At 43.2% G+C, this 142011-nt stretch overlaps 6 protein-coding genes and 1 non-coding gene across 12 annotated transcripts; 6 read left to right on the top strand and 1 right to left on the bottom strand.

Moving 5' to 3' along the window:
• The first annotated feature begins 23685 nt into the window (after nt 1-23685).
• Nucleotides 23686-25684, top strand: HILPDA (hypoxia inducible lipid droplet associated). Its single transcript, XM_064487376.1, is given in 3 exon segments — nt 23686-23858; nt 24755-24936; nt 24938-25684. Coding segments are annotated over 2 exon segments (216 nt in total). The 5' UTR covers nt 23686-23858; nt 24755-24822; the 3' UTR covers nt 25040-25684.
• A 9198-nt stretch (nt 25685-34882) lies between these two features.
• GARIN1A (golgi associated RAB2 interactor 1A) lies at nt 34883-45335 on the top strand. The gene is made up of 5 exons (XM_010975634.2): nt 34883-35125; nt 37755-37939; nt 38750-38996; nt 40500-40618; nt 44972-45335. Exons 1-5 carry the CDS (start codon nt 34973-34975, stop codon nt 45168-45170), a joined length of 903 nt encoding a protein of 300 aa, XP_010973936.1. The 5' UTR covers nt 34883-34972; the 3' UTR covers nt 45171-45335.
• Nucleotides 45336-52677: 7342 nt separating this feature from the next.
• Nucleotides 52678-72225, top strand: GARIN1B (golgi associated RAB2 interactor 1B). The gene is made up of 8 exons (XM_031454525.2): nt 52678-53014; nt 54100-54284; nt 55466-55718; nt 59336-59457; nt 62359-62396; nt 65325-65497; nt 71575-71861; nt 71982-72225. Exons 1-8 carry the CDS (start codon nt 52766-52768, stop codon nt 72223-72225), a joined length of 1551 nt encoding a protein of 516 aa, XP_031310385.2. The 5' UTR covers nt 52678-52765.
• Nucleotides 71769-98858, top strand: CALU (calumenin). 2 transcript variants are annotated; one of them, XM_010975636.3, is made up of 7 exons: nt 71769-71861; nt 80279-80510; nt 85189-85382; nt 88935-89101; nt 89769-89829; nt 94918-95117; nt 96330-98858. In XM_010975636.3, exons 2-7 carry the CDS (start codon nt 80290-80292, stop codon nt 96432-96434), a joined length of 948 nt encoding a protein of 315 aa, XP_010973938.1. In that variant the 5' UTR covers nt 71769-71861; nt 80279-80289; the 3' UTR covers nt 96435-98858. The 2 variants fall into 2 exon arrangements, with proteins under 2 accessions (XP_010973938.1, XP_010973937.1); XM_010975635.3 differs by lacking the exon at nt 85189-85382 and adding an exon at nt 84923-85116.
• Nucleotides 98859-99941: 1083 nt separating this feature from the next.
• Nucleotides 99942-103090, bottom strand: OPN1SW (opsin 1, short wave sensitive). The gene is made up of 5 exons (XM_010975637.2): nt 102680-103090; nt 102191-102359; nt 101710-101875; nt 101052-101291; nt 99942-100061 (listed from the first exon to the last, which is right to left on the bottom strand). Exons 1-5 carry the CDS (start codon nt 103032-103034, stop codon nt 99942-99944), a joined length of 1050 nt encoding a protein of 349 aa, XP_010973939.1. The 5' UTR covers nt 103035-103090.
• Nucleotides 103091-109507: 6417 nt separating this feature from the next.
• On the top strand, nt 109508-109579 carry TRNAP-AGG (transfer RNA proline (anticodon AGG)). Its single transcript has one exon. It is a non-coding gene; the product is annotated as a tRNA-Pro (tRNA).
• A 3844-nt stretch (nt 109580-113423) lies between these two features.
• On the top strand, nt 113424-140263 carry CCDC136 (coiled-coil domain containing 136). 5 transcript variants are annotated; one of them, XM_031455318.2, is made up of 19 exons: nt 113424-113573; nt 114373-114480; nt 116020-116259; nt 116352-116426; nt 121655-121978; nt 124153-124264; nt 124846-125014; nt 125261-125401; nt 125737-125895; nt 126176-126346; nt 126749-126934; nt 128529-128723; nt 129222-129449; nt 130861-131367; nt 131751-131981; nt 133094-133351; nt 134026-134331; nt 136190-136250; nt 139940-140263. In XM_031455318.2, the coding sequence occupies exons 1-19, from the start codon at nt 113516-113518 to the stop codon at nt 140236-140238; spliced, it is 3828 nt and encodes a 1275-aa protein (XP_031311178.2). In that variant the 5' UTR covers nt 113424-113515; the 3' UTR covers nt 140239-140263. The 5 variants fall into 5 exon arrangements, with proteins under 5 accessions (XP_031311178.2, XP_031311182.2, XP_031311183.2 ...); XM_031455322.2 differs by lacking the exon at nt 129222-129449; XM_031455323.2 differs by lacking the exon at nt 136190-136250 and having other exon boundaries at nt 139940-140191.
• The last annotated feature ends 1748 nt before the right edge of the window (nt 140264-142011 follow it).

Below are 142011 nucleotides of genomic sequence, written 5' to 3'. Positions count from 1 at the left end.
CCATACCACCCTTGGACTCAAGAAACAAAAAGCTGTCCTGCCCCTGGAGCCCCTAGATCAGGAATTCAGATTTTTTACTCCCTGATAGGCAGGGTCAGCACCCCTACTCAGCCCTGAAGTAGCTACGGAAGATGGACCTCCGCCCCTCTGCACTCTCATAAGATTATGGGAGTAAAATTCTGAGGGGGGAATGAGACAGGAAGGAATTGGGCAGGACATAGCCATTAAAAGAATGACACAGGGGGACAGTATAGCTCAAGTGGCAGAGCGCATGCTTAGCATGCATGAGGTCCTCGGTTCAATCCCCAGTACCTCCTCTAAGAATAAATAAATATATAAACCTAATTACCTACCCCCACCAAAAAAAAACCAACAATCAGCACCAAAATGGCAGAAAAGTCAATTCCCAATGGACCCTGAGGGCCAAGATGGCAGCCCTCCAGTGGACCTTGAGCTACATTATACACATTGTAATGTACTAGCCCACAAGCGCCATGACAGTTCCAAAGCTAAGCATGAAAGGTCAAAGAGAGGTGGTGGCCCAATTCCTGAGAATTCCTGCCCTTTCCCCAAAGTAATTGGAATAATCCTCACTTGTAAGCGTATAAAAACTGGCAATACCACTCAGTCGCTCTCTTGCCTTCCCAGAAGGCCACACTGTCTATGGAGTCTGAATCTACCTTTACCTCAACCCACTCCCCTTTTACATCTCTCTAAATAAATCTATGTTTACTCAAAAAAAAAAAAAAACCAAACCCCAGCAGGTTCACACACACACTACTTCACGTCATGATAACCCTGTGAGTTAAGAGTAGACTAAAGTTAACATCATTTTATATGGATGAATAGAGGTTAAGAGGTTAATAATAAGGTTAATCATTTGCCTTAATCATTAAGGCAAATGATTTGCCCAAGACCACACAGCCCTTAAATGGAAAAAAAAGTTCTAGAGTCCAGGCCTTTGGATACTTAGGTTTGTGTTCTTTCTGCCTAATCATTATAAAAACATTACTTTTATTTTTAAAATAGCCTATTTACTATGTGTTAGGTCAGTGATTTTCAGCTTTGGCCGAACATTAAAATCTCCTGGGGTACACAACATTGTAAAATGATTATAAATCAATAAAAAATGTTATTAAAAAAAATCTCCTGGGGTACTTAAAGTAACTCCCATGCCTGGGGCCCATCCCAACCAAATACATCAGAATCTATGGGTAAGGTTCCAGGCATCCATGATTTTTATTAACTCCCCCAGGTGATTCCAATGTAGAGTATCAAGCACCATCGTGTAGGTGCTTTATAAACACCTTCAAACCTCATCACAACGCCATCAGCTACATATTATTATCCAGAGGTTACAGGTGAGGAAACCAAGGCACAGAAGGGATAAGTCAATTGCCCAGCTGGCCTTGGTTACTCCCTAAGACCAAAACTCCCAACCTGTGTGCCAGCGTGCTCCAAGATGCCACAGTGAGGTGCCACAAGATATTAGAAAAATTTAGATGTTGAGCAAAACTCAACATCTGTCAGGGATCATGTGAACCACTGGCTCAAGGCAGATCATTGTTTCTACAGTAGATGGCGCTACATTCCTTCCAATGACGTCATATTTTTGCAAAACTGGATTTTTCCACATGAAATCAGTGTGTAACAGGAAATGAGTGTGGTGGTAGCTACTCTGACTCCAAAGTTAGGGAAGCAATGCAAAGCCCAACAGTCACAGACATCCCATTAGTAACTATGGTAAGTTAAAATGAATTAAAATATTTTTCTTTCAATTTATGTCTATTGTCTTTTCTTTTATTCTTATTTATTTTATTGAAGTATAGTCAGTTTACAATGTGTCAATTTTTGGTGTACAGCATAATGTTTCAGTCATATACGTACATACAGATATTCATTTTTCATTACAGGTTACTACAAGATATGAATATAGTTCCCTGTGCTATACAGCAGAAACTTGTTTGTCTTTTCAATTTGTTGTTAGGACATAAATAATTATTAAGTTGTTTGGAACTGACTACTTAATAAAGGGAAATTCGTGGCATTTTTCGAGAAAAAAAAAAGAGCAAAGCACTGACGCACCAAAGGCATCCACCCTAATGTCAAAGCCACACAGTGAACGTGCAGAGGTAGAATCTGAACTGACCCAGAGCCTGAATGCCTAACCTTCCTCTTCACTGGCTCAATCAGTATTTACACAATTACTTCTGTGTCCTGTCCTAGATACCAAACCCTGAATACTGAGTTAGGAGTCAGCCTGAGGTAGAGCTGACATAAACTGGACATTACTGTCAAGGACACCAATTATTACAATGTCCTTTGGCAAGTTACAGAATGCCCTGAGCCTCACTTACCTCATCTATAAAATGGGGGTAGCAAAATCTACACTACAGAGCTATTGTGAGGATTAAACAAGATAAAAATCGTAAAGCATCTGGTACAGAACAGGTACTCAGTAAATGTTCTTTCCCTTTCTTCCCTCCTCACTTCCATGACAGGCCTGAAGGCATAGGGACACACCAGTGTCCACGGAGGTGTGAAACGCACACACACACGCAATCTAACCGTCTGTCTATGCCCAGTCCTCCACCTCAAGCACCTTATATATATGCACATATATACCTATAATCACAGCATCTTGGCAATTAAAGCAGCACAAAATAAACTGACAAAACAGTGGAGCAAATAATGTAAGTTCTTGAACTTACTCCCCTTTCTCCACAAACCCTCCATGGATAGCTACTGCTACGAGAGAGATTCTACCAGCCCCACAGCACTGCGCAGACTCAGTAGACATACCCCACCCTCCCTTTCCAGTTGTCCAGTATGTCACTGTGCATAACACCACTGGCCCAAAGGGCTGCTCAGGACCTAAAAACATCCTCCACTTCATCTCAACATATCCACACACTCCTGCCATTGGTTCTCAGCAGCATCAATTGAAGCAATGACCACCTCCCCCAGGTGTTATTTGCAGGAGGAGACCCCTACTCCAGCCAATGTGTCTGAGCTTTCATCTTTAGATATTATTTCCTTGGGCTTAAAGCTTTTTTGTAAAAAAGAGAAGAGAGAAGTCTTATGTCTCACTTGGCAGGCGGTTGAACTTCAGATCAGCTTCTGGGAAGGAAGTGGAAGAAGAGCCAGTGTCCCTAACACACTCATCTCATAAATATCTAGTGAGCATCTACTACGTGCTAAGCACAGGGTCAGGGGCATGAACACGGTGCAGGTACAATCACTGCCTTCAAGGCTTATGGCTTCATGGAGGACACAGGCTAGGAAACAGGCAATTACAAATCCCATGTGATATGCGCTAATGCAGGAAGGAAGTGTAGGCATAGAAGGGCACGTAAGAGGGGTACAGAATCCAGACTCAGAGGATTAGCAAAGACTTCCTGGAAGAATTGAGGTCTAGACTGAAACTTAAAGTATGAAAAGGAGTTATCCAAGTGAAGGAGATGGGGAGCATTCCAGGTAGAGAAAACAGGAGCACACAAAAAAAAGGTCCAGGGATGGGAAGGGATAGTGTGTGGGAATTAGGGGCCTACCATTGTGCAACAGGTTGGGACATGGTTATGATGTGCTTTCAACTCTTTTTTGTTGTTGATGTTCCTAAATGATACATTATTTGTTTTGATGCAACCAAGTTTTGTTTTACATTTTTTATTGAGTTACAGTCATTTTAATGTTGTGTCAAATTCCAGTGTAGAGCACAATTTTTCAGTTATACATGAACATACATATATTCATTGTCACATTTTTTTTGCTGTGAGCTCAACTCTTTTTTAAGTCTAAAACCTAGCTGCAAATTTTCATTTAACACCTATTTACTGAGCCCCTACCACATGCAAAGTCTTTGCTTGTGTGGGTGTGTGTGTGTGTGTGTGTGTGTGTGTGTGTGTGTGTGTGTGTGTGAGGAAGCCTGCATACCATGGCACTGGGAGCCCCACATTAATCTTCCTTATCTTGCCATATCTGGACACAACCTCCTTAAAACTCTCACCATTCCAAGCTTGCATCCTACCTGGACAGCGGGCCTGGTTTGAGTCTTGGTTGTCATGTTCCCATAGTCAAGCTTTGCTCCCAGCCCTTCTGGGAAAGTTCCAGCCTTACACAGGGTTTGTATTAATACCTTCCTCAGCCCCCAGGGGAAGTGGGTCCGAAATGAGGCAACAAAACAAGGTGGCCTTGCACCCATTCTGAGTTTGAGAGGCCTGGAGACATCTCATTGCTCTCATCAGAAACTTACACATTGGGAAAGGTGGCAAAGGTGATATTTACAAAAGTAGTTGAGGGCTGGACACGAGCATTCTGACCATGGCTGAGGAGATGATTTGGCTTATTCGATTTAAACCTTTGGAGTTTCCAGGTTATGCAAGACAGGTTGGGTGAGTATTGTTAGAATAGTCAATCTCAACATGCTTGCTAATGTCCACGTGGTGGCTTCTGGGCATGAAGTCCCTGGCCAGTCCTAATATCCACCCCCTATCCACACCCTGGGCCTCTGAGTTACCTAAAGCACACACCTCAGCACTTTTGTAAAACACCAAACTCACCGTCTTTCAAAAAAAAATTACTATAAGCAAAATCAATCAGGATAGAAATTATCCCTAAGAAGACAGTGCTTCCGAGAAGACAATGAAGGCTTTAAGATGACTGCCAGCCTTTGACCTGCTTGTAACAAGGGCAAGACCTATGCCCTTCCCAGTTTTTGGAACGACTCAGTCACTCGGGCCCTCCCTGCCTAGCCCAGGTTGGCTGACCTCATGCGTTCAGGTGGAGGCTGAGCTGCACAGGGACCTTTCACCTCCTTCCTGACCACTCATTTCCCTCCTGCAGCCGGGTCCCTACAGAGTGTGGGCAAACACCTGTCACACAAAGGCTGACTCCTCTGGTGTGTATTGGGGTAGTGGGACAATGTGCTGGACAAGGGATAGGAGTATGACAGAACTCTGCTGCTCTAAGGGGTTTATAATTCTGGCCCAGGTTTGGGGGGTTCCCTGGGGCACGCGTAGCTGTGTGGACATCCTCAGGAAGGCGAAGTATAGCTGCCTCACTGAGTTCTGGGACCACGCCTTCTGGAGGCCCTCCACGCAGAGGACAGTCTATAAGACAGGACCCAAAGGCAGTCGCAGACAGACCCTTCTGCTAAGACCTGAGAATAAGGTGTCCTCCAAGGTGCCTTGGAGTCCCTGTCCTTACCTCCAATCCCTCCCTCCCCGCCCCCGCCCAGCGAGAGGGAATTCTGATTCCTGTGGTCTGCGGGGCAGCTGCCTGCCTCGATGTCTCTGAACCAGGGTAAGGGTGAGGACAGGTCCCTACCCGCTAAGGGCGGTCCTGGGCAGTTTCCGCTGAGTCAGCCTCGGGAGAGAGCGCGACTCGACCAGCTCAGGGCTCTGGCTCGCCAGCGGGGACTCGTCCGGTCACTGCCTCCCGCTCTGGACAGTCCCTGGCGGGCCCCTGGCTGGTGGATGGGCGGATGGATAGACGGCCGCGTGGGAGCTCCAAGCCCCAGCCTGCTGGCGGGGAGCCGGGAGCAGGCAGGCAAGTAGAGGGCTGCGAGAGCGCGCGGAGGTCGGGGGCCCCCGGATTGTGGGACCCCAGCGCTGTCCAGCCAGAGAAGGCACGCCTTGACCCCAGCAAGTCGGGGACCTTGCTTAGGTTTCCCTTCCCTCCTGGGACAAAGTTAGTACCCTCCAGGCACTTGGTTAAAGATTGTTACTTCCCCCGTCCTAGCTTCTCCATGGCCCCTTCCCCTTTTAAGCACGGGATTTACATACACACGTGAAGTATGAGAGGGAGTGTGGGGAGTAGTGAAGGGCATGGATTCTAGTATCCTGACCTGGGTTTGAGTCCCAGTTTTGCCATTTTTTTGAGCTGTGTTACCTTAGTTTCCGCTAGGAAACTGTTTCTGCTGTTTCTAGGAGATCAGTTTTCTCATCTGTACAATGTACAGTAATTACTGAACCCGTTTCTTAGGATGGCTGTGAAGATTGAATGAGACAGACATGGAACACGCTTAGCACGGGGCCTGGCACGTGGTACCAATGCAATACATGGTTGTAAAATGTGCCTTTTGTGGGGCAATACTTTATCCCAAAGAGTAAGGATTTCACACAGAAGGAAGATATATTGAGCAGGTGGGTTTTGTGTGACCGCCCAAATCAGATGTTTTCCACCAGCCACTTCAGTTTCCTGGATAAGAGAGTCCCAAATAAAGGCAAGCGAGGAACAAGGATGTAAAGAGTGCTTCCTAAACTCCTAAAACAATGCTTCTCCCATTTGGATTCCCACTCCAACCCCCCTCCCCTACACCACCACCACCACGTACACACACACAAGGTCTCAGCCCAGTCTCCCAGAGCCACAGGCCAATAAGCAACATGGATGTCTCCTTGATGGCTTCATATAATCAGTCTATTAGTTTTTGGGTTTTTTTAACCATAGAGTATAGATTCTTCCCAACCCGTTTGTCCTTGTTGCCATTGTCTAATCTAGAGTCAGTTTCTGGAGTCACCAAAAATCTCAGCTGAGTCTGAAAAGATGAATGAGTTCACCAGATAAATAAAGAATACATCATTTCAAGTGCTGAGAAGAGCACAGGCAAGGCTCAGAGGCTTCCCAGGACACGGTCTGTGGGATAACATGCAGCACTTTGTAAAGGAACCCAGGTCCCAGCTGAGGTGCTATGGCATAATAGCTTAGCACATGGACTCATGGGCTACACTACCTGGGTTTGAATTCCAGCTCTGTTACCTATTAGCAAGTTACTTAATTTCTTTATATTTCAATTCCTCATCTATAAAATGGAATCATAGTAATACCCAGCTGCTAAGGTTGTTGGGATGCTTAGATAAATTGATATATGGAGAGAACTTTGAACAGTGATGGTGTAAGTAGGTATTTCATAAATGTTAGATATTACCGTTCACAATTCATATGTAAGCTTTGGAGTAGCACATAATTTTTCTTCACCATTCAACGTAAGTATACCCTGTCCAAGAAGCTTTCTTTGATTAATCTGAAATGGTTATTCATTGCATACTACCCCAACGCACTTCATTTCTAGATAACAACATTGTAACAAACTCATTCTCCAACACTAGCCTGGGAATTAGTCACATCAATAGAGAGGGAAATTTACTGCAGAAAATCAAGGATGTCTTGTGACACAATGATTCAGTTATACATTCATTCTGTCAGCAGATGTTTATCGAGCCCTTGTTATGTGCAGATACCGTGTTTCACACACCTTCCCCGAGAGCCCTACATAGGAGAATTAGGTGTAGGATGATTGATTTAAGGTTCTCAGAAGGACCAAACTTTGTCTCCAATTTCTCTCCTCCTGACTACTTGAAAGATTTAGCACTGATTTCACTTCTTCACACCCTTAAGAATTGGGTCAAAGTTCTAGGTTACCCAGAGAGGTCATACATCTGCTATCCAACAGCAGTAGGAATTCCATTATCTGATTATCTTCTGGAGCAACTGGATCGGTACAGGGCTTCAGGGGTGCTGCGCACACTGGAAATCACGTGTTTATCAATTTGTGCGTGTTTTCCCTGGGGATTCTATGTCAGGCAACATAAGAACTAGATAATAGGACAATCTAAATATAAACAGGAACATCCAACACAAAACCTAAATCATAGTGAACATTCTTTCATATGCATAGCAGAACTTGAAGAAAAAAAGAAGAAAGGGAAATCTACAGGAGCAAAAGACAAACAAACATACAAAGCAAAGAACAAAGAGAAGCCTAAAAACTAGTGTTCTTGTAAGTAGACCCTGAAACTGCAGCTGTATTAGGGTGTTAACCAATCTTGATAACCAAAACCAGGTGTAGAGCTGGACCCTCAAGGCTGTGCTCTCCAGGAAGGGTGGGAGAAATCTGGCCTCCAGCAAAGGGAGGGGCCAGGGATATGTGTATGTCTTTACCTGCATTCTTGGCTTAATAAAACAGTTTCCAGTTGAGAATTTGGGATCCTGTGCTTCTAGTGAATTTGAGAGTAGAATGTATACTACGCGTGGTCTGGGAAAACACAAGAGGAAAGATTAACAAAAATTAGAAATGGACTGGTGGTTCTTTGAAGAAGCTTTGCACAAAACTTCTCTGGAGGCACTTCCCTTCACTCCAGGCTACATAGGATTCCCACACAAAAGGTCTGGACAAGTAAAGCTCGAACACACACACACACATATTTTTTCTGAAAAAACAGAAAAAAGTCTCCATGAGCAAGTATCAGCAAACCCAACAAATTGCTGCATAAGACCCTTTTTGACTTCTGATAATAGAATTATTAGGTACAGAGTGAAAAAAAAAAGAATTTTTTGAATGTTTAAAGAAAAATAAGAGGAAACTAAAAACATGGGAAAAGGGCCATATTCTGTCCAAAAAGGTGAGGGAGGTTTGAAAAACAAATCAAATTGAACTAAAAAATGAAAGCCGTAATAATAGAAATTTAAAACTAAATGAGCAAGTTAAACAGAAGATTAGATAACATGGAAGACAAAATTAGTGAACTAAAAAAAAATCTAAAAAATTACACTGAATGCATGAGAGACGGACAGAAACACGAAAAATGCAAAGGAAAAATTAGAGGGATGTGATGACCAAAATGAGTAGGATTGTAAGCAAAAGGGGGGAGGAGAGTTTAAAGAAAGAGAACCAGGCATGACTTTATTGACTTAAAAGAGGCCATTTTTAGCCTAAGCCATTTTGCGATTTGAGCCTGGCTACAATGCTTTCCATTGGACAGCTCTCAGTAATTAATGATCTTAAGGGATGTGAGGGAATGCAGGAAAAAAGGGAAAGCAGTCAAGAAATAATTGTTCAGTGATAAAAATAGTCCTAATACTTACTCAAGGGATATACATCACAATCTGATACACATCTTTGAGTTCTGCAGGAACTAAGGCCCCGACACAGGTGGGGGATGGAATGTTGATACTGACTTTTTCTGACGTCAGTCGACTAAAGCTTGAACTCTGTCAACTTTTGCCCCAATTCTGTGCTGAATTCTCATCTGCTCAAGCCCCTTCCTGAATATACACGTACCCTTATCTTAAAACTTCCCGAATTTTGCTGTCTAGGGAGACACTGCTTTGGGGAAGATCCCCAATGTTCTCCTTTCTTGCTGCAAGTAATAAATCTTTCCTTCTCCATATCTTTGGCTTGGTTGTGTCTCTGGCTCAATACCCACCAAGAAGCAAACCCAATCTTCAGGTGACAGGACTAACATTCATCGCATTGGCATTCTGCAAAGAGAAAATAGAAAGAAAGGCACGAGATAGTGGCTGAGGATGGTCCAGAAGCAATGAATGACATGAATCTTCACCTCCTATGAATAACATAACCTACATGACAAAGGAATACTATCTTTAAATATCTAATAGTAAATAATAAGCAAGCTAGAACTTATATTTAGCCAAACTATTATTTAAAAGTATGAGCAACCATGGAATGGGAAAAATATTTGCACACCATGTATCTATCCAGAATATGTAAAAAAGTCTTACAAATCCACAATAAGAAGACAAATAATTCAGTTTTTAAATGGGTAAAGGAGTTGAATAGACATTTCTCCAAAGAAGATGCACAGATAGCCAATATACATATAAAAAAAGATGCTCAACATCATAAGTCATTAGGGAAATGCAAATCAAAGCCATAATGAGATACCACTTCACAACCACTAGGATAGCTAAAGCAGAAAAGACAATAAAAAGCGCTGACAAGAATGTGGCAAATTAGAACACTGATACATTGCTAGTGGGGTTGTAAAATGATGTACCCACTTTGGAAAATGGTTTGGCAGTTCCACAAAATATTAAACAAAGAGTTACCACTCTTACTTATATACTCAAGAGAACAGAAAACGTATGTCCATATAAAAACCTGTACACAAATATTCATATCAGCATTATTCATAATAGCCAAAGAATGGAAACAACCCAAATGTCCATCAGTTGATCAATGGATGAACAAATGTGGTATATCCAAACAATGAAATTTTATGTGGACATAGAAAGAAATGAAATTCTGATATATGCTACAGCAAGGATGAACCTTGAAGATATTATCCAAAAAATTCTAGGCACAAAAGGTCACCTATTGCATGATTCACTTATATGAAATATCCAGAATAATATTCCTTTCCATAGAATTTTTAAATTGCATCCCCCAAAATCTACGTACCTATACATCTATATGTATAGATATTTATACATCTATAGTATATAGCTTTCTTTGGAAGAACGTACCAAAGACTGTTAAAAGTAGTTGCCTTTGGAGATGGGATGGATGGAGCATAGAGATGGGTTGAAACTCTTCTTTATTATTGAGGTACAATTCACATACAATAAAATTCACCCTTTTTAAGGTGTAAAATTGCTAGGTCATATAGCAACTCTGTGTTTAATTTTTTGAGGAACTAGCAAACCTTTTTTCCAAAGCAGCAAGATCATTTATATTCCCACCAGTGGTTTATGAAGGTTCCAATTTCTCCACATCCTTTTCAACACTTGTTATCTGCTTCTTTGTTGTTTTGTTATTGCCTCTGGGTCTGAAGGTCTGTGGGAAGTGGCATTAAATCTTGCTTTTACTTTATTTGTATTATAGGGTCTGTGATCTTTGCATAGGGCTCACAGGGTTGGAAAACAAAACAGAACAACAACAAAAACGCATTCTGTTTACCCTTCAGAATTAGGAAATCAGTCTTATCCATACTAAAAATGTCCCTAGGACTATTTCTTTTCTTTCCCCCAGGACTATTTTTAATATTTCAAAAATGCTGATATAACCTATACACTTCCTCTCATTAGGGTTCCTATGCTAACAGAAATGTCAAGTGATTTAATTTTGACTAGAATTATTTAAATTTAGGCTATTTAAGAACCGAGAATGCATTTCACCTAGTAGCACAAACTTGGCATATAGGAAATGTTGAAGAGAATGCATAAATAATTGTTAGTTCTCACTTGTTAATCAAAATATCTAATTGGCAATTTTTTTTTGAGACAAAATCGAAATGTGGATTCATGGATGAAGGCTCATTAAAGGAGTCTTTGGTGTGAGAAGAGTGGGACCTTCTGCATTGGGTGGGATCCAGAATTGTGCCCTGTCCCTAAAGTTATTCCTCAGGTAATAGTGATGGGAAACTTCCCTTTCAAGGCCTGTGTCTTCCTTCCTCTGGACCTCAGCTCCCAGCTCCCCTCGGGTCTCACCCTGATATCCTCAGCCCCTAGAAGCTGAGTGTCCAGCAGCGCTATCCACCTCCCTCTACCCCCATGCCTTGTTCTCACCCCTTTCCCCAGGACTCAACATAGATTTCTGGTGTCCTAAAATGAGTTAAGCTGACACACTCCTGCAAATGTGTAAATGATGTCAATTCTTGGAATCCATTTCATCCCTTTTCTGGGCCCCACCTGACTCCGTCTACATTAGTGTCCTAGGGCTGCCATAACTAAGTACCATAAACTGGGTGACTTAAAACAATAGAAATGTATTTGCTCACAGTTCTGGAGGCCAAAAGTGTCAGCAAGGCCACGCTCCCTCTGAAGGCTCTAGGGGAGAATCCTTCTGTTCCTCTTTCGGCTTCTGGTAGCCCCGTGCTTTCCTTAACTTATGGCAGTATAACTCTGATCTCTGCCTCCATCTTCATATGGCCATCTTCCCTCTGTCTGTCTGTGTCCAAATTTTCCTCTTCTTTTTAGGGTAGGGCCTACCCTACTCCAGTATGACCTCATCTTAACCTGATTACATCTTCAAAGACTCCATTTCCAAATGAGGTTACATTCACAGGTTCCCAAGGCTATAACTTCAGCATATATTTTACAGCAACACAATTCAGCCCACACCGTCCTAATTTACTTTCTGCAGTTACTAGAATTATATTTGCCCAGAATCTCTGGAGTACTGACAGTGACTTGCTGGAAGTTCTGACTCTGTCTCAGTTTCTGCCCTGGGTGTTCCCCTACCACACACACATACCACCAGGAAAGGCTGTGAATAGGGCAAAAATGGCAGAACACAGTGCAGCCAGACTCAGCCTCAGCCCTGGCCCTGCTGTGTACCTGACTCTTTAAGCTGGGTGGCCTCAACCCGCTATTTAGATACCAGCCCTACTCATCTCAGAAAGGATTCTGGTCCCCGACTCCATTTCCTCACTTGTAAATTGATATAATACTATTTGGATTCCATGTGCATGGACTATCAGAACAGGGCACTTTCATACAGCATGAACGGAAGGGCTATTTGACAGTATGTAACAAGGAGTTACTCTTAAGGAAATAAGTGGATAAGTGTGCAAAGATGTAAGTATAAAGATATTCATTGCAACTTTGTTTATAACAGTAAAAAGTATAAGCATTCTAAATGATCTATAAAAGGAGAATTAATTTTAAAGAGTGTGGGTGTGGGAGTAGGTCAGGATTGGCCATGGGTTAAGGGTTATTGGCGGCTGAGTGCTGGATACATGGCGCTTATTCTGCTTTTCTGTCTACTTTTGTGTACGATCCTAAATCCCCCAGAATAAAAACAAGCAAAAGTGATTTCTAATTGAATTCTGGTTTTATGGACTCTTCTAGGCACTGCGACTTCTAAGGTTATTTTATTGACATTTCTCTATCATGATTTTTTAAAACATCATCTGTTTCTCTAACTCACCTGGTTATTGTCCAGTATGAAATAAGTATGAAAGTCCTTTGACAACTGACAGCCCTCTGCACATATAAAGGGTGATTACAATTTATTCACTTTCCAAACATGAATTGTCATGCTTCTCAGTGGAACAAGAAATAAATTAAATGGTTTCTCTCAAAGTCTTCTTCCCTTAGACTTCTAGTCTAAGATTTTACTTGATTTAAAGTGATTTTTCTCAACAAGGCAATGAAGAAAGGGATACAAAGCCACGTGTGTAATTAAGGCTATTTGAGTTTGGTGCTGGAAAACACAGTCTAACTTGATCAAGTGTGGTGGTGGGAAATTGAATCAGGGTTTTATATCCCTGGGGATGGAGTGGAGAAGAGACCCTGTCTTGTTCTTTACTGCACCCCCAGCACCTGTACACGTACCAGTACAGTCTCTGACACATACCATAAGGATAATAATAAAAAAATGTAACTAACATTGTTTGAACATTTCAGTGCCAAACACTGTACCAAATGCCCTGCCGACATAATTTCAGTTAATCTTCAAAACAGTCTTATGAGGGTAGGCATGATCGTTCTCACTGAGAGAAAACTGATGAGAAAACTCAGCTTCAGAAAGCTTAAGGAGCTTGTCTAAGGTCACTGAGTAGTGGAGCTGAGCTTTGACTCAGTTCAATTGTCCTGGAAGCCACTGCTCTTAACCCTAAAACACCAACGTGAGAAACCCGGTCCCACTGTGTCTCCTCATGGAGGGACAGTGAGGACAGCAGGCTGCTGGAGCTTCGTGATGCTCACCTCTGAGGTGGCCCAGCCAGCTGCCTCGCCTCTGATTCTCCTGCCGCGAGCCACCTTCTGTCATGTTTGGGTCCCCAAGTGGACTTTTGTACAGAGGAAAGAAAGCACTTGCTGGCCATTCAGTATAAGGCCTGGCAGGTTTATTTCTCACTGTGATTTAATAAATGGAAGTCAATGAATAAACATTTATATGTCAATTTCATGTGTTTTACTAATATTGAGTTATCAAAACTACATATTCTATATTCTAAGTTAATTTTTCCTTCTCTATTAATGATAAAAGTAGCTGTATATAAATTTAAGTGACAAACCTTAAAGAAAACCAGAGCCTTGTCAACTAAAAGTATGACTATACCATGAAGCTTCTAGACCTGTAAGTTGAATAATTGGGGATAGGAAGGAGGAAGAGTCCTAAAGACAAGTAGTTCCTCCTCCAAACTGCTTCCCCCAGGGTGTATTTGTAGTGATATTTAATGAATAAGTGAATATAAAAAAGAGGCAAGTAATCATAAACAAAATTAAAAGCAAATAGATGGGGAAGTATTTTCATAAATACAGTGAGAAAGGGCTCAACTCCTTAATATATCAAGAACTTGGAAAACTGATGTGAAAACTATGAAATCTTTACTAGAAAAATGACAATGCCAGGTAAATGCAGGATGAATGGATGAATGGTTGACTCAGATCTACTGGAGACATGCCTCTCTTGGAACTTAATTAGCACATTAACTTTGCAAGAGAACATTAGGGACCATATGAGGATAAGTGGACCTCAGGAATGTGAGAAGAGGGAATTAATCAGAGAATGCAAGGAGTGTAGCAGGGGGGCTGGTTAGATCTTTTCAGACAGGCAAGAAGATAGGAGAGGGGTTGCCACGGTGTCCTGACAGGGTGATCAGATGTTCCAAGTTGAGGAAACCAGCCAGGAAATCAGAGGTATTTGGAAGTAGGAATGTGGATTTACAGCAAAGGGGTTGGAGGGTGAGCTCACCCTCTGGGCAGGAAATCCAACTCTAGCAGGTGGACAACAGTCTTGGAGAGAGTGCTCGGGGAGGAGCAGGGCCAGCTCTGTCCTGTCCTGACAGGTCAGGGGAACCCAGCCTTGGGAGCAGGGTAATTTGAAACCTGGGCCTTGATAATAGCAGCAACGTACCTGGCATGTGAAAATGCCTTTTCCTTGTGAGAGACCAGGTGAGGTGACGTGACTCAGGGGCTTAGCAACTGCAGGGGTGGTTACTGAGCTTACTTCCAGGCCCTCGTCTTGTCTCTCAGTTCCTCAAATGACTTTGACTTTATGCCTTTCCCATTAGGGACCTCATAATTGAGACCTCACCCTTAGGAGATAAGGGTGACTTTCGCAGCGCATGCCCTTTGTGGGAAGGGGCTGCTCAGGCGGGCTGGCCTCTGGGAACATGGCAGGACTGCCCTCCTTTCCTGGCTTGGAAGAATTAAGGGAGCTACAGGTAGTCCTTGTCTGCTGTTTATTAGATGATTCATTAATCCAGCTAAAGAACCTGAACTTCCTGCAGTGATGAGCCCAGCACATAGTATCTACACCAAAACAGCAACAGTCACACGCCCCTTGACTAAGTGACCTGCACCAGGAGGCTGTGACAGCCACACACTCAGATACCCTGGGGCACCAGAAGTCACATCGACAATGAGGACATTGACAGGTTCGGAGATACCAACAGTGCAAAGGTTCCTAGTGTGCACACATCCGCCCCAAGGTGCACACACCTGTCCTGGTCCCTCAGATCCCACTGGGCTACTTCCTGCTACACACCAAGCTCATTCTTCTGGGTAGCCTCCATTTTGAGCAAGTCCCAAAGATCCTTGTGTCCTTTACTGTCCTCTCTTCTTTCTCCTTGACATTTCTCTGTTTAGCAGAGAGAGAAGAGGCAGGAGACAACTATGAATTCATTCCAGAAGCCTGAGGATGGGAGGCTGCCAGCACCTCATAGAAGCACTGAGTTATAGAATCTAATCAGCTGAAAGGAACATAGAGCTCAGCCCATTTGTTTTATTGGTGAGGATCCCGAGGCTGAGAAAGAAAGAGATTTGCGCATTGCTCTGAGCTGGGCATCCCGAGTGGGAGTTTACTGATGCGGGTGGGATGGGCAGAGAGGGTACAGGTTCAGTCCAGCTAAAGTGTTCAGTGAGCTCAGGGTGCTTGTGAGTGATACGATACTGATCAACAGATAACCGCAGAGCATCTGGTTTGTACAAGCCATAGACTAAACAGATGTTATATATTTAAGCCTTAAAATAACTCTTTCTTTCAAAGTGATTACAATCTAACAGTGGAGATAAATAAGTAAAATGTGTGTGATAATTTTTAAGAACAGCTACAAGAGGTTCTCTAGACAGAGCATGCTTACTAATTAGGAAGCACAAACGCTGACCGCTCTGACATCAGGAAGGGATAGTTGAATATGCAAAAGAACCAGCGTTGGGGGACTGGGGAGGTTTCTAGGGCCAAAGGAGAGAACTGGGAGCCTGAAATACTGAGTTATTTTAGCTGCCTTTCAGGATTTGTCACGTGAATGGTTCTGTGGGGACAGGGCTCAGGAGGGACTGAGCCATCACAGTTGAGGGGAAGATAAGGGAGGATTCTGATTGGACAGTCTTTCCCAGAGGCAGCTTCTGCCCTTCCTGGCTTGGATAAGAGGCCTCAGGGCAGCCCCCCTGCCTTCCACTGGCTGACTTGAAGCAGAGCCGTGGAGGTAGCTGGCTGGCAGCAGAAATGTCTGGACATCTACATCTGGGGGAAAAGTGCTAGCCAGCCAAGAAGAGGGACAATGTGCCTGTGTGTGTACATATATGTCAATATGGGCGGGGGTGTGTAGCCACCCCATTGCCTCCCAAGGTCTCTACCCCAACTGCCACCTCCCTGGGAAGGCGACAAGACACCTGCCTTCTCTGGAAGCTCCTGCAGTCACTTGCCAGGCAGCACAAAGCTCACTCCATGCCTGGCTTGGTCACAGCTGGCCTGGGCTTCACTGTTCTCAGAGAGCCCACCCTGATCTCCAAGACAAGAGGACAGGAGGAAGACTTCCTCTAGGTCTTAACATTTAATAATTTTGTGATTCCATGAAAGAAGGAGAGAGCAGAGAATATCAACAGAGATTTATCCTAAACTGTTGGATGGACATAACTTGATAAATAGCACAGAAAGAGAAAATGCTCTTAAATACATGTTTTGAATGAGTTTCCCGTTTGATTCTTATTATACGCAGAAGACAGAGGACTAGACAGTCCACAAGGAAACTATGTTTCTTCACCCCAAATCTTTCCTAAGCTTTTTCACTAACATGCTTTTTCAAAATATTCATTGAAGTTTTTCCTCTTCTTACCAAATAGGCTCATAGTAGAAAACTGGCGAATAGAAGAAACTATAAAATGAATCCATAATCCACCACCCACCCACTTTATTTTTTATTTATTTTGTGTGATAGAACCCAGGCCCTCATGCATGCTAAGCATGTGCTCTACCACTGAGTTATTACCCTCCACCCACCCACTTTGAGAACTTAACACAGGCCTTAGACATGCTTATTACAGTATGCCCCCATCACATTAAAAAACACCCACTTCCCACATTTATAGTTATTAAGTTGAGTTGAAATTGTATAGTTGACAAAATGTCATATGTTGGAGAATTTTTTGGGTTTTTTTGTTTTTTTTTTAAATTATGAAATTTATTTATATTTCACTTTTTAAAAGCCAGAACATAACAAATGTCACTTTCTGGAAATTCATCTCATTAGAAATACATGAAGTGCACTTAATACAAGGAAATCAGTTTCTTGGTACCACCAGTGAGACCACTATCGTTGGTTCCCTCAAATGAAGGTTTTATCCAATTTCCCTCTAAACTTAGACCAAGAAGATCTCAATTCAGGGAGGTCTGAGTGAACTTTTCCCAGAAATTACAGTGAAGAAGCTGACCATAACATTTGGGCCCTCCCAAGCAATAGCACATTAGAAAAAATTACTCTGCCCTGAAAGGGCCCTGTCTCTGCTGGTTTCTAGGTGACTGCTGCTCTCAGGGGCAGGTAAGGAGCGGCCCACGGATGTTGGAGACTTTTGATTAAATGCTTATTCGTTTTAATTTTGCCTTCTTAAAAATTTTGAAGCCAATATATTGTGTTTTCCATGTCTGAAATATTTTTGGGTCATTGTAAAGTCTATAGGCCCCAGGCACTATGCCTTCAGTGACTGATGGATAAGAGGGCAAGCCTGGTGAAAAATAATGGTAATGTTAGTATTTAAGGGTATATCTTACCAGTCTCTCTCTCTCTCTATAAAATTTCCGTGGTTAACTTACATGGCCCACATAATTTTAAACACTGTTTTTTCTCCTCTGCATGGTTCATCCAGCATTCCCCAAATGGGTATTGGGGACAGAGCTCTAGTGTGCCTTCAGGACTCTCTCTCTCTCTCTCTCTCTCTCTCTCCCTCACACACACACACAAACACACACACACACACACACACACACACACACACACACACACACACACTCCATCCATGCTGCAGCCTCTAAGTGTAGGTTCTGGAACCACGAACTCCTGAGGTAGAAAAGCGTGGAGATATTGCATATCTTCCAGCCCTGCGTTTCACAGAAGAGGAAACTGAGGCCTGGAGAATTGACTTATCCCAGTCGGTGGTTATTTAGTGCTAGCACCAGACTCAGAATTGAGACTCCCGGCTGAGGCAGGGGTGAAGAAGCCACCATTGGCCTTGGGTGCCCTCTGCCCATCTTTGGCATTGGCTTTATCTTCCGTGGGCACCTTGCTGTCATAGCCCTCCCACTCCTCTCCCTCCCACCTCCCACAGCTGCCGCTGCTCCTGACCCAATTTCCCCACCCAAATTCCCTTGCCTGTTTTTCCTCACTGCCTATGTGTTGTTGTCACAATGTTGTACAAGCAATTAATTTACAAAGTGTTAGTAAATTTTAACTTTTTTCTTTAGTTGTAAAAGCAACAGATGCAAATGGGAGAAAATTGGGGGGGGGGAGAAAAAAGGAGCTCATAACTGTCACCCAGAAATGATCACTGTTAAAATGTTGTTGCACAACAAATACAAATGAATAGAACCAATCATTGAGCAGCTGCTCCTTAAAAAAAAAGAACTCAGATATACAAAAATTATTATTTATTCATTCAATAAATATCTGTTGAGCACCAATGAGATGCCAGGCACTGCTTTGAGTTTAGGTATACAGCAATTGACGAAATAGTCCAAGTCCTTGTCTGGTGTTGACGTCTATGAAGAAGAAATGAAGCAGAGTAAGGGAGATGGAGAGGGTGGGGGTGTTGTTTTGTATTCAATGATTAGGAAGGCCTCCTTGAGAAATGACACTTGATCAGGATTTAAAAGGAAGATAAGAGAGTAAGCCATTCATTCATGCACCCATACATTCACCAGATACTTAATGAATCATGTTTCAGAACTGAGGATACAGCAGAGAATAAAAGAGACATTCCCCCCTGGGCTGCTGGTCCTCCTCTTCATAGCAGACACTGGCTTTGTTCTACCCAGTGGCTTGAAGACTGAACTGTTCAGGAAGGGAAGGAAGAGGAAGAACTACCCTTAACAATTTAATAAAGACTTCAGATGTCTAAAACTAATCAACATCTACCTTCCTCCCAAATAAGAAGTAACAACTTTCTCTGCTCACTGCTCCCAACTGAAACCTTTACCATTTTTTTTAGTTCCTCTTGTCATTTTTACTTTGCCAAACTGATCATTATTATTTAAAATGATTTTAAGTAGTCATGATTTGTTTAGATTCATTCATATGTTTTCTGATTGTTTACTCACCATTTCTTCTTTCATCTCACTGTTTCCCTCTAGGTTCAGTTTTTAGGGACATGCTTCAAAAGTTTCTTTAGTAAGGGTCTGTAATGATTAACAATGTTTTTGTCTATCATCTGAAGATGTCTTCAACTTGCCCTCCTTTTTAAAGAATAATAGCTATTATTCAGATATGATTCACATACGAAAATTCACCCTCTTAAAGTGTCCAGTTCGGTGGTTTACAGAGTTGTGCAACCATCACTATGGTCTAATTTTATTTTATTCAAAAAATTGCTTTTCACTATGGTCTAATTTTAGAACATTTTTCATCATCTCCAGAAGCTGTCACTCCCAATTCCCCTCTCCCTCCAGGCCAGGGCAAACACTAACCTACTTTCTGTCTCTGTGGATTTGACTGTTCTGGACATTTCATATAAATGGAATCATACACTACGTGTCCTTTTGTGTCTGACTTCTTCATGTAGCATAACATTTTCAAGGTTCATCCATGTTGTGGCATGTATTAATACTTCATTTTTACTTCTAAATAATATTCCATTGCACCACATTTTTTTTTTACCCATTCATCAGCTGATGTGCCTTTGAGCTGTTTCTACTTTTTTAGCTATTATGAGTAATGCTCCTATGAACATTTGTGTACAAGTTTTTGTGTGACCCCATGTCTTCAGTTCACTTGAATATATACTTAGCAGTGGAGTTGTTGGGTCATATGATAACTCTATGTTTAACTTTTTGAGGAACTGTTAAACTTTCAAATAGCAGCTGCACAGTTTTACATTCCCAAGAGCAATGTTTTTGGGTTCTGTTTTCTCCACTTCCTCATCAACAGTTGTCACTTTATTTTCCATATATATATTTATATATATTTAGCCATCCTAGTGGGTAGGAGGTGCTATCTCATTTTGTACATCCTATCTTGTGGGTTTGTTTTAACACAAGCTGTGGCATACTATACACACACTATACACTTGCTTTTTCTACTTAATATTGTGGAGATCATGCCACTATGTGCAAAACTACTTATTCTCTTTTGCTGGCTCTGTGGTAGCCCATTGTATGAACGTGCAATCCTGCTATTGGTCACTAACTTAACCAGTCTCCTACTCATAGGCTGCTCTGTTTTTTTTTTCCCCCAATCTTTTGCTGTTACAAACGGTGTTGCAATGACTGCCTCTTACATTCCACTCTTTGTATGCAGGAGTTTGTCTGTAATGATCATTCTTCAGAAGTGGAATTCGAGGTCAAAAAGCATGTGCATGCTTTTATTTTTATAGATATTGGCATATTGATTTCCACAGAGAGGGTACCAGTTTATACTCACCAGCAATGTGGGGACATGTTCTTTAAATGGACCCAGGATCATAAGATTAAGTCTGTGAAGCTAATGTATTCTTAGTATGTACGCCTGTGTGGGCCAACTATAGAATCACTGATTTTGAGGGGCTTGGGGAGAAGGACACACCTCATAAGGAGCTTTCCTTGGTTAGCAGTTCCCAAGAAGGAGGCAGAATCTGAAGAGCGTTTGTCTTGAAGCCCTATCCACCCTTCCTTGGTGGAACAGTGAGGATTCACTGAAGATGCTAGGTCAGATCCTCATTTGTTCATTTATCCTTTCAGTCAACAAATATTTATTGAAAGCCGACAATGCAGTGCTAGGTGCTGAGATGGAATGAAAACAAAGTCAAAGCAGACACTCCTTTCATTGACATTTGCAGGCTTTAGAGGGGAAGCAGACATAACACAACTAAACACAAGGAAGCAAATAGTGAGCAAAATGGATATCACGCTACTGGAGCCTGCAGCAAGGGTCCGAGGGTCAGCGCAGGTGTTCCCGGAGGAACCATGTTTGAATTGAGATATGAAGGATGAGTGAAAGACCTGCTGAAGGGAAGTCTCTTTTTCTTTTGGTGGAAAAAGCATGGTTAACACCTAAAGAAGTAAGATAATGCCTACGTCACAGGGTTGTTATGAGAATTAACTTAAGGCATTTAGCAAAACATTTAGCACATCAGTTACTGGGTAAACACTTATTTTCTTTCCACTGTTCCATTTAGTCACAGGGAATATTAAAATTCCAGATCCCCAAGCAAAGCATTGTCACCTTAGTCATGTTCTTACTTCATATTTCTCTGCCACCCACTTCTCTCTCTTCCCCCATTTCTGGGCTCCCAAGTACTGAAGTAAATCTACTACAGTCTACCGTAGAAGCTAATTAGATGAATAACCACCACTTATTTTGCCCTAATCTATACTAAGTATTTACCTCTCTTACTTAACTTAATATTCACAATAATCTTATTAGGTAAGAACTATCATTACTCCCATTTTTTAAATAAAGAAACAGAGGCAAGCAGAGTCCAAGGACAATAGCTAGCAAATTGCAGAGCAGGATTCACATTGAGGTCTGACTAATTTCTAACCACTGCCTCACCATACCTTGAGTTGCTAGATTTTTTTTTTTTTTTTGTCTTGTTTACCCAACCAGGTCACAAGCTTATTCTAGGACAACAACCTGCTTTTATACTTTGTAGAAAAGCAACAGCCAATATTTGGTAATAATCTACCATGTGACACATACTTTACACGTATTATTTAGAGAATGGCAGTTTAGAGAATGGCACTGAATGTGGGCAAGAGGGAATTGTTGGAGAGGTGCCATCTCTTCCCTCGAGCTGTGTGAAAATACAATTTTAGAGCTCACAATCCGCAGAGCCCAAAGGGTTGTTGTGGAATTCCTGCATTCACTCACTGAACTTGGGCTATTATGAGCAAAGTCCCTCACTGGGAGTTTTGTAGTCGATGATACAGATGATGTTAACATTTACAGAGTGTTTTCTCTGCGCCAGGCACTATTCTCGGTGCTTTATGTGGATTAAGTCATATCCATTAATATCCAAGTGAAGACTTATTATCCCATATAACAGTTAAGGAAACCAAAGTACCTGAAGGTTAAAGGACCTGCGCAAGGCCCCCAACTAGTAAGTGGTGGCATTTGGGACCCCTGATAGTGTGATTTCAGAGCTGGAGCCTCTCCTTAGTAACAGTGCAAGAAAAGAGTCACCGAGTCCAGCACCAAACAGACGAAACTCTAGTATAACGAAGGACCAAAAATTCCTGAGGGCTGAGTAGAAAAGTTAACTAAAAAATGCCTGCCTCCCAGCACGTTCCAGTTTCCAACTTTCTCCTTTCCCGGTCTTTCCAGCCGCTCCTCCTCCGAGAACTGACTGAGAGCCAAGAAAATCGGTGAAAGGTCGCGGCTAGAATTTGGCTCCGCCTCGCTTGTTCAGCAGAGGCCACGGAGCTCCCGGATTGTCACTTGTCCAGTCCAGGCTCGCGAAACCGACAGGCCTACAGATCAGGAGACCTGCTAGATTTAGTCACCGGCCCCCAGGCTTTGGCCCTCTCTCCTCTGCATCCTCGGAAGGCAGTGAAACCGCCTACAGCCTTCCTTCTACGGCGTAGACGTTCCTCCCCAGGAGCCTCCCCAGTTCCAGTGCCTCCCCAGCACTGTTTCCCGAGACTCGCCTTTGGGTGTTCTCGCGACAGAACATCAACATTTCTTTGGTTTGGGGGCTGGTGCTTAGTGCTTAGTAAGGCTTCCCAGCCCCCAAATATAGGTATAAGGCTGGACTGTGACCTCTTAGATCTTTGGTTAAATCTCAAAGCATCCTCAAAAATCATTTAGCGGCCGCATTTTAGATGAGGAAACTGAGACATAGTGCGTGCAAAGTGACTTGTCCACATGCAGTTAGGCGAAGACACAAGAGTCAGATGAGGATTTCACATTTTCTTAGTTTGACAAACTCCCATAGAAAGCAGAGTTAATGATATAAAAAGGTCTCGCCATTCCAGAGGTATCAATGGCAAGTTAAACCTCAGCACTTGAAATAGAGGTTGGGGGTGGCATCTGGAATCCCGGTACCTCTCTCTGGGCAGTGAGACAAAGTCAGCTTTTCAGTCTCGGAATGGAGAAAACTGAGAGTCGGGGCGGGGGGCGGTCTGAGGCCCTTCTCCGACAATCTGTGTTTTTTTTTTAAGACTCCGGTGAAGACCTCATCCCCCGCCGTCCAGACTTACTCCCCTGCCCTTGGACTGGGGGCACCTCAGGTGTGTATTCCACTGATTTGGTATGGGGGTGCTGGAGGCTGCGGGGTAGGAATGAGCTTTCTGGTCCTTCAAACGCTTCCTGCTGCAATAAAGTTTCCTGCCTTAAGAAAAGGCAGTTAACACACACGCCTGCTTCCACCACCGACCTCAATGACTCAGTGCCGCACAGTCTGCATTTTTCCAAACAGCTGTTCCTGCTAGCGCACCACTGGGGACCCGGGTCCGCCCTCGCCTGGGGGCGGGGCGGGGTCGGGATCTTGGCGTCAAAGTGCGTGCGTGCGGGCCCTAGTGCGCGTGCGCGGGCTTGGGGCGGGCCGCGACTATAAGTGCACGGTGTGGGGTGCGTTTCGCTGCGGGTTACGCTTTTGTCTTCGTGTCAGGGTTGCCATCTCGCGCTGCTCGTCTGACTTTTTTTGTGACTCCGCACTACCGGCTATTACATCGAGGGAGCCATTCCCGGCCCTTCCTCTTGGAGGTGAGCTGCCCTGTGGGCTTCCCCGGCTCCCCGCACCCAGCCCCCGGGCTGCGTGCCCCGTGGGCGGCCAGCCGTTCGCCGCCTGGGGCTGCTCCGTCCAGAACTTCTCTCCTCGCCCAGCCCCAATCCGGGTCCCCACTCTGCCTCCCAGCCCTGCTTTCTCCAGGGGTGGCTCTGACTAGGATCCACGTGGCCTATCCCATGCTTACCAGGGTTGGGTTAGGCGCCCATGCCATACCACCCACAGCACCCTTAGCATCTCCTTCCTGTCACAGCCCTTCGTGTGTTTGTGGAAACTGCCAGTTTTCTTGTCTGTGAGGGCCAGGTTCTGTCTCGATGGCCTCGGGTGCCCTTAGTACCTTCCAGGGTGCCTGACACATTGTGGGTATTCAAGGTGTACTTGTTAAACAAGTGAACTCTGTAGATTTGACTCCCTTAGAGTTATTTTGACTTTCAAAAATTTTATGATTAACTCCAGCTTGACTGAGATGTGAGGGAGACTTCTAAGCAGGTTGCTTTTGCTGTCTCCAGGACATGTTCTTACATTCTTACTCCCTACCCACCACATCCCCACAAAAGGATTGGGTTTTTACTTTAGGAAGGTTTCTGGTCCCTGGACTGTGGCACAGGGATTGTGCATACCTAGCAAGAGAAATAAATGTTTTTATTTTAAGAGAAAAGTTTTAAGGCGTGCTCTTGAATTAGTCCAAGAAGCTAGACTAGTTCCACAGCCATGGAGTTTACAGTGTAAATATACTTACATATTCTGCTGTGATAGAACATCCGTTGGTCCCTGTCTCCCTGGCTGTCTGAGCCACTCCCTTAGCTGCTGGGTCAGGGCCAGAGTCATCCACGTCCCAGAAGGCTGGAGACTAACCTTGCCTCTCTTTTCTCAGGATCCAAAGGCCTTCCAGAAGCAGAAGGTAGCTCCACTGCTCTACGAAGAAGTGAGGTCCTTTCAATCATGAAGCATATGTTGAACCTCTATCTCTTAGGTGTGGCGCTGACCCTGCTCTACATCTTCGTTAGCCTGATAGAATCCCTGGGGAGCTTACTGGGGAGCCCATTGCCTGGGAGCCCTTGCAACCACCAGAGGTCGAATAGCCAACACAGAGCCTCCAAGCGCCTTCCAGAACATCCATCCAGAGGGATGTGATAAGACCTCCCTCCACCGGCTGTAACCTTGGAACACTGATCTAAATGAATCCAGCCCGCTGTCCCAGTTCCTGGGCAGGCAAGCTCAGCATCAGTGTTATCAGAGAAGTAACTGTTACTAGGCCCTTGAAGGGCCTCTCCATCTGGATATTCCTTCCTCTGGAAAAAGGGCCTATTTAATACATAGATGTGAGTGGGTTGCCTATGGCTGTGGAATGGCGTGATCTCACTTGTCTCCCCAGAGTTTGTGGTCCTTGGCAGTGTGCCTGTGACACCTCTTAGATGAGGACTTGTGCTGCAACTTCAGCTGTTGGGAGATGGTGTTTATTTTCAACCCTACTTTCTAAGCATCTGCCAAGAGTTCCTTTGGACTTGAGTGTCTCATGGTCAGTTTATTTGGTGTTCAGCTTCTCTTCCTCAAGAGCTCCTCTGTGTGCAGATGACAGTTGAGGTGTGTGGGTTGGCTGTAGGCAGGGGGGAGGTGGAGTGTTCAGTGTCCATTTCTCATTGTTTTATATTTTAAGCCCTTCCTCCAACACAGTATGTATGTGTGTGTGTATTGGCCTGAAGTGGGCAGTGGGATGACAAGGCCTGCTCAGGACATGGGCATTATGGCCACCATGTGGCTTCAATGAATTTTTCTAATGAAATAAAGTTGAATATTTCTGTTATGTGTCTTGTTGACTACTTCTGCCCTTGAAGTTGGTGGTAGGGAAGAGTCTTAATTTTCAGATCTAAGGTTTCACATCTTAAAACTTTGGAGAGGGAAGGTACCGAAAACACTTTTAAGACATAAGGTGAATAAACCTCTGAACCTGAAGGCAGAGACACTTGCCTCCTCTGCCCTGTGTGTGCCCTCCTCAGCCACTGAAATGTGTGTACCTCACAGATAATCTTTTCTGCTCTCCCATGTCGAAGCAGCTTGGCCTTAACCCAGAATTGGAGGGGTTTTTTTGTTTTTTTTTTTTTCTTCTTGAATCTGCCCCTCATCCATCCCCAACCCATGCTGAAGCACATTCACTCCTCTGCCTGTGGTAATTCACATGTCTTAGTGTGCACATCATTTCATATATGGTGAGCTTGATTTACTTTTGCTAAAGGGTAAGAATGGTGCCTGGTGTCCTCTGCTAAACCAGTTTTTCTTCCTGAGTGTCCTTATACTTAAATGCCACTACCCTAGAAACCAGTGGTTTGGACATCACTCTTATTTATTGCACTGTGGTGGTCATTAGTGCTGTCAGGTAGTTCCAGCTTCCCACCCTATGGGCACCTGGTCAGATTGTACTCCCTGGTCTTCCGTGGTTGGCTGGGCTTATGTGACTGGTCTTGTTAGCAGAGTGCTCTCAAAAATAGAGTTGGCTTTTTAGCTCTAATTTCAGGTGATTTCATGTACCAGTAGCTGCCCTTTTCTAGACTTTTTTTTTTAAATTGTAGTATAGTTTTCTCCTTCTTATGCCTCTCCAACTACTTTGGAACATTTTGATCTTTCAGTTCTAGAGCTGCATCTGAAGTCCCTTCCCCAAGCAGTTTAGTTTAATTGAAGTGGTTTACTGGATGCCACAATGTTAATGAGGTCTTTGCTCTAAAACAATGTAATCCACTCAGGTTTCAACCAAGATGTGATGGCCATACCACTGTTTCGATCTTTCCTATGAGTAAAGTGAGCAACTGTTCCTGTTTGCCTGGCAGAGGGATTTCCTGGGTTGCAGGACTTACAGTGCTAAAACTGGGGCAGTTTTGGGTAAACCGGGAGTTGATCACCCTTCCTACAAAACTGAATTTGAATTTTCTTCATTTTATGTATTACCACTTAGGGATGAGAAGCAGTTGCTTCTGTGAAGCCCTGTGATTTCTGTAGTCTCTCTAGATCCCAGTTCTCTCCTGAGCTCATCCTGTAGTGTTTTGTCAATAGCAACCAACTGTATCCAATTCCTGCTGCTAAAATTCTGTTCTCTGTTTCTCCTGGCTTATTAGGCAGATTATTAAACTATGTCTTCTAACTTACTGCAGGCAACAGTTTAACCAAATACTTTGCTACTGTATAACATGGCTTGCCACCCTTCCAGCCTCCATTTCTTTGCTGCCCTCCGTGTAAGTTATTGTTACACATGTAGGGTTTTGCTTTTTTTTTTTTTTTCCCTTTAATATGCAACCCCCCAGATTCCAATCTCTATGTCAGTCAGGAGAAATTAGGTTAGGCTATGTGGCAGCAACAACCCTAAAATCTTAGAAGCTTAAAACAGAAGAATTACCTAAGGATGCCTTCCCAAGAAGCAGAATTGGGGGCTAATCAAGAAATATTCCTTTTCCTCAGGGTAAGGGGCTTTCATCATATCTGCTTAGTGGAACACAATCACTAGGCTGCTGTGGCTCCCATTTGTCCTCTCTCCCCTTATTGCATGTATCCTGCCCCTATTCCACCATTGTGTATTAGATGTGTAGCTCATGGCTTGTCTTTTTAGTTTATAGCCCTCGATCTCAAGCCACATCTGAAACTGGTACAGGAACTAGTGTGCATCACTCAGATTCTTGAATTTGAACTTGACATTGTGACTGAAGGGAATTCTTGGGTTGTTTCTTTGCTGGGAGGAGGGGAACGTATAGTGAATGTATTTCAACTGCAGGAGGAAAAGTAGCCTGAAAGATTATTGAATAGAAGGGTCATTAGCAGCAGTCATTAATATTCTCCAAATATTTTTGCCCTTGCTTTCCAAGCACATGATAGAATTGCACTTCCTGACACCCTTGTGGTTGGATAAGGCCATGTAATTAGTTCTGGCCAATGAGTTTTGAGTAGAAGCGACTTGTGTCAATTCTAGTTTGGAGCATTTAATCACAGGCTCAAAAATCCCCAGAGCTCTCTTTTTCCTTGTGCCACAGTGACCAGCAATGCTCCAAATGCAACTGTCCTTTAGGTTCTAGAGTAAGGATGCCATGGAACAGAGCCCTCTACTGGGCCCTGATGAACATGGAGTGTACATGAGAAATAAACCTTTGTTGTCTTAAGCTAGTGTGGTGTGGGTTTTTTGCTGTTGTTGTTACTGCAGCATAACTTGGCTTATCCTGACTGATACATTGCTTACAGCACCTAGGTGCCAGGCATCAACTGAGATCTCATTACTACGTCAGATAACATACACAAGATAGAAGGCGGGGCGGGGGGTGCATGTAAACAAAAATGTTTCATGGTTCTATTACAGAATAATGTGTATAGGACAGTGGATACATAAAGTTATTCATAGGCAGGAGATGGATGTTAAGGAAAAGCTTCTTAGAGGACCTGAATTTTAAAGAATGAAAAGGCAGTCAAGTTAGGAAAGCCTTGGAGCAAGGGCATGGCAATAAGACTAAGTACAACATATTTAGAAAATTGCAAATTTTTAAATATTTAATAATATCTGTTAATTATTAGCTTGAAACCTTAACTCTAGTGCCGTCTAGGAGAACAGAAGGAAAGGAAATACTTTAAATGTATGCTGTGTAATGCTTTCTGGGTTTAAAGGGCTGCACTCCTAAAACTTAAGATAAGTATCAGAATATTAAGGGCTGGAAGATATGATCTAGTTTAGCACTGTCCAATAAAGATATAATACAAGCCATGTATATGATTTAAAATTGTCTAGTGGTCACATTAAAAAGAAAGAAGGAATAGGAAAAGGTATTTTAAACAAATTTTAGTTAACCCAATATATTAAAAATATTTCAGTATGTAATCAACATAAAAAGTTACTAATGAGATGTTTTACATTCTTTTATTTTTGTACTAAGTGTGTATTTGTCTTGATGAGTATTTTACACTTATAACAGATCTGCATTTGGATTAGCCACATTTCAAGTCACATGCGGCTAGTGGCTACTGTACTGGATGGTGTCTTTTCATTTTCCTACAGAGGAAACAGGAGAAAACTAAGTAACTTAGACAATATCACTGAATTAATTGGTAGTCTATTCCTAGTATGCAGGTTTTTTTCTACATTGAGGTTTGTATTTTTCTTTTTCAAGGATTGGTCAAAATGCAGTACCACAAAATATGTCAATAATGAGTTTTTTCTTCCCTGAGGTAATTCTTATGTGAGCACATGTGAGATTTTTTTTTTTCTAAAAAAATCTATTGTAACAAAATTAAAATTACAAAATGACTATAACTTACCATGTTTATTTTACATGCTGCTTTGCTTTTAGAATATCAACGATGCCAACAAACTTGATTTACTTTATATGACAAACATATACCAACTTAACAATCCATAATTCATCGCTTGAGCACTGTCTTTATTACTGTTTTCTTCTAGATCTTGTCAATACACATCAGGCATTTCTGTATTGTAATATTATGAGTGCAATTTGGACTCCTTTCTCCCTTTTGCCTAACATTATGGAATATAGAATTAGATAATTGATATAAGCAGATAGTTTGATGTGATTTGAAGAATTCGAAGTTGGAGAACATTATATTCGCAAGGCTTAGAATATTTATGTAAAAGGGGATAGGAAAAGTTAAATGTACTATATTGGCATAAATATGTGTAAACATTCTCTAAAAGAATAAACAAGACATGACAACAGTGGCTTCTTTGGGGGGAAAGATGGGAACTGGGCCAATGACAGGGGTGGGAAGGAGACTTCACTATCTCCTTTCTGATACTTTTTGATTTTTGTACCTTGTAAGTGTGTTACTTGTTCAAAATTTTATTTTTAAAAGCCTATAATCAAACTTTCCCTTTAATAATTTCTATGTTTAAAAGCCTTCTGGAATTTTGATTGGGATTTTATTGACTCTACAGATCATTTTGGGGTGAATTGTCATCTTGATATTGAATCTTCCAGTCCATGACCATCTCTCTCCTTTCATTGTTGTTGATAAGAAATTTTGTGTCTATGTTCGTCAGTAGTGTTGATCTAAGTTCTGTTGCTTTCTTTTCTTGCACTGTCTTTATCTGGTTTTGATAATGCTGGATTTATAAAACAAATTGGGAACTATTTCCTACCCTGTTTCCTGAATTTGTGTAAGATTGACATTATTTACCCCTTATTTGATAGACCCTTCCAGTGAAGCTATATGGGCTTAGAATTTTACTTGTGGTAAGATAAATTCAGCGTCTTTGATGAATGTATATATTTGATTTTTCCTAAATCAGTTTTTTTAAGTCAAAGTTTTTTCTAAGGCAGTTTTAGTAATTTCTATATGACGTCATTTATATAGCACATCTAAGTTGCCAAACTTACTGGCATTGAATTGTTAAAACTATTTCCTCATTATACTTCTAAAATCCACAAGCTCTGTAGTGATGTCTCCTCTTTTCCAGATTGGCAATTGTGTTTTCTTTCTTTCTTTCTAGATCCACTAGCTACAGGTTTCTCAATTTTTATAATTTTCGTGCTTTTTAGCTGCTCAAATAGTATTGTACTACTTCATGTATAATGTCAGAGCTGTGCAACAGTACATTTTTGTTTCTCTCCTCTCATCCTCTGTGCCATTCTTGTCATGTATTTTACTTCTACGTGTGTTCTAAACTTGATGTTACCTGTTACATTGTTGTAATTTTTAAACAATTATTTAAAGAACCTTAAAAAATTATATATAATGTATATTTAAATATATATTTTAAATATTACTTTTTTTATAATTTCTAGTGCTCTTACTCTTTGTATAGATGTCATTTATACTTTTTATTGTATTTGAATATATTCCCACCCTTGTTTCTTCAAATATGTATCTTTATTCAGGAGGTAAAGAGTCATGTTCAAGACAGCCCTGACCACATGTCCGCAACTCTGATCAGACTACTTTCAGAGCTGGTAATGATTTTTTCAGTATGTGGCATACCTTGTACATAGTTGCTTCTTGGTAAGTAGTCGTAGAGCCACATATAGGATATTTCTTTAATACTTTTTATTTTTTTAAACACTTTTTATTTTAAAATTTATTTAAAAAGGAAATACATGCTCATGATAAATAATTCAAACAGCATAAAAATACATGCACTGTGGAAAATAAGTCTGCATTTTCACCACAATTACCAATGCTCTACCCCACCTAAGGCAACTATATTTTTATCCTCCCAGAAATTTTGGGGCATATTCAAGTATATTCAAAGAATGTGTATATTCTTTTAAAATTCCTCTAACCCAAGTGGTAGCATATTATATATATTCTGTTCTTCATCTTATTTTAATTTAATAGGCCTTGGTAATTGTTCCATATCAGTATATATAAGGCTGCCTTACTCTTTCAATGGTTGCAAAATATTACATCATATGGGTTAGGGTTATGGTTAAGATTAGGATTTGTGTCATAGTTTAACTGTGATGGACATTTAAGTTATTGCCAGTGTTTTTTTTTTTTTACTTCAACCAATGTTGCAGTGATTATTCTTCTACTTTTTTTTTTGAGTAAAGATAGATTTATTTAGAGAGATACATACTACAAAGAGTGTAGGCTGTTTCAGAAGGCAAGAGAAGGCCCATGAGGTGTGTGGGTTGGGTGCTCAGGTTAAAGTAGAAGTAGATACACGCTCCATAGACAGTGCAGGAATATGAGGGAGCGAGAGAAGCCATAAGGCGTGGTGTTGCCAGTTTTTATTGGCTTGGTAGCTTCACATGCCCACAAGTGGGAGGACCATTCCAACTACCCTGGGGAAGGGGCTGGGATTCCCAGGTATTGGGCCACTGCCCACTCTTTGACCTTTTATGGTTAGCTCTAGAACTGTCATGGCTTCTACGGGCATGTTATTTATCATGCTAATGTATTACAATGAGCTTCTTATTAAGCTCAAGTTCTACTAGAAGTCAAATCTCCTGCCATCTTGAGCTTCAAGTTCTAGTGGAAGTTGACTCTTCCACCATTTTGGTGTTAATTGCTGTGTCATTCCTTGAATGCCCCCTTCTCTCCTGTCCCATTCCCCTCAGAGATTTTACTCCCATAACCTTATGGGGCAGGGTGCAGAGAGGCAACCGGTTGGTAGTTCTTCTGAAACTACTTCTGGGCTGAGCAGGGGCATTGACCCTGCCTATCAGGGAGTAAAACAATTCTCTGAATGCCTAATCTAGGGGCCCCAGTGGCAGGACAGCCTTTTGTTTTTGCGTCAGAGGGTGGTATGGGCTGGAATCCTTGCATAGCCATCATCCTGTGTGGGACTGTTGTAACCCACTGTTTCCATAGACTACCCAGGAGTCTTCCTAAAGATGAAGCACCTTTTAGCAACAGTTCAACTGTTTGTAATGACGAAAGACTTAAAAGGCATGGTTAAACACCTACAATCAACAAAGAGACTTGTTTACAATTAGTAAAATTATGATCGATTATATTTAACTTCACATACCAAATAATGCTAGTTAATTTAATATCTAAGATGCCTCAGGGTTCCTTTTAGGTATCTCAAAGTTAGCTGGAGCTACGAAGAACTTCTAGAATTTGTTAAATACTTAAAATCCCAATTATGCATAAAACTATTTTCTCTGTATTTCTTTTCCATGAACCTTTTTTACTGAAAACACACATCTTACTTTTTTAGCATACTGAAATATTTTCCTTATTATTTTAGTAGCTTTAATTACATATAATTTTAACCTTTAAAAACCTTAAGTCTCTGGCAAAAACCAAGAAGCAAGCAATTGTGAATTGACTGTCATATTAGCGTTTCCTGATTAGAAATCTACTTATTTAAAACAAGAACTTACTACACAAGTGAGGTGCTCTAGCACGTGGGGTCATGCTGATGGTCTCTGTGTCATTTAAATTTTTAGTTTATGTTACAAACTTTGGAAGAGAAATTTCCTTCTATTTTTTCCACAAGAAAAGGAGAAAAAAATGTCATGAACAGAGAGCACTATGATAAGAAAGCAAAAGTAATAACCTTGAAGAGTGAATGTTTAAATTCCTAGTCTTTTAGACTTTGTATCAATGAAAAAGACAAAAATTTTCTAATAAGCAAATCTTAAGAAGTAAGCTAATGAGATAGAAGCTCCTGCTTCTGATGTACCAGCTCTGGGAAAATAATGAGAAGCAAGTTTCCCTCCCAGTGATAACAGAAGCACCAGGAGATTTAACCCCAGTCATGGGGGGACTGCAACAGTGCGCGTCCTGAGAGCTTAAAAGACCAGAGACCTGACTTAACCCCTTGGCTTGCTCCTTGAATAATCACCAAAGTGAGAGATCCTGGTAGCTGTTCAGCCAAAGTCTGAGAAAGATAACCAATGGCTCATCCCTCCTCAACTTCATGCAATCTGAAGAAGTCTTTCACTTAAAGTTTCTTGTCCTGGTACCAGGGATAGGAGATTGCAGTGGGAGAAGAGGAGTTGGCGCCACTACAATGGTATGCTAATAAATGTTCAACAACCAGCTATCCTAGGGAAATTATATGTGTGTGTGTGTGTGTGTGTACACACATACATGTGTATATATATACACATACACACAGTATGTATATGTATACATATATAAATAACATACAAGTATACATGTTTTTTCCTTAATAAATTTTACTTTATAAAATTTTACTTAAAATTTACTTTATGTATAGCACACAATTAACAGCTAATAGTAGAATGTGCAATACTCTTTATTGTAACTTTCAGATAGCTAATTGATTCTCACAGAAAGCTTTCATAGCTTTTTGTCAGACTTTTATATTCCTAGCTAACCTGTGTAACTGAGAAGTCAGTGTAGTTCCAACATGAATGTTGGCTGATTTTTTCCACTTACATTAATAAGGGAAACATGAAATAACAAAGTCTCATGTTGAAACTTTATCTGTTCATTATTGACAAGCAACTTCTTTGCTATTTTAGATAATACCTTTCAAATACTGGAAGATTATTTGCTCAGATTTTTTTGTGCCCATAATCTAACAGCTATAGACACACTTCTCAATTGGCATCGTTGGCTTTTTCTCTGTCATTTTAGATAATCAAAATAACAATAAATCATGGCCCAATTTGTAGCATTGACTGATTTCCATGGTGTAAATAACTCCCAACATGGCTGGTGTCAAGACAGAGACCACCACGAAGGTCCCGTGTACACACTGAGAAGAGAGAGGCAGTGGTAGCCCAACATTATATATAGTATTTCTACCATGTAGATGCGATAGATTCAAACAACCTCAAGGGAATAGAGAGACATCAAATGCAGTAAGACAATTAAGAAGTAATGAGTTTGGGTATTTATTACCTTTGTTTTTTGTATAACTTATTTAATTGTAAGTTTCTATAATTAAATGTTTAATAATGGCTGTGTCTAACAACTGATTCTTTAAAATCCTGAAAATTTTACAGTCAGCTCTCATGATCTTTTCTGCAGTGCTCCAGCATACCACTGTAATACATTTCCTCATTTGCTCACAGTTTCCAAATAAATAAGCCTCTTTGCTTTGTCAATAGCTTGGTATTATTTTCTCCCAAGAAATGAGGGAGGGAGGATTGGGGTGAACTGCTGCCCCCATCCTGAGCTCCCCTGGACCAGTGAGGGCCTGACACTAGGTGAGCCTTTTACACTTACAGAGAAAGTTTTTGCAAGAGGCTTCCTTTGCTGTGAGTGGGGAGGATTGAAGGCTGTGGGTTCCCGAGAGCCTCCCTTTGCTCTTCCCGCCTGCTTGGCCGCTCGCAGTCTTGAGCATCATTTTCCTCAAGTGTGAGGGGAGATTGAGTGAAAAATGGAGTAGACTACATTACTGCTAGTTTGTAGTGAGTGGGAAAGGGGAGAAAAACGCTCTGCTTACCTCCAATCCTTCCTTGCCTCTATTTTTTCCTTTCCTGTTGTGACCCATCACATTCCTTGATGTCATTCCTGCCATTGTGAGCCGACAGGCCCTCCCTGGCCTGGTGGACAGCCCATAAGTCAGGAGGGGAGGTGGAGCTGTGGAGGTGGGGGGAGTAGTGGTCACACCAACACCTTGAGGTTGGGCTGGGTCTGCGTGGAGCCCCAGAGATGTTCCCCAGCCCATACTTCCCAAGAACCAATGAGTACCATTAGGGGCCTCCCACCAGAGGTCAGGGAACCAGGCCCTGGAGTGGAACTTGGGGTGGAAGATGGCCTTCTTTGTCAACTAATTCATTCTCCAGAATTCAACCTGTTCTCCGACTCAGTGGTGTTTGAAAGCAACTTTATCCAGGTACCCTTGTGCAGCTGAGGGCCAGCTCACCTTCCCTTTCCACAGCCTGTTCCTAGGGATTGGTCCAAAAGCCCTGAGGAGGAGAAAGAAGCCAGTAGAGCCAGAGAAAATGAGAGGGTCTGGATCCCAAGTTCGCATCAGTTTGTGCCTACAGTATCACAGGGCTCCCTGCAGGTCAGATGCTTTTGGGAAATAGAGTTATACCTACAGAAGGAGACAGCAGAGCCCACTCTCCAGGCCAAGTCCATCAGCATTCTCCTGGGGCTGCTGGTCCACACTAATTGGTTAGAGGGGATGAAAGCAGCTGTCAGAATCCCTTCTCTGAAGCCTAACCTCCTTCTTTCTGGGATGGTTTATAAATAGCCTTGCTTGAGAGCAAGATCCCTGCGTAAATCAGCCTTGCCCAGATCCTACCACCCCCAGAAGAGTAGGGATATGACCTATGGAAGTGAGCACTTATGGCCTGGGATGCATGGAGCCACCGTGCTTTATGGAGAGTGGGGGGCGGTCATTTCAATCCGCTGGCATCCTACCGAGGTGCTGCCCACCTCCCTCTAGTGGTCTGGCTGGAAACTGCACACCTGTGCCCCACTGCGGGTATGGCATAACCAGTTAGTCAGCAAGCTGCGTGGCAGGCAAGAGATGCAAAAAGAGATCAGACAGTGTCCCTGGCAGAGAAGCTTATGAATTTGTAGGTTTAAAGGGCATGTTATGAAAGCTCTATGTCAGAGGATTTGGACTAGCTGGTCTCTAAAGCGTGCGCAGAGCATTCCCTACACATCAGCAGTTGTGGAAGGCTTCCCAGAAGACAGGTCTTAAGCCATTCTTTGAGGTATTGCTGAGACTTTGGTAAGTGGAAGAGCAGGGGGACAACCTTCTGGGCAGAGGGACTTCAAGTTCCTGGGTGAAGGCAAGAGGCTGGAACACACAGAGAGGGTCTCCAGTACCAATTGGTGGAGTTGAACAGCGGTAAGAAGTTACAGGAGGTTGGAGGTGGGTACTGGGCTTAATTTGGAGACCCTTTCACAGAGCAGCGAGCTCCTCTCTGATGAGGTCCCCTAGATTTCAGAGAGCTGGTTCACGGCTCCAGGTGCTCCCTGATCCCTGCACTGCCCCAGGGAGCTGCACAGTTGGGCAATCAGCTGGCAGCCTGGGGGCATGCTCAGAGGAGAAGGAGCAGGAACGTGGGAAATCCAGACTCAGGATACAAAATTCTAGTCCTGTCTATTTGAGTATGATGCTTTAACATGTTCCGGTTGGCCTAATATTACAACTGTTTAGATTCTCCGGTTAGATACGAAGTGACTCAGGCAGCAGGAAACTCAGACTGTGCCAGTGAGGGGGGAAGCGTGCATGCTGAAGCTGGCCCAGGCAGAGTTGACTGGAAACGATCTGACCCACATCATCGTGCTGCTCCCTCCCTCCCTTCTCCTCAGCATCACCACCACTATTGTCACCTGTAAACATTTATCTCTTACTTTCAACGTGTGCAGCCCTCTGTGTTTTGGAGTACATAGGAATTTCATTCCACAACGTGGGCTCCAAGAAATGGTATTTCTTTCCCCAAAATCAAAATTCACATTTCTTGGAGCAACATCTACTCAGGCTTGTGGAAACTTACGTTTCAGTCATTCCTGGGGCTTGCCTTCCCCTTGTCCCCAGTTCCACCACTGACTGTAAATGGCCCTAATGATCTTACAAAGTCTAGGACATTGGGAAAAGGCCCTCTGGTCTTGGGAAAATAGGGATCACCCCTCAGATGTTCCTTACTCTGGTCCCTGTGGTTCCTTAAAGGCCACGGTTTTGGTGCTTCTTAGGTGAGACACTGGGACCCAGTGCCAGGCATCCAGTCTCCCTGTCCTGCCAAAGCCCTGGGTGCTGCAAGAGAACAGGCCCTTATTACACTCAAGACCGAGCAATAAGCCATGCCCTCATTCATTTTAGGGGAACCTCCCCAAACCTCCCTCAAGTTGGGCTGCCTGAGTCCTCCCCATTCAACAGCTCTTTTTCCTCACTCTCCTCCCCTTCTGGAACTTTCTTTGCACACTCTCCTTTCCAGACCATTAGAAACCTGTGCTGACTTCTTCTACCCAAGGATGGAGGAATGAAATTTCAATGCCACTCAGCTTTTTCTTACTAGTGCATCATTTTTTTAAAACATTTTTTAAAACTGAAGTATAGTTAATTTACAATGTTGCATGAGTTTCCCTTGTACAGCAAAGTGATTCAGATACATATACATATATATTCTTTTTCAAATTCTTTTCTGTTATAGGTTATTACAAGATATTGAATGTAGTTCCCCGTGCTATACAATAGGTCCTTGTTGTTTGTCTATTTTATATATAGTAGTGTGTATATGTTAATCCCAAACTCCTAATTTATCCCTCCCCACTCCCCATTGCATCCTTTGAAAGTTAGTAAATGCAAAGGACATGAAGAAGGGCAGCACCGTGTTCCTGTTGCCAAAGAACCTGTCTCTTTGGGTAGCCCGGTGCGCCACGAACCTGCAGAAAGCACAGGGGCTTCAAGCCTGTTGCCAAGTTGAGGTGCCATTTTCTAGCACCTGTATCTTTCCACTCCTGTCTTCTGCTTCTTTCTGACCCATGTGCCTGGGGCTGACTTTTAGGTCACTAAGCCAGGGAACTGGATGGATGTCTGTGAAGGGTCTACCACTGTGATCCTGGGGGTGACCTCCTCGGTGCCCTCCTTGCCACTCCCCAACGTCCTCCTGATGGCCAATGTCACCTGGCCCCAGAGTCAGTTGTCCACCTGGAACACACCTGCTAGTGCCCCAGTCATCACCCTCAGCAGGTAAAGAAAGGCTTGAATGAGGGGCCAGAAGGGGTGGGATGAATGACTGCATTCTTTGGCAGCTGGACTTCAGATGAAAAGAAAGGATAGTGTTCTTTAGTGTATAAATTATGTAGAGTTCATTCATTCATTTAACAAATAGTTAGTATCTACATGTACCAAGCACTGTGCTTGGTGCCGTGTAGAGCACCAGTCCCTGTATAGTTTTTGAGGATCTTGGCTTACTTTTGTTTATTTTTATTTTGTCAATATAGACTTAGAGGTTTTCAAAAAAAAAAGATGAGTGATATGAAAGTCAAATAGGATTACGAGGTGTTGAGATTGAAAAAAAAAAACTACTGGCTGTTTAAAAGATCTCCATCTTTCCCCTTATTCTTTCAACACAATTAATCAGGATCTAGGGAGAGGGAAGCCTGGAGATGGAGTCAGAAAACCTTAGTTCCAGTTCCTACCTAAGAAGATCTAAACTTGGGCAAATCACTTACCTTCTCTGAGCCATGGTTTCAAATTCTGGAAAATGGAATTACTACTACTTAGCTTTCCTTCATCAAAGGGTTGTTTTGAGGATTAAATGAGATATTATATGTCAACTATCAGCCATTGTCGTTGATGTGGGCAGATTCCTTAATAACTCAGGCTCTGGAAATCAGAGAAGAGTCCATTTTAGTGATCACTCCCACTCCCAGACCTCAGGCTTTCTCCCTTGGGAGTCCCCCACGCAGAGGTGGGAGCCTAGTGAGGCTGACCCAAGTTCTAGGGAGGCACCAGCATGGTTGATTAAAATCACTGGCACCTCCTGGTTGTGTCCAGGATTCTCCCCCTGAAGTACGTGGAGCTACGAATCTGTGACCGGCTCCAACGCATCCTGAGGGTTAGAACAGTGACTGAAAAGATCTACTACCTGAGGCTCCACGAAAAACACCCAGAGGCCGTGTTTCAGTTCTGGATCCGCTTGGTGAAAATTCTGCAGAGAGGTCTGTCCATCACCACCAAAGACCCGAGAATCCAAATCTCTCACTGCCTGGTGCCCAAGTTGCCCTGCAGCTCCACCGAAACAGTAAGTTTCACCAAGATCTGTAGAGAGTAAGCAAGGAATCAGAGGCATATTGCCTCCTGAGAATTGATGGATATTAGAGCCTAGTGTTGTGGGGGGACAGACTTCTTTTTCAAGGTCAATGATATGCACACACCATATTGGGGTCTACAAACATAAAAAGCAAATCAATTTTGTTTTCCTATAAAAAGAGCCATGAAATAGTTAACTCACTTAAAAATTGTTTTCTGGTTTTTGCTAGGTTTTTTCTTCAGTGTTATAAAGGAATAATACTCACTGAAGAAAATCAGAAAATTACAGAAAAATCACCCCCACTTCTCTCCAGCCCTAAACAATCACTTGGAACATTTTGGCATATTTCCTTCTATTCTTTCATCTTAATTTTTAATTTATATACTTGAAAGCATTAAATATATATACATTTCTGGATGTCGATTTTTTCCATTTAGATTATATCATAAGCATTTTCCCATTTCTTTTAAATACTCTTTATGCACATCATTTTGATAATTTCATGCTATTCAGTTGTATGAATGAATTAAAATTTACATCACCATTCCCCTAATATCAGACACTCAGAGTTGTTGCTAACTTTTCATTATTGTAATTGATGCTGAAACAAGCATTTATGTATTATCCACACTTCTGATTGTTTTCTCAGATTTTTAGAAGCAGAATTCAAAGGGTATGAACATTTTTAAGGTTCCTGATACATATTGCCATATTATTTCTGGAAAGTACCAAATTACACTGTCTCAAATAATATGTCTGCATCACTGTATCCTTATCTCAACTGAGAAGTATGAATTTTAATTTTCTAATACAATAGGTTAAAAAATGGCATATCTTTTGATTTTCAATGAATTTGAACATTGTTACTTTTTTTTTTTGCATTGTCTGTTATGTTCTTTGGCCATTTTTCTATTGGCAGCTTTGCATTTTTCTAAATTGATTTGTAAAACAAAGCTTTTTATACATCAAAAATTTTAAGCCTTTGATGACAATTTTTTGCAAGTATTTTCCCTAAGGATTTATTTTTCCCTTTCAGTTTATTTAAGGGTTTTTTTTTTCTTTTGATACACAGAAGGCTTTCCCAGTACCTGCTTAGAGTAGAAACACAGGAAGGAAAAGCTTAATAGATTGGATTGCCTTAAACCTTCAGATTTCAGAATCTAAGCCCTTTCCTCATCTCATTTAAGTGGTATACTTTAGGTATGTTATCACTGACTTCGAAAGTCAGCTCCTACAGCTCTGCTGCTCTGGTTCATAAGGTTCAGACCTTGTGCTCTGGGCAGAGTAGCCACAGCAGCCCATCAGAGAGAGGGGGTGACTGTGCTAGGAGGGCCCCGTTTTTGGTCTGATGATTCTAGGGCTTAATGTTTAAGGAACAGGTTCCCAGGACTAGGCTGGAAGACTCAAGTGAGTTTCTTCAAAGTTCTGGCCTGAAGAAGCTAAGAACTATCAGAAAGCAGACCTGGTCATCTGACTGTAAATTTCTCCACCCAGTCTGAAAGCAGCCTCCCGTCATTCTCCCAGCCCAGCGAAAGCTCCATGCTGTTGGCAGCCGAACAGACCAGTGACAATTTCTTGAATCTCTCAGGAAGGTCCCAGCTCACAGCAGACAGGTGGGTCCTCCATGCAGGCAGCTCCAGCACCTGTTCCTGCAGAACTGAGCCATGCGGGTGGGCCGGGGCGGGGGTGGTCAGTGACACCCTCTGCCTACCTATCTCAGCTCCTTCTTTTCATTTTAGACTGTTGCATGTGATTTTTCCCCTTAATTTTATTGTTAGCTTGTCCTTGAAAGCAGTGTCTGTGGCTGATTATTTTTTAATTTTGTTTTTTATTGAACTGTAGTTGAAGTGTAGTTTATTGAAGTGTAGTTTATGTTAATTTCAGGTGTACAGCAAAGCGATTCAGTTATACATATACATACATAAATATATATTTTCCAGATTCTTTTCCATTATATGTAATTGTAAGAAATTGAATATAGTTCCCTGTGCTATACAGTAGGTCCTTGTTGTTTATCTATTTTATAGACAGTTGCTGATTAGTCTGAATATTCTGTAGGCAAATCCCAGTGTCCTCATGTGGAAGGTGCTCAATAAAAGGAGTGAGGGATGAATAAATTAATTCAAAGAAGGGTAATAAAGCAGGCTCATGGAGTTGGATACTAATTATCTCCAATCCCAACTCGCAAGGTCCCTTGGGTAAGACAATCTCAAGGCCTCTGTGCCTCACTTACCTGTTCTGTAAAATGAACAGAATAGATAGTAACCCACAAGGGAGACCACTGCTGGCTCCAAAGTTTTACTAATTTACTGTCATTATGTTAGATTCTTTTTGTAACAAGTGATAGAAAACAAAAGCAAGATAGTGCAAATAATACGTTGAACAAGTACAACTTGTAGCGTACATTGAAATGCAATGTTTTCCTTCCCTTTCTAATTTTTTTTCAGTGAGAGATGTCTTCCTCTTGCTCCTGGATAAAAGCTGGTCTTGGGCAGGCCCCATAAGCATAAGGGCTCCCTCTTAGAATATAAAAGATCTTTTGGTCCTTTTAAACTACAAAAACAGCATCCATTCTGAAATTTAACTGTCCAGTGCCTGAAAATTATCAAACTCTGCACTGATCACATCAGCCCCCTTTCACTCAGCCTGGCCTCATATTAAGATGGCCCTTCCTAGTGGAAACTGGGTTGTCACTTCTCTCCTTCTGTTTCCTAATTTTAAAGCTGATTTTTTTCTTTAGGAGCTTCCTTGGGTTCTCTGAAGTCCCCTACATGACACCTCCCCACCCCAATGCAACTCTAGTGATGTTGGGACACCTTCCTACCATCCAGCCTCCACCTGCCTCAGGCCCTGGCTCTGCAGGCACCCATGCCACCCAGGCACTAGCTGTCAGAGTCCCTCACCTTTCAGTGAGTCCTCTCAGGTAGGGTTTACAGTGGCTCCGGGCTGGCTCGCTGTCTGGTACAGCCCACATCTGGTCCTCAGGAGACATCCTCTCAGACTTTGACCGGCCACTGGAGAGAGGGCTGTGCCTCCTGGACACAGAAGCAACTCCTCTCACTCTGTCATCAAAGAAACCTGCTCTCCCATTTCTCCCACCTTCCACGTTTCCTGGGCAGGATTGTGCTCTGGCCTGCTGGGTCTCCCAGCCCCCAGGGGCACTGCTCAGGGCCTCTGGGTGGTTCTAGGAAGGCTCTCTCCTTCATCTGGAGGGGAAAGAGGCAGCTGCTCTACGCAAAGGACTCTCCACACATCCTCTCTCTCAGTGCTTTCGTAGCCTTGCTCTGGGGCAGGTCCCAGCAGTGACCATGCTGGGTCAGTTGCCCCAGGTCATGGTGTGCCTTTATGCGGACTTCCCAGTATTTTTTTTTAACTTCAATTCTAATGTAAAAATTTCTTGTTTGGGTACTTTTACTGTTAGTATATTGGATCATCTTTGCCAGTTATCTGCCACCTTCTCTTTCTTTTTTATTCTTGAAACTCTTCTTCTCCTTTTATCCTTCTATTTCTCTTAAGGAATTATCTGCTTTGCTTTTCTCTTGTGTTCTTTCTGGTTTTAGTCTTCGTTTTGGAAGTAATTGTTCTTCCTTTAGAAATGTCTAATTCTTTTCTCAGTTTTATCACCACATTTGTAAATCTTTTGAGTTCTGGTGTATCATTATTTCATATATTCTGTCATAGTCTTAATTTCTTTTAGACTATTTTGAAATGCTAGGTTGCAGTTTTCATTTGTTTGGCAGACACAGAATGCACTCATTGTAAGGATTTATTATGCTTCATATGCTCTTTCTTTCTTATATAATTGTGGGTGGCATTTGAATATGATCCTCTTCTTTTTTTTAATACGGATTTTTTTTAAAGCAGTGTTTATGTTAATTTTTTCCCATTTTTATTTATTTAATTTTTTTAAGGAGGAGGTAATTTGGTTTATTTATTTTTAGAGGAGGTGTTGAGGATTGAACCCAGGACCTTGGGCATGCTAAGCCTGTGCTCTACCACTTGAACTATATCCTCCCCACGGAATATGATCCTTTTCTAATGTTTATTTTTATGTGAAATGGTTTTCCCGAACTTCTGGAGGGGCAGGTCAAGATAGCTTTCTGGTTGGGCTCTAGAGCTCCCTCTTGTGTCGTTTTTGTGAATTGTTTACAGCCTTGTACCGTATGGGATTCCCATACGGTACAAGGCTGTGTTCTCTTTCCTCTCTTTAGCTGAACTTTCTCTTTCCTTTGCTTTTATTGTTCCCCTCCTACTCAATTTGGATTCCATTTCCAGTGGTTTTTCCTTGCTGCATCCTGCAAGAGAGAGTGTTCTAGCGGTTTTGACAGTTTTTAAGGCACACACTTCCCCAATCTCTTAAGACTGTACCGCTGACCCCTTGCACTCCCAGTTTCCTTCTTCTCAAATTGGCCTGCTGCCTTTTCTACCGAGAACCTGCGGGAGATGTAGCTCTCCTGTTTACAGGTACATCAGATGCCCCGTTGCTTCTCTCTGCTTCCTCTCACACAGATCCTGTGGGCCTGGAACTGTCTGTAGCTGTAATATTTTATCTGAGCTCATCTCAAGCAGGCCTTTATCTATGGGATTCATGTTGGCCTAAACTGGAGGGGCAGGGGTTGACCCCAAAAAACCATCGTAAGTTTGCTTCTGTCGGTTGCCTCAGAGATATTACTGGCTCAGGAGAAATTTTTTAAAATTGTTTTTTAATTTTGTTTTTTTGAGAGGAGGGAGGGAGGGAGGTTGGTTGGTTTATTAATGGAGGTACTGGGGATTGAACCCAGGACCTCATGCATGCTAAGCATGCACTCTCCCAATGAGCTATACCCTCTCCCCCAGGAGAATTTTTTTTATATTAGTTTCTCAGTTCGGAAGTTCTTGGACCATGTGTCATTTCAGACCTCAAGCCAATTTAGGGCAGTCCCAGAGATAAAAATTTTCAGAAGAGATTTTGTTTTGACCTAGAATCCAGGTTGATACAGATGAGCTTGTAGCACTGGATGGATTTCTTTCTGGTATCCCCTTTTGCCAAGAAGGTGGCTGTGAAAGTCCTGGAATTATGCAAATACCTCAGTTAACTCCCCACCTAGCTCAGGTGCAAGACTTTATCTCCTGTGTCACATGGCCATGAAAACCCAAGGCCTGAGTCACCAAGACTGGCCAGTCCTTTGGCCAACCCAACTTCAGCTCACACCTCATTGGTCTTTAACTTTTGGTCCCCGGGAATTTTTTCTTTACCTTTTGTAAGTTTAGCAATGCATTAAAATTATGTTGACTATATTTTATCCAGCATTTCTAGGTTTTTGTGGCAAAGACGTTTTTAGATTATTAGGCCATATGGCCAGTCTCTAGCTAAATAACTCTAAAATTATTTTCACTGGAAAAAACACTCTGTACTTATCTCTGAATAGGGATTTTATTTTCTTTTTTGGTGCTTTTTAATAATTTCTTTTTTCATTTAAAATAAGCCTGTATTTCACCTGAAATCAACATGGAAAAATTTTTAGCCATAGTGTGTTTCTCTTGACACATAAGTGGTTGTGATTTTTTTAAAGTTATTGTTTTAGAGAACTGTTGAGGTTTTCTTTGCACTTGTGCTGACGCCTGGCTGGTTATAGTGGGCATTGGATCCCAGTGGGTTCAGGTCTTGCCTTTGAATCATAAGACGTTAGGTTCTCAACATAGAAAAGCAATACTTACGGTTTGGAGGGGTATCTGTTTCACTTCAGCAGAGAGGCCTTCACTCCAGCCTCCCTCCTGCTTGGTTTTCTCTGCTTAACTTGCTCTTAGATGCCTTGTGCCACATACGTATGTTGTCACTGCCAGTGATTTCCTCATTCACAACTGTGCTCAAAGCACTCGTGCTGGACAAGACATACTTAAAAGATAGTTTTTAAATTAGATTCTTAACAATGCTTTCTTTTTCTTCTGTTGCTTTCCATGACTCCGAAATTCTCGGGCTACTCCAGAAACACCAACACTGACATTAAAATAGACAATCTCAACAGCTGTGACAAGACACCCTCGCCAGTGGCATCTGCAGTCCGTTCAAACATACCCATGAGAGCCGCCTTGAGCCACAGCCTTTGGGAACAAGAAAACTCCAACGAGCACTTCCTGCAGGGTCCTGTAGCCAGTTCCCTAGGAGAGAACTTTCTGGGACCCTGACACCTAGCCAAACAGGGTGATCTTCCTTGGCTTCATTCAGTGCACTTGCTACAACCTTCTCTAATGCTGTTTTCCTATTGTGGCCCAAATGAGCATGGGGGAGGTAAGATGGTGTTTATAACAAGGTGCTTCTGTTCTTCCACCAATAAACCTCCAAGTGAGTCCCTAATTGTTGTGGGTTGTGCTGTGGAAGGGGTGGGGGGCGGGAAGGGGAGGGCCCAGGCGGGGGGAGGACTGATTAGGAGCAGGAGCTCACTCCTTTGGGAAATAAGTGGGGAAAACATTCTGTCTGCTCAGCTGAAATGCTGAAGCAGCCAAGTGAAGCCAAGAAAGCCAGTCTAGAGGAAACAGCCTGGGGAAAAAGCCAACTTTCTCTTTCAAAGAGAGGAGAAAACAGTCAGGGCTGCTACAAGTGAAAGAAATCCTGAGAACGATGGCGACCAACTGAGAGATGCCTTTGAGTTGCCCCACTTACCTCAAGCAAGAAACTGAGTCTTCCCGGCCCCATTCCCTGTGTTAATGTAAAGCTGTGAAGTTTTACATAGTTTATTCTAAACTGGTCTTATCCCCGCTAAAGTCTCCAGTCAAGCACGCTGGCTTGCACAAAGAAGGAAAGGAATTTCTGTCACACCCAGCCCTCCCATCCCTGCTATTCAAAGGCCAAATCTAGATGAAAAAAGAATGTGGCAACTGGTGGTATGGGATTGTCACTCACGTGTACTCGGGATAGTCCATTTGTAAATACTTTGCATTTTTTAAAGTGTCTCCACATCTACAATCTCATGTAATTCTCATAATTGTATGAGATCGCTGTTATTTTGACTATACTTCACAGATGAGAAAAGTAAAGCCCAGAGCAGCTTGGCATGAGCTTTGGACAGCTTGTGATTCTCAAAGTCCAGGGGGCAATAAGGCCAATGACCTCTGGGGCTCCTCTTACAAGCGTCAGTCCCCACTGTGCCCACTTCTGTCATCACTGGGACCTTAGGTTGCAGACTAAGCCCAGTCTAGTTGCTAAACGAGGGGCTCGGTCCACCCCCAAGACCCGGATTCTTGCCTATGTAAGCAGAGCGAACCACCACCAGCAGGTGGCGCCACACCGCAGCTGGGACCCCGGTGGTTGGATTTGCATCCCTCAGCGCCTTGGCTGAGCAGGCTAACCCCAGGCATTTTATTAACTTCAGAATAACGACACTCCACCTCTATTGACTATTTGGGACCTCATTTATCAATCTATAAATGGTGCAGTTTTACTGTCTTTGAGTAGCCAATACAATACACCCGTAAGCGTCTTTTTTTTTTTGTTAACTACTGCATTCTGAGTACAAGCTTCTGATTAGACTTCATTATGACTTCAAATAGAGTCATACTCAAGCATTTACATATTGAAATATATATTTTTACTCTAGGTTTTTTTCCTTTTATGTTATATTGAGCTAGCATTTCGACTTTTAAAAACTATATGTGTATATATTGACATTTATATATGGTTTAATCATTGAATTGTATTTCAGAATAGCAGAAGAGGTATTACAAAATATTTGCCATGAGAAGGGGACTTGGGTCTGACAAGGCTGACAGCCACTGTATGGGAGGGAGTACTGACCTCTTCCTAGGTATTGCATGGTTGACTTTGATGATACTTGGACAGACAGCAACTTTTAGCCCACTTTGCTATCTCCACTTCCTTCTACTCCCACCTCATACCGGGGCTGCTACTGGAAGCTCCTTTGCTCTGCCAGCCCCACACTTTCTCCTTAGCTCTCAGGGAAGCGAGTCCCTGAAAGCATCACTTGTCCCTTGGTATAATCCCGGGAGTGCCATCGCCCCCTCCTCAGTCTCTCTCCAGCCCCTTCCCAGCCCCTCAGCTACCTCCTGCCTGTTCTGCTCTCACTCCAACTCACTTCTCACCTCCAATCTCTTCTGCACTGTCTGTCCAAGTGAGAATCTGGGCTGTGTTCTCTCTTCAGAAGGCTTTTTAAAAGTCCTTTTCTCTAGTTGGAGATGTATCCTGTTCTCATGGAATAACCTTTGTCAGTTCAGCCTGGAGAGCTGAAAAATGGTGAGCCCAGCTGAGCTTTTCTACCTCTGCAGAGACGGTGCTGTGATCAACAAGGGCTTCCACTCTTGAGCATTTTTCTTACTGTTGTTTTCCCTGAACTGATTACTCACTCCCTCAGGCTGCACCTCTCTTATTGGGGGTGGTGGGTAATTTGTGAGAACACACACAATCACATTAACTTGCTTTCTTTATTATCAGGTCATACCCAAATGTTCTGTTTTCCCCATCCTTTGGACACCGCTTAACCTCTTTCCTGGTTAGATTGTCACTAGTTAAAATTTTGCTACTAAAATATACATATTATGTATTTACTGCGGAGGTCAGAGGGAGTTATTCTGTGATATGGCTTCTTTTTAGGGGCTTCTGATAATCCACAGGTATCTTTCATCCTTAAATAATAAAGAATAGGACTGTCCAGTCTTAGGTGGGCTCATGGCCACCCAGCTTCCCTTGTACCAGGGTGTGGCCATGTGACTGAATTTCAACCGATAGGATGTGAGCAAAAGTGATTATGCCATTTCCAGGTCATGCCCTTAAAAGGAATGAGTGTACACTCCCCTTCCCTTTTCCCCTTCTCACTGGTAAGGGTGCAAACTTATGATGGCAGGAGCTGGAGCAGCCACCTTAGAACCCAGAGGTGGAAGTCACATGTTGAGAATGGAAGAGCTACTCTACCAGCTATGGACTGCTTCCCTTTGGACTACTATGTAAGAGAGAATCAAAATTCTGTTTTGTTTAAGTCACTGGATTTGGGGATCTTTTAACTACTTGGATTATACTCTAAATAGTACAGCTTCGTGTCACCACCTTTACCCAGGAAGGAATCTACACCTCCTTGTTACTTGTACTCATTTGTTTTCTTATTTCAAATTTTTGCTTTATGTTCTCCTTTTTAAAAATTAAACTGTTAGCCAGTGGTTCCTCTAATTTTTCTTTTTCAAAGAACCAGCTTATAGCTTTTTTTATTCTAGAGTGCTTAGAGTTTTAGGGTTATTTTTGCTACCTTTACACTTAAATTAATTTCTAGCCATTTATGGAATTATTGGGTCACATCCTATCCTCCTCAACATTCTTTCTACATTATTCCATCGTCTTATGCCATCTAGAATGGCTGAAAAGAAGTCTGAGGTCAGTCTTATTTGATTCCTCTTGGTAGACTGTCTGCTTCTTCTCCTTGTTTTAGTGAATGCTTTTGTTATCCTGAAGATTTAGGAATTTCACAAGAGCTTTCTGATCCAATGGTTTCTTTACTCAATTTGCCTGGAATAGAGAAAATCCTGTTCATTTGCCAAATGGAGTCTTTTGTTTCAGAAATGGCTTTTTCTTTTACGTTTTTGACTGTGTTTTCATTTCCATTTGTTCTCTCCTCATCAGGGACTCTAGCTGTATGTTGGATCAACATCAATGTCTTACGTAGCTATCATTTTCTTTCCAATCACTTCATCTCTTTGCCCTTCTTTTCTTGCGTTCTGTGTGATATTCTCAAATCTATGATCTGTGGCACTGACTCAGTTTTCTGTCATGTCAACTCCACTTCTTGTGGCTTCTAATATAACTTCCAGTTATTTATTGGGTTGTTCTTCTATGCCTTTCCTTACCTTTTCAAGTCTTCATCTAATTTTGGTACCTCTGATTTTTTGTTTCATAAGGTGACCTACTGTATTCAATTTTCTTGAGAGTGCAGAAAAGGTTCTTTCAAAGAATGTTTTCTATTTTCTGGAATCATTTTTCTTCTGATATTTACTCTTTATATGTATTTTTCTACTGACATTCTTTGGGAGCGGAGAGTAGTATCTTACATAGATCCCATGGTAGCTCTTTCCTAAGAAATAGTGACTCCTTCGTGAATCCATCTGCCCTTGAGCTATGACTTCTATTTTGTAGGAAATATAGTAGCTAGAGAAGCAAACTAAACACAAGGCAACAACTAGACAAATCCAGAAAGTGGGACATTCAGTAGGATAACTGACTCAATTGCATCCACTAGTAAGTCTCGTAAAAAAGGGACTGCATGAGATTAAAATACAATTAAAGGGCACTGAGGTCCCGGATTGGATGCTGATTTGGATAAACCAGCTGTAAGAATAATTGTTGTTATTTGGAGAAATTTTAATATGGTCTGGAAATTAAATGAGATGAAATGAAAGTACCAAACCACAAAGGCAGAGAGTGTTGACTAAATAAAACAGAGTATAAAAAGGCTGTAAAACAACTTTTAGAGTACAAGCTCATTTTAGTACACACACATGTACCTGTTACAGTGATGTTTTCTGGGAGGCAGGAATATGCTATCTGTTTTTAAACCTGTCTGTAATTCCTAATATTCTACAAAGCACAGGTACTGCATATGTAATACAGGTTTTTTTAAAAAAAATAGTGACACATATTTAAATGGGAAAGATTTACCGTGAAGATAATAAAGCTTAAGCTTCAGGGTCCCTTAATCACATGTGCCCTTCCTTCCTCCAAGGCCATGGGAGGACCTCTAGTAATTTTGTATTGTACTTCTGTAGATTTTTTAATTTTATTTTTTATGTTCTGGCATGTTTTTATTGTGGTAAAAGATACATACTGTAAAATTTACTATTTTAACATTTTTATGTTTACAAATCAGTGGCATTACATACATTCACATCGTTACGCAAACATCACCACCACTCATCTCCAAGACTTGGTCCTCTTTCCAAACTGAAACTTTGTACCCATTAAACAGTAACTCCCAACTCACTCCTCCCTCCAATCTTTTTGTTTTTGTTTTGGTTTTGGTTTTTTCATTGTTGTTGTGATCCCTGAAAGTATCATAAACAGTTATGACAGCAAATACCCAGGTTTAGCAGGACATAGATTTAACAGTGGGCTCTAGTCTGATATGGTAAATCCCTTTACCATTTTTTTTTGGAGGAGGGTAGGAGATAATTAGGTTTATTTATTTATTTATATTATTGGGTTTATTTTAGTGGAGGTACTGAGGATTGAACCCAGGATCTCATGCATGCTAAGCACACACTCTACCACTATACTACACACTCTACTACACACTCTACTCCCTCCCCCTTCCCAGCCTTTTTATTTTTAAGAATCTCCAGAATTGTATAAGCTTTAAATCCCATAAAACCTGGGCCCAATACCACCTGATAACCAGATCCTGAAGCTCTGAAATGATACCAAACACTGCCAAAGTGACTTTAGCCTTAAACTGAAGGACAATAACATAGCGGAAGACATTCTCACCAATGTGCCCATCAGTAGATGTGCAAAAGTCAACAACTGTGGCAGCATTAGTACCACTGTATCACAGAAAAACAAAATCAATGAGTTTCTCATATTTTTGGTATACATACTTATACGACTTTTTCCAGAAGTTACATGTTCCTCATTCTTAAGATCCCAATTTATTGTAAATTAACCCTATTTTCTTCATTGCTTAGAATTATGGTAAACAGTACCATCATTTTCTATAAAATCAGTCCAGAAGAGTAAATAGTTTTATATAGTTCTGTCAGCTAGTTTTAAGTCTGGCTCAAAAAGCACAGAAAACCCTTATTTCTCTCATACTTAAAAGAAGTCTGGAGGTACAGATTTCAGATCTAGTATGATAATTTTATGATCATCAAGGAACTGGAGTCCTTTTATCTTGCTATACTACCATCCTTAACGTGCCACTTCTTGGCCCAAAAGGGCTGCTCAAGCTCCAGCCATCTATTCTGTATTCCAGCCAAAAGGAAAAAAATAAGGAGTGAAAAAGAGTATGTCCCCTTCCCACAATGATTCCTCACAGAAATTTTACCCAACACTTGAGCTTACTTTTTTTTTTTTTTTTTTTTTTTTTGCCTGAACATTGTCCTAACATTGCCTTACCTAGCTGTAAGGGAGGCTAGGAAATGTAATCCTTCTTCCAGCAACTTGTGCCCAACTGAAAACCAGACATTCTATTACTAAAGGAATAGGGAAAATGGATATTGGGATAGGCAACTAAGTATCTGTTAAACGGTTTTTTTTAAAAGATTCAGTGTGCTAGTTTTTGAGCTTTGATGGGGGCAGGTAGGAAGGAGTAGAATCTTAAAGCCCCATTTTATCATTGCTTAGCATTTTGTTTAGAGCTAAAAGCTTGCCTCCTCACATTTAGCCATCTAGACTGGTGCTAAACCCATCCTCTACACACCACAGAAATGAGCTCAACAGGCTTGTATGGAAAAGAGAAAAAGTCATCTTTCAAATTGAAGGAAACTTTTGAATGTCTCAATGGCCAATTATATCCAAACCATGTATCCAAACCAATCAGCTTTACTCTTGCAGGGAAGCTTTAGCTGTGAAAAGCATCATATCAGTGTATTAATTGCCATCACTTTTATACTGTGTGCTGTTTCCAGGGAAATGTTAAGCCACAGGACTCGGTCTCTGACCACATCCTTAGAATGTGACTATAGAGGACATTTTCCCCACATGGTAAACAAAAGAAAACTGAGTGCAGAACAAGGGAGCTGATAGAGCAGGGGAGTAATGGAAATGACCAGAAGGGGGGCGGCTGATAGAATCATGACCTTTCAACCTTTCTCCCTGACTTGATAATGAAATACAAAAATAAACTTCCATGCTTGTTCTTTGCATATGCTGGTTGTCAAACTGCTTTTCTAAATTGATTGTATTTGACCTTGAGGGTTAATATACCATGATGGCTAATAAATTCCAGAATTTTGTCCAAACTAGAATATGATTTCTCCCTGAAATAGACTTGAATTGTGGTCAGCCTGCTTGGTTCTTTGCCTCTGATCTAGCCGCCCCGAGATTTGGGCTCTTTCTTCCTCTGGCTCAGGAATGAGGCGCACCACCGCTCCCTGGGAGGGGGCATGGCTTCTTGATCCAGCAGAGCTGCCCGTAGATCAGGATTCTATGTCTCTCCTCTGGCACTCTCACCAAGCCAGCCTCTGAGTAAGAAACTGCTTGTATCTACTGTTCCTTCAATTTGATCTCCTCAGGGAAATCAAGGCTGCAGAAGGAGTCAGCCTGCCGTAGCAGAGCCCAGGGCAGGCATCTACAGCCCTGCAGCTCCTCCCATAACCAGCAAAGGCAGACAAATCAAGGACCATGGGACCCATAGGGTGCAAAGCTCAGGAAGGCTAGGTTTTAAATCGACAACAGCCCTGTAAAGTCTTTGCGGGTAGGCTGTACTCAGAGTAAGGGAGGGTTGAAAGGCAGGGAGGGTATTTTCCTCTTAGCAGTGAAGGAGCTTCCCAACAGCCTTCCCTTCTTTGCCTTTTGCCTGGCTTAGCACTTTCTCAGCAAGTTCCGGGGGCACTGTGTCCTCAGGTCCTGAGAAGGGCTGGGGCATGTCGGGGCATTAAACAAGCTGTGAAAGCACTCTGGAGGAAAAGGGAGGCTCCTCTGCATTTCCCTTTCCTGCAGGCCTGCCCTGGTTTTTCATGATGTCATCCATTCATCATTGTGAGCTGATTGGCGGTCCCAGGCCTTGGCCAAGGAGGGAAGAGAGAGATCCCAGGACAAACGCGCAGCAGGCCCCTGAGCATGTGCGGAAATGTTGTCATCAGTTCCACAGAGAAAGACTTGGAGGAAACCAAAGAAGACAGTAAAAGTCACCAGATCGTATCCAACCGTCCCTTCCCTGAATGTCTGGGAAGAATTCAGGGGCCTCTTTCCTGTGGATGGGGAACCAGATCCTGGAGTGGGCCTGGGTGTGGAGGAGGGACTGCTCTGCCAGATGGTTCATTCTCCAGAATTCAACCTATTTCCTGAATCAGTGGTGTTTGAAAGCAACTTTGTCCAGGTACTCTTGGGCGGCTCAGAATGGCACTCCTTGATTCTTCTAAATCTGTTCCCACGTCTGTCCCTGGAACTGGAGAGGAGTGACAACTGAGGCAAAGAGAGGCACTGAAGGCAAGGCCACCCCCATCTGACCATGACTTTGCACAGCCCCAGACAGGTTTGCTCCTGAAGGCATTCTGGGGAGAGAGGTCAAGTGTTCTCTGCTCTGAGTGGAGGATTTGGTATCTGAATCCCACAATGTACTTCCTCCTCCAGGCTGTCAGCCCAAAGCAGACGAACAAAGAGGCAGTAAAATGAGGTGCCCTTTGAGAGTTTGGAATCAGAAACACTGATTGGTAAAAGAATAGGAGCTGGGTACCCAGAGAGATCTGGGCTCAGAGTCTAGTCCACTGACCTGTATACCCTGAATCCCAGTTTCCTCTACTGTTAAAGAGGAGGGCCTGACCTGGGTGTTCCATGCAAACATGGGAGGCAAAAGCCTTAGTACAATGGCACTCAGTGCATTTTTATTTCTTTTCCTGGGCCCTCCTCAGGCCAGATGGAACCCAAAATCAACAGAATGTGGGAGTTAAAGGACCTTACAGTGCAGAAATGGTGCAGGTGATAAAAGGGCTACTCAAAGAAAGGCAAAAGGGCAGGTTTTTCAAAGAAAAGCCAGGAAACAGTCTGGGGAGGATTCACAGAAGTGTGACACATGTGACTCCTGGGGTATTGTTCTTGTGGGCAATTGCAATACTAAGTAGTGTAAATACTATTACAGTTGTTTAACCAATATTGGTTAAAACTGTGGTTCTCAACAAGCAATGATTCTGCCCCCCACCACCAGGGGGCATTTGGCACTGTCTGAAGACATTCTGGGTTGTCACAATTTGGGGGAGGGGTGTGGAGGTTGCTACAGGCATCTATTGGGTAGAGGCCATGGATGCCACTAAACATCCTACAATGAACAAACAGGACAGGCCTCTCCCCCAAACAGAATTATGCAGCCCAAAATGTGAATAGTGCCGAGTAAGAAACTCTCACCCAAAACATACTGCAGCTTCTGCCAATGCTCAGACTGTTCTCCGGGTGGGGGCTGCTTTGCAGGTCAAAAAGGGCAGGAACTGGATAGACATCTACAAAGCCTCCAAGACCATGGCCCTTGGGGTGACCTCCTCCGTGCCTTGCCTGCCTCTTCCCAACATCCTCCTCATGGCCAGTGTCAAATGGCAGCAGGGGCAGAGCCAGACATGGAACAGACCATCTACGACCCCAAAGATCATCCTGAAGAGGTAAGCAACACGGATGGGAATGAAGGACAAGTAGAGTGACGTGTGAGCACAAAGCAGAGGCTGCTTGGTGAGTAAACTCAAGGTGGGAGAAAGCAGAGAAGTCATCAGCGGTGACATTAATTTTTTTAGGCAACAGTAACCCAAGACAGTGGGTGCACCAGGAGCATCAAGAACAAGTGGGGCAAAGGGGTTGGGAGCACAACGTGGACAGGAGTGGGGGCCCACTTTCCTTTTTCTCGCTGTAGTCACCGCTCTGAATTCTAGGGGTGATCTCTCCACTTTTGGCCAAGGGGCAAGGAAGCCAAGAGGCCTGGCAGATGAAGCATTGGTTGGGAGATGCAGGTTCTAGTCCCTGGTATGCAACAAACTAGACTCAAACATTTTTTGAGTCACGAGTTGACTTGCTGCATCTCAGTTTTCCTACTGGTAAAATGAATAGAAAGAACTAAGTCTCACTTGAAACTGTAACATATAGTGACATTCTGTTGCTCTGGGATGAAATAGCCCTTTTAGAGGCTTGAGCCTCTTCAAGTAATAGCTGTACGATATCTCAAGAATCTCTAGATATTCCCAGAAGTCCAGATAAACCCTTCATCGCTCTATGTTGCTTCAGTGATAAACCTCTCCGTTATGTTCTAGGCATAGCTCCAGCAAGTACAGCCAGTCCCAGCTGACAAGTTATTAAATCCAAAGCCAGCTCTTTGAACTTTAGTTCCTTTGGAAGAGTAATTGAGCCATTAAGGTCAATGAATGGACAAGCCGGACAGTGGGCCCAACTCTGAGGCAGAGGAGGCCAGCTGCCTTTGTGCTATCAAGACAGAAACTGGAAAACCCTATGATCCCAGCTACCTTACTCCCGGGCTGTCTCTCTCAAGAAGGATCCAGGGAATGCCAGCATGAGATTCTTGGCAGGATGAATGGAGGTTAAAATGCAGATTCCGGGGCTCCACCCCAGATCTTTTGAGTCTTAATCTTTGGGGGTGTCTTCAGGTGTTTGCATTTTAAACAAGCTCCCCAGGTGACTCTAATTTCCCCAAAACTTTGAGCACCACTATGCTAAGCATGTTCTCTTCCATCCCCTAAAGCCTCAGTCCCAGTGGAGATACTCCTCATTTTAATGAAGATAGGGTTGGGTCAGAAGCATTGGGGTTGTCAATGTGTTTCTTCCCTTGTGCCTTCAGGATTCTCCCATTGAAGTTTGTGGAGCTCCAGGTCTGTGACTGCCTTCAGCGCATCCTAAGGTTGAGGACAGTCACAGAGAAAATCTACTACTTAAGGCTCCACCCTGACCATCCTGAGACTGTCTTCTGCTTTTGGATACGACTGGTTCAAATTCTGCAGCAGGGCCTGTCCATCACCACCAAAGACCCTAGGATTCTTGTCACTCACTGCCTGGTATCCAAGAACGGCTGCAATCCCTCAGGAGACTCTAAGGTAAGTGGTCACCACTGCCACCTCCAGCCAAGGCCAGAGCTGAGCTGTAGAGCTCAGGTGAGCTGGTACAGGAGCACCCTGTGAAGGTGATCCTTGCCTTAAGCCTTTTAAAATCAACTTTATTGACTAAAATTTACCCATTATAAGCGTACAGCTCAACACTTTCAGTAAATGTATAGAGTTGTGCAACCTTCACAAAAACACAATTAGAGAACATTTCAATCACCCTAAAAATTTCCTTCATGCCCATTTGCAGTCATTCCCTGTTCCTGCTTGCTGCCCCAGGCAATCACTTGTCTGTTTTCAGTCTCTATTCATATTTCTGAGACGTTTCATCTACACTGAATCCTATAATTATAGTCTCTTGTGTCTGGCTTCCTTCATTTGGCATAATATTTTTCAAGTTCATCCATAGTCATAGCCTGGGGCCAACTCCATGGCAGAGTAACAGATTATCAATAATTCATTCCTTTTAATTGCTGAATAGTATTCCATTGTAAACTATATTCAATATCTTACAATAACCTTTAATAAAAAAACATGAAAATGAATATATACATGTGTATGCATGACTGGGACATTATGCTATACACCAGAAATTGACACATTGTAACTGACTATACTTCAATTAAAAAAAAAATTTAAAAATAAAATAAATGAACCAAAAAATAGTATTCCATTGTATAGATATACCACATTTTATTTATCTATTCATCAGTTGATGGACATTTGGATCATTTCCAGTTTGGGGCTATTATGAATAATGCTGCTACAAACATTTGTGTACAAGTTTTTATATAGATGTATGTTTTCATTTCTCTTGGGTAGATTCCAAGGATGAAATTGCTGGGTCATGTGGTAAATTTCTGTGTAAGCTAGCCAACTGTTTTCCAAAGTGTCTGTACCATTTTACATTCCCACCAGTAATGCATAAGGGTTTCAGTTTCTCCACATCCTCACCAACACTGGTATTGTCTATCTTTTTTATTAAAGTCATTCTAGTGGATATATAGTGTTTTTAATTAGGATTTCCTGAATGGCTAATGATGTCAAGCAACTTTTCATGGGCTTATTAGCCATTTATGTATCTTCTTTGGTGAAAGGTCTATTCAAATCTTTTGTCCATTTTTAAATTATTTTTTTCTTTTTGAGTTGTAAAAGTTCTTTGTATATCCTAGGTACATGTCCTTTATCAGATGTATAATCTGCAAATATTTTGTCCCAGTCTGAATTGTCTTTTCATTTTCTTAATAATATCTTTTGAGGAGCAAAAGTTTTAAATTTTGATGAAGTGCAACTTACCCATTTTTTCTTTTACGGATCAGGCTTCTGGTGTTATATCTAAAAACCCTTTGTTCATCCCAAAGTCACAAAGATGTTATCCTATATTTTCTTCTAGAATTTTTACAGACTTAGCTCATACATTTAGGTCTTTGATCCATTTTGGGGGTAGTATTTGTGTATGATGTGAGGTAAGGGTCTAAGTACTTTTTTGTTTTGTTTTGTTTTGGCATGTTGAGTATGCAGTTCTCCCAGCACCATTTGTCGAAAAGGCTATCTTTTCACCATTGAACTGTACTGGCATCTTTGCCAAAAATCAATTCACCATAAATGTAAAGGTTTCTGGCTTCTCAAATCTGTTCCATTGATCTGTTTGCCTATTCTTGTGGCAATATCACAATGTCTTGATTAATGTAGCTTTATAGTAAGTTTTGGAATTGGGTGATGTAAGTCTTCCAGTTGCTTTTGGTTTTTTTTTTTTTTCAAATTGTTTTGGCTATTCCAGATCCTTTGATTGTAAATTATAGGTTTAGCTTGTCAATTTATATGAGAAAAAGCCTTCTGGAATTTTGATAAGGACATGTTGAATTTACACATCAATTTGGGGAAAAATGCCATCTTGACAATATTGAGTCTTCCAATACATGTATATGGAATGTCTTTCCATTTATTTCAATCTTCTTTAATTTCCCTTGGCAATGTTTTGTAGCTTTTAGTATACAAGTTCTGCACTTCTTTTGTTAAATTTACTCCTAAGTATTTGATTGTTGATATTATTGTGAGTGGAATTGTGTTTTCTTAATTTAATGTTTCCATTATTCAGTGAAAATATATACAAATACAACTGATTTTTGTCTATTAATCATGTTCATTAGTTGTAGTTTTTGTAGATTTCTTGGAATTTTCTACATATATACATACATTCATGACATCTGAAAATAAAGACAGTTTAACTTCATTTCCAGTTTGGATCCACTTGTTTGTTTATTGCCTTGTTGCATTAGTTAGAACCTTCAGAACAATGTTTAATAGAAGTGGGAAAAGCAGACATCAGTGCCTCATTCCTGATATTAGGGGGAAAACATTCAGTCTTTCATTAAGTATGATGCTTGCCTTGGGATTTTTGTAGATGCCCTTTTAGCAGGTTGAGGAAGTCCCCTTCTATTCCTTGTTTATTGAGATATTTTATCATGAGTGCATATTAGATTTTGCCAAATACTTTTTCTGCATCTACTGAGATCATCATATAGTTTGCCCTTTATTCTATTAAGACAGTATATCACATTAACTGATTTTTAGATATTAAACCAACCTTGTGATCCTGCAATAAATTCCATTTATATAATCCTTTTTTTATGGTACTAGATTTGGTTTGCTAGCATTTTCTTAAGGAGTTTTGCTTCTATGTTCATTAGAGGACATAGTCTGTGGTTTTCTTGTGATAGCCTGGCTTTGGTATCAGAGTAATACTAGCCTAATTGAGTAATTTGGTACTTGTTCCCTCCTCTATTTCTGAGTTTGTAAAGAATTGGTATTTTACTGCTTCTTTAAATATTTGATAGAATTTAGAGAAACCACCTGAGACTTTTGACCCAGGCGTTGAGTGTGATGAACACAAGCTTGACTTGAACTACAAGATAAACTCGATGAAGGCTTGGGATTTTTATCAATCTTCTTCACTGCGATTCCCCAGCACCTGGCACATAGTTGATATTCAATAAATATTGAATGAGTATGAACAGTGTGCACAATTGGAGCATCTTTGGGGCATCACAGGCAACAGGAAAATAAGCAGTTTTACCTTGGCATAAAAAGCAGCTCATTATAGGATATTTCTTAGAGAAATTAATTTGTAAAACTTTAAATTCCTACAATAAATATTTAATTCCCCCTCCATTTTAATGTAAAACCAAGTATCACAAGCTTTATTAAAGTTTATATTAATAGACTACTTGATAATATTTTAAGGTATGTTAATAAGAATAGCTTATCTTCTAAATTATGTTTAAAGTATTTAATGATGATATTATCCTTAGGCCACCAAAGCTTTTTTTGTTTGTTTGTTTGTTTGTTTGCAGGCGGTAGGTAATCAGGTTATTTATTTATTAAGTGGCAGTACTGGGGATTGAACCCAGGACCTTGTGTACAAAGGACATTTATAACAGTACAGGGGTATAAACAAACAGATATGACCTCAGAATTGCCTCTCTAAGCATCTGGCATGACTCTGTCCAGTGGAACAGCTTAAGAGTTCTCACATTTTGGGGTCCAGATCATATTAGGAAAATGCAGAGACCCTAAGGCCGTAACCACCATTTGCTTTTTTTCCCCTCTAGTTAGTACAGAAGAAACTCCAAGCCTCCCAGCCCAGTGAGAGCCTCACGCAGCTGATGGCCAATGAGGAGAGTGAGGCCCTCTCTCGGATCTTTGCCGACTTGCACCAGCACAACCAGTTCAGGTACATGACTTAAATCCATGCAGCCTGACATCCGGTCCTGTGGCCCAGATGGTCTGTGCCGGGAGATCCAGAACCGAGTAACTTAGTTAATGGGCACAGGGAGGGTCATGAAATACTGCCCTTCAGTATCCAGTCTGTATCTTTGACTCAGGGCAGCCTTTTCATAGTCTCTGCGTAATCCCCCTTCTCCACCAGCACTGTGAGCTTGACTCAGAGGAGGAATTTTATTTAAAAAAAAAAAAAAGAAAGAAAGAAACATAACTTCTTCAATATTAATCATAAATTAGTAACTGGTAGAAAAGTAAAATCTAACTTCTAACCAAATTCCTCATCCTACAGAGAAACAACCAACACGTTGTTTAAAACATTGTCTATCATGAGGTTCCTTTACCTACTTACCTGGCCTCTGATTGAACTTCATGGAGCTTCTGTGGTCATTTTCTTAAAAATGTTTTCTGGAAAGCTCGCTTGTGCAGGTCTGTCTTCTCCATGCCTGCGGAAATGTCCCTGTAATGTACAGATGACGTCAGGTTGAATCTTAAGACTGGTTGGTATGAGAGAGACCAGAATCAAGAGCACTTAGACCCCGGGGCACCACAGATAAAGTGGGAACTGGGGGCCCTAGGGAACTTGATTTGTGGTGTCACAAAAAAGGGAGAACAGAAATAAATTAGTAAATGCACCAGAAGAGAAAAATGAGGTGTCAGAGAGAAGGAGATTTTTGTCATAACAGGGACAACCAACTCAGACACAGAACGACAACAAGTTAAGAAAGGTTTCTTTGTGAATGCTGGAAATAAAGTAAAAACCAGGAGAGCTCAGAGGACGCGATCTCTCCTAGTGGGTAAGAGCTCACACAGACCTGAGCCCAAGCCACTGCTGTATGAGCCCTTGGGCACACCTGGCACATTGCTTAACTTCACTGGGCCTCAGTGTTCAGGTCTGTAAAATAGAAATTACATAGTGCCAACCTCATCCAGAGTGTCAGGATTAAATAAACTCTTATGCATCAAGTGCTTGGCCTATCCTCGGCAGATATAAGTAAACTCTCAATGCATATAAATTTGTATTATTAATTCTAACTTGGACTGGAAGTAGAAAAGTGTTAACACAAGAAAAAGACTTGTGAGTTGCCTGCTGTTACAGAATTTATATTGGGTCTGGGGAGAGGGAAGGGGCAAGATTGAGGCAGATAAAGAGGTACAAATTATCAAGCATAAAATAAGCTACAAGGATGTATTGTACAAAATGGGGAATATAGCCAATATTTTATAATAATATAAATGGACTATAACCTTTAAAATTGTATACTGTATACCTGTAATATATAACATTGTACATCAACTATACTTCAATGTAAAAAATATGATACTGTAAAATAAATACATAAATTTTTTAAAAAGCTAAAGCTGTAAACTGTTCATAGAAATAATTTACATATATGTAAGTTTTTTAAAAGTACAGTATATTGTATATATGTATTTACATGCAATATATTGTATACGTGCAGTCAAATTGTATCAATTTTACCTAATAAAACTGAAAAAGAAAAAAAAAGAAAAATATTTATGCTGGGATCATCACTCTGTATGTCATATAGAGAGATCCGTAATGAAGAAATTTCAGGGTAAGATGTCACATTGCTCAGCTGGAGAGCCCTGGACTTGGATAGAGCAAGATATTTTGAAGCAACTTTTTGACTAAATCAAAATGTTAAATCATAGATTTTCTTTATTACTCTGGGAAGGATGACTTCTGTTTATATCTCATTGGCTGCAATGCAGTCACATGACGGCACCCGGCTGCAGGGGAGGCTGGGAAATGCATCCTCCATTCTGCAGAGCCAGGGGCCCAACACAAGGTTAGATGCTCTGCCCCAGAGGGAGAAGGGAAGAAGGGATACTAGGCAATCTCTGGCACAGACAGCTTTTAATATCTCCAGAAGGTCAGAGGAGTCAAATACCTGAAGGAGAAACACAAGCTAGCCAGATTAAGGGTGAAGAAAGCTTGGAGGGTAAGGGAAAAAAATGAGTATAATGCTGAGGCTTCGCCTTGAGAAAGAAGCTTGGTGAGTTTAGAGAAAGGGAAGAAAAGCCAGTGGGGAAGTGGGGGTGGTGGTAGAAGGACACAAGTGGAAGTGGGCAAGGACCAAGCCAGGCAGGACCTGGGAAGCTACGCGGATGGATTTAGACTTCACGTGTAATGGGAGCCTTAGCAGCATTTTTAACAGGGAAGTGACGTGATCCAATTTACATTTTAAAAAGGTCATGCTAGCTGTTGCAGCGACAGTGATTTGAAGAGAGGGAGGGTAGGTGTGGAGAGACCAGCCAGGAAGCTATGGTAACCGAGTCTGGGCTGCCATGTACAAAATGGATCAGAGGAACGCGAGAAAAACAGGGAACATTTCATTTTTGCTTCCCTGTCTCAATAATTGCTTTGTACATTTAGTTTCTCCTTTTTAACTTCCCAGAAGGAAGCCCTGAGTGGTGATTTTTCTTCTCATTTAGGCAGGTTCTATTCTGGTTGCAGCTTTAGCCATTTTTGCACATTGGCAACAATGTGCAACTGACAGCAAATAAAATAAATGGCTGAGACGCAGGACCAAACAGATGGAGTCACGCCCACTCCACCTCAGCAAAATCAGCAGTATGGGTTCTGCTCCCCAAACCCCACCCCACCCCACCTCCCCTTCCCTACTTTTTTTCTTTTGGTATTTTAAGATGTGTCACACCCACCCAATATAGCCACTGCTTGCCTTTTTCATATTTATATCTGCCTCTAAAGCTTTTTTTGCATCAGAAAAAAATATAACTAGAAACAAGTTTTGAAATGAGAGTTTCATGCTCCCTTCTTTTCCTTTTGACCTTCATTTCCTTGATCCAGAAATGGCTGGAGCTCCAGGAGCAGCAAAAAGACAGAGACCAAAAAGGACAGCTCAGGTAAGGGAGGGCACAAGGCCCCCTTGTCTCGGAGACCTTTCTGCCCTGCAGATGTAGGAATAGGATCCCCTCCAGCTTTCCATCCCAGCTCTCCTGGTGCTGTCAGGATCGCCTTTGTCCTTCTGCACTTAGTTTGAGTTCCTCTGGGATGTTTGGCCACCATAGTCAATTTGGCACCAAATCCTACCAAGTTCTTTCTTTGAAATGTTTCTTATATTCTTTACTTCATTTCTACTCCCACAGATCCTACCCTAGTCCACCTTAGCACTTCTTGCCTGGACCACCGCAGTGATCTTCTGCTAGTTGGTTCATTCATTCATTCATTCAATCAATCATTCATTCAAAAACAAGTATGGAGCACTTGGTAAATGCCAAACACTGTTGAAGGCTGTGGAGTCACAGTGAAAATACAGTACCCCCTTCAATTGGTTTATAATTTGGTGGAGTCAGATGGGTAAATCCCAAAATTACAGAACCTCTCCTTCCAGGCAACATTCAAAGCTCATGACTGGTGTGTCACAGGAGCACAAAGACAGGGCTCCCTCACTCCTCCCAGAAAGTGGTCCAGGAAGGCCTGGAGTCTGAGCTGAGTCACAGAGGATGAGTACAAGTGGGCTGGCCAAAGTGGATGAAGCAGGGATTCTAAGAAGAGACACAGAGTCTGTGTGAGACAGCATGACACACTCTGGAGACAGCAGCCAATTCCCTATTTATTTCCAGGTTCTAGTGTACCCCAAATCTATTCATTTGGGCATGCATGACCCTGCATGAACTTTCCCCCTCTTACCATCTCGTCTGATCACTTTCTCCTCCTCTTCTCCAGCCCAAGTCTTCTGCTCTGGTCAAACCTTAGCTAGCTACCCTTCCCCATGCCTTACTCACCTACCTCTGCCCCATTCCTGCTGATGCCTCGCTAAATCCTACTAACCTCTGAGGTACATTCAACACCTTCCTACCCAGATGAATCTTTCCTTGCTCATAACCTTTCTTACATTATTCCGTAATTGTTTCATAGGGTTCAGTCTTATTTCTTCAACCAAACTTAATTTTTTTCATGCCCCTGAATTATCTACAGTGGCAGGCACAGGGCTGGGAGCACAATAGGAACTCCATAAATATTCATGCACCACACCACTAATAAATTGTTCCTCCAAACTGGAGGAGGAGGCAGCCAGAATATCATGTTCTAGTTAGAGATTTAGAGGAATGTGTAGACCCCAAGGGAGCTGTACCAAGTTTTATCGAAACCAGGGATTGCAACTCAAACATCTGCAGGTAGTATAAATGAGTAAAGAGTCTAGGTATCATAGACATAAGAATGGTTGACTTTTCTCTCAACTCTGTTATTAAGTGAAACAACAGCTGGGCTGACACTTGGTTTCAGCATTGAGACAGTATGGAGTGCTGAAGACAGTGGCAGTGAGAAAGTGAACGCTTCAATTAAAGCTTCAGTTAATTGTTGCCATGCTAGAACACAGGCCTGGTGTTGACAGATACTCTGATTTTTCAAGGAAAACCAAAAATCTGGATTTTTATGTGACACACTTCCCCCCGTTTCATAAAAAACTAAAGTACAGGGGGAGGGGTATAGCTCAGTGGTAGAGTGCATGCTTAGCATGCACGAGGTCCTGGGTTCAATCCCCAGTACCTCCATTAAAACAAATAAACAAACAGACAAAAACCTAAAGTACAGCACAGGCCAACACTTATTGGGCAAACAAAACATATCTATAGACCAAAGTCAGCCTGGAGGCTGGCAGTTCAGAGCCCCTGTTCTAAACGGTGAGTAGAGCTGATTACTGGCCCACATTTTCTCCAGGTCTATAAATGCTTTCTCATGTAATGTGACTGCTAACACAATGGTGATTCATTAATGTTTTTACACATACATGCAAACACGCTTACACTCAAGACATATCCCATGCGATTAGGATTGAAGAAGTAGAAATAGAGAATATTTCAAATATTCTAGGGCTTGAGAGAACAGCTAGAATTTCAGACTCAGGATATCTGTGTCATGGAAACTATCACTTCCAGATGTCCATAGGCCGATTTCAATTAATCATCCTGGGATAGCCTCAGGACCCTGCTCTTTCCTTAGGGGGAGCTAAAGGAACCCCTCTTTTCTCTTTGGGCCTGGGTGGTGTACCCTTTCAGTTTGGAAGGACAGTCACACCCCAACCCCTTGGAACTTTTGGATGGCAAGAGAGAGAGAGCTACATTTGGAAAAGCCAGCATCCCCAAGCTTACCTATGTGGTTGAACCTTTCAATTCCCCGTCAGTGGGTGGTGTGATCTGTTGCAGTGGTGCCCAAACTTTAATGTGCAAATGATCCCCTGGGGATCCTGTTAATATGCAGATTCTGGTTCAGTGGGTCTGGGTGGACCTGAGACTACATTTCTCACAAACTCTAGGTGATGCCAAAGCTGCTGGGCTGTGAGCCAGCCACCCTTCAAGCTGCTGAAGTCAAATGGTCCAAGAACAACTTCTGGCTTCAGGCCATCTGAATTCAAGGCCATTGCCAGTGCAGCTAGTTGAATCTCCTGGGAAAATTCACTCGGTTAACCTCTCCAAGCCATGGTGGAGACCCTCCTTTTACTGGTACTACCTTGTTCACATGATGTAGTGGTAAAAACATGGGCTCTGTTGCCTGGCTATCTGGCTTTGAATTCTGGCCCTGCCTGCTCATTATGTGACCATGGTTAAGAGACTTAACCTTGCTGGGCCTCAGATTTCTCAAGCATTGAATGGGGACCATGGCAGCACTGACCTCTTGGGGTTGTTGTGAGGATTAAAAGGGCATTAATGTGTGTAATTGTTTGGAACAGTGCCTGGCCCATAATAAGCACCTCACAAAGGCTGGCTGAAATCTGTGAGAGTGCACTGTCAATTAAAGTACAAACAAATGCATTCCCTTTTCTGACCTAGAGAAAAACAGTCCCAGTGAAGACTCCATTCCTTGCACCCTCGACCTCAGTTGGAGGAATTCATTCACCTGTGGAGAGTGGGAAAGAGAGAACCCCTCTGGGCCGCAGCCCCTCTCACTTCTCAGCACTCTGGCAGCCTCTACGGGGCCACAGCTGGCCCCACTTATAGGTACGGTGATGGGATTAATCCAGCTGCCTTCCTGGGACAGGCCTGGGATTCCACCTCAGGCCTGGGTTCAGGTCCCAGAGTCCTGGGCGTGACTCCAGGAGGCTGCGGGGTGGGAGTGGGGGGCCAGCCACAGCCACCTCAACCCTCTTTCTTCCTGCCCTGTTCTTCTCTCCCTCCAACTAGGCTGAGTGAAAGCCTAGGTGTGGCACCTTCGAAGCCACCAGAGGCCCCTTGGGCATTCCTGTAAGGGACAGAGTGACTAGCTGTTGTCACTAGAGCTGCCTTCTCCCTGCTGGGTGGGAGGCATGAGGAGCTGCCTCTGCAGAGGTGGGGAGCTCCTTGTCCTTTCCAGAGCTCTTAGGGAGGCCTAACCTTTTGCTGTAAAGAGTGAGAAGGAGCTAGGCCAGGAGGGATGGGGTAGGGGTCAACCTTCTCTGGGGCCCAGCCCTTATCTTTCCAGCTCCAAGCCTCATCCATCCATCCATGTGCTCATTTAACAGTCATTCATCAAGTACTTCCTATGTGCCTCTGTCTGACCGGAGCTAGATCCTTAAAGAAGGTAGAAGTGGTTTATGTTGTCTAGAGTACAATATTATCAATAAACCACTAACTCTTACAAGTTACCTATTTTTAATGGTTAACAATGTAAAAAAAATTGACAGAAGTATCTAGGTGCCCACGGAAGAGCTTTTAAGGGATGTTCCATTTTATTGAATATTTTTCTCTCCAACACTAACAGGAAGTTTTATTTGAGCCACCCTTTCACATGGGGGGAAATCTCTGCAGCCCTGACCAACGCCACTCTGCAGCATTCAGCTTTCTGAGGGACTCTAGCTGGATGCAGGGGAAGAGAAAGCTGCAACTAAGGAAAAACTAGAATCATCTCACCCTGACAGCAGAGCCTTTCCTTGGAGAACCACTTGGGAGCATGGCTCCCGGATGAGAAACTTCATTCCAGCATCATTCCAGCACAGAACTTCGAACTTCATGTCCTCACCTCCACACATCACCACAGCGCACCTCCATTACACCTCCAGGGAGGCCACAAGAAGACGTGCTTTCAGAAGGGCCAGGACCAAGAGGAGGCAAGAAGGAAAGAAACAGAAACAGGACCAGAGGAGAGGTGGAAGAGAACAAATTGGAGGTGAAAAGGAAGGTGGAAGGAGGGAGTCAGAGAAGAGAGGAGATGCTGAAAAGTGGTAACAGAAGGAAACAGAAGACAGGACAAGTACACCACTGAGCAATGCCTCACCAAGCTTCTATTTATCTAATTTAAAACTTGAAAGTAAGGCCACATACCAAAAGAGATATGTATTTTCTTCTCTGCTCAGACTACTCTGGACAAGGCTGAGGGACCAGAAATGAATTTTAGCCGAGGTCCTCTCCTTAAATTTCCCTTTTTGCCAACTTTTCTTGTTAGTCTCTTTTCTGATTCAAGCTTTAGACCATCTACCCCTTCCTTAGTGCATTCCCTAACTCGGACTTGCTAGCCCAGCCTTGCTGTTCCAAATGGAGGTTTCGGTTTGAGGCTGCAGAAAGTTTCCTTCAGGAGGTGGTAAGACAAGGTGTGTGTGGAAGGGGAGTTTCTCTTTTTGTGTTAAAACTTTCCGAGTTTGCTGTCATCCCAGACCTACAAACACTGGCTCAATTTCTTTGGCATATGACACCTCCTTGAAATGTTGACATACCTTGTTAGTGCTTTTGAAATTGAAGATTCCAAAAAGAGGAGACACAGGCTCAAAGCACAGGTAAATCAGAGGTTCAAGGCTCAAAGTATAGGTAAAATCAGGGGTTCACAAACTGAAATCATAGATTAATTGAGTCACTAAGGAGGGCCTGCCAGACCGCCCATGGACTGGCCTCTCTTTAACATGCACAATATTCACATTCAATAAAAACCAGACTATGAGTGTTTCAGAAAAGCTGCCCAACGTTTCAGTTGAAAAGCTTTCTTGGATGTCTTGCTTTAATTTAAGATATCCTAGGAGGGTCTTTTTTTTCCACTGAAGTGGTTTTCAGACTGAAATGGTTGGAGGGCTAAAAAGTAAGTTCCTGGATCACCTTGCTGTTGCCAAGGATGAGTTAGGTCCTAATTCCTGGTGATTCCAATATCCACATAGATGATCCTTCCCATACCCTGGCGACTGTTCCTTGAACTGCTGCCCAGCGATCCTGTCTTCCACCCTCAGCCACAGAGTCCCCTGATTTTACCCTGGAGTTTGTCATTAATAGCTGCACCCCACCCCCATTGTTCCTACTCTCCAACTCTACCACCTCCTATCTCTCTCTGAGTTCAGTAATCCTTCAACTCCACCAATCCTGCAATCTCTTGCTCCTTCTGGGTTTTCACTATCCCTCACTCTCCTCACATCCTCATTCCCATTCCCTCTAGCCTAGATTCCACAATCTGTCATGAGTATTATCACTCCCTTGCACGCACCCTCAGCACCTTCGTGTCTCTTCCACTTCATTCTGTGCACTGGCAACATCCAACTCTCCACCAACTCCAGGCTGCACCATGTTGCTAAACTTGCCTGGAGAAAACCACATGACATACTAACCAGTCTCACCTCAAAGTCATAATCTCAAGCCTCAAGAGGGTCTTTAATGTTGCCTGGAGATCATACTATGTTCCCTTCATCTGTTCTCTTTGCTGAATGGCTATTTTACACTTCCTCCCTCCTTAAACCCCCAGTGCTTCCTGATGATCCTGATTCCCATTTCGCTGAGAACGTAGTAGCAATGGAAAGGGAATTCCAAGGTCTCACCACATGTTTATCACTTATCTGGAGCCAGACAGGTAGATCTAGTTTCTCTCCTGGCCACTGTGGAAGAACTGTCTCGCCCTCAGCAAAGTCCAACTCTTCCCCTTCTGTACGGAGATGATCCCATCCCGTTTCATCTACTCAAGGACATTGCTCCAGCAACTTTGCCTCCTCTTCCCTACATCATCTATTTGATCATCTCTTCTGATCCTTCCCATGAGCAACAAACAAGCTGGTATTTCTCCTACACACAGTTATTTCTTCCACTTAAAAAAATAACAAAACAAAACCTCTCTTGGTCCCTCTCCCTACTCTGATGCTTTTTCTAGTAAACCCCCAATGGTTTCCAATATCTTGCTTCCCATTCTCTCTTGAACCTCTCCAGTAGGTTTTTGCACCCACTATCCCACCAAACCTGATCCTCACATTGCTAAAGCCAATGGCCAGTCAGTTTTCATCTCACTGTTAACAGCATGTGGCATATGTGATTTCTCCTGGAAACACTTCCTTCACCTGGCTTCTCGAACATTACACTCTCCTCCTCCACTGGCTTTTCTTCTCAGTTTCCTTTGCTGATTCATTCTCATCAACAACACACCACATGTACACATCATCTCCAAACACTAAAAATTTCCAGGACTCAGTCCTTGGGTCTCTTCTAATCAAAACTCATGGTTTTACCATGGTTTACACATATACCAATTACTCCCAATTTCATATCTCTAGACCGGAACACTATGAACTCCAACTGCCTAATTAACCTTTCCATTTGAATATCTAACAGACATCTCAACATGTCCCAAACTAATCCCTCAATATTAACCCTCAAGACTTGTTCCCTGCAAGGTCTTTTCTATCCTAGAAAATGGCAACTCCATTTTTCTACTGCTCAAAACCTTGGAGTCACCCTCGACTCCTCTCCACCCCAGTTCCAATCCATTAGGAAATCTTTTTAAAATACTTTCAAAATATATGCAGAATCTTACACTTCTCACTAATTCCATGGCTACCGCCCTGGACCAAGCCATCATCATCATCATCAATTGGATTGTTGCAAAAATCCTCTAAGTTGGTGGCTTGTTTCTAATCTTACCCCCTTCAGTCTAATGTGGCCCTTTAAAAATCTTAGGTCATGTCCCTTCTCTGCTCAAAAACTTCCAATATCTTCCCATATGTATTAAGGTAATTCTACCTCTGTAAAAGATAAGACCCAAATATCAATGACATAAAATAACCAATAGAAGTTCATTTCTTATTCACAAGAAAGTCCAAAAAGGGTGTTCCTTTCCAGTGAATGACTCTTTAACAGGACCCTGGGCCCCTTCCATATTGTGACTTGCCATCTGCACCACAGAGCTTCTAGGGTTGCCACAGAAAGAGAAAGAGCTTGGAGAAAGGCACATGGCAGGTTTGCATGGCCAGTACTGGAAGTAGTGGACATCATTTCTGCGTCTCTTCCCTTAGCCAGAGCTCAGTCACATGGCCACTCTGCAAGGAAGCCTGGGAAATGTAGTCTAGCTCTGTTCACAGGATGAAGAGGAAAGAGTTTGGTAACTAGTTAGCCTGTCTCTTCCACACCATTTCACTCATAGTAGAAGCTAAAGTCCTTACAATGGGCCAAAGGACCTTCATGGTGTCCCTCTCGCCTTTACCCCCATCCCTGCTACTATTTCCCTGACCTCATGTCCTCTACTCCCCTCAATTACTGCACTCCAGTCCCACTGGCTTCCTGCTGCAGTTCAAACACTCCAGGCAGGCTTTAGCTCAGGGCCTTTGCCCTTGCTCTTCCCTTTATCTGGGATGTTGTTCACACCACCTCCAGATGTTCACTCACATGTCATCATATTCATGAGCCTTCCCTGGCCACCTCTTTTAAGATTGCAACACTATTCCTGATAGTCCTACCACTCCCTTTTCTCCTTCCCTACCTTGTTTTATTCCATACTACCTATCATCAACCCTCATTCTATGTATTTTGCTTTTTTCTCTTATTTATTGGCCACCTAACAAGAATATAAGCACCATGAGAGAGTTTGGTCTACTTTCAATCATATTCCACTTCCCATGTAGGCACAAGCTTACAAACTTTCAGAAGACCCACAATTCCCAGTGCCTTCAGCTCAGGCTCCCCCACTACCCTCTTCTCCACCCCCTCCCCTTTTTTTACCTCCCTCATCCTCTACTTGGCCTAAGGATTTTCCTCCTACTCTGTCCCCCACTTGCCCTTGTTCTTGTTATATCTTTTGCTGAATAGTGCATTTGGGAATTTCTTAGTCCAGCCTGAGTCATACCTTCTTAGGAAACCCTTTCTGGCTACCACCATGGGTCACAGCCACACCTTATTCAAATTCCCAAAGCATTGGTTGTCAACCTCTCATCTTGATGTTTAAAGTAAACTAAGTTGCTTTGTATTTTATTCTGTCATGAGCATACAACTTTGTCTCAACTGGATTTTAAAATATTGAAGTTTTATGTGCTATGAATACCGTAGGTTTATAATCCACTTATGTTGCAAACACAGTAGCCCTCGTTTAATTTAATTTTAATTTGATGACTTGAAAATGAATGAATAAATTAGTAATTTCCTATATTCCTCTTAAATCAGGGACATGCAATGGGTTCCACCCATTCAGTTCACTTAACATGATTAAGCATTTACTTTGAACTAGGCAGTAAGCTCAGAGCTGTAGGTACAAAGATGAATAAACGCACAGCTGTACCCTTAGCTTAGAGGAGGACAAATGGATACGCAGCGTTTATACCAAAATTTGGCGAATTGTACTGACGATGCAAAATACTTTGAAGGCAAATAACGGAGGAATTACTATGCCTACAGGGGTCAGGAAAGGCTTCTAAATCTAACCTCTGAACCGAGATTTCTGTGAACCGGGACTTCTATTGTCATTCACAAGGCAGAGAATCTGGAAATCGCACTCACCCCTGGTGGAGGAGGTCGCTTGATAACAAAAGACTATAAAGATGTGGAAAGGCGAACTGTTAGGAAACACCCGAGATGATTGTGACCAGAGCACAAGATACATGAGAGGGAGTGGTGGGAGATGAAGCCGGAGCCAGAGAGTGAAGAGCCTCGGGTAGGATCTGGGCTGTAGCGCGGAAGGGAAAGGAGACGCTGGGATTGTTCAATACAGTTGGCGACTGATAGAGTCGGATTAATTCGGCCTCGGGTACTTGTGGGTAGGGTAATCTAAGAAGCCCCATGGAGGCCGAGTCAAGAACTGGGAACCGGGACGTGGCGGCCAGACAGCCGCGCCCACAAGCCACCAGGAGTAAGGGGCTGGGGCCCGCCAACCCCACAGGGCCGGGGACAAGGGTTGGGCGGGAATCCTGTCCACGCAACACGGCGCGCTCGCGGGGACGTGGCGCTTTCCAGCCAATCCCGACTACGTGGCTGTGGGACCAATGGCTGTCTGGGAAAGCTATGCGTCCGCTATAGGTTTGTTGATGATTGGTTCGGAGCTGCCGGCGAGGCGGATAGGGGCGGAGCGCGGAGCCGCTTCCGGTGGGGCGGTGCTCGTGCGCCGGAGCTGAGCCGGTGGGTGAGCGGCGGCCGCGGCACCCTGGGCTGTGGGCGCTACAAGGAAAGGTGAGTATTGCGGTGCACGGTCCCTCCGCCGCCGCCTCCTTTTTCACTTTCTTTTTGTCATTTGAGCCTAGTTCCTGGTGCGTCAGGGCCTCTTTGGCTTGGGGCCCCTGTATGCGCTAGCTCCGGGCTCCGGGGCCTGAGCCTGCTAACGACTGCCCGGCCTCCAGCGCGCAGCCTGGATCGGAGGCCGCCGCTCGCCTTCCGGCGCGCTCTGGAAAAGCGCCTGGGTCCCTGCGAACTCCGACTCCCGGCTTTCTGTCTTGTGTTGTACTGTTTTGTGCCTGGCTTGCCACGTCTTCTGTCCCTGGGCCCCGTCAGTCACCAAGTCCCTCGTCCTAAAGGGTCATTCTTGTTTGCCTCCTGAAGGTTGGAGGGCAGTCAGATAGCGTTATTGTTACAGCTCCCGGCCACTTCCCACACACCGGACTGCTTGTGTCCACCGGCCCCGCCCCAAGGCCACATCCCAAGAGGACGGTGCATCGGCCAAGGAAGTCGTGTTCGCTGACTTTGAGGGTGTAGAAGCAACGGGGAAAGAAAGCCTGAAGACACTGATTTTTTTTTTAACTCTTGATAATTTTAAAGAAAAGACAAATATTTCGAGTTTCCATGTTGGCTGCATGCTTCAGTCAGCGACAGAAAATAGTTTTAAAAGCTTCGTTAAGAAATTGCATTTTTACCCTGTTTTCTAGACCCAGACCCTACTTCTGATTTTTGGCATGCTGTGATCATAAGTAAATTTAATTCCCGACGGCTTCCCTGATTAAGAGTAGTGTGATTTGCCGTTCAGAAAGGTGCTTTTGCATCGAGGCAAAGCTCCGTAGGGCTCCTTCTAAAACTTTAGAGCCTTTCATCTGAATTCGAAAGTGTATAAAATCCCAGAAAAGTGTCTTTGAGAGTTGAATTGCATTCGCTTCCTGGTATGAACCATCAAGTCAACGTTAGTGAATCAGGAGTAAAATTTTTAATTTATTTTTGTAGCTGGGGGGTAAGAAACCATGGAATTTTTGATAAATTATTCTTTGCCATATAGTGGAAGTTGACACAAGACAAATGCGTATTTGTCCTCAATCAGTAGATTTAGTTTACCAGGTACCAAACCATGGTCATCACTGAAGAATTTACGTAATATAGTACAAGTGAGGGTCCAGAGATAACCTGTAAATTGTATTTGTGTGGAGAGAGGATGAATTTGCCTAGGCCTAATCTGAGATTTACAGTGATTCAGGGGTCTCCAGTATGAGTCTTTTGAGAATCACAGCTAGGAGAAACATGAGCTGATCAAGATGAATTGAGTATGCCTGAGTAGGTAGTACTCAGCTACAGCTTTGAAATCAACTCCTAGTCATAACTCTTAATATAGTTATTTGCTTCCGTTTGTCCAGTGATGTGTCAAAAGGTACTTACTGATGACATTGTACATACGTTACACCAGTACTGGAGATCAGTACATTGATTTTAGCACGCATTTTCTGTGTGTGTGGCACACACACAGTTGTGCCAGGGGTGTTGGAAGCACAAGGGTGTATAGCTAGGGATAGCCATTGGAGATGCTTGCTAGGGCATGAGGTCCTAGATCCTCTCTCTCTAGGAACCCTTAAATATGGGTGTTGTTGATATTATAATTTATGTATTAGGGTTAAAACAGCCTAAATAACACTTTTCTTGTTGCTGGCTGATGGCCAGATTCAGTAAGGGGAATTGGGTTGGGAAGCACAGGTGGTAGGCAGGAAGTATGTTGCTGCCAAGTACTGTCCAACTAATCCAGTAAAGTGTATTTGTAGATTAAAAGTGCAAAACACTGTTTTAGGGACTATAGAGGGGTATTAATTTATATTAGCTGAGATCCCTGCGTCCCAAAAATGTCCATCTGTAGAGGCGCTAAGGAGACAATTTAAGGTAGCCTATAATCATTATCGTGGAGTGGAACAAACAAGTTTTATAAAAGCTTAGAGGAATGTGTACAGATCACTTCCATCCAGAGTGATCATAGTAGATAGATCTTTTTATTTAGGGTTTTTTAATTATTTATTTATATTTGGCACTAAAGGAAGATTGAGCTAAAGTAACTGCCAAATTCCCAAGAATTTTATGCATCTTACACGTGCACAGAAAATTACAACTAGAAATCAAAACTCTTGTCCCTACATTTTACATAGCATTCCTATGGCAATTAATTATGTATTGAAGTTTTCATCAGCGAAAAGGAAACTTTCATTTTCCCAGGATTTCTAGAACTTTTTTCTTTAGGAAAATTTTTTGCTTTGTAACAAGAAAAAATTTAAGTGTGTACTGGGGTTCTTTGGTTATAGAACTAATAAAACCTAAATAATAGTTTATCATTTCAAAGCTCTTCTTCTACAGACAAATTTTGCACTTTTATATATTCAACTGTCTTATAAATGCCCTCAGTCACACAAGTAATTTAATTAGAATGTATTAGTGAACTAATGTTCCATTTTTGTTCCATCGCTAGAGTAACATTGAATAAGTAGTTTGTCATTATGACTTACCAAATCTGAAGGGTGACATTATTACTTTAATGTGATAATCCATTAGTGGTACTATGCTAAGGTCTGAAAGTGAGAATGTCAGGTAGATAACCAGATAGCTTTAATTCCTAGATTTTGTAACCTGAGCCTTAGTATAGTTAAATTGCCATCTGGCTCTTGCCCTCAATCCCCAATTGAAGTAGACACTTAAGCAATGAGATTCTGCTTTTGCTGCACTATAGAAGAATGCCTTTTGTTTTTTAACCCCCCTGAATATCCAGCTCAGAGAACTGGAATTTTACCACCACACCCATTTTCTCCCGCTATTTACATTGAGCAATGGGTCTTTGGTCATCCGGAATGACTGTGGGGTCATTTAGTGTTAATGTTTTTAAGAAGTTAAATTTAATCCAGACATCTAAATTTCCCTGAAACAACTTACTTTTAAGTGTTCTGTGACCAATGGATTTTTATTTTAAAAAGTGACTAAGAAGTAAGAGAGATAGGGGAAGAATTTAGATCTTTCAAGGAAATTTTTGAATGAGTAGAATATACTGATTCTTAAGGCTTATCATTGTTATTGAAAGAAATTCAAATTTATGCTGTTAACTTTTCTCCTTATAAATTAAATGGAACAGTTCATGAAAATAACTTTGCAGGAGACCATTATTGGTGACATACTGCAGAAGTATGATAGTTACTTGATACCTTTTCTGTTCTAGCTCTTTAGTTTGTGTTTCTAATATGGTACAATCCAATAGAAATGTAATACAAGTCACATATGTAATTTTAAATTTACAAGTGAATATTTAAAACATGTAATATTAATTTTAATAATTTATTTAATCCAATACATACAAAATACCATTCTTTTGATATAAATGTAAAATCTACACCACATCTTAATTCACACTAGCCACATTTCAAGTGCTTGGTAGCCACATGCAGCTAGTAGTTACTGTCCTGGACAGTGCAGGTCTAGTTTTCTGTTTGTTTAAGAAAAAATAATAAATCTTACCCTTAGTGAGGGAGGGACAGAATTTGAGGGAGAGAAACTTATAGGTCATTTGAGAAATGGGAGATGGAAAGATGAATTTTTCGTAACTGTTGATTTACCTCTAGATCTAAAAACTCAACCAAGTCCTTCATTTATGTAATGGATCATGTTTTCCTAATAATTCTGTTATCCATTGATGTGTAGCTCTCATGATGAAGAAAGAGACGGGTCTTTTAGCTTTCTATCATTTGATTTCAGTTTGGTTGAAAAAAGAAAGATGCTTCAGAAATAACTGCGCTAATGTGGTTCTTCAGACGCCCTGTATAAGAAGTTGTTTTATACTCTTCTTATGTCTCACAGTATAGATCCTTTGTCTTGGGGAGATAGCCTTTGTTTCTACTTGGACAATATGTGGGCACAAAGAGCATTTTTAAAAATTTACTTACGTGCCGAGTTTTCATTGCCAGCTGCAGAGAGGTGAAGGTAGTAGAACCTTTGTCCAGCAGGTGGTCCTTTTTGACACTTCTAGGCAGTTTCATCAGTGGTAGATTAAAAGCCATAAATCAGGGTGACAGTAGGTGGTGAGGAAGCAGAGATAGCAATTCCTAGAGACTGTGTGGGTGAAGGAGAGGGAGGAGCACACTTGAAGGAATATCGGGGTCTGAGAAAGACTGATTTTTGGGTTGTGATGACCTGAGAAGGATCGATTGGCAGAATGGAGGAATCTGTAGAGGGGCAGGATTAAAGGTTAATTGAAAAGGGAAAGGAAAGAGAGATGGATAAATGATAAAGCCAGATCACTTGGCTTTTACTCTGAAAATCTTCTTTTATCACTGTATAAAGATGTTACGCCTCAAACTTACATGTAGTTTTCCGTCTAAAGCACAGTGAATCAATCTGTTACATTTCTGTATGTTACACAGTAACAAAACTATACTGTATCCTTCCAGGGCCCTGATAGCGTTAGTGGGCTAAAGCATTTATTTGTATTATAACATTTGGGGTTTGCAAAAGTTCTCAGCATATTATGCAAGAGTTGTTAGGGTATTTTATTCTGGGGATGTAATTAGTCGTTTATAAAATTTTTCTGGATGTGAAATCCCCTTGATAATAGGCATAAGGAAAATCCTCTGTTGCAGTGACTCTTGATTTTACTTGATTCTATTAGCCTCTAACATTATAGATATTATTTAGGATATATCACAAAATAACAAAATATAACTGGTTCCTTATCTCTAAAGAGTTTTATTTATCTAAAGAATTACTGGTAGTTTTAAATGGAAATTTCGTTTTGCCCTAAAATAAAGACATACTCTGATGTTTAAGAGAGCCACTAAAACTAATTTTCTCTTTACTATTCCACTGACCTGATTGATGAGTTGAATTATTGAGGGGTAGGCTGGAGTGTTACTCTCCTAGGGCAATGTTGTTTTACTTTAAAAATAGGGTTTGTGTCTTAAAAATGAATATTTGTTTTTCTTTCAGTCTCCTTTTCTAGTCTGGAGAAATGGCTTGAAAATATTTGCTTTGCTACCTAATATTGAAAAGAATTTTTATAATATTGTTTAAAAAGTAGTATACACAAAAAGATAATACACAAGTGTGTGCTCATTTACCAAAAATAGACAACACAACAGAGTACAATATTAAAGTTCACTCCACTCCAGCCTCAACACCCCACCCCCATCTCTTCTTTCTTCAGCCTAGGGGTTATTACTGTTTATAGAGAGATGTTTATTCTTCCACACCATTTTTGTGCATATATGTTATATTTTATACAAATATAAACAACTTGGAGAGGTTGTTTGGTTTTGTTTTTTACATAAATGAGATCTTGACATTGTTTTACAACTTGCTTTTTTGTTGTTTTTGTTTACTTAACATATCTCAGTGCCTTCTCAGTTTCAGTGCAACTAGGTCCACTCCATTCTTCTTAACCTCTGTGTAGTATTCCACAATGTAGATTTAATAAGGATTTACCACTTCTTTGGTTCAGTTTATTTCCCATTTTTTTTATCATTATAAACTATCATTGAACATTTGTATTGAAGCATCTTTGTATACAATTTTGGGCATTTTGATGGGATAGCATGAAGCAGAACATTGATAAACTTTCAGAAGCATAGGCAAATTCTAATATTGGTGAGCAGCTTAACCATCTTCTTTCCCTTTCTCCATGAATCTTACGGTGTTACTTTCACATTGTTTCCTCTGATGGATTTTCATCATTCTTAACAACTGTCCAGTGAGATTACCTGTTTTGTTTTAAGATGGGAACTTGGGGACTGATTGCCTCCCATATCTCCCTAGCTATCATTTCTGTTTGTTTTACTGGCTCTGTCCTGTTTAGAATACTTTCTACCCTCCATTGATGTATCCTTCTCTGCCATTTCTGGACCTCCCGTCCCGTCTTAGCTGTTTTCCCATCAATCACATACAGTGCCCTTGTATGCCCTTTACAGCCTGAAAGTTGTTCATGGGGGCATCATAAAGTTGTGCCTTTGTATAATCAGCTAAATTGTGTTAGGATTAAACATATTCCTCTATTTGCTTTCGTTTCATTTTTAAGGAATCTTTATATAACATGCTCACCATTAGCTGTGCTAAGCATTTTTAAGTTTATTAAATCCAAAGTGCTCTATAAATCCAAGTAAATACAATGTAACTTCTTTTAGTTACTCTTTGGGGGTTACAAGGAAATAGATACATTGGAATATGTCTAATTTATTGACATATTTGATTTCTTTATCCCTTGGAAAAAAATCACTCTCTTCATTCTAATTCCCAAAACTTTGAGGCAGTTTCTTCATATTAAGTATACTTTCAGATCACATTTCTCATATTTCAGATTTTTACTATGGCTGTTTGAGAGTTTGGTTAGAATAGTGGTTCTCAACCTGGCTGCCTTTTTAAAATATTTATGGTTAGGGGTGCAGTTCAGTGGCCATTTCTAAAAACTCCCTGGATGATTCTAGAGTACAGTCTGAATTGAGAATCACTGAGTTGGAAGCTATACTGAAAGGATATTCATATTTTTAAAAATATTTATATGTAAAATATTAGCCTTAGACTAGGTAGTTCCACTGGTGACATCCTGGGGAAGGTGAGGCCTGTGGATGGTTTAATCTGTAGATTAGGACAAGGTAATGCATTTAACTTTCATGTGATACAGTGTCCCTCTGTAACCTTGTGTTAGTTTCCTAGGGCTTCTGTAACAAATTACCATAAACTGGGTGACTTAAAAGGACAAAAATTTACTCTCTCACAGTTCTAGAGGCTAGAAATTAGAAATCAAAATGTCAGTAGGGCCATGGTCTCTCTGAAATCTCTAGGTGAGGGTTCTTCCTCGTTCCTAGTGGATACCAGCAGTCATTGACGTTTCTTGGTTTACAGATGATCTCCCCAGTCTGCTTCTTGCGTAACATGGCATTCTTTTCCTTGTGTGTCTGTGTCCCAATTTCCCTCCTTTTATAAGGACACCAGTCATTGGATTAGAGCCCATCTTACTTAGTTGCATCTGCAAAGATCCTATTTCCAAATCAAGTCGCATTCACGGGTACCAGGGATTACTACTTTAGCATGTCTTTTGGGGGGACACAGTTCAATCTACAACAAGCCTCATGCTCAGTAACCACCTACCCATCTAGTAAGGGAGCCATTAGTCATAAGGGGAAATAAGTGATAATGTGAAATTGCAAAGCTTATTCTTACCACAAGAGGAGAAGTGTTCAGAATCTGTGTTCTCCTGATAAAGGATTAGTTAAAATATGAAAGTCTGGAGAAATCTTTCCCCTTAATTTTTATTTTTTAAATTTTTTTATTGAAGTATAGTCAGTTACAATGTGTCAATTTCTAGTGTACAGCAAAATGTCCCAGTCATGCAAATATATTCATATATTCATTTTCACATTCTTTTTTATTGAAAGTTACTACAAGATATTGAATATAGTTCCCTGTGCTATACAAAAGAAATTTGTTTTTTCTTTATTTTTAATTTTTAATTTTACAGTTTTTTTCTCTAAAACCTTAACCTTTCTGGACAGTGCTGTAGGTTATCTGTCAAGAGTACTAAACGGTTGCTATCCTACAGCTTCTCTGCAATTTTTGTCACTATTTTTGATGAAGTGTTCCAGCTTTCTGCTTGTTCATTAGAATCACCTGTGACTGCAGAGATTCTGAAGGTATGAAGTAGGGCTGGGGAATCTATACTATGAACAGTGCTCCAGGTGGTCCTTATACCTGGGCAAGTTTGGGAAACACAAGTATACAGAATGATAAAGCAGTTGTTATCCATCACTGTACCATCTCAGTAGTTGATCTTTGAAGATGATTTGACGTCGTGCCTGGAAATGGGCAATGACTTGGTGCTATAGGCAGGGAAACTGCCCAAATATTTCATTGGTTCCTAATGTGATGACCATCAGAATCACCTGGGAACCATTTAAAACGATAAATGCTTGGATTCAAGTCAGAGATTCTGATTCAATAGGGGAAACATTTTTTAGAAGCTTCCCAGGTGATACTAATAACCAGCCAGGTTTGAAGACAAGACCACTGATGTACAAAAAGTAAATTTTATTTAGAGTCAGTAAGTCTGGATTTAAATTTTGGTCCTTTCACTTTTAAATCTTACGAACTTGGGCAGAGGAGTTAAAGTTCTACTTTGGTTTTTTAAAGGGATACTACTTACAAGGTGAATGTTTTTAAACTATAATTTCTTGTCGGTCTACAGTTAGTTGAAGGAAACTGGTGAAAATTTCTCACAGTAAAACTGGAAAGTCTGATAGTCTACCATACTTATTTTATGGTTTAAGTAATAATATTTAGGATAATATCAAATTGATAAATTTACTGGATATGAGCTTTTAATTTCTTGTTTAATTATTAAGCATACTGTTTCCTGAATGAACTTCCTTTCTTTTTTCTTTAAGATCTGATTATCATGGACCTGCGACACTTTCTTATGTGCCTGTCCCTGTGCACAGCCTTTGCCTTGAGCAAGCCCACGGAAAAGAAGGATCGTGTACACCATGAGCCTCAGCTCAGTGACAAGGTTCACAATGATGCCCAGAGTTTTGATTATGACCATGATGCGTTCTTGGGTGCTGAAGAAGCAAAGACCTTCGATCAGCTGACACCAGAAGAGAGCAAGGAAAGACTTGGGTAAGGTGTCAGCTCTCAGGGGTCTAGTTAGAGTAATGACATATCTTTATAAATCAGCTCATTCCTTTTTTTTCTTCTGGCTCAGTTACCCAGTAAAGCTGTGTTGAACTACATCTTTTGAAAGCTAACTACAGATTTGCTACCACTAAAATTGAATTAATTGCTTGCTTTCCTACATTTCTTCATTAATAACAAAATGATTTTACCTCATTCTACAAAGCAAAGTCATTTATACATAAAAGTGCCAAATACTATGGGACTCAGCTTAAACTGCATCATCTTGATCCCAAAGGAGCATTACATGGGGTTCTTCTCAACTCTCTTGCTTTTAATTTTTTTTTTTATTCTTATTTCATCTTTTTTGGGAGGGATATTTATTTTTATTTATTTAATTTATATTATTTATTATTATTTTTAATGGAGGTACTGGGGATTGAACCCAGCACCTTGTGCATCCTAGGCATGCACTCTACCACTGAGCCTCCCCTTGTTGCTTTTAATTTTTGAAAACTGTCTGTGACCTATTCATTATTATTGCCCTTGCCAAGTCTTTGAGTGGATAATAAACTGCAAATTAGACCCTGGGCTGATTAATTTCTGTTGAGTTTATGATTTCTGAGAATGTCTTTCACCTGCTTTGGTTTCATTCTCAGATATTTGCTTAATTAAAAACAAAAACAAATCAACCTTGCCTTTGTAATAAGCAGTGGTCTTAACGTCGACTATTTCAGTAACAGCCATGGTCAGGCTCTTTGGCTTTCTCAGCATGCATCTTTTTACCTAAAGAGTTGATTTGGTAGAATTTCCAGTTGATTGTTTCTAACTGAGGATCTGAGAATGTCTTTTTTAGCTCTTTCAAAGCTTTGCTTTTTAAAGAAATCCAGGTTAATTTAGTAAAAGAAATTCTCCTTTGAGCGCCATTGGTGTAACTTTCTGAACTACATTCAAGAGATTTGTCTGAAAAGTTGTACCACACAGGAATTTCCAAAAGTATTTTGCCCATGGATAGTGCTATGATGGAAGACATTATAGGGTTTGCTTTGGGTGGTACTTCAGAGTAAATTTATTCCTTCATTGGGTTATCTGCTAATCAAAGCAATATTTTGTCCTTAAATACTGACAAAAATAATCAAAGGATTTTGCTATGTAAAATGAGAAACTATCCCAAAACATTTGAAAGTAGATAGAGAAAACAAATATATCGAAGAGTTAGTCTTCTAATGTTAGGTTGCTTTTCCAACTTTGAGGGACTGTGTTCACTTTTAATTTTAGTCTTATAACTGTGCTAACATTCCAGGCTAAAGGTAGGGGTGCATGAGGGTGTTCTCAGTCTTCATGTCTCGCCTATTCATAACGTGCATGTCCAGCCTGCATTTTGGTTTACACATGTCTCTTTGCAGAATTACTCTTAAATAATGAAGGGCCCTTAGATTTGCTGTCAGTCAGGGTGTTCTTGCTCTGTGCAGGTGCTGGAATAGCTCTGCTAACAGTCTTCAGTAGAGAGAAAATGTTCCTTTTTGTCATCAATAAACATCAGAAGTTCAACACATGAGCAGGCTCCATATTTGATTAGAATAAGATGGTTAAAATCATGTTTTTCATGGACTGTATGAATGAACCAAATACTATTTGCTTCTCCCAAATTTGGGGGATAATGGTAAATATCCACAGTTTATAAGGTGATATAATGTTGAAAGCAAGAATTCCAGGTGAACATTTTTTTTCTTTTAACTTATTCATTATGGCATTTCTAAACGTTGTTTGGTAGGTGACTACACCAGAAGCTGGGAATAGCAGATTCCCCCTCTTTTCCACTGATCTAGGAGGCCAGTAATTGTTAGGAGATAGATTAAGACAATTGTTTACAGCTCTAGTTGCAGGAATTCACTACTATTTTTAGATCTTTAGTAATAACAGCTAAAAGACTACAGGAAGCATTTAAAAACCATTTTAATATCCAGTTTTTAGTTCCTTTTTTCTTATGAAGAGTGTTGACAAGTAGAACATTTTTTCTTACGTGTATATGCTCAAGCCATCCCCAAGAAGTCTAAATATACTTAATTTTCACTTATGTGTCCTTCAAATGATGATTTATTTATTTTGAGATGGCAGTCCTTAATATAAAGAAGTTCTCACCCTTGATCTATTTGCAATAGAAATGAACTAGAACAGTTCGTCATCCTTTTTGGGTCATAGGCCCAGCCCCTTTGGCAGTCTAATGAAAGCTAGCGGAAAGTGCATATACAGGAATATATGTAAAATTTTGCATGCTGAAAATTTCTGGAATATTTTGAACCCTCCTGGAGCCCATTTATTGTCCCACGTTCTTAAAAAAATCAAAGGGTTTGCTTTTTGCCTTTTGAAATGTAGAAGTATATGTTACCTCTTAGAAATAACATTAGGTCCACTAAGGGCATTGTATCTGTCCTGGAGTAAATGCTTATTTAGTGGCATCATGACTGCGTCTGTAGGATTCTCCAGTGTCACAGAAATACAACACCCGTAGCTTCATAAATTTATACAGGCTTTTAAAGATCGGAGTTTAGAGCTTCATGCCTAAAATAGGACATGTCCACTTCCTTTGTATTTTCACAACTGCCTGAGGCTGAATGGCCAGCAAGATAAGGATGGCTTTTTTATTTTTAAATGGGTGTGTGTGTGTGTGTTTGGTTGTTGTTTTTAAAATATGTAACAGACCATATGTGGCCCACAAAGTCAAAAATATTTCTTATCTGTCCTTTTTCAGAAGAAAATTTGCTAACCTCTGAATTAAACTTTTTGGGATATTTCTGCTGGAATAAATAGAATGGCATTCAGCCAGCTTCTTTTGGAAAAGCCCATCTTGAACAGTCATATGCCTTTTTTTTTTTTTTTTTAATCTGAGTGATCCTTCTCATTAGGATATTTATAATAGTTTAAAATCTTCTTTTGGGGATGAGAGAGGTTCTGATACCTTGCCCTTTTTTTCTTAATGGTACAGTGGCACTCTTGGTAACCAATGCTTTTTGGACACAAGCTGGATCCCAAAAGAGATAATGTAGGAGTTTTTGGACTGTTAAAACTCAATTTATTAATATTATTAAAATTCAACAGGGTTGAAGTTGTAAAAAATTTTTTGTCCCATGTCTATGTAGATAGAATATTTAAGAAGTGACTTTTTACTTCTTTACCTTTTAACATTTTAGAGCAAAAGCTATAAGATTACACATTCTCTGAAGGAAAATGCTTGTTAATTATAGGATATAGGATAGTCATGGCTAACACCATATCAATATCAAGATGAAATTTTCAGTGTTGCTCATATTCTGTGATTCTAGTCACTTTCCAGTGTTTTATTCATGAGATGAACACAAACTGGGAAACGACATTATTTGCTACCAAATGACAGTCTTTTTCAGTCCTACAAATATAGGGCATAGGAGTTGGCCAACATTTCAATTCCATTGGAAGTTTTGATTCAAAATTCTTGTAACTTCATAGGCTATCTGAGCTTCTATTAAGTAGGTGATTGCATCTTTAAACAGGAGTTTTCATCTCATACACAAGTTTTGAAATCTTTAAACAAATCCTTAAATGTCTGTCATTATGATGACAGATCTAGAAGAAAGGAACTCATGAAGGGCGAAGTATATTGACTCTTTAGCTTTGTAGTTTTGCTTTATCATCTGCACCCTAACCCTCTCAGCTTATTAACATTCTCATTATCAGGTGTATACATTCTTACCACATTACTTCTTCAGAGCTCTCTGTTTTTGTGGTTATATGTAAAAATCTAGTTCAACATAGTATATAATAAACTGCTAGCCATTTTTTAAAAAATAAACATGCTTCTGTCTTTGTATACCTGTTTTGGGGTTTTAAAAAAATAATAATCCTGGCATTAGGTATAAATGATCCCAAAACTATTTTTGATATATTTTTAACTAAAATGTTTTGTTTTTTTTGTTTTTTTTTTAAACGCAGCTGAATTTTTTAAAGTCTGGTTTAAATTTTTGAATTTTAAGTCAGTGGTTGTGATTACTTACCCAGATATTCAGATTCTTCTGAAAGCAATAAAACTATATATATATATGAAGATTTGCATGTTGTTTGATACTAAGAGTAGAGAACCCAGGTAGGAATGGATATTCACTCCTAAATTCTGACCATCGGCTGAAACCTACCACTAAAGGGATAGTCCAGGTACACCACCCATGGACTGTGCTTGCCCTTTCCGGATGGCTTGTTACAGACCAGTAACAGGCACTTAAGAGAAAATTTTTAGTTGCCTGTCTGGCAGTTTTGTTTTGGAGACAATTTTTATTTCCATGCTTTAGCCCTGAGCAACACCTGTGGCCACAGCACACAGCTGGCTAAGTCCAGAGCCTTGTGTCCTTTTAACCTCTTGCTGGATTTCTCTGCATTTTCTACAGAAAGATTGTAAGTAAAATAGATGGCGACAAGGACGGGTTTGTGACTGTGGATGAGCTCAAAGACTGGATTAAATTTGCCCAAAAGCGCTGGATTTACGAGGATGTAGAGCGACAGTGGAAGGGGCATGACCTCAATGAGGACGGCCTCGTTTCCTGGGAGGAGTATAAAAATGCCACCTACGGCTACGTTTTAGGTAGGTCCCTACTATCTGGGGGAAAAAGTCTGTGGAGCTGGCACCTTGAAACGTAACTGTTTTGTCTTGTAGAATGATTGTAGATAAAATAGACGCGGATAAAGATGGGTTTGTGACGGAGGGGGAGCTGAAATCCTGGATTAAGCACGCCCAGAAGAAATACATATATGACAATGTTGAAAACCAATGGCAGGAGTTTGATTTGAATCAAGACGGCTTAATCTCCTGGGATGAGTACAGAAACGTGACTTATGGCACTTACCTGGGTAAGGGGCAAGATGTCAGCCTGGCAGAGACCATGGTCTTGAGTCAAAGAAACAAATGGGTCACGCAGTGAAGGGAAAAAAGGAATTATGCTTATCTTAGTTTGATGCTGAGCTGATTTTCCTTCACTTTATTCATTTTAAATTTGTATATTGTGTATTTTTTGAAATTTGTTGAATTTTGGTTTTCTGAGATCTGGCATCTTTTACATCTATAGCATTTCAGATATGTTTCCCTGTTTTTCCCTTCTGTCATCCCTCAGATCATTTTTTGAGTAGATCTTGTTTTTAAAAGGCTGCATTGTTCCAACAATGAAAAGCAAGAGGCTTTGAGGTGTCTCTTGACATGGTCACATTAAATTGTTGGAACTGAAATTCAGACCAAATTAGATTCCTTTGTAACTGGTAAGAATAGGAGGGAAATTCTGTCTTTCCTTAATGAAATAAAGATCAAGTATAATAGCTTTCCTTGATGGAATTTAACTATTTTACTATGTCTGCTTACTGAGGTTTAGAATTGACTATTTCCCATTTGTTTTCTCTGGCACATGAATTTATCAGCCTGCTTTGCAAATGCTTCAAGGCAAATAAATGTGACTTTGATTGCTTTCTTGGTAGCTTGATTTGGTAGCTTGTATGCTTGGCCACCTGTTAATAATTGTCTTTTACTATTACACTTGCCTACTGTTGAATGCTAGGTGGCGATCTTACTGAGTTGATGACTTAGGGTGTTTTTGTTCGTGAGATTCCTTTATTGTATATGGTTACAACTTGAGGCAAGAATGTACAAATGTTTCTTCTTGCATTTTTATTCTGGAAATTAGGTAAATTTCTTTGTTAAAACAGGCATTCTCTATCACTGCATTACTCCATCACTCCATTACTAACAGGCAGTAAGGGTATAATGGTCTTTCCCCCACTGGATAGCCAGCTGTCCGTGTTAATTACAGGACTGCATGCATTTCTGGTGAACAGACTTTTATTTCTGTAGCGGGCTTGTTCTCATTCCTAAGACTGAAGTGGCAGTCTCTCTCCATGCTTGACACTTAGCCAAGAACCAAACATATCCTTCACTCAATTAGGAACATGTGTATTAAAAAGTCAGTACAGATGGAGAGGCGTTCGTGCTTCTTGCTCTCTTACTGAGACACAACACCGTCCTGATTTATTTGGAATTAATTATAAATAGAAAGCAAAGGGTAAGCTATTGGTGATCTCAACAGGATGGTATGTTAATAAATCTCAGCTCAGACCTAGGCACTCACTTGTTGTCTGGAATGAATCTTAAACTCTTTGTATGATTATGTGTATAAAAAATCTGTTGAGAGCTTTGTTGCCTCATAGAGCAAATGATTCAATGTAACGGGTATTTCTACTGACTGAGACTGCATAAGCTGAAGCACTGGCTGGAGAAGCAATGTCTTTATAAGGCATCTTTCCCTGGAGGCCTGTGGGTGGACAGTGCTCGGGGTAGTGAGGTGCCTTACAAAAGTGATGTGTAGTTTTTTGTGAGAATGTGTTCTTGATTCAATTTTGAGTTCAGGTATAAATCATCTTAGCTTATAAATAATGTATCTGCTTTCCACAAAAAAAATTAACCCTTTCTCTGCCACAAGTGAAATAAGAGATACTAAGATCCACCCTGCCTATACCAACACTAGATCAAGTGCTTACCTGTAGCTGCGTGTAGGCTGACTAGCCTAGTAAACTGGTGCTTAGGATAGATAACGACACTCCGAGTAGTGATGATAGACATCTGAGTTTAGTCGTTAAAAGTTTTTGCATCTTCCTTTCTCATCCTTACATATGTGTATGTTATCAGGCTACGTGATTTTAGTCACCATGTTTTGCCTAAGGAGGAGAGAAGGGCTCTTAGCTAAGAATCCAGCCTTAATATGTAAGTTGTCTTCTGTTATCTTTCTTATTTATGTTACATAGTTGGTACTGAAGCCTTATTTGTTTAGAAGAAATGACTTAGTATCTGAGAAAGGTGGTATTTTCCTTAAATTCTCTATCTCCAACCTATTAATGGCTTTGAGTATATAATATAGGGTCCCTAAAGCCCCATGATTCAGTAAGTTGTCGTACTGAATTTTGACACTCATCAAAGAATGAAGCTTCAAGCTGCTCAGCTCTCAAAATAGAGCAGTAGTTTATTGTTGGGTTTTTTTTTAAAACTGTGCTTGAAGTATGGAAAGATTGAACTACAGTATCAAAAGTCAACAGTGTAATGTTATTGTTAAGAGGCCCTGTGGGTCTTTTTTATGAAACTAGTGCTGTATCTTTTTTTATTTGATCAGTATATTACAGGAACAATCATTTCTTACCTTTAATGTGATCTCTTTTACTTTTCAAAATATCTTCACATGTTATCTTATTTGGTCCACACAGCAACTCAGCTTGAAAAGTTTTGTTTTGTTTTCCCTTTTCTGCCATTAACTCCACATTTTTTCAGTTTAAATGTCATTTTTCTAGACTCTTATATAGAGACTAAATAAATACTGCTTGTGTAGTTCAACATCCTAACAGATGGATAGGCCCAAGTTCAATTTGGTTGTAGTCTAATATTTATTTTTTGTAACAGCTTTATTGAACTATAATTGACAGTACAATACACTGCACATATTTTAAATGCACAGTTGATGAGTTTTGACATATGTGTATACTCAATGAACCTATTACTATAATTCAGATAAATGAACATTTCCATCACCCCAAAAAGTTTCCTTGTGTTTCTTTATAATCCTTACCTTCCCCATCCCCTGTCCCTAGGCAACCACTGATCTGTTTTCTGTAACTCTAGACTTAATTGCATTTTCTAGAATTTTACAAAAATGAAAGGAGGGTAGTGAACAGTACTTGTAACTCATGGTATATTTCTGAGTTGGCTGAAAAAACTAGTGTGTGACTTTCAAAGGATGCTTGAATCCAAATGGCCTATATAATAAGACAGAAGGCCTTTGATATCTGGCTTCTTAATGAGAGCCTAAAGTTTAATAAACATAGCAATAGCTAACATTTATTAAAAGTCAACTCTATGCCAGGCACTGTTCTAGACACTTAACTTCGATTTATTTGCTTATTTAATCTCATAACAGTCCTGTGAAGCCAGCACTGTTATCATCTCCATTTTACAGATGAGTAAATTGAAGCACAGATAAATTACTTGCCCAAAGTCCCGTGGCTAAGAAGTGGTAGAGTTAGGATTCAAACCCAGGCAGTTAGGATTCAAACCCAGGCACTTCTGCTCAGATACAACTAGAAGACTCAAGCCCTCTAGTAGCCCTAATGCCAGTAACAGTGAAGCATTACGTAATGGGTTACATAGTCCAGGAGCCAGGATTTCATGTTCAATGTCAAGCATTTATATTTGACTCAAGCCTGACTGAGGTCTTTAATTACCAAAACTGAATGTCTTTATACTGCTGCAGTTTCACCTGTATGATCAAAATTAATTCTTCAGTACTTGGTTTATCTTTCTTGGAAATTGATTCCCCATACATTTTCATGTTTTCTGAAGTTTTTTAAGATTTGATCTAAATTTTTGTTTTCTAGATGATCCAGACCCTGATGATGGATTTAACTATAAACAGATGATGGTTAGAGATGAGCGGAGGTTTAAAATGGCAGACAAGGATGGAGACCTCATTGCCACAAAGGAGGAATTCACAGCTTTCCTGCACCCTGAGGAGTATGAATACATGAAGGATATAGTAGTACAGGTGGATGAGAGCAAGAATTCTCATTGGAAACTTTCTCTTTTTGTTGCTTTTGCTCTTTCCTCTTTAGCTTTTCCTCTATTGAGAAGAGTGACTTGCTATACAAGTGCTGGCCAGATTGAGTCCAAGCTTGTCACCCTGTTTTTCTGTGATCTTGATGGTGCTTTCTGTTTAGAATGACAATACTTACCATCAGTTAATGTATTTTACCATTTCATTGGTCGCTGCATATTGTAAGCATGAGGGAAAATCCTATTTTTTAAAATACCAGACACTGAGTAATAACAGTGATACTAAAGAATTCTCACAGAAGGCAGTTAACTGATAAAACATAAACTGTGGCTGTAGACGTATTCACTGGTCATATCTCCTGTTAGTATAACTTGAGTATGACAAAGGCTACCAGATCATCATGGGCTTGATGGGGTAGTTCATTATTAAGCAATGCCAGTGTTCCTTCAGGAAGTCTAATAGTTATTTTAAGTTGAAGCTTACAAAAATGATATTTTATCATTCTTTCAGCTAGAAAAACAGCAATTTCTTATTGTTTAACCATACCCACACACATATACATATACACGTATATGTGTGTATGTTTTAATGAATGAGAAATAATTGCCTAAACTTAAGTAATCCAGATACTAACTCTTAAGTATTCTCTTCTGTCTAGGAAACAATGGAGGATATAGATAAGAATGCTGATGGTTTGATTGATCTAGAAGAGTATATTGGTAAGTCTAGTGTTTTTCTTAGAACAATCTGAGACTATATGTTCACCAATAGAAACAAATTATCCCCATGGGCCAACTCTTAGCACATGGTTAAGTCAGACCAGCATGAGGAACAGTGGGTCATGATAAAGTATCTGTAGCAGCACTGGCCAATCAAAATGTAAATGTGAGTCACATATGTAATTTTAACTTTTCTAATAGCCACATCAAAAAGAATAAAAAGAAACAGATGAAATTTATTTTAATAGTGTGTTTTATTTAACTTAATATTCCAAAATACTATAATTTCAACACGTTATCAATATACATTGTTGAAGGTTTTTTTTTCCCATACAGATCTTCAAAAGTATATTTTATACTATAACACATCTTAATTTAGAACAGCCACATTTCAAGTCCTCAATAGCCACATGTAGTTAGTGGTTCCTATAGTGGACGGCACTGATAGAGTACATCCCAGATGCCCCGTGGAATTGACAGTAAAGAGTTGCAGGGATTCCTCTACAGTTTTAAACTCTTGTGAGCATATGCTTTATTTACTTCCAGAGGCAGAAGCAGCTGGAATTGGCTTATAGCACATGCTTTGTTTCATGTTATGGTTGAGGACCAGCACTCTTATTTTAGCAGTCACTTAAATGTTCTCTAGCAAGGCAGATGTGAGGCTCACTAGGACTTAGTGCCTGATCTTTTGGAAAGGGGTGGAAGTGAATGTATTGGGGATGGGAGGGAAGCAGGACAAGAAAACCGGAGCTTGAGTGAGTGTGTGTGTGTCTGAAATTCACCATTTACCCCTAACTGTATCTAACAGAAGAACAGGTATTTAATGTATTTTGCTCATGATGTATTTTGCTGCAGTGTGCATGTGTTTTCCCCCCACTTCATGTTTTCTAAACTCACACTAAAAGGATTCATCAGATCATCTTGTTCAGATGTCTCAGGATTGTATTTCTTTTGTTTACCCTGTGCTCTTCGGTTCTATAGTATTTCTATAATTATGTAACAATAGTGTTGCATATGTATGTATAGAAAGTTTTGATCAGTTTTTTAAGAAATGTATCCTGTTTGCAAAGGCACAACAAAGTTGCATCTTACAGACTATAAGCAATAAAGCTAACATTAAGCCTTATTTAACACAAACCATATTCACATTCTCTGCTCATTTGATCTTGAGAAAAGTCTAGCATATCCAGTAGTTTCCGGAACTTTATTTTAACTTAAAAGGTTCTGTTATGTTTCATTTATAAATTTCAGACTGATATAATAGAGTTTTGGAAAACTAGGAAATGCTTTGTTAATGTGTGTATTCCTGTGTAAAACATGGCTTCTCCTGTGTACGTTTTTATTTCTTACTTTGTTTTATTTTTATTTTTTAGTTGAAGTATAGTCAGTTACAGTGTGACGATCTCTGGTGTACAGCACAATGTCCTTTAAAAATTAAAGTAATGAACATTTAAAGAAAAAGAGTTGCAGGGAACCTTGACTGATGTTAGGAAACTAGGGAATAGAATAAAAGAGACAGTTAGGTGAATAAGCAATCCAGAGTTGCTGATTCCTTTTATAGTCTTTCCTTTTCACTGTATTCTGTTCGTATTTTCTGTCCAGGTTCTCTCACTAGTTTCCTTTTTTTTTTTAAATTGCTCCTTTCTGCCATTTTTCCTTTTAGTTGTCTGTTTATTTGAGATGCTACACCTAATTTCTCCCAAGGCTGATTTCTCCCAAGTAAAGCTATTTTTATTATCCTCAAAATAATTTTAAGATTTTTTTTCCCGTTGCTTTAAAAGCTCCCTCTCTTACCAAATATTTGAGCAAATTATTTCATAATTAATGTGATGAAAATTAACATAAGTAAAGGAGAAGAGTTGCAAGATACTACAAATGTCTCTGTTAGAAATGTCATTCCATTTTGGAATGAAAAATACTAGATAATTTTATATTTCACATTCTTATTTTTACTTATAGTAACTTAATTTTGGTGCATCACCGGTTTTGTGTTTCATAAAACTGTTTTTAGACCTCTGATCTTTACCTGAAATGTTTAAGTGTAAAAGGAAGACCTGAGCCTGACCTCTATCCCTGTATGTCACTTCAGTGTATTGAACAAGTCACTCCTTTACTTAGATTTTGTCTGCTATTTATTTTCTAGAGTTATTTCAGTTGAATTATTCCTTGATTACTCTTTTCTTCTAAGACGCAATGATGTACTTTGAGTTTTAGAGAAAGAGGGGTAAGCAATGGAAGATAGAATTTTTTTCCAAAATGATTTTTTTTTAGTGGAGTTCATCAGCACAGTGGAAATAAATGCCTGGGTGCATTTACTGAGCTCATTTCAAAATTGACTTTTTCTATTTTTAAATATTTTATCTTTTAATTCTTGTTTTTTTGCCATATTGTCACCATTGCTAAAACTGTGAGGAACTCAGTTGAACTTCCTGAGGGGAGGAATTATGTTTTATAACTGTTAAGTACCATTATTTATCAAGCATTGAGGCCAAATAAGGAGACATTTCTGTCTCCCTCTCCATCATACAGATCCAAGGGAGGAATGGTATCTTAAAGCTACTAAAACTATCAACTGTGTGTGTGTTGACATCTGGGGTGCTGGGCTTCGTAAAGCTAAAAGTCTCCCAAATGGTATTTTCCAGTTTCTAGGGGTGTGCTAGTTTCTACCCTGTTGAGAGAGAGCAAAAAGAAACAAATGGTCTTTGTCTCTTTTACATTTAACATTAATATGTCTCCAGAATTATACTGTTGAACCCTTTAAGTGTATTAGAGAGCATTGCAAGCATACACACAATTAAATAGAATAGTGTAATAAATCCCCTTGTACTTGCGCCCATCCCCAACAGCCATCAACTCATGGCCAGTCCTTTCAAATCCACGTCCACTTCTTACCTACTTTATTATTTTGAAGTAAATCACAATCATCATCTCATTTCCTCTGTAAACATTTGGTTTTTAATCTCTTAAGGTACATACGTAGCTCTAAATTTTTTTAATATAATCTCAAAAAATAATTCCTTAATATAATATAGATCGAATTTTTTTAAATGGAGAATTAAATAGTATTGTTCTTTACTCTTCAGCTTTAAGATGCACTTATATTATGTTGTATATTGTAGTTTCTATTAAAAGTATGTCTTTTAAAACTTTTATTCCTTTTCTAATTCAGAACTTCCCAATCTACATACTGTGAAAGCTCTCCAGGACAGGACAGCTAGGCAAGGTGCTGGTCCTCTGGATCCTACAAATACTGTGTCTTCTGAATGGGCTGTAGCATGGGGGAAAAAGTTGGCAAGTCCTGCTCTGAAAACTGCTAATTTGTGTTTAAAACAGAAGGAGTAGTTCTACTCTTAATTCTCAAGTTCAGGAAAATGAAAGTTTGATGTCCTTTATTCGGGGGAAATCAATCCAGGGACTGGGGGAGTAAAGTACCTCACAAGCAGTAGAGCACTTTTCCTGAGGGATTTTGGGCAAGGTCTTATAGAGCATTAGATAAGCAACTCAAATGCAGGGCATGATTGGCTAGGAGGTCAGGGATTTCCTTTATAAGGATAGCAGTTCTTCTTTTCTGGAGTAAAGTCAGCTGACTAAAGCTGAGCTGGAGGATTGTGATCTGTGTGTGTATGTTCAGTTCCTTTGGCAGTGAGGTGTTTTCTCTAAGTGCAGGCTGATTTAGGTTTACATTTGTGGCACCGGCCAGGACACAGGGGCAGCCTGCATTTCGTGGGTCCCAACATACAAATTACCTTTATCACAAGTACATAACTATTGTAGTCTTATATTAGGTGTGTTCCCATACCTTACATAAAATGCATGTAAACTTATTTCAGTATAGTATTATTTAGGAGTCTTTAGGAGTCTTCAGACTTTCACTTGCAAAATTCCTAAAAGAATTTTGACAAACAGTATTACCTTACACATTTTAACGCTGACATCTAAAATATTTAAATACATTTGCAGCAACGTGGATGCTCCTGGAGAATGTCATTCTAAGTGAAGTAAGCCAGAAAGAGAAAGAAAAATACCATATGAGATCACTCATATGTGGAATCTTAAAAAAAACAAACAAACAAAGCATAAATACAAAACAGAAATAGACTCACAGACATAGAATATAAACTTGTGATTGCCAAGGGGGCTGGGGGTGGGAAGAGATAGACTGGGATTTCAAAATTGTAGAATAGATAAACAAGATTATACTGTATAGCACAGGGAAATATATAAAAGATCTTATGGTAGCTCACAGAGAAAAAAATGTGACAATGAATATATATATGTTCATGTATAACTGAAAAATTGTGCTCTACACTGGAATTGGACACAACATTGTAAAATGATTATAAATCAATAAAAAAGTTTAAAAATTTTTTAAATAGAAGTTTACATAGTTGTAAAGAGTAATCTCTGTTAGTTGTAAACATTGACTTTTAAATAAATCTAATAAAATTTAAATACCATAGCAATTTCTTACCTGCCATTTATTCATACAGGTGATTTGAAAAAACAGACTTTAAAAGATAATTACGAAATTCAGATTTGGACAGGATATTAGTATCAAAACGTTGATTTTATAAAATGTGATAATGGCATTATGGTTCTATAAGAAAATGCCCGTCATTTTAAGAGATATATTCTAGAATATATACAGTAATCGGCTGGTACACATTTTGACTTACAACACCCCTCAAGTTTTCTTGAGGTTTTAAAACAGCACCTTTCTAAAACCAGTGGTCAGGTTAATTAGCTGCCTTGCAGTGAAATGGAATGTAGGAAACAGCCGTCTTATGAAAGCTAGTCTTTACCTTTCTTGATGCTAGTCATCTCCCTCTGTTTCTGCATTTTTTAAAGGATTCTCTTTGCTCTCATATCACTCAAGACCAACAACTAGAAATATTCTTGTTGCAAAATCAATAATTATTAAGCCTCAGGAACAGACCTTGCTTCTTAAGGTCTCTCTTACGTAAAGTACCCTTTTAACTGCTATTAGGTTCCAAACAGATGAATGAGGAAGAAGGGTCAGGCCAGATTTGCCTGGGCGGTCTTTGGGAAAAGACAAACCCATTTTTGTATGTATGTCTGTTCACACAGGTGACATGTACAGCCATGATGGAAATGCTGATGAGCCAGAATGGGTAAAGACAGAGAGAGAACAATTTGTTGAGTTTCGAGATAAGAACCGTGATGGGAAGATGGATAAGGAAGAGACCAAAGACTGGATCCTCCCCTCAGACTATGATCATGCAGAGGCAGAAGCCAGGCACCTAGTCTATGAATCAGACCAAAATAAGGTAAGTCTGGCCAGAGCCAAACAACCTACAGCGATCAAAGTCTTTTTCTAGGAGATTGCCTAAAAAATTTCTGTTGAGGTACATAGAGCATTTAAGGTCTTAATTAGTCTTAATCTGTTGTGGATCTAAAGTTGGAGATTGAACACTTAAAGGACAGCACTAGCTTGCTGATCTCATTTTAGAAATCCCTTTGCCCAGTGTCCACAGCATTGGATGGATTTAGGCCTCAGAAAAGAGCCTCTGGACATAGCCTGTGCCTAGCATGCATTGTCTGCTATCTCTGGAACCCCAAGAAATTTTCTTTGCTTTTTTGTTGTTGTTATGTCCTTTGTTCTTTATCTATTACAGGCTCATTTTGCTACTCAAAGCTGATTATTTTCTTCTTAAATCAAATATGCTTTTTAAAATTAAGTCCTTTGTAATGGGTTCTCTGAAGCCTGTTAAAATTACCCTTGATCAGTTGAGGCATTCGGTTCATTAAGAATGGTGTTATCACTGAGCCCTGTCACTTTTTTCAGAGATTTGAATGCTGTCCATTTTATTTAGGTTAATCTTTGGTTTTCATGCAGTTTCTTATCATTGAACCTTTTTAAGGGTCAATCTGTTTTGAGTTCTTGCTCAGTCACTTCAGTAGCCAGGTGCTGTGTCCTGGGGTAATGTGAGAAAGGGAAACACAGGTAGTCATCCCTTGGGAATCTGGCCTAGATAATCCTTGAAATAAGTGTCTGAGCCTTTGTTTCGGATTGTGTCTGGAATCTGATTGGTGGCTAGGGCATAGTGGGGGTGAGGACTGTGCTTGATATTAGCAGATATCATTGTCCTCTTAGACAATGACTTGAGTCACTTTGAAGTATTTTACCAGGCTCTCCTTGACTCTTATTTACCCATATCTAGGGGAGGACCCATATTTTGCTCGAAAGGGAGTTTTCTCCTCAGGAAACAAACCCGTATCCCTAGCATTGAGTTACTGAACTATATCATTGCCATCCTTCCACTTTTAAATTTCTTGATAAGAAAAATGTATTAATTGCTATTTTCTTTCCTCTTTGTGTGTGTGGCAGGAGGGTGGGGCAGAGGGCAGTGAGGATTGAGTTCACATTTGATTTAGTGGGAATTTGAGTCTTAAATCTTCACTAACCCCTACTATACTATAGCAGTGTTTCTAAATTTGAAATATATTTTGCCTCAATTCAATATTCTCTCTAATTTCAGGATGGCAAGCTTACCAAGGAGGAGATTGTTGATAAGTATGATTTATTTGTGGGCAGCCAGGCCACAGATTTTGGTGAGGCCTTAGTACGGCATGATGAGTTCTGAGCTACAGACAGAGGAACCCACGTTTCTTTGAAAGTAATTTATTTTTACAGCTTCTGGTTTCACATGAAATTGTTTGCGCTACTGAGACTGTTATTACAAACTTTTTAAGACATGAAAAGCTGTAACAAAAATGATCCCGTCCCCATTCCTCCTCCTCTCTGAGGGACCGGAGGGAAACCGTGCTTCTGAGGAACAACTCTAATTAGTACACTTGTGTTTGTAGATTTACACTTTGTATTATGTATAACATGTGTGTTTATTTTTGTATTTGTTCTCTGGTTGGGAGTATGATATGAAGGATCAAGATCCTCAACTCACACTTTGTAGGCAAACATTAGCCCTTCACTCTTTCTCAACCCTTATCATATGATTTTTATAATTCTGACTTAATTTTTAAGCCTGAGATCAATAAGAAATGTTCAGAAGAAAGAAAAGGGAAGAATTGTTCCCCACGATATATATTTAGAGAGAGAACACTTGAACTTGTCGTTTGAAAAGTATATTTCATAAATAGTATGGGCCACATACTCCGTTCAGTTGCTCAAGGTCCAGCAGCTGATCCTGGTGGTACCTGGGCAAGGACAGAGCCCTGTGCTGTAAGAAAGCTTGACTCAATTTGATTTCATTCTTTCTTTTTTATTTTTCCCCCTTTCCTGCAGGACTAGCTGTTTGCTAATTTTGTCAAGCACAGCTGTGGTGGGAAGAGTGGGGCCAGTGTCTTGAAAATCAATCAAGTAGTGAGCATGATCTCTTTACAGAGCTATACATAGAAACAGCTGGAAAACTAAAGGAAAAATACAAGTGTTGTCAGGGCACACACTTTTTTCTGGGTGAGCATCTGTTGGAGTGCTCAAGACTGTCTTGCCTATTCAATCACTGTAAGTGCCCCATTCAGCTCCTATTTCCCCAGGTGTTCCAAGGAATTGATCTTGCTTTCACTACAGTTAAAATGTACTCCTTTCCAATCATGTCATTGAAAGTGCCTTTAACTAGAGAAATGATCACTGGATGAGGATTCTCTTAAGAAACCCTAAGATAAAATAAAGAGAAGATTATTTGGACCACCTTAAATGAAAGCTTAGAACCTCCCGGTGTAGTGGGGATTTTTTTTCTTCCCTTTCTCTTTTGAACGGTGGTTAAATAGCAGTATTAGTTAGAGGCTTGGTTGCAGTGTTCTTATCTTGTGGGCTGGTTTTCAAAAACCACATGCTGCTGAATTTACCAGGGATCCTCATACCTCAGAATGCTAACCACTTACTACCAGGCCTGTTTCTGTGTCAGCTAGAGAGCTTGAGCTAAGACTCAAAGATGAAAGGGCTCTTTGGTTTGAGGACCATTGCTCACCCTCCTGCCTTTGACCCATCACTCCCTATGTCCCCATCTCTCCTCCCCACTGCCAAAAAAAAGTTTATCATGGATCAACAGATTGCCAGTCCTTATCAAAGAGAGGGACATAGAACGAGCTGAAGAAACCATCTTCTGTACCCAACTCACTTTACCTGTATTTTACGTAACGGGAAACTGACTTTTTTGGTCCCTTTCATACAGATGGACCTCTTTTGAGAAGAATTGTTATATTCTAAATTTTTAGCCCTCAGGTTACTAAGATAAATATATATATATATATATCTAACCTTTATTATTTCATATATCTTTCTGGATAATTCATTCAGGTGGTGCTGGGTGATTATTATAATCTGAACCTAGGTGTATCCTTTGGTCTTCCAGAATCATGTTGAGGTGGGCTGCTTGGCCTGGTAAAAAGCCAGATATCGTGTAACTTCACCCCAGCCTTTGCATCGAGCTCTTGAGAGTGGATACACTCTTTTAACCCTGATACAAGGGAATAGAAATTCTCTGCCTTCCAGATTTCCCACTTTTATTGTTAAGAAGACCAGAGTGGGGAGGGTATAGCTTAGTGGTAGGGCATGTGCTTAGCATGCACAAGGTCCTGGGTTCAATCCCCAATACTTCCACTAACAAAAAAATGAAAACACAGGAGACCAGAGATAATTAATAATGCCACCAACCCTGGCTTGGAGAGGGCACATCATGAATTGTGTGGCAAGAGAGCCTCGCAGCTCACTAGGTACAGAGAACCCAGGCCTTATTTTAAAGTCATGCACTTAGAAAGCAAACCTTCATCTGCTAAGACAGCAACTTCTGGATGCTGGGTGCTCATCAGTAAGCATTGTACTCTAATCTCTAATGATCCCCCTGGACAATTTTTTTTTTTTTTTTTTTTGGTTAAAATCAAGCCTGAGGCTGGTGAACAGTAGCTACACACCCACACTGTGTGTTCTGTGAATGCTAGCTCTCTTGAATTTGAATACTGGTTATTTTTTATAGAGTGTAAACCCAGTTTTATATTCTATAATGCAAACAGGTACCTTATCTGTTTCTAAATAAAACTGTTTACATTCATTGTGGAGTATGTATGTCCTTTATTTTCTTAAGAAATGGTACTCTTGCTTAGAATTATTGGTGCTATAAAGTGTCACAGAAAAAGAGCTCTCGCAGGTTTACCATACCCCGTCCCCAACCCAGAGAAATTACTACTTTCTCCCAAATTGGTTACTCTTTTCTTCTATTCCTGAAATCTTCTAGCATCCTTCTCATTACAGCTATAACCCTTCTCTGCTTCCCTTAGGCCATATAAGTGGAGAGGAGCCCAGCTGCTCATTACATGATTGTCTGATGCCAAACACAAGCCATTTCTGAATGTACACACATTTATCTTGATTTTTATTTCAGAAAGGCTCTTCATGGGGTGGCTGGGGGAGTATAAAGTAAAACAGTTTTTTGCACGTTTTTGTATAGTTTATAAATGGTATTAAGATGTGCAAATTCATTTTGAGTACATAACAGGAATTAAGCTATTAACTTTAGTAAATACACGGCTTAAGACAGATGTATAGGTTTAGTCAAATAGGAGGTTGGTGGAAAGGAAGCACCTGGAATAATTCATGCTGGCTCGGGGGTTTATGGCCATGGCTGTCCCTGCCAAAGCTATAGCAACTGCTGGCAGAGCATAAGAAAGTTCTTTCAAACACATAATTGGGACCTACTAAAAGGCTTATTTTATTTTTTTAATGTCTCCCATTTCTGAGGTGTTTTCAAAAGTTTATTGTAATTTGTATCATCTCTGAACAGATTCTTCAGTAGGAAAAAAATGTTAATAAGGAAAATAACTGTCCATACAATGAAAAATTAGCCATAGTTGCATTGTATTTCGATATTTGTTCTCCAAGTGCTGTAGACTGCCACTGAAGAGTAGAAACTGATGATTGTTGAAGTGGCCTTTGGGGTGGTCTGATGCAGACCCAGCTGGAACAGTAGCTTTGTGTAAGTAGGAAGGAAATAGTAGGAAAATGGAAAATTGATGCCCCAGATGACTATCACTCCCCTTCCCTTTTTCTGTGTTGTTAGTAGTTTGGTTTGACAGAGAAAATAGAAATTTCCTTAAATGTAAAATCCTAGTTGCTGCAAATAGGCCAGTGTGGCTCCTTAGTTGGGGCCAACTTGGCTGGAAGAGACAGTAGACACTTCCGTTTTCTGGGAACTGGACATGTCAGACTCATCTGTCATGGACTTTCCACACACCATCTCCATGATGCAAGCTCGGAACTGAAGGAAAAGAGCAGAATTGGAGATAGTCCCCTGGGCAGACCAGTACAGAGGACATAACATCAGGAAGCATGGGGGAAGAAAGATCACATTCTTTGTGTCACCAAAGCCTCCTCCAAATGCCCTATACCCAGCATCTCAGGTAGTTTTGAATATATCATCTCAATCCTGACAGCTAGCTATAAACCAGGCTAAGGCTACTTGCTACCCCTGGGTCTACAATAATCCCTACACATTCTGGCTAACTCTGAGACCTCACTGTTTGGAAACCTCATGAACCAGACTGCGTGACAAGAGCACTGTCAGAAGTGGCCCCAGAATGGCCCTGCCCACCCACTCCACTATTACTAGAAGATGCTCCCAACTGGGAAAGGACTGCCAATTCTCTTTCTCTCCAAGAGGTTTCATGTTCGTTTTTAATCCATCTCTGGAGCTGAGAAAACAAAGTAACAATTCTCAAAGCAGAGTGTTTGCCTTATAAGACAGGAACCCTCCTAGATTCATCTGAGTTTGAGTTATTAGATTCAGAATTTGGGACAGGAGGCCACCTGGTACCTTCAGATGATAAGCTGTTTTAGAAATTTATGCATGTGCTGTGATTTCTGTGCTTTACATAAATGTTCCTGCAGCCTAGAAGTTGGAAAGGATTAAGAACTCATGAAATGGAAGGACTATTTATTTAGGGGAATTGTCAGTCTATCAGTTTTTTCAATGAAACAGTCTTTTCACTTCTCCTCCTGCCCTTTAGAGCAACTTGATTTTTGTGGCTCAAGTTGTCTTCCCTGGGTTGTGATCTTGTCTTGATGACCACATCTTCACCCCTGTGCTTACCAAGTGCTTTCCAGCCAATTAAAGGTTTCCATGGTTTCCCCTGTTCACCACTAGAAAGCCTCTGAGTAGAGTCCAAGATGATCTGAATTAAAAGTCATTGTTGGAAGAACCAGTTCTCATGGGCCAGGGTCTCGGAGGAATGTAAACAGAGAGCTTTACCTGCTTATTCATGAAGCAGTAGATGATGGGATTGTAGACACAAGCACTCTTGGAGAAGAAGGCAGGAATGGTGACTAGCCGTAAGTCCACCCCATGGTTACGGTTGTTGACTATATACATGGCCAGGGCAGCGTATGGCGTGTAGCAGAGACAAAAGGATCCCACCATCATTACCACCATGTGGCTCACCTCCCGCTCAGCCTTCTGGGTGGACGCTGACTCCTGCTGTTGAGCTGCAACCTGAGGAGAGCACAGAAAACATCGCGCCCTCTTCTCCCTGGTCCTGATCTCCCAGATCCCTGGACCCTTTTCTACCAGGGGCTATCTGCTCTAATTGTCTCTCCTCTGTCCCAGCTTCTGGCCTAGTCCCTCTGGCTCCCATTCCTTGAGGAAGGCAAGATGGAGGCAGCTCTCTGATCTGTGACATTGGAAAACAACCCATGCATCTCTTGACAGACCCGAGCAGGGATGACTCCACCTTATTCTTCATTCTATTTCATCATCTCCCTGTCCCCACTTCCTTCACTGCTTTTTGATACCCCTCTACCTGGCCATGGACATTTCCAGCTGTTTGATGTGCTAGAGCACTCACCCACTCTTCCCTGTCACCTAGAGCCCTCTGACCCCTTCTCCCCTGACCCTCACAAAAGCCACTCACAGCTCTGAGGGCCCCCAGCAGCTGAGAGTAGGAGAAGCAGATGAGAGAGAGAGGCACAATGTAGCAGAAGATGAAGAGGAACCAGGTATAGTACTCGCTGTAGTATTTGGTGCCCACGGTGTACCAGTCGGGACCACAGGAACACTGCAGGCCCTCAGGCAGGTACCTGCAAGGGACCAGGTGCTTGCTCATTGCGAGGCTCACTGCAAGAGTTAGAGGAATGGGAGCGGAGGTTCCTGGATTGTGTTCTCCACTAAGAACCTGGAGTGACTTCAGGCAGGGAGTATTTTCTGTCCTTACTAGCAAGCTTTTAGCAATTCCAACTGCAGAGTAAACTTTAGCCCTTGTTTCCCACAGCCCTTTCCCTTGTCTGTCCCACCAGTTCTTTAAAAATTAGAGGTCAAAGACTAGACCCAACTCTCTTCCCACCCTCACAACCTGAGCTTCTAGCTAAGTTAGCACAACTGCCCCGCAATCTCACCGGCTCCAGCCAAAGAACGGTGGGATGGAGACGCCAACACCAATGATCCAGGTGGCCACAACCACCATCACTGCGTGCTTGGAGCTGAAGCGAAAGTTGCCGAAGGGTTTACAGATGATAATGTAGCGCTCAAAGGCCAAGAAGGCCAGTGACCAGCCTGTCACCAGACCTGTGATGAAATGTGAGGGTAATGGAGTAAACAGCCCCACTCATCCTGACAGAACACAGAGCAGAATACAGGGGTGGAGAAAGCACAGGGGCAGAGGGCTGGGAGGCGGGTTGGACTGATGATGAGTCAAGTAGAGTTTGGGACTCAGGTGGTCAGACTTCTGGTCTGGGTTGCTTTGCACCTCAGTATTCAAAAGAACACCAAACTTCTATCCCCCAGACTCCTCTTGAGGGGCCCACTTTAACCCAACAGCCTGGTCCCTGGCTCCAATCCTGGAGCAGGGTCCTTTGCTTCCCCCCAGCCCCCGTCTCCCGCAGTACCTGCTGCAGTGCCCAGGAAGGCCTCCATAGCACAAACACGGCGCCCAAAGACGAAGTATCCATAACAGCTGGCTACAAAGACGCAGAAGACAGAGAACATGCAATAGATGAAGCCCCCCAGGGACACGTTGACCAGAATATAGTTGAGTGGCTGCCGCAACTTTCTGTAGCGCAGTGTGGCTATCAGCACCGTGGCATTGAGTGGCGTCCCTACAAGGAATACAAAGCCCATGAAGGCTGCCTGGAGGCGGAAGGCCCAGATAGGGGCGAGGTGGTACTGAGGCCCATCCCACGGTTTCACCGAGGAGATGTTCTTGAACAGATAAAACTCTTCCTCCTCTGACATTTTGCTCATGGGATGTCCCCCACCCGCTCTGATTCCTCTTATAGCTCATCCTCCCACCACCACTTCTCCCCCACCCTGCTAAAGGACTCTCCTCCAAAGCCACTTTCAGGCTCCCTGAAAGATCAATACTGATCCTAAGCCTCCTAAGAATGAAGTTTGGGATTAGAGACCCCAAACCCTCACCTAAACCTCCTTTCGTGGCCCCAAAGCCGATTGTGTGTTCTTCAGAGGATAAAAGATTGGGCTCAAAGAATCTGGACATGCAATGCTGGGTGCTGGAATGAATAAGAGTGGGCTCAATGGGGCCTGGGCAGGTGCTGACCCATATTTAATAAAGGTCCTTCCACCCCTTTTTTCCTCTGAGTGGAACTATCAAGGGCACCCCTCTTTGTTTGGCTCAAACACCACTACATCCCTACAGGTGTCTGCACCCCGCCTGCCCCTTTGTGGACAGTACCCCTTAAGTTTCCCTCTCCAGGGATCTTGGGCTCACAGCCAGCCTGGGAACCAGCCTCAGGCTGTGGGAAGGGGCAGGGAATGGACAGTGCCCTGGAGCGCCTTAGTAACAGCCTTCATGGAACAGTTCAGGGGCAACTCGACAATGCCTAGAGGTCTAAGGCATCCCAGGCTGCCAGTTTCTTCATGGTGAGTCTACCCAGAGAGGGTATTTTTCCTACTCAGCCCTCCCCCAGCCAGGTCGAGGTTGGTTGGCTCACTGTCTCTCTTATGCCATGTTCACACCTGCCCCTGTCCTTAGCTCAGCAGTGCCCAAGCTGCCAGTCTTTCTCCTGTCTCCCCATCCAAGCCCGGCCCCGCTCTCAGCCTGACTCGGAAAGTCCTCTGCCAGGAAGCCCACCCCAGAGACCCCAGCTCTGCTCTAAGCTCTGCTTGCACTTACACTCAACACTACACTTCAGCCCTTATGAGTGTATCTTCTTCCCCACCTCAGTAGACTACAGATATATAGATAAAAGTGACTCATTTTAAATATATATAAGTTAAAAGTGAAAGGATGGCTTGGTAATGGCAAGGTAGTTTTTATCAGATGAATCCTCTTATAGGTAAAAGTTATAAACTCTAGAAAAAATATGAAAAACAACTATTTGAAAGCACTGTAGAGTACTCCCAAAGAAGGCAGAAACTGAGAGACTCAACCCTTGAATGAACAGAACCACCTGCAATCTATACTCAAATGATTTTTTTTCCTGAATACACTCCCCATCTAAATGGTGAGGGACAGCTCGAACTCAAGCAAAATCCCAGCCTTTATTGGCTTGTAGAGTCAAAAGATAGTCTGAGACTCCAAAGCAGCTGAAAATTGAAGGTAGGTTTCCTGGAATGAAGGAGGCCACAGAAGGGGAAACCTTCAAATCTGCATATAAACACCCCGCAAATCCTAGGCTGACTACTGAGCTATGCATGGAGGAGTCGCCAAGGAGCCCAGCAAAAGGCAAGAGCCGAAGATCTGAAAGCTGAGCAGAGACTGTGGCTGCTACCCACTGCAGCAGAGAAAGACTTTATGTCTGATTCCTTCCAAGTTAGAGGAGCTGGGCAAACGCTTTGGGCTTTCCATTTAACACTCCCTGAAGGCCACACTTTAGGATTTTAATCTATGTCCCTTGAATCCTGCCTGAGCTAGAAAGACTAGATGGAGACGTGTCAGCCATTTCTGACACACTGACATTTCCAGGCACAAGAGTGTGCATGTGTGCATGCACACACACACTCCACACAGACACTCACCCACAGGCTAAATTCTTGGCAGAGGTTCCTGGTGAGATCCAGATAAGGGTCCAGGAATTGCAAGGCCACTTGTTCTCCATTGGATTGCCTGAGTCAGCACACCTCTTGCCCTGGGCAGGCCCTTAGGGCCAGGGCCACAGGCTGCCCCTGAAGGCAGTAGTTTAAGTGCCTCTCCCTGGGCAGGGCACATGGCCACTTGTTGGCCTGGGCTGAGTGGAGTGAGTCAGCCTCAGCTGTCTGCAGGACTCTGCTGAGATGCCCGACTCTGCTGAGATGCCCACCTCTGCAAATGGTTTGGACAGGAGCCTGCAAGGGCAGCCCCTGGGCTTGGCTTGCCAACCCAACCGATATGGGTAGAAGACACCCAGGCCCTCTTACTTCCACTAACTACTCAGGACAGCTGGCTGCATCTTTGGCCTCGGCTGGTACTGTCCTGACACTTTGTCTCTTTCCACCCTATTCCACCCCACATCAGAAGGAGGGGCCATGGGCCCAAGCTAAGAGCAGTCCAGACACAACTAAAATAGGGCAGATGCCCCTGGGGGACTTAGGCCAAAAAGTACCCTATGCAAGCATAGAGTCTCACTGGTATCTAAGTAGGAGACAAAAAACTTTTCAGAGTCATTGAAGCCATGAAGTAGGAGGGGAGATTTTGAGGAGGGGGCAGGTGGTAAAGGAGAAGGGCAATGATTTAAAAAAAAAAAAACCCAAAACTGGAGACATTTGAGGTACAGTAGCCCTCTATCCAGATTCCGCATCACAGGTTCAACCAAAATATTCAAAAATTTAAAAAATTTCAGAAAGTTCCAAAAAGCAAAACTTAAATTTGCCCTATGCAGGCAAATATTTACATAGCATTTTCATTGTACTAACTATTTACATTGTGTTGGGTATTATAAGTAATCTGGAGATGATTTAAAGTATCCGGGAGGATGTGTGCAGATTATATGCAAATACTACACAATTTATATAAGGGACTTGAGCATTATAAGATTTTGGTATCCACAGAGGTTACCATGGATATTGAGGGACAACTGTACATTTAATATATATACTGTACCTTTTTCAGATTTAAATTTACTTTATTAATTTAGGAACATGATAATACATTAAGGCTTTACAGAAGATCATGTTAGGTACATTTAGACCCGGGTTTCTCAACCTCAGCACCATTGACGTATTGGATCAGATAATTCTTTTGTTGGTGGGTGGCTGTCTTGTGCAATGTGGGATGTTTAACAGTATCCCTGGCCTCTAGATGCCAGCGGCACTACCACCACCCTAGTCATAATGACCAAACATGTCTCCAGACACAAACGTCCCCTAAGAGGCAAAATTGCCTCCTGCTCCCCTCCCGTCCTGTTGAGAACCGTTGATTTGGATTTAGACTTATAAAATAGATAAACAACTGGGTTCTACTGTATGTATAGCACAGGGAACTATATTCAATACATTATAATAACCTATAATGAAAAAGAATATATAAATTTGTGTAACTGAATTACCATGCTGTACATCAGAAACTAACTCAACATTGTAAATCAACTATACTTCAATTTAAAAAAGAAAAGAAAAAATTTGGCAATTAAACCACTTCACCCCAGATGGGACTCAAATCCCCAGAACCCCAAAAAAAGAAAGAAAGAAAGGAATATGACCACTCTGGGAGCTCACTATCGATGGACCACACATTCGTGCTTTCTAGCAGCTATTCATTTACATAATTCAGTGTCCAGAAAGTAAACACAAACCAACTGTTCTTCAGATTATGACAGACAAGCATGGGGGTTCACAAAGGAGACATTGGTGTGATATAATAAACAATGTCCTCAACAGCATTCCTGAGTAGCACGACAACCAGTCTCACAGGACTGGGTCTACTGCCATTACCCTCAATATGGGCTCTGTACAAAGCACAGTTCAGAACTGGACATAAACCAGAACCATTCGGCTGGGGGCCAAATACCAACTCTGCCCGGCTGCTCTGACCCAGAGGACATTTCAATTCTCTGGAGGCTTGAAAGGCATTTCTCCTGATCCCCTCTAGTTGTTGCTTCTCTCTGCTTAGTTTTTTATAATTTCATTTCTGTTTTCAGTGGATTATATATGTACCCAGGGCTCAAAATTCAAAAAGGACAAAAGAATGTCTGGTGAAAAATACATTTCTTTCCCACCCAGGCTCCCAGGTCCCCTCTCTAGAGGCAACCAGTGTTTGCTTTTCGCTGTGTTTTTGATGTGTAGGAGGTGACAATGAGCTTGAAATGATGTGTTGTGACAACGTTGTCTGTTAAATACTGCCCCCTCGCCATAAGGCTCTCCAGACAAGTGGAGAGATAAGGGAAAGGTCCACAGGCTGTTGTGAAAATAAGGAATCCTCCAAGGATTTGTCTGAACAAATGCTATCCTCATGCCTGGGAGGAAGGGGAAGAAACCCCCAGAGGCAGAGCCATGACTCTCCCTAGAGAATTGCATCTGCGGCTTTGAAACACACAGACAAATGAGTCAGTGAGGTCCTAAAATCCTACTGCCTAGCTCAAGGCCACAGTAATTTTAGCCTGGAAAACAACGCATGGCAGGTGTCAATGGATTTCCACCAGAGTAGCGCTCCTCTCCCCTGACCAGCCATCCTGGAGGCATTTGAAAGTGTGTGGGGTTGGGATGGGGGCGGGTGGTATTATGGCTGCAGGCAAAGAGGGGTTACTGGTATTGAGGGGGCAGGACACTGCTCTAGGCAGGCCACACCAAGAAGAATGATCTTGCCTCAAATTCCAATAGCACCCCCAGAGAGAAGCCCTGGCTGGGACCCAACCCTGGCCTCAGCCCTGAAACATTCTCAGCAAGGTTCTCCTGGAGCCCTTGCTTAGAGCAACCTCACCCCTGGCTCACCCAGCAAGAGAAACAACTAGGGAATGTGTGCTGAGGTAATGGAATGACGTGTTGAGTGGCTTTTATTTATAAGCCAGTTTAAAGCCGGAGAACAGCTACCCAAAAAAAGTCTTCTTGGTTCTAGGATAGATGAGCTGTTGCCTTTCTCTCTGGCCATGATTAGTTAGCAGAGCGAGTCATCTAGTCCAGACACTCCTGGATGGAGATAATAAAACTTTATCCCCTGGGTACAAAGGAATGTTGGCCACTCCGTTCTCTAAAGTGAAGGCCATTCTTCCCTCTATTCAGCAGACAGGTTGGTTCATTAGGAAGCCTGATTTTGGATGGAGGGTGGGAAGGGTTTCTTCAGGCTCGTGGTTTTTATCTCCAGCCCAGTGATGAGGAGTCACTTGTATATCTGTTGCCACTGGGTTTTTTTGTGCACACTCCTGACTTCCTTTCTTTCGTTCATTCACATGTTCATTTATTCCACAAATGTGTGCTAAGAGATGCCTGCAACAGTTGTTCTGTGAGGATGAAATGAGATTAATCTGGTCAAGTGCTTACACAAGGCCAAGCACCCAGAAATGCTTGGGAATTGTCTGTATTTGTCCGCAGGATTGCCAAGTGCCAGACACAGGGCCAGATCCAAAGGTCAATGAGACAGGTCCCTGTCCCAGCCCCCCACCCGGAGCTCCAGGCCTCACAGAGGGTGGCCCCCGCTCCCGGAAGTAAGCAAGGGTCCTGGGGGTGTGATGGCTGTGGTATGGTGGCAGCACTAAAGAGAGAGCTTGGTGGAGCCTACTGAGGGCTCCTACAAGGCCCCAGTTTCTGAGGTGTGACCTCCTCTGTCACTCTTATTTGGGAAACCCCAGCCTGAAGAGCCCCCACCCAGGCCACCCTGAGCCGATTGGCAGGTTCTTCTCTGCAGCCTCCCTGGGCAGGATGAGGTGGGGGAGGGACAGCACGTATTTACAGGATGTATTCCCATCTCTGGTTTTCTAGAAAGTCTGAGTAGCAGCGTGTACTCCATTTCAAACAGGCTTTGGATTCAGATAAATGGGCTTCTTATAAGCTGAATTTAGGCAAGTTTCTTTTTCTTACAGTGAGGTGACAGCCATCTCACAAGGCTGTTGCGAGGTTAAGCAGGATCTGTAAAGCTCAGATCACACCACTCAGCCCACGGTGAGCATTAAGTGGCAGCTTTCTTATTGTGTATTTTCTCCCCGTCCTCATGTTGCCATCATAATAACCCCTTTCTTTGTACAGCGCTTTACAGTTTGCAGAGTGCTTTCACATACTATTTCTCTCCTGATCCTCAAATTGCCCTATAAGGCATCCCGGGCAGGTGTTACTTCCCAACTGACAGATGAAGAAACAGTAATTTAGCAAACATCACCTAATCAAGGGTGATCTGGGACAGACTTCTCAGTCCTCACCTCTGAAGCTGATGAGTTTGGGGGACTTTTTTTTTTTCTGGTGGTCTGATCATGAAGTAAGAAAGCAGTGTGCTTCTTCATGGTGCAGGAGTTGCCAGACAGGCCCCCAGCCCCTGGGGCTCCCGGAAGGGGAGGTGACTGGAGCTGGGCTCCTTCTTCCTCAGCAGCATCCCTAGAAACCCCACCTTTCAGCCCTGGGGGAGAACTGGTTGGCTGTGGGGAAGAAAGGGCCTTGCCTGGAACATGGGGCATCTGTGTGACTCTGCGGTGGGCCGGGGAGGAGCAAGAGAGAGCCGAGGGGTGAGGCCGGCTGGAGTGCAGCCGGCCTGGGCTGGGAGCCAGCCTGGAAGAAGAGAGGCCGTTTCTAGGAACCACAAACTGCTGCGGCTGCTGATGTGGCAGGAAAGGCACATCTGGCAAAGTATAATTATCAGTGGCTCGTTGGTCTAGGGGTATGATTCTCGCTTAGGGTGCGAGAGGTCCCGGGTTCAAATCCCGGACGAGCCCTCCTTTTTAAAATTTTTTCTCTTTTTCTGTCCCCCTTTCCCTGCCACACGTGTATACACTACCTGCCCTTTTAAAAGTAGAAGCAGAGATGGCCCAGTGGTGACTGAATAAAGGGACCCTGAGGACAAGCTACCAGTCAGTCTCCCCATTAGCCATGTATATACCACTGAGGCCAAACGGAGCAGGAGGGAATTGATATAGCTCCAGGAGCTGAATCCAGAGCCAAAGTGTTGCCTTGTGTTAGGCAGAAAGCCTCTCAGAGAGCCTCAGGTCAAGAGTAAGTGATCAGGACAATTTGGGAGATGGGCCTGAGCTAGAGGTCAAGATAAGGCCAACTTTCTATGTAAAACCCAAGCTATGAAATGCATTGGCTTCAAAGTCCAAAAGCTAGGATTAAAGTTACAATTCTGAATCTCAGCTTTCCTCTTAGTAAAATGGGGACAATAATACTCATTTCTCAGAGTTGGGAGGATTAAATCAGAAATTACATGTAAAAACCCTTTGCAAACTATAATATACTGTTAGGAATACTACTAAAGATAAAAAGGATTTAGAGAGGAAATTCTGGCAACATGACAGACTGAACTAATGTAGTTCTCTCTTCACCCAGTGTCCCCTAAAACGCAGAGAAATACTGCATAAAACAGAATTTAAAAATTAAAATATGAACAACTGCAAAATTGGTTTTAAAAGGGAAATCCCCAGATATCAGAATTTAAGGACTACAAAACAAGAAGGAGGAGGAGGAAGAGGAGGAGGGAGAGACGAAGAAGGGGAAAGGGCTAACACAGTGGCCCATGGTTCATTTCAGACACAAATCACAGATATATCCCAGGGAACTGGAGATGCGTTTTAATGGTTTCAGATATAGGATATGTGGCCTCAGCCAACCTGAGACAAGGAGCTGGGACTGAATATCCTGCATAAATCTCAGAACATCAAAGTTCTACCTTGTCCATAGAAAGAAGACTAAAAATGATATACACCAGCCCAAGGAAGCAGAGAAAAGGGATAGAAATACAAGTCCTTCTATAAACTTTTTTTGCTAAAAAGAGTTTAGCTGCCAATTGTTATCTTTGTAGGCAAACAAGCTTTTTTTTTTTTTTTTCTGGTTGGTTGCTTTTAAGATTTTTCTCTTTCTCTTCAATATTTTGCAGTGTGTTTATAAGCTCAGTTCTAAACCCGAGGACTGTATTTTTCTTCCATTTTGGAAAATACGCAATCATTATCTATTGGAATATTACATTTCCCTCATTCTCTGTCGCTTTCAGGAATATGTGTACAATATAACACCATTTAGATATATTTTTTAAAACACGCCAATCAGGATTCTCTGTTGTTTGTGGATACATGTATTTAAGTAAAACTGTAAAACCATAAATAGAAGGGCTATCTTGGGTTATTTCTTAATTAAATGGGACAAGAAATGAACAGTTACTGGATTTCAGTGGTGAGTACATGGATATTCATTATGTTATTCTCTGCACTGTACTTTTTGCATATTTAAAAGTTTCCCTTTTTTTCTTTTTAATGAAAGAATCTAGGCATTTAGAAATAAGGGTAAAGGGGGATAAATGGCTGCATCAATCCTCAGAGAGGATGATCTGCTGGGATGAGATTAGGAGGGAGGCTGAGTCCTGGGTCCAGGGATTACAAGGATTAATTTAGATCATGCCCCTAAGCTGATCACCTGGCTAGCATCCCCGCCACTCCTAGCCCTTCAGAGATGCGTCCCTGGACCAGTCCACTTCCCCCCATACCTGCTAAGCCCTTTCCTCCTGCCTACTGTCTTCACTCCCACCCCTAAACTAGTACTAGTCTGGCCAGGGTTTGCCCAAATTTGGGTCCTGAGAATAGACTGATTCAGGCCTTCCCTGAATGCTCCCCAAATCAAGGATGAATGTTGAACTGCACCCCTGGAGCCAGGGAGAGATTAGTCCTAATACTCAGGATCAGAGCTCCCCGAGGAGAGATTGAACCCTTGAATGTTACAGTTGACAACTTCCTCCCCTATCCCTCCCTCCATTAGCCAAGAGGTGAGCAGTCAAGGTCAACTACTAACTGACCCTGCTGGCTCAGCCAGAACCAGAAGGAGTGGTGTTGGGGCAGAACAGTCACTCTGCTTCCAGCATTAGGCTTGGTCATTTCCCGGAACCCTAAGCCCTCCACTCTCCCAGTGCCGGCCCCTTTCCATCGTCCCTGACAATTGCCCTGCTCCCCACGTCTGGACAGGCCTCAAGTCTGTAGCAGACACTCTGGAAGTGGTCTCGGTGGGCTTGCTCAGCCTTTCCCCACAGCTGGATCGCCTTAACCACAGGGTATGGAGTGGAGCCCTGTCCCCTGGGGAGCAAATGAAACATCTTGGTCTGTGCTCACCAGTGCTCAGAGCACATACTGGGCTAGGGGTATGAGAGGGAGGAAGAAGAGAGGTAGAGAGGGACAGGTTTATAGGCAACAATACTGTTAACAGGTAACACTGAACTCTTTAAATGTAAAATCATATGTAAAATGATGAGCAGAGCATTAACTGTATAGTTGGGAGATTTACCTTTACTCATTTATTCTATGTGTCAGGCAATTTGTCAAATGCTGGAGATATAAAAATGACTAAGATAACTTCCTACTCTTCAAGAAACTGGGCAGACAGAAAAGTAGAAACCTGACCTTGACAACCCACAGTGACTGGCGCTGCCCTAGAGGGAAGGAGGACAGGGTAGAGAACAGCAGGGCCATCTAATGGGGTCAGAGTGGGGCGTCAGGAACCGCTCCTAGAGATGACTCCCAACTGAGTGTTGAAGGATAAGCAGGGGATGTCCAGGCAAAGAAGGGCTTCTCTCCTGAGGAATATGGAGAGCTTGTGAATCTGGGAGCCTGTATGAGTGACACAGACAGTATTTGCTCATGGTCTTGTGCATGGATGTGCAAGAGAAGGGACTGGTGTGTGTCCCTGGCTTAGGAATCTCCCAGTGCTTTTCTGGATGTGCTGGGACGCTCCGGTTCCCAAGTGTACCCATTTCTTTCCTGGCTGCAGAGATGTGAGAACAGTAGCTTCGTCAAGATTGGGCACCCTGTATACGTTCCTTGAATGAATGATTAAGTGAAATAAGCTCTCTGGGCTTTTACATCTCCCTTCCATGAGAGTGAAAATCAGCAATGTCCACTATCAGCATGCTACAGGGGCAGGGTGAGTGGGGGTCGTGTCTCGCAGCCCACCGGGCGCGGGGCCAGGTGGGAAGGCAGGCGGTGGAGAAAGGAGGTCTTTGGATACTACAGGGATACTAAGGACTGCGTTGGGCCACGGAATAGCCACTCCTAAGAGCGTCTCTGCTTCTGGCTTGGTGGGGGCGCCTGGAGAGCAAACGGATCAGGGCCTCACAGTTCGCATATCCTGGCCTCGGCTTCCCTCCTCCAGCCCTCAGGCAGCTCTGAGGCTGGGGCCCGCAGCCGCTGGTCCACGCTGACTGCCGAGATTGGGGTCGCCGCCCTGCTCCGTGGGGAGCAAAGGAAGTGTGAGCGTCTGCAGATTTGGAGGAAACAGGCTGGGAGGATTTGTCCATCTTCGTGCCTTTCCTCCCCCATCACCGAGCGGGATGGGGTCCTGACACACGGCGCAGAGGGGTCCCGGTGCTCAGCCGACTCTTGGTAGGACCCACTGCCAGACCAGGGGATCTGATCGCTCCCTCCGCGAGGGCCTTGGGGCGTGTCGAGGGACTTGCTCGCTCGGCCTCCCCGCGCCGGCCCGCCAGCTCAGGGTCAGGGCGCTCCGGAGGAGGGTTGGCTTCCGGGCGGCGGCGGGGGCGGTGTCAGGTGGCCGGGCCAGGCCCCGCCCCCTCGGCCGGCCGGCCCTCCCTCCGTCCCCACGCGTGCCCGGCTACCGTCCCGGCCTCACGGCTGCAGCGTCTGCTCCGGGAGGCGGCAGCGGCTGCGCGAGAAGCCATGGAGGCGGGCGCCGGGGCTGGCGCGGGCGCCGCGGGCTGGAGCTGCCCGGGTCCAGGTCAGAGCGCCCCTCCCTCACCTCTCCACTGCCGCTCCTTCCTCTTCTCCATCTCTCCTCCCTCCAGACCCCCACTTCCTCTCCCCCTCCGCTGCCCCCACCTTTCCCTCCTAAGTCTTCCTCCCTCCATCCCACCCCCAACCCCGGCCCGGTCTCCATTTTTCCGGGCTGGGTCTTTCCCACACCGGCCGCATCCTCCCTGGCAGCTTCTCCCCTGAGCCGTCTCCATCTCGTATCTCCAGCCGGCAGTGCTTCCAGCCCTGGAGACTCCAGACCCTGCATCCGCTCTGACCCCGAAAGCTTCTAAGCTTGGGGCACGGGTTTGGTGGACGAAGTCCAGTGAGAGAATGGAGGGGAGGGTAGCCGCTCCGGCCCAGAGCCCCTTCCCAAACGCCCCTCACCCCCCCCCCCCAATAACCCCGTTCCCCTTCCAAGCACCACCTCATCCTTTCAGCCTCTTCTTTACTGGCTCCCGCCTTCTGCCATCCTTGCCCATCTCCCCTGTCCCCTCTGGGCCAAAGAGACACATCCTTTCCGTCTGTGCAAAGGAGACAAACCTGGAACAGGGGGTAGAGAGGAGGTTGGGCAGTGCAGGGCGGTGTCCCCGCAGGCCCAGCTTGAGGGGCGGCCTGGGAAGGAGAGTCACAGCACTGGGCAGAGTGAGCCATGTACTTCCACCGGAATGAAAACCCCCCAGGACTCCAAAGAGCTAGAAGGCGTGTCCTCATCCCCTCCCGCTGCACCCCAGCCCCCAGTTGCCCCTAGCATCCCACAATACCTCCTCTCTCCCTGCTCACAGGACCCACAGTTACCACTTTAGGCTCCTACGAGGTGTCTGAGGGTTGTGAGAGGAAGAAAGGTCAACGCTGGGGGTCCCTAGAACGGCGGGGGATGCAAGCTATGGAGGGTGAGTTTTCCCAAAAAGCTTTCTTTCCCTCCCCCTCACCCAATTTTCCTTCCTTCCTCCTTCCTCCCTCTGACCCCCAGAACTCTGAGCCAGGACACAGCCCACCCCCCAGTTCAGCTCAGCCCCCTCCATCCTTCAGGCCTGAGCTCCAACCCCTCCTCAGGCCTCAGGCTTTGAGGGAAGTTCAGGGTACATCCCTTTGGGGTCCTAATCACCAGCTAACCAGGTTGTGTGTCCCGAGGGAGCTGCCAGACAGAGAAAGAGGCCTTGTTGGACAGAGCTTTGAAGCAGCCTTTCAGCAGGGGGTTTGTTCTCACTGCCTCCCGACCCAGATCCCAAGCTGTCTCTTATTTTCAAAAGCAGAGAAGTGAGCATGTGTATTATCTTTCTGGTGCCCCCACCATTAACTTCGAATGGAAGCCTTGTGGCTTTGGTTTTCTAGGCTAGCTTACTGCCAGAAAGAGGGAGCCCGGGAGGGGGACAGGTGAGAAGGCCAACCTCCCCACCACACCCATGCGACTTGGCAATTGCTGCCAACACCAGGACCCTAGAAGGATGTTGGTCCTATTTCCAGAACTTCCTGTGAAGGGTCCCCAGGTCCCTATGCACACTCAGTGTGTACAATCCTGCTCCCCCAAGGGGTCCCAGATGAACCTTAGGTTGTTGTTATCCGACAAAGACAGACCAGAGATACAGAATTTTAAAACAAACTGTTGCCATCCAGACAAGATTTTGCTGTTTAGAGGAACTGCATTGCAGCAAAGGAGGGGGTGATCGCCAGCCAGAGGCTGGGAACCAGTACACCCCAGTTTCTTAATGCATTAAAATGTCAGGCTTTCTTTTACACATAAGAATAACCTATGACTTCCTCCCGAAAACTGCCTTGTCAGGGGAAACCTCCTGACACTCAGCAGGGAAAAGAAAGGTGAACCTGGTAGAAAATTTCAAAAAGACTATTCGATAGAATATATTTGAAAGGGCCCCAGTGATTGTCCAAGTAAAACATTGAGAATCATTTAATTCAGATGTTCTCTTTCTCTGTCTACTGACAGGCAATGCTTACTTATGAAAGGCTAATTTCTCACAAGCCACCTGGATAATTTGTAAACATTCTACAAACCCCCAAACTGTAATTCTTGCCCTATTTGGCTTAAAGACACACCCAGTGTCTGAATCCTTTCTTGACTACTTGTCTCACCACCCAGAGATGAGGACTGAAGAAGCAGGTATCTTTGTGTAAGCTGCGCACAGCTGAGCCAGCATCTGGCTGCTCAGTTTGCCCCAAGGCAGTACTAGGAGGCCACCAGGTGCGACACTGGTCCAGAAAGGGCCTGGGAGGCAGAGGGGCTACCTCCACCTGAAGCTCACACTTGAGGAGGACTCATCTTGTGCGCAGGTCCTGCCCAGGGGCTCCTTGGGGTGACACAAGGTGGCACTGTTATACCATCTCTGCCCTGAGATAGTGAGTTGGAAGGCCCTTGAAGGACTGTGGAAAGGCAGCTGACCCTTACTCACTGGTGGGATGGGGGTCTCTCCTAGGGGAAGTGTTACTCCCAGCTCTCTATGAAGAGGAAGAGGAGGAAGAAGTGGAGGAAGAGGATGATCAAGTGCAGAAAGGTGGCAGTGTGGGCTCCCTGTCAGTCAGCAAGCACCGAGGCCTGAGCCTCACGGAGACGGAGCTGGAGGAGCTGAGGGCTCAGGTGCTGCAGCTGGTGGCGGAGCTGGAGGAGACCCGGGAACTGGCAGGGCAGCATGAGGACGACTCCCTGGAGCTGCAGGGTGAGTGCCTGTCACGGAGCCGGAGGGCCTGGGCCTGAAGGCTCTGTGCCCACTGGATTCCAGGCCTGATGCCAGCTCCCCCCTCACTGCAGGGCTCCTGGAAGATGAGCGGCTGGCCAGTGCCCAGCAGGCAGAGGTGTTCACCAAGCAGATCCAGCAGCTCCAAGGTAAATCCTTGCACTCGGGTGGCCATCCCAGGACTTTTGTCTTGAGGGTTTGGCTGAGGCATAGCAGACAGATGGAACTGAATTCAGTACTTTCTCCTCATTTTCTTCTACTATTCTCACCCTTTTCTCCTTGTCTCTCCACCTTCCTCTTTAGTTCGTTTCCTTTCTTTATGCATCTCTGACTCACTCTTCTGTCCTCCCCTTCCCTTTCTTGCCCTCCCATTTCTCCCCCATTCCCTGTGGTTAACTCTCTCCTTTTCCTCTCCTGCAGTCTCTCCCCTTCACTCCTGCATCCCTTTTCCTCTGTTCTCTTGGTCAGTGCCAAGGGTAGGTAGTCAGGGTTAAGTTCCCAACCAGATTCCTTTTTCCTGCCCCTCCAAGGGCACCATGGGAAGAGCAGTGAGCCAATGAGAAGTAACTGGAGGGGACTCTGTGCATGTTTTAAGGGAAGCAGATGAGGACTCTTCTCTTGCTACCTAGAACCAAGCTGGTGGCCCCAAAAGCCCTTTCTTCTAACGCCCACATCCCTTTGTCTCTGGGAAGCAGCAAGGCAGGCGTCCCACATTCCACAGCACCGCCAAATAAAGAGACAGATTTTGTTACATCTGTGGGCTTTTGGAAGGTTGAGGGGAGCTGCCCTAGAAAACTGCAGGGACTCTCCAGGGAGAACTGAGATCAAGCCAAAAAAGAAGTATAAATGGAGAAAAAAGGAAGGCCAGGAAGCAGGCCTAGAGAGGAGCAAGCCAAGGTGGGGGAGGGGGAGGGAACGAGAAGGGAAAGAAGATGTAAGCAAAGATAGATGCAGGAAAAGTAGACAATAAAGGGGCAGGGAGGAGGGGGCAAAGGAGAGAAATGGCAAGAGCTGTGTTGCACAGGGAAAGCACGTGAGCATTGGTCTCAGACCAATTCTTGAGCCCATCTCTGCCACAAAAGAGGCTTTGTGATCTTGGGCAAGTCACTTTTATCTTCTGATCCTTAACTGTAAAATAGGGCTAATTTATGTGCTTTATCAACCATTTACTGAGTGCCTGTATACTTGGAGGACCAGTTATGAACAAGACAGACTGGTTCCTGCCCTGATGGAGAGTACATTTTTACAGGCAGAGGCAGAAAACAGACAAGCAACATTTCAGGTGGCGATAAGTGCTATGAAGAAAATACAACAATATGATGTAGAGAGATGGGGTAAAATGGAAGTTTATTTTCGATAGGATAGTTAGAAAAGTCCTCTTTGAGAAGAGGACATCTGAGCTAAGACCTGAGTAATGAGGAAGATCTGAGGAAAGCGCACACCAGGCAGATGGAACAGCAACGGCAAAAGCGCAAAAGGCAAGGTTGAGCTTCAGGTGTTTGAGGGACAGAACAAAGGCCATTGTGGCTGAAGCAAAGTGCATGTGGAAGATTCTGGTAAGAAAAGAATTCAGATTACAGAATTCAGGTTACAGCCAGCTGAGAGGTTTGACTTTTATTCTAAGTTTAGTGGGAAAACATGGGAGGGTATTAGCAGGGCTGGAAGGACATGATCCGCTTTACATTTTTGTTTTCATTATGTTTATTTTTTTGGATAATATTTTTTACTAATTTTAAAAAATAATTCTTTTTTTTTCTTCCAGTTTTTTGAGATATATATTGTATCTCTGTAAGCTCTGTATACTCTTTTTTGTGGGGGGAGGTAATTAGATTTTTTTTTTTTAATGAAAGTACTGGGGATTGCTAGGCATGCACTCTACCACTGAGCTATACCCTCCCCACCTGATTTACATTTTAAAAAGAGCACTTCAGCTACTGTGTGGAAATTAGATGAAGGGAACAGTGAATCTGATCAGCAAATTATTGCAGTAGAGATGATAGTTGCTTGGATTAGAAATGGGGATGATTTAGAATATAATTTGAAATTGGAGCTCTCAGGACATGATGAATTGGATTGGGGGGGGGTAAGAGAGACATGAAAGATGACTTTGCCCTGAGAAACTGAAAGGATGGTGGTGTCATTTACTGGAATGGGGAAGACTTGACAAGGAAAAAGATTGGGGGCTAGGGGAACCGTTTAAGACATGTTTTCTACATGTTGAGTTTCAAATGGCTATTGACATCTAAGTAACTATACTAAGGAGGCAGTTGGAAATACGAATCTAGAACCAGGGGAGAGATCAGGGCTGGAGATACAAACTTGGGAGTCATTGGCACATAGAAGGCATTTGAATTCATGGGAGACCACCGTGAAATCACATGGAGAGATACATAGAGAGAAAGGGGTCTAGTCCCAGAGATACTCCAGAATTTAAAGGTCCAGTAAAGCAGGAGAAATGAACAAAAAAGACTGAGGTAGGAGGAACTACTGAAGTATTTGGTGACCTGAAAACCAAGAGCAGAAAGTGCTCCAAGGAGACAATGATCAGCGGTGTCAAAAGCTGCCAAGTCGAGTAAGATGGCCTTTGTATTTGGCAAGACGGAGGGCTGTGAGACATATCAGTGAGAATAAGCCTGTTGTGTTGGGATTGAAAAGGAAAGGGGAGGTGAAATGGAGGTGAGTACCCCTAATTCCGATAGTCATGTTTTGAAAAGAAGTAGAAAAATAAGGGAGACGAAGTCAAGGGAGAGCTTTTGGTGTTCTTTTTTTGAGATGGGACACACTAGATGATCATGTTTGTATGATGAAGGAAAGGATCCAGTTGAGTATTAGATCTCATCTAAGCGCGAGAGTGGCGGTGGGGGCTGGGGTGGGAACTGCTGATCTGGTGAAGGTGCCCAAACTCCAGAGTCCTTGCGCACGCGCGTTGCCCGTTTCCGTCAAGAGGGGGCGCGCGCGGCCTCAGAGGTAGCTGGTGTTGAGAGGCCGTTCCGGCCGCCACAGGCCCTCGGGGGCCGGGACCGGCCGGCGGCGGGAGGCCCCCCAGAGAGACCTCTTGCGGGGGGGCCGGCGAGATGGAGGCCATAACCAGTGAGTGAGAACTGACCTTTCCGCACCAGCAGCCCAGCTCCCGGGCCCTCAGCCTCGCCCCGACGGTTCCAGCCCCACTGTCAACCGGCGCCAGCTCTTCGGAACCCGGGTCGGGTCCTTCCAACTCCCAGCCGGGGCTCGCCCCGCCCGGCTTCCAGATAAGACCCTCCCTCGGGCCTGCCAAGTCCAGTCCCTCCGCTCCTTTGTGTTTCTAATTAAGAGCTTTCTGAGGCTGAGGGCGACCTTCCAACATTCCCCAGCTGATCTGAGAATGTCATTTTTAGGGCTAGATCCCAGAGGACAACCTAAGGGAGATTTGAGCCGTAACATCAAGGACATAGTGGGGAAGTGGAGGTTGGTCAGTCTCCCGACAGAAATTCCACCCAGGCCTTTATCCTAATGGCCGGTTGACTTGTGTGTCTCCCCCACTAGACTGTAAGCTCCAAGGGGCAGACCTTCAGTAGTGGAAAGAGCAAGGACTTTGTTTCCTTCAAATAGGAAGGAAGTCAGAGAATCTAAGTGATGTTTGGGCTTGGCACAGAGATGATGATCAATTAATACTTGTTGAACAGACCAAGAAGAGGAGACAGCTAGGATGTTTGTAGAGAAGGGAGACTAGCAAAAGATGTGCACCTGTGAGCTTGGCTGAGTACAGCAGACCTTCCCCCTGCCCCCGAAACACCCTGTCCACTCAGCATTTGTATCTGCAGTATGTCCAAATTTTTCTTCTCAAACATCTATGTTCTCTTCTCTCCTTTTTTTTTAATACCCAAACATGTAATTCTGTACCCATGATCCTCAGTAAAAGTGTGTGGACTAGCTAAACCGCTGCCTCATTTATCCATGAACACAGCAAATTATTTATTGAGTGCATTATGCCAGGTTCTGTGGCAGGTCCTGGTGCTGTGATGGTGAGTGAAACAGACATGTTTCCTGTCTTTATGAAGTTTACAACCAAATGAGGGGAGACCAATGTTTTATACACACACACACACACACACACACACACACACACACACACACACACACTGCGAAGTACAAGGCGCTATGAGAACATTTAATGGAGGACGTCGCTGAGTTTTTTTGAGGAGATGGGAGAGAGGCTAGGGAAAGTTGAAATCTGAATGGTGAGTAGAATGAGCAGGAGTTGGGGGCAAGGGAGGGAGACAGTGCACCTTGCAAAGAGTTCATGGGAAGGCCCTGAGCCTCCCAACCCAATCCTCACTAATTCCCTACTCCTGACTCCCAAATTTTGAATTCTTTATTGGTGGCAGTTGCCTTTTACTCTCTCCCCACTTTTAGGTTCTCCTGATCCCAGATGGGCACCTGTGTCCAGAAACCTTGAGATGCTCCACAGATACTGAGAACTCTTATACGTCTCTTTTGTAAATTAAAACCTATTATAATATATAGGCTTGTTGTGAAAATCAAACAGCTGGTATATATGATGTGGGACGTTAAAATCCATGTCGCATGCTATCTCGTTCCTCAAAAGCAACTATGATTTATGGTTTGAGACATAGATCCTACCATGCCTTTTTCTGTCTTTGTATATTTGTGTTATATATTATACATACAAATTTTTGGCAAAAATAAGATAATACCTTATATTTTACAGCTCTTTTTCTTTCTAGTTAGTAAATTATGGAAACCTTTTCATGTCTTCTCTATGGATATGCCTATATTCTGTTTAACCTTCAGTTTAAACAGTCCCTTACTGATTAGCATCTAGGAAATACTGATTATTTTCCCATGTTTGGTTATTATGTAATGAACTTATATTTGAATTTCAGCTGTGAGTTCTAAATACACATTGTTTTGGGGCCAGTACTTACATAAGCAGTTCATGGGGGATCTGAAGCTCTGTAGTTCCTAAGCTCCCAGACTGAATGGATGAAAATAGTCTGTGTAAATTATTTTAGTCAGGGACTTTTTGGAGAGACTCAGGGCATCAGTAAAATGCTGTAAATTAGGTTTGGTCTTTAACTGTCAGGTGATTTCTTAGAAGCACTTAATACTTTTTGTCTGCAGTAGCCCAAGTTGTTGCTTTTGATAAGCCTCACGATGTACTTTTCCACTGTACCTTACAACATAGATTCACTCTGTTCCATTCTGAGGTACTCCCTTTATTCCAAACCAGATGAAGCTATGCTTCTCTGATGGGGTAGAGATCAGCTTGTCAAGACTTTATAGATAAAAGATAAATCTGCCTTTGACTTTGTGCCTCTAGAATATGGTAGATGAGTTCACTTATCCTCTTGACCATCTCAACCTTTGGGCTTTGCAGGTGAGCTGCGGTCTCTACGGGAGGAGATTTCCCTGTTAGAGCGTGAAAAAGAATGTGAACTTAAGGAAATAGAACAGGAGTTGCATCTGGCCCAGGCTGAGATCCAGAATCTGCGGCAAGCAGCGGTGGATTCTGCGACTGAACATGAGAGTGACATAGCCTCCCTGCAGGAGGATCTCTGCCGGATGCAGAATGAACTCGAGGACATGGAGCGCATCCGGGGAGAATATGAGATTGAGATCACCTCCCTCCGTGCAGAAATAGAAATGAAGAGATCTGACCCATCCAATAGTTTAAGTCTCTCAGATTTCTCTGAGATGCAAGGTATGAGAAAGCAAGCCCTCCTCACAGTCTGTCAGTCAAATCAAGCAGAGGGAGATAGTGTGCAAGAAGATGATGGCAGTTGGGCTTAGGTCATGAATTAGGAATGTCTAGGAAAAAACCTCCAGCTTAAATGCAAAACTGTAAGCGAGAAGAACTTACCCTGATGTCACATAACCAGTCCATAATAGTGTAAGAAATAGCACCATGGGGATGTACCCTGAGAATTCTTCCTCGGAGCACCATTGGGCATTTGTTGAACTGCCTATGCTACAACACTTCCTGAGAAAGTTTCCAGTTCTGGGATGGGAGTATAGGGGCCTGTCACCTTAGAAAACTCTTCCCGCTGCTCTGGCATCGTGCTGCTTTGCCTGGGCACTTTCTGGGGGGGCTCCAGTCCTGCTCCCAGGTCCCAAGATGCTAACTTTTAGTTTCCTTTAGCCTTCTCAAGTAGAAGCTTTAGGGGCAATAAACAGGAGCACAAGACAGCTGGAGAGAAAGAGAGGTTATTTCCAGTACTACATGAGGTGCTCAAAAACTTAGAGCTCTGCTCTCAGACAGCGAGTCTCCCAGCTAGTTGCCAGGATTCATGACATCAGAGAGTTTGCCTTTATTCTGAGGCTAGATTTATGATCTGGGTATAATGGGAGGCCCTGTACTAGGCCAGGTCAAACAGAGGCAATCAACAAGGAATCAAAGAACTGCAAGTTTCCCAGCTATAACAAGCCTCTCAGAAGAGCCTCGGAACTGGTGGTACTAAGAGAGGGAGGTCAGAACAGTGGAAAGGCTTGGGCTGGAGTTAAACAGACCTGAGTTCAGAATCTCAGCTCTGCCAATTAGCAGGATGAGCTTAGCATGCTTATTATCTCTCTGACCTTCAGTTTCTTTACCTGTCAAAGTTGATTAATAAAACTTTACAGCTGGATGGGATCTGGAACAGGAAAAGGACCTTAGGGAAAATGTACAAAAAACTGAATAGAGTGTAGAGTTTAGTTAACAGTAATGTACCGGTGTTGATTCCTTAGTCGTGACAGATGTCCTCATGGGAAGATGTTAACAATAGGGGCAACTAGGTGAGAACACTCCCAGGGAATTCTGCACTATCTTTGCAACTTTTCTGTAAATCTAAAACTATTCTAAAACTAAAAGTTTATTTAAAAAAAAAGAAAGAAAGATAGAAAATCTTATAGGGCTATTTTGGGGATTAATTGAAATACATAGTGTGTTGAAAGGACTCCAACACAACTGAATCCGAGGCTGGAATCAAGTCTAACACTTAGCACATGGTTGCTTTTCATTAACGATTAGTTTCCTTCCTTCCTTCTGTGGTAATCGGCAGTATGTCGAGGACTTTTGATTGGAATAAAGAAGGAACATTAGAAGTGAATTTCAGGGTGTTGAATCTTACAGCAGGTAAGAGAGGCCTTGTGTTCTAATTAGAGCAAGTTAGTGTTCTTTCAATATTAGTATTCTGAGAGAAATCATGAAGAAATAAAACAAATTTGGGTGTTTGTATTATCACAACATTAAAAATTATTGGTATGTGGAAGTAAGGGACACGTGCTGGGGCATTTCAGCCAGATCTCTGCCGATGCCTATGGATAATTTGTGGGTCTGGTTGGGGTGGGCTTTTTGACAGCAGATAACAGATCATTAGAATTCTTGACCACATGCAGGCTGATGTATTCCATGGTGATAAAGGAAGTAAAAGGACATCAGAAGGTGAAAATGCTCGGGTTGTCTTTGAAAGCCCCACACTGGCAGTGTAACATCTGGCAGTTCACATCTGTCAGCTTTTCATACTAAAAGTGTAAGAGGAAGCTAACCATAAACAGTTGAATGGAAACTTTAAATGCAGTAAGCCAAAAACTTAATTAAACCCATACAAGCTCCTAAAATCTCAAGACTGTCTTGGTTGGGGTTTTGAAGATGGGCACACAGGGGAGATCTTCTGGGAAGATGAAAAGATGGGCAGTTAACTGAAAGAGGACAGAGACCCATTGCAGTGTGGAACTTTCTGGGCGCTGTCGTCTAAGCCTCTGTAGGTGGTATCTCTTCTGTCTTTAGAAAAAGAGAAAGTATTCAGTTTTCTGCAGTCAGATTTCTAGGTAAGAAAATGGGGGACTGGTCATCAACGTTTCCTCCTAGGAGCTCACCTCTCTGCCTGTCCTCTACAGAAGAGTTGCAGCAACTGCGGGACCGCTACCACTTCCTGAGTGAGGAGTACCGAGCCCTGCAGGACAGCAACAGCAGCCTCACCGGGCAGCTTGCAGATCTGGAGAGTGAGAGGTACAGCTGGAAGTCTGGGGGCTCTTTAGGACTGGGCTCTTCCCTGAGTAGAACTAGTGAAGGCAGATACCCAGGCTAAGAGCGTCCCTCTGCTCCTGGAGAGCTGGTCCTTTCCATGGTCTCCAAAGGATACAGATATTGCCTGGAAGCTGGCCTGGAGATCCAACCCAGTTGTCTCTGGAGTAGAGCCGAGTGAGTTCTGAAATTGAGTTTTCTTCCATTCTAGGCATTAGGTCTGGTTTGCTCTGCCCTGGAGTAGATGAGAAACAATTCCTTTGTTGTCCTCACAGACTTGATTCAGTCTAATGGCATAGTGCCTCCAGATCGGAGCTGGCTTGACTCCAGGCCCAGCCTCGAGCCCGACTGGACTAGCACTCTTACAGAGTCAGACATGCCTTTACAGACTGAGGTGTTGGGGACTTTTTCTGTAATCTTAGAAGCGTGTTTATTTAAGAGGTAAATCACAATAAAAGGCTCCTTACTATCTTTTGCCTAAAATGAAGGCATCAGTACCAAGCACACTTGGTAGGCGATGCCAGACAGCTCTCTCCCAAACCTGGCTCTGGGGTTCTGGATTACAGGACGCGAAGAGCAACAGAAAGGTGGCTGGAGTCCAAAACGGAACGGAGTACGATGTCAACGGAGTCTCAGACTTCAGAAGCGGATTTCCTAGAGCCTGATCCTGAAACCCAGTCTTTGCGAAAGCAGCTGCTGGGAGCTGAGGAGCAAATGCATGACATGCAGAACAAGGTAGGGGAAGGCAGGTGCCCTTCAGTGCCTTGCTGTCACCTCCTCCTGGCCTGCGGTAGAAACATCTTAGACACAAGGCTGACAACGGAGGCATGCGCTATGGCAGGAGCCAGTATCCTGGTGTCCCGCTTGCTTGCCTGATGTAAATATTCTAGTAAAAGGAATGCTGTGCTCTGCCCAAGCCTGTTCTCTGAGTGCATACGTCACCTTTAGTAAATCAGCCTTCCTGTTCTGTTTCCCCCACAGTGTAAGAAACTGTGTTGTGAGTTGGAAGAGCTATGGCATCATCGCCGGACGAGTGAGGAGGAGCAGAGGCGGCTGCAGAGGGAGCTCAAGTGTGCACAGAATGAGATGCTTCGGTTTCAGACTTCCCACAATGTCACCCAGGTAAACACTGACGGGGAAGGGCATCAGGGGAGGGCAGAGGGCCTACGAGGAGCCGCCGCTTCAGGGGAGGATGAACACAGAGGAAGGCTGTGCTGTGCTGACTCTTGCCCTGCGACCAGGGGCACAATCTACCAGAGAGCACTTGGAGAAGTCATACAGCATTGCATTCTAGAAATGGTAGTCACTGTTGAGCATCTGCTGCAGAGAAGAAACCAAATCCTAGGCCTGTGGGAGCTCCTCAAGAGGTCTGCGTCTGGAAAAGAACCAGGCTGGTCTGGAGAGGGGTCTGCTGACCTGTGAGAGTAACGGTTCTACCTGCATCCTCCCCACCACAGAACGAGGAGCTGAGGAGCAGACTCTGTGCCCTGCAGCAGAAGTACGATACTAGCCAGGATGAGCAGAATGAGCTCCTGAAGGTGCAGCTACAACTTCAGGCTGAGCTCCGGCAGCTCAAAGTCACGAAACCCACAGTCATAGAAAGCCAGAGTGAGAAGGTAACAGCAACCCCAGGTGAGGGGCTGCTTAGGTGCCAGGAGGTTTGGGGGAAGAGGGATAAGAGGAGAGAGTTACAGTAGCTCCAGCCACCACCTGTGCAGCACCACAGGTGACAAACTCCGGCCACCCTCGAGTCTTCCATTAAACAAGAGGACAACCAGTAAGTGCTGGGCAGGGAGAAGTGGATTCTCAGACTGTCCGTGTCTGATAGTGGCTCAGACAGAAGAGTGAGTGGGTTGAGGGTCCCAGAGGTCCTGCCCAAGGCCCCCTCCACCGCAGGAGTTACTGTGCCGGCTCCAGAAGCTGCAGCTGCAGTACCAGAACATCATGTGTGAGAAGGACAAGCTGCTGGACGTGCAGCAGCAGCTGCGGGAGGACCTGCAGTGCCACGAGGCAGAGGTGCAGCACCTCAAGGGCATCGTGGCCTGCTTCCAAGAGAGCAGTGAGAAGGTAAAAGAAGCTTCAGATGAGGGAGAGTGTAGCATGGCAGACTGTCCTATAACAGGACGAGTACACGGGAGAAGGGGATGGTAGGAGTTCTGTGGAGCAGCTGTCGTTGAGGGGGATAAAAGGATGCTTCATGGAAAAGGTGGTGTCAGATTTTAATTGATTTGATTTTAAATCAGAAAATCAGCCTATGAAAAGGAAGCCCTTTCCCTTCCCCACATCCCCAGGAAGCCCCAGGTCTCTGTGTAGAGCCAGTGAGGGATTGGTCCATCTCAGGTAGCTCCCATGGGGATGAAATTGGAACTGGAAAGGACAGGGTAGGATCCCCTTAGTCCCTCTTGAGAGGAGAGAGTGCAGCACCTGGAGCTCCTGGGATGATGGTGGGGTCTGCCTCCCCTACCCCAGAATGCAGAGATGCATGCCCAGCTGCAGGAGATGAAGCGGCTGTGCCAGACCAGCACGGATTCGCTGGAGCAGCAGAAGCACATGTACGATCAGCTCGAGCAGGACTTCCTGCTCTGTCAGCAGGAGCTGACGCAGCTCAAGACCACCCAGCCCATCCCAGAGGACAAGGGAAAATATGCTAATAAGGTAATTGTAATTAAGAGAGGTGAGAGCTCCTGAGCACCGGAGAGAGGAGGTATAGGCCCAAAAGGTGAAATCATCCAACCAACCAGGAAGCTTGATGGGCTTCCTGTCCAATCACAGCTGAGCGTGGAAAGCCAGGAAACAAAGGCGGATCCCCATGCTGTTAACTTTAAAACTTTGCCCTGACCTTGACTTTGAGGCCAAGCCACGGCTTAGTAGAATCTGGATTCAGTCTGAACTCCTGAATGATCCCATGTATGTTAACATTTATAGCTTAGAACTATCTTGTCATTTGTGGAGAAGAACATATATAACCACGATTGTTAGAACTAGAAAGAAAAGGTCCAGTTTTCTGAGGCAGACTGCAGATGCTCTTGTCAGAAGGTGTGGCCTGTGCCCAGAGTGTTGATTGGGTATAAGAAGGACTTAGACTTTTCCAGGATTTATTCTATGACTTCAGATGAGTTAAAATTGTAAGCTTGAATTCTAAAGTTGAGCAGAAGACCATTCTCATCTCACTTTCTCTTAGTAAAAAATTCTTGTCGTGGTGAATAAGGCCTTCCTTCCTCAGTTTCCCTTTTTTCCATAGGGTGTAAAACGCAAGTCATTATCAGGTAGCCTTGTTGAGTACTTTCAGCTCCTGATCGCTGCCAGGAAATAGAATGGTATCAATGATGAGGAAAAAAAAGCACAAGATCCTCAAAAGATGATAGAACTAGTTGCCTTCTGCCAGAATACTCAGTAGCTCCTGCCACAGCCGACAGCAGGCTGTGTCCCCAGGGAGAGGCCTTCAGAGGACACAGAATTGGGGAGGCTGTTCAGACCACCCCAGTAGTTGTCTGTCTGCATTTCTACACCCAGGCTCCCTTTTCCTCCTCCCCCAACTCCCACTCCATTTAGAGGCTCCGGGGGCCCAGACTTGCTCACCACTTCTTCTCCTAGTGGACGAGACTGTGGGGAGGGAGAAGCATGCTGACACACAGAGCCAGCCTTTTCTCTAGTCCGAAAACAGTACTGAGATTAGTTCAATATTAGATTTGGGGTTTTGGAATCAAGGGGATGATTTTGTCTTCTCAACCCAAATTCAGCAGTAGCTCGTATTTTTCTGAAGATTTTTTAAAGCTGGTTAAAAACAAAAACAGGGAGAAATCAGGGTAAAAGTAAGTCCTTATTGGTAAGGAGCATAATTAGTTGTAGAAACAACTGGCGATAATGAGAGTAACAGGAACTAGAATTCCCTGCAGGGTGGGAAAATGGTATGTACCAGAGGAAAGGGAGGTGAGGAAATGAGAAGGGAGGGGCGTTGATAACACTCCCTCGCAAACTGCCCTTGGAAGGGACCAGGAGGCAGAATATAGAGCACAGCCAAACAGCAGTGCCGAGCAGCCTGCTGGGGTTCTCGTTCTGCATCTAGGGCGGTATGAGTGCAGTATGGTTTGGGGTGATCAGTCTAAGGTGACTGTACAGGGAGGGAGACCCTGGTGAATCGCTAGAGAGAAGAGAGCACCAAGTGTTCTGGTGGCCGCACAGTGCAGAGAAACACCAGGGAGCCCAGATCCCCGAGTCACCACCCCTCCACGCCCCACCCCCTCCACAGTGTGATGCACTGCTCTTCAGACTGACAGAATTGCAGGAAAGGTACAAGGCCAGCCAGAAGGAGATGGAGCAGCTGCAGATGGAGCAGTGCGCGCTCCTGGAGGAGCAGAGGAGGATGCAGGAGGAGCAGGGCCAGCTGCAAGAAGAGCTTCACAGACTCACGTTCCCGATACCCAAGTCTGGTCTCTTCCACAAGGTAACCACAGCCGGGGACGGCTGCTCACTGTGGAGAAGCTGCTTTGAGAGGCTTCCTAAGTGTCACTGTACTTGGGAGAAGTAAAAGGGTAGGGGTTGAACTTTTTCTTTTCTTAACCAACCTCTCCTTACTTTCTCACCAGTCTCTTCAAACAAAACAGTTCCGTATAGCTGATTAGGGTTTTCATCTTAAAATACATCATATACTCTGAAATCTGTCCAGCATTTTATATTTAGATATTTAGTCCATCTGGAGAAAATGTACTTGAAAGCACTTTGTAAACTGCAAAACACATCCAAATGTATGAGGTCATTGCTACTCAACCAGCAGGTCTCCGTAGAGGGATCCCCACCCACCACCGCCAATCCCAATCCCAGATGGGCTGTGCAGAACCAGCTCAGAGACTCTCAAGGGGAGGGTCCCCAGTAGGAAGGAGGCAGAGGTCTTTCCATGTAACCACCACAGTTCCTGCCCCTTTCCTTCCACTCTACCTCACAGAGTCAGGAGCTTCTTACAAAGTTGCAAGACCTGTGTGAACTACAGATGCTCTACCAGGGCATGCAGGAGGAGCAGAAAAAACTGATACAGAATCAAGAATGTGTATTAAAAGAGCAATTAGACCTGCATGGAGCACTGCAACATTTTAAGGAGTCTGGTTTCCGGGAAGTGTTGGAGAATCCCAAGGATTCCAAATCACCTAAGTCCTCAAAATGTGGTCATAACAAGGTAACCATAGCAAGAGGCAGGGAGACAGTTCTGAGGGCAACAGCATGGTAGGGAAAGGGGGCTCCACAGAGGGGTCAGAGTTTGGAAGGCCTGTTTGGCCAGGAGTAAGGACGAAGCTAAAGCCCTGCCCTCTCAGCCACAACCACTCATGGCTTTAGCTACAACCTTAACTCCTCCCCCAGGTGCATCTCCAGTTGAAGCGCTGTGAATGCCTAGAACCCAGATGACCTGGAAGTCTGTGATCTCCTGATAATTTGACTCAATCCTTTCAACATCTCATTTTCCAGGTGTATTTGGAAGTAGATCAGCTTAGTGTTTGTTTGGATTCCTTAGGACTGACTCTAAACTTTTCTCATGTGCTGGTTGATAATTGAGAAGTACATTTTCCAGTGATTAAAATCTATAACCTTTTTGTGTCCGGCATGAGGCACATCTGGGGCCATCCATTTCCAAGGGAAGAATTCCTAGCATGTGGGGTTCTTGGTACTGACCGTACTATCTTCATTGGAACTTTGTGGCAATGACAGCAAGGTCAGGGGGGTTAGACTAGAGAATTGATGCGTCTCAAGCACCAGCAAGTCCTGCCTCTGAGGTCACACAGGTGGAGATTTCCAGACAAGTCTAGTCAGGGTTGGGGGATGCTTTTAGTCTTAGGTCTCAGTAGGGGAAAGGAAGAGCAGGTAGACAGTTTCAATTTAGGTGAAATCTGTCCATTCAGATATTAGCCAAGACAGGCAAATGTAGGGAGTAGTGGAAGTCCAAACTGTGAGATCTGGTCAGATTCCAGGGGCATCAGATTTCAGCCTGGATAGCACAGAGACTAGGAACCAGGTATAAAATATTTCCTTAACCGATCAGATCTCATCCTGGGCCTCAGCAGCCAAGAAGAAATATGCCCAGAGGCCAGATTCAGGATTGAGGCAGGAGGTATGGGAACTCGTAGTGAGACCTTGGCTCCAAGTCTGCATCTTCTGAGAAAGGAATTCTTATGCTCACAATTGAGTCCAGGACTGATTTTAGAATTGGGGGGTGAAGGAGGGGACTGAGCCCTAAAGTTCAGGATAATGGGTACACCTGACTGAAAAGAGGGGAGGGGAGGGAGCCCAAGTGATCTAGAGATCCACCCAGCACAGCTCCAAGGAGAGAAGGAGTTACCAGAGTGTAGAAACCAGCAGAAATGGGAGCCTGGAAATGGTGGAGTATCTGCCCTGGGGAGAGCTTCCCCAGTGAGCAAGGAACTCACATGTTCAGTTACCTGTAGGCTAAGTTGAAGACCTAGGCTGTGGTGAGACAGGAGGTAGGTGTGCAGTTCTCTGATGTGTGCTCGCAGACATCCTCACTAGGAGGGGTGCAGCCAGGAGGACCACAGTGTCTAGAGTAACCATGACGTTTCGCCACCCACTCCCGGCAGTCCAAGATGATCATTGCCCAGATGCAGGCTCTGCAGGAGATGTACGAGGCCAGTCAGTTCGAGCAGGAGCTGCTGCAGCAGGAGCAGGAGAGGCTTCTAGAGGAGCGGAAGAGGCTGCAGGCCGACTTGCAGCTCTGCCTGGAAGAAATGCAGCTGTTCCAAGTCCAGTCCCCATCAATAAAAATGAGCCTTGAGTCCTACAAGAAGAGTTACGGTAGCACGAGCACCAGCAGCGAGAACTGTCGCAAGAGTTATGGTTGTAATATTGATGACGAGGAGAGCTATCACAAGAGTTACATGAGCAGCCAGGCCAGTAAGGAGAGCTTTCTCAGGAGCTACACCAGCAGCACCAGTACCACCGACACCTACGAGAAGAGCTACCGCAGCAGCAGCAGCAGCATTACCTGTAAGAGGAGTTACGGCATCAGCAGTAGCTCTGACACCTGTCACAAGAGTTACATCAGCAGCAGCACCAACAACGAGGTTGCTGAGCCTGAAGATATGGAGGTAAAAGTAGGCAGATGGCAGGTCAGACAGAGGGAGAAGGTTCTTATTGAGAGAGAAGTCACGGGGGAAGGGTGCAAGCAGTGAGGTGGGCAGTGGCCTCAGAGCTGAGCTGGGTTACTTACCAGAAATAAATGTGGCACTCTGCCCATCTCATACAGAGATTCTCCATCTGGATGGAGGTATGAGATTCAGGACTTGTCCTCAACACAGTTATGGTGCTCTTTACGGAAAGAAATACAGTATTTCCCCTGGGCAGCTTCGGATCCTTGTGGCCGCTGTTTTGCACCCCAGAAAGGGCCTAGCACAGAGAGTGGGCGGAGGGCAGGTGCTCCTCAGGGTGCTGTCATCGCCACTACCACCACCACCACTCCCGCCCTCCACAGCACTTTGAGGACATGGTTGCCAAGGTGTTGGTCAAGCTGCAGGGAGTGCAGGCCATGTACCAGTTCAGCCAGGAGGGGCACAGCCTGCTGCAAGAGCAGATGAAAAAGCTGCTGGACCAGCAGAAAGAGCTGAAGGAAGAACTGGATGCCTGTGAGAAGGAATTCAAGGAGTGCATGGAATGCCTCGAGAAGCCCGAGAAGCCCGCTGGCTCTCAAAATGACAAGAACGAGGTAACTGCTTTCAGGGAGGCAGGGTTTCTTGTAGGAGTCCCTAGAGCCAGAGGAGGACATAGCCATTTCAGAGAGGCTAAGGAGAGAGACTGGAGCTCACTGCCAGCTCTGTATAGTTGCCCACCTCCTGGTGAGAGGGACAGAGCAGGAGCTGAACCCCAGGAGGCTGGGCAGTCTGCTGCATCACTGATGGACACTTCTCAGGCCCCCACTGTGCTGAGATTTACTGATCACCAAGACTCCTTGAATGTTTTTTTTTCCCCTTTGCCATGTCTGTTCTCTCTTTCACTCTGTATCCTAGAGCATTTCTATAGCATTGTATTTTTTTTTTTTTAACCTGCCAGTTTTCTTTAGTTATTTTCTATGTATTTGCCTTGTCTCCTCAACTAGATTGTAAGCACCTCAAGGTCAGGTCTATGTCTTCCTCTTTGGGATCTCATAATGCCAAGAAGAGTGCTCTGCATACACTAGGAATGGGACAAAAGGCATTGTCTCTGACCCAGATTAGTCCACAGTCCAGTGGGGGTCACTGTATTCATGGGAGAGGTTCAGAGAGCAAGCAACACATGAGCCTAGGTGGCTTAGTATCAGTACCTACCAAGGAGACCATGATGTGCTGCCAGAAGTCAGGAAAGACAAAACCAGGGATTAGGGAGCAGAGTTAGAACTTGCCTCTGTTTCCAGGGTGAGGTGGGGAGCCCAGATCCAGTCTCAGGCATATACAACACAGTTCCTTAGGCGATGGTACCTATTAGAGAAATAGCTTGGGTGAAGTAGGAGTTCCCATCAAAAATAACTAATAAAGCGTAATAAAGCCCCGCAGCTCAGACGGGGGTAGCCCTATATTTATTCCCCAGACAGATCACTGTAAAAACATAATTTAAGCCATCCTTCTTTGATCACATTAGTTGTTAATTATCAGGTCTTTAAGTTAGGGAGAACCTCTTTGTCAAACTACTTTGGAGGGTCATTTTCCACAGTTTAATGTTTTCTGTATTGTCTACTTCCTCCTGGGCTTTAGCAGGGACATTTCTGAGGCAGTGACCCCCAGGCAGGGGCCAGACTGATCACGCAGGCCCAGCTGCGGGTAACTGGCCCTCCACTACCAACAGATCAGAGAACTGCAGGCCAAGCTGCGGGAGCTTCAGCTGCAGTACCAGGCTAGCATGGACGAGCAGGGGAGGCTGCTGGCCGTGCAGGAGCAGCTGGAGGGGCAGCTGCAGTGCTGCCAGGAGGAGCTTCGCCAGCTCAAAGAAGGCAAGGGCAAGAATGGCTATAAGAACATGAACAAGAATGCCAATGGGGTCAAAAATAAAAAGGTGGCCAAGCCAAGCCTGGAGAGTTCTGAGGGCAACTTTGAGACCAGAAAGGTGAGTAGTGACCTTAGTAGCCAGATAAGCAGGATGTTAAAAGAGATCCTGGGAAGAAAAATCATCTCCACCATGCTGACCAGGGGACATATTTGTAGAGAAGATTCTGGGATCTCTAGCAAATTTCCATCTTAGCAGTGATTTGGAGATCCCTTTTCTTGTGAAGTCAAGGAGAGAGTGGGATACAGACCACTCAGACCTGGAGCTACAGCCCCAAAGGACCACAGCCCCTAGGCTGTATGGCCATTTAAGTTAGCCCAAAATAATTTTCTGGGCCCCCTGTTCTTCCTGGGTCACATGCCCAAGGGAAGGACCAAATGGATGAAAAGAGAGGAACTAACTTAAAGCATTTGTGTACACATAGATAGAAGAGGATTAGATAAAGTGGGAGTCACCATGCAGGGGTAGGAAGCAGCAGCTGAGGTGCAGAATCTGCGCTCTGGGAGCTGTCGGAAATAGCTAATAGCCAGAAAGATGCATAGGTCCAGAGAGGCTGGGTGTGACTGCCCTCCACACTGCACAGGGACATCAACTCAGTCCCGGAACACAGTGCTCTCTCTGCACGGTGACAAGCTGGGAAGCAGCGTGTTAATGAGACAGTTCAGCATTATTGTGAGGGTAGGGATCTTCACAGGTAACAGCATCCCCCATCCTGCCCTGCCTCCGCCCCGCAGAGTCTGGAGGTGGTGCTGTACTACAAAGCCAGTCACATGGCTTTAGACGATCTAACAAAAGAGGAACAGAAAGAGAAAACAGAAGGGGAAAAGAAGGAGGAAATCGAGGAGGAAATGAAGGATGAGTCCTGGGATGAACTAGTTTCTGGATCACCAGATCCTAGCGAGGTTAAATCCGAAGAAGATCAGGAGGAGGGAACCAAAGAGTTCCGCAGCCAGGAGGGTAAGGAAGACGACGACCAAGAGGAGGATGACGATGAGACTTCAGAGGGAAGCAACTCCCTCAAACTTTCTGAGAGCAAAAAGGTAACCGCAGCCAAGGCTGGATCACATGGGAAATGGGCTCTGGGGCGCATGTGCCCAGTGTTCGGGGTGACCCAGCCCTCCGGGGAAGGTAGAGACAGAGGTGGGATTGGAGAGAGCAGTCTCTCCGAGGGAGATGGCCGGCTGAGGCCGAGTTGCTGTGGAACTGTCGCAGAGACCAGGGTGGGAGCCAGGGTGGGCTGGTTGGAGTCCTTCCTCCTTTCGTGTACATGGTAGCCCTCGTTACTTACTTCTGGAAGGTTCTTTACCCTCCCCAGCACTGCTCGAACGCTGCTGACAGTGCAAGGCTTTCTTCAGGGTGTTTGTCAGCCTGGGAGAGTCATCCAGGCCTGCTCTTCTGAGGTGCTTTGTTAGCTTGACCTCAGTTGCTGTGAAGGGTGTGGGGATGATGGTGTTGCCCTCTGGGCCCTGTATACTACGGGGCATGTGGGTGGGGGCCACGGACAATCAGAAGTGATAAAATATTTCTGTTGGTACAGCAGGGGTGTTGGCCAGTCTAGGGAGACCAGCCAGAACCTTAACCCCTTAGTCACTGGATCTCCAGAGGTTGAGGTGGGAGTATCTTGGGTAATGTACCAGCGGTACAAAAATATTTCTATATTTTAACAGCTGGTACATCTTAGAGGTGCATACCAGCTGAATCCCTGCCCTGGTTGAAGTTAACTGGGGGCTCTGATTTCTGAAGAGTTTGTACTTCCTGAATAAGTCCTCAGTTTACAGTACAGGTTCTTTGTGTCCCTCTAAACACAGGGGAAGAAAATGTCTCTTGTGGCGGGATGTCCCACTCAACTCTCAGGTTATTTGGAATTTCCCAGCAGTTCAGTCTGCAGCCCTGGCTAAGGACCCAGCATGCATTTCTCTGTTAACCTTGTGGCAGAGGACCATTACTGAGGATGTGAAAAGTAGGAGTAACTACAGCCCCTCCCCCAGTATTCTGTTTCTCTGAATTCTTCATATCCCACCACATGCTGGTTCAGAGCCTCATAGATTTGCTTGCCTCAGGTGCCACATTTCTAAACACCAGACCAGGTTTTTCTACTTCCAAGTCAAGCACATTCCTTGTGTCTGCATATGGAAGTGTCGCTTTGCCTCCTGCAAATGGGTCCTGCATCTTTTACAGGCAGCTCTAATGGCATATGTGTTACCGCCTGCAAATTCAGTTTCTCTCTGGACGACTGTTGCAGTCAAGAACTAACCCTTCTCCATTGTTAGCTTGTTTTAGTGCATTCTGTCTCACAACGACAGCATCAGACTCCTAGGGGATGGTAGAGACCAGAGCCCAGAGCACTGAGACTTGATGGAAAGCAGCCAGAACACGTGGCGAACAAAGGGCCAGGTGGCCTGGCAGGAGGCTGCTCTTCCTAGAGTGACCCAGGCAAAGTATGTGTCCTACTCATCTGGAGAGCACCGCTCTACTCCCTGGAGCGCCACTTTTCCAAAGTTTTACTGACATACAAGAAAGGTCTAGGTGCAGATAATCCTTGCTTGACAAAATAGGAGAGAGATATGACAAGCCAGAAACGTGGACCTAACACCCAAGTTGGACCTAAGCCGCTGCACAAGCAGTTCAGTTTTGCGTCTTCCGCAGGCCACCAGGGGGAAGACCCAGGCCAAGCAGCAGAGAAGAAATATCGCTGCTCTCGCTTACCTGCTGTTTAACCTCTTGATCTCTTTCTCTTTTCCCTTTGTTTTATCATCTTCATTATCTGTTGGATTCATGTGTGTATGTCTTTTTGTACCACCTCTCATCTCCTGGTCTCTCCTTGTGCCTCTTTCTCATGTGATATGTTGCAGCCCTCCCCTGCCCCCGATCCCCCCATCTTCTCCTTGCCTCTTGTAGGCCTGGTGGTCATATCGGCTTTGCTCTGGTGCTGGTGGGCTGAGACGTCGTCCTAACGCAGGTACTGGTATTGCGTCCTCTCCTTCTCAGGGCTAGAGGGAGGGTGCAGGTTGCCCTGGCCTCTCCTCTTTCCCTTTTCTCTCAGCTGCTTGCTTCTTGCTTTTGCCGATTTATAACAGGTGATGGTCAGGTCTGAGTTTTAGCCCTGGCTTTCCTTGGGCTACTGCAAAGCCCATGACATCTCAGAGCATATCTTTGTAACACACAAGGTGTTGGAATGCCTACTGTTGACATGGCTTGAGTTTCTGTCTTCTGGCTGGGAAAAATTTGGATGGTCCCAACACTGTGGCAACTTTCAAAGCTCCCTTGACTACTGATGAGCTGATGTCTGTCTGCAAGGCTGGCCTGGCTGCTCTTTGTCTTTGTTTAGCCCTAAAGCCAAGCTCTTACTACTGTGGCTACCCAGGATGGCAAAATAAGGAATCACTGCCTCCCTCACTGGCTGAGAGAGGAGGTCTGGGGAGCTGTGAGCCCCATGGTCATTTGTATGAGGGCAGCTTCAATTCATCATCTTTCAGCCTTGGCATCAAACCCCTACCATGTTACATACTTACTACTGAGCAGTTCTCTGATTTGGGGCTTCTGGTCTCCAAAAAAACCAGATCAAGAATGCCACATCCCTTTTGAGGCCGGATTCAATTGTAATTGGCTTCTCACGCTGGGCTTTCTGGAGAGAATGTGGTATTGGTGAAAAGTTTCCACTAACCAGAGATGCCGTGTTCTCAGGGAACCAAACTGATATATTCTGGGCACCAGTCCCATGTAATTGGATCTGTCAACAGGACACCAAATTCAGAAGGTGAAATGTAGTCTTATGGCCCAAGGTAGAACCCTTCCAGAACCCATAAACTATTCTCTCTGGGCCTGTTTTGGCTCTTTTCTCATGTTTCTCTTGCCACTCCCATGTTCCCGCCCCTTCTTCTCACATCTCTGGCAACGGAGTGTAGTTGGTTCAATGCGTAGGTTCAGAGTGACCACTGAAGCATTTCTTGGTAGCACTTATCACTATTTCCTTTTTTCCTCCTCACTTTTTTTCTCTTCAACCCTTCTCCTTTCTTCTTTTGGACATTCTAGTTACTAACAGCAGTCTTTAACTCCTTTAGTGAGAGGGATCTCTCCTTGTACCTGTTCCTCCCTGTACACTCCCAGATTTCTGAGTCCCTATGGGATGAGACCCAAAGCATTCAACCATAACCTTTGACCAACTCAAACCCAGCCAGGCCTGATCAGAGGGGGAGAAAGGAACTCTTGGGGAAGCTTGTTATGCCCAGAGCCTGGCCATGCCCCAGTGTGCAGCTCCCCATCCAGAAACTGCGGCAGCAGAGTAGGATAGAATGTGTGGCGGACTCAAGTTGGCAGAGAACTTGGGTGAGTCTGTTTATACTTCTTATAGCTTGGTGCCAGTGGGCAAAATACATAATCTGAACACTAGTTTCTTCAAGTGTAAGCAATGGATGAAAAACCTCTGGCTTCCTCATGTGAAGAACAGATGAGTTCATGTATGTGAAAATACTTTAGAAACGATAAAACACCACATAAATAATAAAAAGAGCGTACCGTACATTTACGTAATGTGTACTATGTGCTGGGCATGTTCTAATCACCTGATATGTTTTAACTCATTTGATTCTCACAACAACCCCATGAGGCAGCTATCATCATTTTATATGTGATAGAACTAAGGCGTAGAGAGGCTAAGCAATACAGCTGGTAAATTGTGAATTGGATTCTAAGGACTTAATATTAGCAATAGGCAACAGATAAAGTTCCAGTCCTGTTTCCGCTTACCATCTCTCCTCATTCTGAGCAGTTTTCCTTGGTTGCTTCCAAGTTATTAGGAAGACACTACACAGCAGCCTCTTCCTGCAGCCTCAGCTCACACTCGCTCTGCTGATAACTAGTATCATATTGCTAACTTATTTCATGTGTTGTTTATAAAACCCCTTTGCACATGGCATATGCTAAGGGTCCTCTCGCCATTCTCTGCCTGTGTTGATTTTTGGATCCAAGGCAGAATTTTCCATTCATCTCTATTAGATACATAGTTCATTGTCCACTGTTTTCACTTACGAAGTTTTTTATTTGTTTGTTTTTAATCTTGACTCTGTGGTTTCAAAATGTTCACTTTCGCTACCAGCTGCACCTCATCCTCAGGGGTGACAAGCCACCTACCTTCCCATTCTCACCCATGTCACAGATGAGGATGAGCCTCTAGTACCGCCTCTCCAGGCTCTCATCCAGCTCACTGGTCACTTAACAAATGGTCATACAGCAGATGGCCATCTTCCTGCTCTTGTTGCCTCATATTCTCTCCAAGGAGTTCATAAAGAAAATCTTGTCAAACACCTTGATTAAGTCCCCAAATGTGATTTCCTTGATCTGTCAATTTAGTGACCAGTCTGAAAGGAAAGCCTGACGCAACTTACCCCTTGGGGATACCCAAACCTCCCCTTTCCTCAGCAAGTGTAGAATCTCACCTCTGCCCCATGTAAAGGGCACCAGCTCACATCTATGGGCTTCAGCTCCTTCCTTTCTTAAGAACATCAGACTGACGTTTTTAGCAATGCACTTTCGGATGTAAGCATCTGAACATGTAAATATTTTTTTAGCTCCCTTTTCAGTTATTTTTCTCACATGAATTACTCTGTATATGCGCCTCCAACATTGTTTTGTTTTCCGTTTCATATCTTCTCTTCCTCTTAGTAACTATTCCTACAAATGCAGGAAATTTTCTTTGCTCTTTATGCTTGGCTTAGAAATTCTCTTTTCCGATTACTCTCTGAGCTAATGCATTCTTAGTATGTCCTTACCTAAAACCATCCTTTTGTTACTTTATACCATAGCTTATGACTCAAAACTCAAATTCTGTCTTTCAAGTAATACAGTTAAAAAAAAAATACAACTTCAATAAAACTTTTTTTAAAAAAAGAAAACAAATAAGAACTATTTCCCCAAGTATATGTATTTTCTTGTCAATATTTCATGATGTTCCTTTTGTTGTCCCATGAATCTGTAGGATTTCCTGTGGTCCACAGAGTCTGGGAGGCTCAGCAACTCTAGCACATTTCCAGGAAGTCAGTCAACACACCTGGTAACCAGGGGTGTTTTAATGACCCTGGCGTTTGCCTCGCAGGGCCAGTGACCAGCTTCCTGGCTTCCAGTTTCCTTGAACCAGCACCATTCTCCACAAGAGGTCTGGGCTGCCTCAGAACCTCATATTTGCCTGCACTCCTCGGTGCACTTTCTCCACTTCCCCCACAGTCTGATCATCCTCTTGCCTCTGAGCTCACTTCTCCTCTGTCAAGCTAATGACGTGCTGCTGCTTTTCCCAAGGGCCCAAATTTACGCTCTTTTTCTTGCCATGCATCGGATCCTTTCTTGTTGCAACCATTTGGATACCCTGCAGTCTGCTTCTGAGCTTGCTTGTACACACAGGAGCTGCTGTTCCTCACATTCCATGGGCCATGAATACAGGCAGCCACCTCACGTGACATACATAGTGTTGTTCCAGATATCAGTGGTGCGGGACTAAGACCCCACCATCTCCAGCAGTTACCCAGGAGGTAAGAGAGACTGGACCATGACAGGATGTTCCTGAAGTATCTTCCCAGCACCAGTAGGCAGGGGCTCTCTGGCTTAGGGAAGGGTTCAGAAGGCTGGGCACTCACCATTTGTCTTTGGTCCCCACAGAACATGTTTGGGATGTGGAAGCCTATGGTGTTCTTGGCTCTTGCAGCTGTGGCTCTATATGTGTTACCCAACATGCGACCACAGGAGACAGAGTTCTGCCTCATGGAGTGATGGCAGACCTGGGCCAGCCGAGGGGGCAGATCCCCAGTGGCCACTACACTCAGCTTTGGGCAGGACACACTGTGCCAGAGCCCTCACCCCACCCGTGTGTTCCATGTGTCCGCATCTCCTTAGCCTCAGCCACTCAGGCTGGAAAGGCTCATGGGGAACTGCTGGCTCCCATCTCCTGCCTTGTGTAAGAACCTGGGTTCCTTGTAATTAAATATCAACTGAATTACATGAGACTTTGTGGCTTTTTATTTGTTAAATACCTCACAACACAACCAGAACAGAGTAGTTCCCTGATAAACAGGTACTCACTTAAGGGTCTGGCTCTAAAACATGGTCTCTCACCCTACAAATGACCCCAGAAATGCTGCCAGCCAAATCGCAGATGGATTGGTGTGTACATGTTAACCCTATCTCAAGGAAGTCATCTGAGCCCAGAGAAATGGAATGATCTGGGTACTTCGTGTGAGGGGGGGCCAAGTGACCTGCCCTTGGGTTCTGTGCCCTCATCTCTCTACTGTGAAAAGGATGCCCTGAGAAGTGCTGCATGGGACTTCGTTCTTATGACTTCTTAAGAGATGTGCTCTCAGAGATGACTTAATAACCACTTGGGGTCTCGGCAGTAAACAGGTGGCACACCTAGAAGCTTTAACTGAAGAGTTTTTAAAGACGGGACTATATACGGAAGGCAGAGTTAGGAGAACCAACAAGGAATAGTGAGGTCCCCAGGCACCAGCAACTGTGGAAAGTGGCTACCATCCCAGGCCAGAAGGGGAAGGGGGAGGAAGCAAGACCTGGAGCCCTGAGAAGGGACAGCAGACACACATGGTGGCCGCAGCAGGGTGCAGCCATTGTCAAAGCCACGACGCAGTGGGGAGTTTATGAACTCCCCCACTCTCTCTTCCCACCTGCTAGTTACCTGTTGATACCTCTTACTGGCTGATTGCAACTGGGAGACAGAGAACAGAGGTGCCCAGGTGACAGTCTTTCAAGGTCAGCCTCCTGGAGTTCAGAGCAGGGCAAAAGACGGAGAATGGATCTGAGCAGGGACAAGCAGAATGATGATAATTTATGAGCGTCCCTGTTTACCTTCATTCCTGTGGAACCCTTTGTGATTGGTTGTTCTCATCATGAACGTTTTCTTATGAAAGCCCCCAAGTGTATTCACAAGCCACAGGGGACAGAATGGCCCTCAGGACTGCTGGTTTCCTGGGACCCTCTCTCTGCCTTCTTTCTAACTGATACTGAAGGATTTTGTTTCATTCACCCAAATAGCCAAAACAACACGTACCTATAGAGTGTGTGCTGTGATGGGCACTGCTAAGCACTAAGTGAATTCATTTCTTCCCCAGCTTTTTCCTATGGGGTGTGACAAGGACATTTAGAATTAGGAGATTTTAAAATCGTGTGGAGCCCAGAGGAGAGACAAGGCTGTCCTAGCTGGCCCATGGCCAGTGCTGAAATGATGACCAGCCCCTAGACACAGGGCTGCACCTTGGCAGATTGAGGGCAGTGCCACGGGTCCCTTTTACCTCCCTCTGACTGACTCCTCTTTGAAGATGGGGCTGACTTAGGGTGGCCTGGCCCCTTGCTTACTCAGAGTGTGGCCCACAGACCAGCAGTATCAGCACTGTTAGCTTGTTAGGAAGCCAGCTCAGGCCCACTGACACAGAATATGCATTTTAACAAGATCCCCAGTTGATTCGTAAGCACAATAAAATTTGAGAAGCACTGTCCTCAACTATATTAGACTGTGTATTCTCAGTGGTAACCTAACTGAAGAAATTCCTTCACCGGTGTTCCTACCTGCCACCACTGGCTCCTTGCTGTTGAGTGTACTGAGACCCTGCTTTTTATCCAGTTCACGCCAGCCACCAGTTGACTGGAGAATGGATGTGGTGAAAAGGTCTGGAAGATTAACTACCACCAAGCATCACTGATTTAACTTGGAATTTGAAGCCAAG

This window comes from Camelus dromedarius, chromosome 7, assembly GCF_036321535.1.
Source record: "Camelus dromedarius isolate mCamDro1 chromosome 7, mCamDro1.pat, whole genome shotgun sequence".
NCBI classification, from domain to species: Eukaryota; Metazoa; Chordata; class Mammalia; order Artiodactyla; family Camelidae; genus Camelus; species Camelus dromedarius.
Note: the sequence above shows the minus strand (reverse complement) of the source record. Positions and strands in the feature narration are given on the sequence as shown.

Excerpts from the sequence above, each read along its gene's own strand:
- GARIN1B (XM_031454525.2), top strand. The coding sequence starts at position 52,766 with ATGTTGTCATCAGTTCCACAGAGAAAGACTTGGAGGAAACCAAAGAAG. Across the intron at positions 54,285-55,465 it reads CCAAAGATCATCCTGAAGAG|GATTCTCCCATTGAAGTTTG; the intron begins GTAAGCAACACG and ends TTGTGCCTTCAG. Across the intron at positions 71,862-71,981 it reads TGTGGGCGCTACAAGGAAAG|CTCCGGGCTCCGGGGCCTGA; the intron begins GTGAGTATTGCG and ends TGTATGCGCTAG.
- CALU (XM_010975636.3), top strand. The coding sequence starts at position 80,290 with ATGGACCTGCGACACTTTCTTATGTGCCTGTCCCTGTGCACAGCCTTT. Across the intron at positions 89,102-89,768 it reads TGAAGGATATAGTAGTACAG|GAAACAATGGAGGATATAGA; the intron begins GTGGATGAGAGC and ends TCTTCTGTCTAG. Across the intron at positions 95,118-96,329 it reads ATGAATCAGACCAAAATAAG|GATGGCAAGCTTACCAAGGA; the intron begins GTAAGTCTGGCC and ends CTCTAATTTCAG.
- OPN1SW (XM_010975637.2), bottom strand. The coding sequence starts at position 103,034 with ATGAGCAAAATGTCAGAGGAGGAAGAGTTTTATCTGTTCAAGAACATC. Across the intron at positions 102,360-102,679 it reads CTTCCTGGGCACTGCAGCAG|GTCTGGTGACAGGCTGGTCA; the intron begins GTACTGCGGGAG and ends ATTTCATCACAG. Across the intron at positions 101,876-102,190 it reads CCGTTCTTTGGCTGGAGCCG|GTACCTGCCTGAGGGCCTGC; the intron begins GTGAGATTGCGG and ends GGTCCCTTGCAG.
- GARIN1A (XM_010975634.2), top strand. The coding sequence starts at position 34,973 with ATGAGTACCATTAGGGGCCTCCCACCAGAGGTCAGGGAACCAGGCCCT. Across the intron at positions 37,940-38,749 it reads CCAGTCATCACCCTCAGCAG|GATTCTCCCCCTGAAGTACG; the intron begins GTAAAGAAAGGC and ends GGTTGTGTCCAG. Across the intron at positions 40,619-44,971 it reads TCCCAGCTCACAGCAGACAG|AAACACCAACACTGACATTA; the intron begins GTGGGTCCTCCA and ends GGGCTACTCCAG.
- CCDC136 (XM_031455318.2), top strand. The coding sequence starts at position 113,516 with ATGGAGGCGGGCGCCGGGGCTGGCGCGGGCGCCGCGGGCTGGAGCTGC. Across the intron at positions 126,347-126,748 it reads TCCAAGAGAGCAGTGAGAAG|AATGCAGAGATGCATGCCCA; the intron begins GTAAAAGAAGCT and ends CCCCTACCCCAG. Across the intron at positions 131,368-131,750 it reads CTGAGCCTGAAGATATGGAG|CACTTTGAGGACATGGTTGC; the intron begins GTAAAAGTAGGC and ends CGCCCTCCACAG.